The 144,179-nt window shown below is 36.8% G+C and overlaps 1 protein-coding gene across 2 annotated transcripts; it reads right to left on the minus strand.

The window, feature by feature from the left end:
* Nucleotides 1-20,777: 20,777 nt before the first annotated feature.
* LOC150103542 (uncharacterized) lies at nt 20,778-86,387 on the minus strand. Of its 2 annotated transcripts, XR_016548779.1 has the most exons (5): nt 85,665-86,387; nt 71,311-72,135; nt 24,688-24,794; nt 24,130-24,222; nt 20,778-21,236 (listed from the first exon to the last, which is right to left on the minus strand). XR_016548779.1 is itself a non-coding variant. In XM_090397567.1 (3 exons), the coding sequence occupies exons 1-3, from the start codon at nt 24,761-24,763 to the stop codon at nt 20,899-20,901; spliced, it is 507 nt and encodes a 168-aa protein (XP_090253693.1). In that variant the 5' UTR covers nt 24,764-24,794; the 3' UTR covers nt 20,778-20,898. The 2 variants fall into 2 exon arrangements, 1 of the variants encoding a protein (XP_090253693.1); XM_090397567.1 differs by lacking the exons at nt 71,311-72,135; nt 85,665-86,387.
* Nucleotides 86,388-144,179: the final 57,792 nt, after the last annotated feature.

Raw genomic sequence — 144,179 nt, forward strand, 5'->3', positions numbered from 1 at the left:
TGGGAAGCAAGAATGCTTTTCACATTCCCCGTTATCTGTAGAAGAAAATGTATGGATGGGGTAATATAATATAGATATATATATATATAAGCTCTGGCCATGGCGGGGTAACGGCAACAGCCGAGCCTCAGTTAAAACTTCATTGGCTACAGCGGTGCAATCCATTACCCTCCCTGGGCACCCATTTTAGTCGCCTCGTACGACATGCATGGGCTGCAGTGAGGCTATTCTTATCACGGCCACCACACGGGGTTAACAGTCCATTTCCGAATGCATACGTCAGCATACAATATTAAAAGGAATGACCATTTATTAAAAATGATGTCTTAATTACTTTAACGTTTTATTTATTAAAATTAAATATTTTATACATTAATAGCAAAAATAGTCCTCTTATTACAAGCGTGTCTTTATAAATTAATGCTTCACAATTATGAATTTTAAATATTAAAATTAAATATAAATGAACTATATTGATTTTATCTTGCTTTAATTTGTTAATTTGTTAATCTGAAGTGAAATAATTTCACTTCAGATTAACAAATGGATTCCCAAACTCTTGACACCGGAGCAAATGCAGCATCGAGTGGATGTGTGCACATAATGGAAAGAAAGACTGGAACAAGAAGGAGACAACTTCTTGAAACGCATCATTACAGCAGATGTAGCTTGGTTCTTTCACTATGACCCTACAATGAAACAACAAAGCAGTGAATGGAAGCATCCGTCTTCGCCTACCCCCAAGAAAGCAAAAACTGTAAAATCAGCTGGTAAAGTTATGACCATAATGTTTTTTGACTACGAAGGCATTGTTTACCAACACACGCTGTAGAATCCGGGAATACTGTAAACGGCTCATACTATGCGGATGTTTTACGGACAATGGTACAGTACGTCAAAAGGAAGAGCCCATTGCTGAAGAATGGGTTCTTATTGCACCACGATAATGCAAGGCCACATATTGCTGGTTGTGTAGTGGACGTTTTGCAAAAGAACAACACAGATATCCTACCACACCCTCCATACAGTCCTGATTTCGCACCGTGTGATTTCTGGCTGTTTCCTCAGCTCAAGAAACCACTAAGAGGCCGCCATTTCGAAAGCAACAAAGCATGTGTAAAAGCTGCGGACCCGGGTTTGAAAGAACTCTCAAGAAAAAGGACTTTCACATGTGTTTAAGAAGTGCACGGAACGTTGGGATAAATGCATCGCGTCTCACGGTAGTTACTTCGAAAAAGACCATGTAAATGATGACGATTAAAGGTAATCTGTTTTCTGTATAAATATAGTCTTATTACTTATTGAACAGCCTACGTATTTAGGTTTCCTAGTAAACGTATCTAAGATACGAAGGTATAGATGAAAAATAAATAAATAAATAAATTTGTATTAAAAAAACAGTAGAACAATTAAAAGGACGCTGAATAAAGAATAAAATAAATAAAATAAATCAGCTAACGCCTTTTATTCCCTTATAGGGAGTAGGCGAGGCCTTTTAACCCTATCTAGCTTTTGGAGACTGAGTGGACAGTTCAATCTCCACCAGTAGCCAATCAGAGATAGCTGGCTCATGTCTATCACTAATTATAGCAGCCACCGATGAAGAGGCTGGAAAACAAGTGCTACCATCTCTTGGTACCTAACCCTAATAAGATATGTCACTGTCTGAAATAATGTGGGTAGTACGGTCGATTTTCTTGAGTTTACGGGATGAAAAACCCGAGTTTCCGGGAGGAAAAACCTGTTTGCCCGTGCCAGAGATCGACTAACTCGGGAATCGGTCGAAGAAAGGCTTAGAAAATGTTCCTCCAGTCGGCGACTAGACTTGAACTTAAGTCTGACTTCAAGCGACCAAGCGCAGAGGACGCAAGCGCCACTTCCAGTGAGCAACACAGGCCTAACCTGAATAAAGAAACAAGATGAAAATACAAAACTTAAATTATATAAGTAAAATGGATATTAAATCGAGAATTACTTCAAAGCCAAATGTAGAAACTATGAAAGTTTCGTAAAAAAGTTGACCAGAGAGCTTACGGGAATACACTCGTATCATTGTATACAAATGAAAACATCAGAAGAGAGCTAGGAACTTAAAATATCAAGGAATATAGAGAGAAATGGGAAGAGTATTTATATAGAATGGAAAGATATTCAGATAAAGGATACGTATATATGATGGATAAATAAAGACCGAAAGGAGAGAGAGAGAGAGAGAGAGAGGCTGTAAGCCGGTAAAATCAGCGAAACCGGAACGAGAAAATGGAAAAGGCCTAATCATTGATAATAATACGAGGGTAAAGAAATAAACAATAAATAGTTGAACAGTTACGCACGTAGTAGAATCATATCGAAGAAACACTGTTATATCTAGAAGTATATTGTGCATTATATCCGAGATTCGCATCCACGAGATCTTTAATGAATGAGAGCCAGATCTGATGTCAAATAACTGCCTGCTTTTTGTTACATTGGTTATTTTTCATACCTCGAACATTCAAAGAACAGAAGCAACAGTCATCGGTATGGTGGCGGGGTTCTCGCCATACCATGGGAATTCCGAAACGGAAAGAATTTTGTTTTCCCTTCGACCACCTTCTAAGTTCTTCCACACAAATGGAACATACTACATGCGGCGCCAATGGCTTATCTAAGTCAACATGTTTCATCCTAAAATACGCATAGTACACTTTTTTTACGAAATATGTAATGTTTCTTCCTTGTCTTTTTACCACTAACTCCTCGCATATGTAACAGAAAATGTTAGGTGAATTTTTGCAACCTCTTAAAGCCATTACAAACACAGGTAAATTTTAACGAATAACATCAACACTTTACACAACACTACGTAAAAACATTAAAAAAAACCGCAAACACATTAAATTAAATCTTCACAATAACTTTGAATATATGCCACCTTTCAGAAATATGATAATCTTAGTAGTCAACGACTGAAGTTCAACTAAAGAATCACACAACTAAATGTGTGTGTGACAACAGGAAAGTCATCCGTTATCTCGGTGAATCAGATACAAAGTAGCCACATGCGCTTTTATCTGCATTCCTCGCTCCCTCTCCTATCTTAAGAATGAGAAGTTTCGGGGAAATTTCTTTTTTTACCATAAAAAAGCACTTATACAACTTATTACCTGTAAATAAAAGAGAACGAAAATAAATACCAATGCGCTGAATTTAAATCCAAGTACTACTAATAAAAACGATAAAATTAGAAATTGGGTATAATTGGTAGGTGATGGAATTTTTTCTGAACTCAGCACCTAAAAAGCTATAAGATTGAATTATTTCTCAGACAACATTTCCATTGCAGGCCTGTGTAACTGTTTATAGCGCTCACATGCAAGGGCACACCTCCTTTCGATACCATATTCGAACCAAACTACTTTTATTGTTCAAATTTTATTCCTTATAAGGACTGGCTTAAAGGGGCGAAGCAAGAATGCTTTTCATCTTCCCCATTATCTGTAGAGGACAGTATAGGGATAAGGTGTTATGAGCTATTATTAAAGCTCTGATCATGGCAGGAGGGTAACAGCAATAGCCGAGCCTCAGTTAGAACTTCATTGGCTACAGCATTGCCATATTTAAAGGTAAAGCCGTCTCTAAAAATTCGGACGATCCCTAGGCCACTCAATCGTGGGCGAAGGACCGTCCATCTCAGCGTTTGCCTTCCACCCACACGCCACCACCGAGCAGAACCGCTCAAATTCCGAGGGAAATAATTCACCGACAAAGCCCCTCAGCAGGCCGTGCCGGAGAACTCTCTCCCTGGAGACTCAAATTGCTCCCATAAGGCAAAAACCTTAAGAGAGCGAACTCAAAAACTCTCCAATCTCATCACCCAAAGGGGTAACAGCAACAGCCGAACCTCAGTTAAACTTCATTGGCTACAGCATTGCCATCCCTTACCCTCCAAGGGTATGGTGGTCATCCTAAATTCAAATTTTCAAATTCTGTCCTTTTTCTGTATTATGATTATTTTAAATTTATTAAGGTGTGTAATGCAATTAAAATATTTTTTGTATATTTTTAAAAATTTTATGTATCTTTAAGTGAAATATATAAACTTATATTTCTTTTAAGGTAAATGAACATAAATAATTTAAGAATATGAATGTTTGAGTTGTTTTATAACCGTGTATTGAAAACTGTATATTCATTGATCAATTCGCTCTGATTCATAAATTAAAACTAACCATAAAGCTCTCAACTGTATTTTGTGTAATCTAAATTACTGACTCCTTTCGTACAGTTACTTACCATAGTGTTGACTGTACTAAGATAAATAAATATGAAAATTAATTTTGAAAAACGAGTTAAACCTCTTTATTGGTATATAAATAGATCATACGCCAGCTATGAAATACTTTCCCGAAATAATAATCGCTCGTTCCTCCAGTAACGATACGTAAGCTATATGTCAAAATGTATCAAGACACAATGCTGGACCCTCTACTACGTCCCCTGAACAACCCAACCTTGTTTCATGGTAAGCAGTGGGGCTTCCAACAGGACTCAGTTCCTGCACACAAGGCGAGGACCACACAACAGTGGCTTGAGGCGAATGTTTAAATATTACATATCATTATATTTAAATAAATAATGATATTTCAGCTAATTGTTTACGTGATTTCTTGCGACTTGATGTAAGAAAGCCTTGTCCTCCTCTTCCAAATTTTACATTTCACACCTTTGAGTAATTCAAATATAGCATTCTCCTTCATTATTGTTTTCTAATATACAGTATCTTAAAAGAAACGCCTTGTCCCCAACTTTGTGCAGATTTACAATTAATTGATAAAATAATTGATATTCAAAGTTATCCTACAAATATTAATTGCATTGAACCAATTAAGAAGAGCACTTATGCGCTATGCACTCTTAAAACTTTCATACATCGATAAAAATGCAATCACACGGTCAAACTGACGTGAAGTTTGTAGCGCGGGTGGTACTATATAATACTTATTTTTTGTAAGCATCCTTTTATAGAAGTTATTAGTTTTCCCTCTTTTCCCATTATAAGAAGTTTAAGTTCAGACACCTATTTTTTGTATTGAATAAGTAAGTAATATGAAACGATATAAAAAAAAATAAAGGTTTTAATAAAATAAAATATTTTAGTCATTTTATGTTTAGATATTTTCTTTATTTAATTTATTTAATATTATATGTAATTATATAATAAGTAATATAATGTAGTGATTTCCAACCTTTTTCATAACACGGCACACCTACACTAATTATTAAAATTCTGCGGCACACTAAAAATATATTCTTTTAATTTTTTTGGATGATCTGGCAATAATAGGCATAATTTTGATTGATTTACACCCACAAGAAGGTGGAAGACCAGAGACTAATAAATAAATGTGCAAATTACGACATTATTTCTTTCAATTAATTTGTTTTCATAAATCTCGCAGAACACCTGAAGACCTCTCGCAGCACATTGGTTGAAAATCGCTGATATAATGGAATGTGTGGTTGAAGAACGAGAGGTTTCATAAAATATTAAGTTTGCTATGTAGTTATATAGAATGGGAGTAACATGAACTGCTTGTTCAGAAAACTCTAAATTAAACTTGGGACAATTTATTCAAGAGTCCTGATTGGGTATGCTGCGAAGTCTATTAGTGGACTCCACAGCATACCAATCTTGCAATAGTCCTTTTACAAATGAGTGATAATCTGGAGGTTGGAGCTACTTTCAGATTATATTTGCAATCTGCATCTTTCTTATATAAGAGAAAACTTAGTAGAAAATCAGTTCTGCTGATCTCAGGTTTAGAAATACAAGTCCTCCATGTATTGATCGTAGAGAAACAACACCATAGGAGAAGAGTCAACAAATAATTATAGCTCATTTCTTTCTTATTGCAAAGAATTGTTTATAAAACAATAAAACATTGTTTTATTGGCAAGTTATGAATTGTTTTATTGAAGTGATAGCACTCACGCTAAGTTAACAAAAATAAACGCTAACATTAAAATTCCATATATTTAACTATTAAATTATATTCAACTATTCTGACGATTTGCTGGGTAGTACTGTGGTATTGCCGAAAACAAAATTGTTATTCAGGAAGAATGTTTAGTTCATTTACTGAAGCTTGAAGTCGTAAGAGGATGACCTTCTCGGCAACTTTACCCAGGTTGGAGATGAGACAGATTGGACGGTAATTTTGAGGCAGGTGCGGGTCCTTGCCTGGCTTATGTATAGGAATCATATCAGCTAGTTTCCAAGTGATAGGAAAATAGTGAAACCTCAAGATTGCATTTGTGATTATGATCAGGTGCACTACAGCTTTTCGGTGACGTAGCTTGATCACTTTATTTGTGATGCCATCTGGACCAGGAGCGTTTTCGTTCTTTAAATTTTTTATAATATCATATATTTCAGCAGGTGATGTGGGTGTCGTATGGTCAGCACCGGTATCAGGGAGTTTTAATGAGTGTCTGACCTGTCTGTGAATTTTATACAAGTGATCGAAGTCTCAGTTTTCATAGGAAGGTTTGCGCTGCTTTTCTAAATTTTTAGCTATGGTTTCTGCCTTTTCTACGTCATTGTGAACAAGGCCCTGGGCAGAAAGAATAGGGGGAAGGGATCTGTCTTTGTTTCTAATATTCCTCAGAAGTCCACAGATAGAGTGATCAATAGGTGAGATAGAAGCAAACTTTTCTACCCATAATTGATCTCTGTAATCTTTGAGTGCATCTCTCACTGCACCATTTAGTCTGTTAAGAACTGTTTTGTCTTGTGGTGAGCGGCTGTTGTGAAATCTTCTCCTTGCTCTTTTTTTCTCTGATCAAGTTCATAATGTCTTCGGGCAGACGACCAGGCGTGTGGACAGATTTGTAGGAGGTGGCTGCCATTATAACATAGATAATTTGTTGGGTGAGTCTTCTTCTTTCAATATCTTCTTTTGAACTTATGTGAGGAACAGGTCCAATGTAATCCTGGAATACTTCTGACAGTTTTTCCCACGATATAAGTGAGTGAGGAGGGAGGAGACAGGTATTCTTGTTTTCCCAGCTAGTAGAATTGGGTTATGATCAGATGGTAACTTGTTGAATGATTTTAGGCTGTACTAAAGTTTAATATTTTGCAGGATAGCTATATCCAGGATGTCAGCAGTATCAAACATACTGAGATGAGTCAGTTCGGTGGGGCTTGATACAACAGCATAGTTTGATCCTATGTAGTTGGAAAGCATCTGATGTAAATGGCATTTAGAACAGAAGGCAGCAGAGTTTTAAGGATGGGTTGTAAACTGAGTAGGTTTTCAGTCTGCCAGCCGAGATAGTGTATACTTCCAACCCTGTGACCTCAGATTTAGTGGTTGGAGGGTTGTTTACAGAATGGTGTTTTATATAATTTTTAATGTAAATGGCAGTGCCGCCGCCTCTATTATTTAGCCTGTCGGTGCTGCCTGTTTTTTAGGTGCTGTTGGCTAGTTCAGTTCTGATGTTGACTTGTTTAAACGGGACACATCTGCAAAACTTCTTGTTTGCCTTTGGTATTCTCTATTTTGAAGGCCTCTGATTGTTGTCACTGAGCCTCCGGCTTTGGTGCATGGGCCTCTGGTATTCGTGCATTAGAGGAGGAAACCTGTTTGTCTGTCTCCGACCATCTGTTCTTCGGATGTTGAATGCATCCCTTATAGTTGGCTGCACAAGAGCCACCTCAGGTGGCACATTTAGCCAGGCTGGTTTTTAGCTTTGCACAGATATTGGTTTGGTGGATGTCCCCAAATATTAGATATTTAAACTCAGCACATTTTCTGGGTGTGTGCAAATATTTGACATCTGTGGCACTGACCTGTTGAAGTCCTTCTCCTTAAAAGTTGTGGTTTTGATTTTAAGTCCACAGATTGACTTCAGGTCGTAAATTTGTTTGTAAGCTTGATGGATCTCAACTAATATTCGTGGCATCGGAGTCTTGTCTTTTTTGGTCATTCTGCTGATCTTAATGGGTGGCAGGTCCTGATAGCGTAGATCAGCAGCCACTTCTGTAGATGCATCTTCAGACACTCCTCGGGGCACCACCTTCAGATTTTTCTCTGAGCCGAGAAAGAAGGTGTGATACTGAATGCCTCTGGAATTCATTTCTACCGTCAGTTTTCGGGAGTCCATCACTGGGTGGGCTGTATATTGATGCCGTAGGTGACATTTTTGGGGTTGATATAAGAGTTCTTTAGATTGCACATGGTGGCCCTAAGAGACATCCATCTTTATTTTACGGGAGTAGAATCGGAGGTGCCTTCTCTTTAGTGGAGGCAGAGGGGACCGAAAGTGGGCTATCTTCTTCCATTCCATCCTCTTTTGGTGGTTCAGAGACCGTGGGTTTTTGCTTCTTAAGCACTCGGACCTCTGTAAAGTCTGAGGGGATGGAGATCACCAAGTCCAGCTTCTGTTGGAGCATTATCGTCACCCTCTTCGTCGTCCCCTGACATAGAGTAAAAATTGATTTAAAATTTGATTAGAATGTTTTTAAGTATGTTTATGGTAGCCCTCTGTTCAGTGCCTCTACCAGAACGTCAGCGTCAACTTCACACATTTTGAGAAACTGAGGTATGAAAGCACTGTTTAAACTTTAAATCTGCGTGATCGTTCCTTATACCTAATCAATGGTCTACCCGCAGAGAGAATCCCGCAACCGCAAAGGACTGCCAACAAAGCCGAGCATTGTCAAAACACTCGGAGTAGCAGCAATGATTTAAATTAAATCAACCCTTAATTTAATGGGGGCTGTGTGATTCAGGACCTGTCTTATCTATTCTTTCCACCTATTAGTGTAATTTGGAAGTTGAAATCTCCTACTAGGGGCCGAAGACTAATGACGGGCACAGGGCAGGGAAAAGGAGAGGGCCTGGGAAATTTGCAATTTGCATTAAAGCCAGAACCTTACCTTGCGCTGAACAAATCCAATCTGCAAAATCCTTCAAGTCAAATCCTTCGCACAGCCATCATGAAAACTCATTCCAATTCACAATTCCCTTCTTCATAAGTCACAATTCATAATCACAATTCAAAACCCACATCTCTCTCCAATTTACAATACGAATAATGTTTCTGGAGAGTTGGGTGAAGCAAAAATGCCTTTCATATTCCACTTTATCTGTAAAGGAATAACTCTGAATGGAGTGTTTATGAGATATAAGCTTGCCCACTGAGGGCAGTGAAATTAGTTGTGTTCAGCTGGACGTAAGATTGATTGAGCCTTTTATATTTGTAGCTTTCCGCTTCATTATATTCCGAAGCTTCCTTGATCAATTGGTTTGGGTGGTTACTTGTCTTGTTAAAGAACTTCTCAGCTAGATCTAAGAGAAGGGAGGAGATGTAAGGAATGTTAAATTCTCTATGAATCTGGGAGTTTCTAATAAACCAACTGGCATCTAGAATCATCCTCAGGCACTTGTTCTGTGATCTCTGTAGTTTTTGAATATTTGTATTCGCGGTGTGGGCCCATGCAGGGTATGTATAAGTGATGACCGGTCGAATTACCATCTTGTAAATTATTAACTTTGTTTGTGTATCCAGTTTACTTTATCTGTTGATCACAGGGTAGAGCTACGCGATTACTTTGAATGTCTTCGAGGCTATGTGTCTTATATGATTGCTGAATTGGAATTTTTTTATCAAGTATCCCTCCAAGATATTTGACTTCATTCTGCCATGGAATCTTAACTCCCAAAAGATTAATGTCCTCCATACTATGGATTTTCATTCTAGAAAACAGTATGGCTGAGCTCTTTTGTGGGTTTACTTGGATCCTCCAGTCTGCTAGCCTTTTTTGTATTATGTGACTGCTTTGAAAACTTCTAGTTGCCAGATTTGTTTCTGATCAGATTCCAAATGTAGTGATTGTCATGAGAGATAGAAGACACTGCAGAATTGAGCCAATTCAGGATTCGTTTGTCTTCTGGCGCGCGGGTATTATGAAACCTTTTTCTAGCCTTATTTTTCTCCTTGATCAGGTTCATGATATTATCTACTGGCAAGTGGTTGGGTCTGAGGGCAGTTGTATAAGTAGGGACTGCTCTAAGGACTGAGTTAATTTGTTGGGTCAGGTCTTTAACAGCTGTTTCGATTTCTTCTCTGGATTTTATAAACGGAACAGGATCATTTGTTCTCTACCTCTCTTAGACCGCTGCCCGGTAAATTCTTTTTTAATAAGACGAGGGCTTGGTCCCAACAAATTTACCCGCAAATAATTTTTCATTTTTTTTCTAAAGTTCATACATGAAACATGCATTAAGTATTAATAATTAATTATGACATAATCATAAAGAGTATTAGTACAATTACGTATTGGGTGTGGCATGTTAACAAATATCAAATTAAATTAGTTATCAATCACTGGACTAATGAAATCTTGTAGCATATTGTAGTTTCCTCAGGCCAACATCATTAAATTAATTTGTGCTGATTTTCATTGACATGTCCCATTCTGATCACCAAAAATTTCTAATATTATTCAGTGTAAAATTGATTATTGTATTATTATATTGATTTTAATGATGTTGGTTTAAAAAAAAAAGATAGTGAGAAAAATATTTATGCATTGTAACTCACCATAGAAGTCAGCTGAGCAGGAGAAGCAGCAGAAGGATGTCAACTTGTGAACCATTTATCACATACATACGCCAAATATTTATATGTGCAAAGTATGTAATTTAATGAAAGAACTTAATGGAAAAGCAAAACGTACACAGTGTAATAACATCAAGGACAAAGATGGAAACATTCTCATTGATAAGGGAAAGATAAATGGAAGATAGGTGGAGTATTTATCAGACCTCTATGATGATGATAATGGTAACATGTTAGTTGATTCACGGCATCTTAAACGTAACACCAGATACCACTCAACCCACAAGAAAGGAGGTAGAACACACAATCAATTTTTTATATTGTTGTTAAAATTTCCGAAATGTTGTTGTTATTTGTTGGTTTGTAGTGTTGTTTTGTTATTACCACAATCCAACAAGAGCAACGAAATGGAAGTGTTGTCTATCAATTCCTAGGAAGCTTCTCTGCTTTGCCTTTACTCTTATCCTATCAAATGGTTTGGTAATATACAACCAGATGAATTTCTTCAAAACAAAGTCACAGTCTCAGATTAATCAGTGGTTCTTTAGGTGATGAAAAACAACTGATTTTCTTGAGTTCATGACATTGTTTCCAAGAGAATCCAGATGACAACGATAAGATGGCTCTCTCTCATACCACCACTTTCAGTTTCTTTCTTTGAATGAGTTGAATATAGGCATGCGTCATGCTGTGCGTACATACAAGATGAATGTTGCATTATGACAATTTTGTTGCTCCAGAAAAACTGAAAGAGACTCAGTTAGGTCCTGATGATCTTGTGGTAAGCAGTTTATTCAGGTTGTAGTGAAGAAAGTTTAGCAAAAAATCAGATGAACATATTCTGCTGTTCTTAAGTAGTTAAGGTGATTTTCGCGCTACTTTCTGAGAATGAGAAGGAGGAGATTTAGGACAGGAAGCCAGTATTATATTTAGATAATGTTACAGTGATTTAGGAAGCCACTATAGCCCTGTGGAAGAGGCATCGGCATCCATAGCTCTACAGCTCCAGAAGAAAGCTTCTCAATTCTAATCCAGTCGCCGATTAGACTACTTCTAACCCTTTCTGCCACGATTCCCGAGTAAGTCGATTTCAGGAGCAAGCAAGCGTCTGTTTCTTTCTTTTTTCTTTTTTTCTCTGGTAAAGTTTGGTTTTTCGTCTTGAAAACTGAAGAAAAGTTGACCGTAAATCCTAGACTATTTCAGACAAATATTATACGTACTGTGTTGGGAACAGTGATGGCGGTACATGGTTGCATCTCCTCACCGGATGATGCATAACTAGTGATGCTTGGCTGGCTATCTGTGATTGGCTACTGGTAGAGATTGAAATTTTATCTTAGTCTCCAAAAGTTAGATAGGCTTAGCCTGCTCTCCGGACGGGAATAAAAGGAGTTATTTGATTTTTTAAAATAAACATTTTACTTGCATTTTGTAATGTGAGTATTCATTGTTGAATTACTTCATTTGCACAGAGCAAATATCAATTAAAATCTGTTTTTACCTCGATAGAGTACCAAGTTAAAAGGCTAAAAGGTACAAAATAAAAGCATTTGCTATCACTATCGATCCAATGCAATAGATTTAACTTCACACAAAATATAATTGAGGAAGGATATCACGTAAACCAATGTCTGTTTCCTCTCAGAAGAAAGAAGGACCACATCCAGGCAAACAAGCTATGAGAACACACGCATATGACGATCTGCTCACAGTACGCTTTTGGTCTAGGACCAAGGCCCATTTTATACAACACTTCTTTCGTTAGTACGACAGTTTAGCGACATGACCTTCCCGTGAATTAGCAAATGCACATTTTTCGCGAACCGTTTGTTTGCTTAGTTATTACTCTCTACATCGTTCTGCGATTGGGTGTTTCGCTGTGAATTTGAACTGTTTATAACTATTATTTTGTTTTATTTTTGTTAATAATAGCAGAGAAAATTCAAAGACGCGTAAAGGTATTACATCGCTTTCTAAGATTAAAATGATTAAATTTAGTAACGATGGTGTATTCGAACATGGAGATAAGCCACAGAACAATTATTACCAAAAAATATAAAGTTAATTAATACTACAGTTATCCGCAAACGTAATCATTTTATTGCCGAAGTGGAAAAACGTTTGATGGTGTAGTTTGGTGACCAAACTAATATCTGAATATTAGAAGAAACCAAAATCCCAAATTACAGTTCTTTCACATGAATCATTGTTCGTGTCTTATACAGGCAGGTCGTGTGGTTGATGCTTTCCTTTATAAGATTAATTGATAAGAATGAGATATAAATTTCAGTTAACGGGAGAAAAAAAACAAGAAAGGGATCACATACCTGATATCACAAACACACCTCGGACATTTCCGAAAGCTTGCAACAAATAAACAAAACAATTAAACTATTATTAAATGTAGGAGGCTTTACATAATCTACAATAATGCCCGATTTAGCCATAAAGGTCTTTCCGTAGTCACTGTCACAGCAGTGACATAAGTGAGCAGTTGACATAGGAGTATGTTAGCGTGAACATCCCTGTTGGTTTAAGTGACAGAACCTTAAAATGACATTTATACAAATTAAACAGTGTTTAAACCATATCTTGTGTACTTTGTCATCAGATTACACAAGATATTCCTATTCTGTATCTGTTTGCACCCACTAAATTAAACAGTTATTTATGACCAACTATCAGTAATGATGGAGTTTTCAATGATGCTGCAGGACAAACTGCATTCTCTCCAACCTCGTTAGACTACAGTTACGCATTAGTCTAAAAAAGCCTGCTTTATGATTGTGAATATTCCAGCAGTTGACATTTATTTGAGAACGTTTATCGCTGATTTTGTTTATTTTCTCTATGGAGACACGTAACCTAAGTTAACTGTTTACCTAAAAGCTCCTAGTATGTCACAATAACAATGATAATGATTCGTAACAAATAGCTTCGAGTGACAACGATATAGCTGAAGTTGATCTTCAGCTATATTGTTCGTACTCGAAGCTATGTGTTACATATTACGATCACTCTTATTATGACGTGAGAATAGATACCGTGGCATTCAGAGTATAAATAATGGCAGTGGTGAATTCAGATGAGACATTTCGCAGGATAAACTTGACTTTCATTTTTGGATGAATAGTCTCTTTATGCCTGCCTGGTTTAGCCGAGTGGTTAGCGTATCCGATCTCCAACCAACAGGCTCGGGTTCGAGTCCCGTTGTTGGCATGAATGCCTGTCCAGAGCCTACATAGCTTAGTCGGTATAGACGAAGCTCTTTGGTCGGAAAGACCTCGGTTCGATTCACGTCTATGATTTGAGGTACCTTTATCAGGTCTTTTCGACTAAAGGTGGGTTAGCCGGTCCCATACGGATTTGGAGGGTTTTTTCTCCCGGTTACTCGGGTTTTTTATCCCTCAAAACAAGAAAACCGACCCCCATTAACACACACATCTACAAACAAAATACATTTAAGGGCAAGGAAGGCAACGGGAAACCACCTTTTACCACAAACAATGTTCCCTGTTAAGGTAGCATATTGCTGTCCCAACCCACCGTAAGGGTGAATACTCACCACACAGACCCATTAAGAAACTTGGCTTTAAGGAGTCTGGGTGGGCAGGAACTTGATGAGATGCGTTGAAAAAGGGGTGTGAGGTTTTCGACTCAAGTATTACGTGGTATTCAGGTGGTGGCTAAAACTAGGTGTGGATGAGGGGGGATATAAGGCGAGCGCTATCCTACGGACTGTGAAGTGTTATTCCTGTCCTGATGTTGCATTTAATGCACGGATTAGCTGCAGGCGAAACGGTTGAAAATTTCATACAACTGTTCGGCGCTGATCAGATAAGTTCCGCGGGATAAATATGCTTAGATCTTAAAATAATTTTTTGGTCCGCTCGAGAGACCAAACTTCTTTCGAAAAATTGACGACGAATCACATCATGCGTGTTCTGAATTGTGTTGCTGTACGACCGGAAACAACAGGACCTTCAATGGAAGTGAATCCCACTTCAGCTGAACAATGATTTGAAATGTAAACATTTCGAAAATTACATCCATCTCGTGGCCCTAAGCAGTAACTTCGTAATATTATTTTGCGTAACCGTATGAGTTTTACGATCGATGTTTTCAGATGCCAAAATCTGGAATTTCCGAAGAAAAGCCGCGAAGAAGTTCTCGGCTTGTCAATGAGAATCCATGCTGTTAAGGACCATGTTGGTGCTACAGAATGTTATTGTAAAGAAGACTTTCTCTTTAATATAAGAAACTTGTCTAAGAAATAAAAATACATTTTCAAAATTAATTTTAGTAATAGTTATTGAAAAGATTATCTGCATGATACCATTACTTCATGTCAGGAAATACTGTTAAACTAATCAGTAATACTACCAATATTCTTTTACAAATTCTTTACAAATACGAATAATCCTTTTCAGCCATTTAATTATTTTAAATAAAATCCTACAACGTATGCATCGTATGCATCCACTCACGGAAGAGCACCCTCATACGATACCTTGTCACTGACGTTAGGTGTCTCCATAAACGCAAATCTGCAATTGACCAAAACAAAATGTCAGGAAATGTATGCGAGTATGAACTCGCAAACAGAAATTGGTAGACAAACAAGCTATACTCTGCAAAGAGCAGCATGGGTTTATTAAAGGAAAGTCATGTGTTAGCAATATGCTCATATTTTATGACAATGTTACGGCCGTGTCGGATAAAGAGAATGGATACACTATGATAATGTTGGATTTTGCTAAGACATTTGATAGGATACCACACGAGAATATGGAGAATATGGGACCGGAACATAATCTATTGACTTGGATCAGGGGATGATTAACAGACAGATATCAAAAAATGGTATACAGTAGGTGTGAATCTGGCAGATTTAAGGTGACCATTGGTGACCTTCAGGATTCAGTCCTTGGGCCATTATTGTTCAATCTATACATTAATGACATCAGGCAGGAACTAACAACAGATGTGCAAGTTTGACGATGATGCGAAGATAGACAGGGCAACCAGGGATGCTACTGATGTTCAGCATTTACAATATGATTTGAATAGGCTGGAAATTTGTGCAGACTAAAATGACTGTCAGTGTATTAGTAAATGTAAAGTTAAGCACTTTGATGTCATTACCGGTTTCCAAGTTAAAATATAGAAATCTATGTCGGTATCAATATTATAACTTGGAGAGTTAAAGAGTATGTTAGTTTTGATTAGTCTCAGAACGCCTTTTAGTTAAATATGTAACTATTCTGCCTCTGATTTGTGACAGTGATCATGCGGTACTCACTTAGAAGGTGGCTACGTTTATGAATATTCCATTCAGAAAAGGTTACATGCTGAACTAGAAAGCATAAAATTATGACCCACTGAGGAGAATACTGAGTCAGTTCAATGGGATGGGTTGCTGGATGGTAAGAATATTGACAGTGCATTGGCAGAATTTAATTAAACAGTCCTGAGAGTAGGATAGGAGTCAGATGGATGTGTAATCTCATTAAGCAAAATATTTGAAAGAAAAGGACTATGTGGGAGGAATACCGTTTGCACAAGGATGACGTTCGTTATGGATGTTATAAGCAGCAGAAGACACCCCACAAGAGTTCTGTCGATATTCTGCAAGTAAAAGAAAGAATGATTATAAAAGAATAACTCTTCCAAATAATCTTCTTCTGCCATTATGTCTTCCTGGCTCTTCTAGCACTTCATCTTCCTTGTTTTGGCAATCGTGGTGTGACTGCTAAAATGGCGACTTCCTTTGTTCTCCTGTCACGTGGTTGTCTACTATATGCTTCAAGTTTTGAAAATTTAAAACTTAATTATATCTTAACAGATATTTAGATTTTACATCAATATTTTCGTATTGACGTAAGAAATTTTAATTGATCCATTTTGAATTTTAATCCTCAAGTAAAACCTCTTCTTTACAACTTAAAATATGGGATCATCTAAATCAACTGGTATCATTGCTACCATAGGTATAAGCTGCTAAAATTCTGCTTAAGCAAGTGATAGCAATGCTATCATTTGATGCTAAAGTGCCTCCACAACAACAACACTAATAATAATTTATGTCATTTATGCACATCTATGACTGATAACAATTACTAAATCATTACATGCATCTACAAGTGAAAAACAAACTTCTGGAAGTAATTCCAAAATTACTTATCAGCTAAATTATTATTATTATTATAAATGTAGGGGGCTTTAGTTAATCTAGAATAATGCAAGATTTATCGATAAAAGGGTTTGTGTATTCGCTGTCACTGCAGAAACATTTCCCATTTAATTTCCAATTTATGTTTATTTGAAATAAACCTGCTAACATCCGTCTTTGTTCGGTGCCAGAACCTTAAAATGACATTTAATTAAACAGTGTTTAAACCATATCCTGTATGGTTTGATGATAAACTGCACTAGCGAAGAAATTATTCCAAAGAAGCCGAAGTTTCGTTACGTTTTTGGTTTTGGGTAAGTTTTTGTTTCAGTTTAAAATAAGTATGATTTTGGTTTTGGTTTACGATTTTAAAATTTGGTTTCAGTTCACTATTGTGGTTGAGTGCGCATGTTCTAAATGTCTATAGAATGTTTATCAATAGTGCTGTGCCGTTTGTAACAGTGTGAACAAGTTGACATTCCTAGGGTTTTATTAATTCTGTGTAACTATGAAATGGACAAATCGCCGAGAAAATGTTCAAACATATATGCTCTTCCTCCACACGCGCGCGCGCGCGCACGCACACACACACACACACACACACACACACACACACACACACACACACACACACACACACACACACACACACACACACACACACACACACACACACACACACACACACACACACACACACACACACACACACACACACACACACACACACACACACACACCATTGAGTTTCGATGGGTATTCTAACAAAACCGATGGAAGGATTGCACACAGTCATCGGGCCACGTTCTCCCTTACACCATCCTTACTATGTTCGATCGTGATGAGAATTTTTGTTTTTTGTACTTGAGCACTATAAAAACTATTCAACATTTTGCTGGACAAACTGCAACCAGATTTTGATTAGGCTTCCTCTGAACCATGCGAAATCAATTTTCAGATGTAGAGCTGTGTCATTTTCTTCGTTACCTTTTAATGTTTAAAATCAATCAACTTTTTTAATATTGCTAACTAGTCGACTTGAACTTTTTTTTGTAATTTTTAGTGACAATTTAACTCAATAAACGCTTATAACACATTAATACAGTAGGTGGATTTAACGTATGTAATGGGAGATCCACAGAATTAGTGGGATCTGTCTTCATTCTTATTCAATCTAGAAAAATCCCTAACAAGAATTTCTATAGGTTGCGTGTTGATATAACAAAGGACAACGTAGATCATCTACACCTAAAGACAAGTATTCATGTCACAGGGGATTCAAATCCACACTTGTGAGAGAGAGAGAGAGAGTGAGGGGCGGCGGAATCCATTAGGTTAGCCACTGGACTTCAGTCAGTGTTTGGAGTCGTTTTCTAATCATTATTGATTTCCATCCTTTGAATGAGGTCAATTTCATTTCTGACAGCTTTATCGATTTGATCGCATCATTTTTTTTTTTTTGTATTGTAAACTAACCTTTCTAAACAACAACGACATAGATAGAATCAAATATTTTGGCAGTAACACAAACGTCGGCTGAACTTTGGCTTAAAACAAGATTGTGCAAGATTAAAAAAGAAAGCAGCTTCTGTTCTTCATTTTACAGCGTAGAAGAATGTAGGATTGCTATAGTGTGGAATTTTAGGTTATTGAAACATTACTGTTAACCCTGTAAAAAATAAAATAAAAATAAAAGGTAAGCAAATAATGGACCGAATGTCAGAAAATAGTTTATAAGTTTCACTTCTTATTACATTTTATTTGTTATGCAAACAGTCTTTTTCTCAGATTATTCAATTATAAGCCGCATGCGATGATAAATATGCTTTCGGTTTATAACATTTCCTCAAAGGCATCCAAATAAAAAATATATATATAATAAATAATAAAAACCTTAATCATTTTTTTTTTTCATTTGAAACATAAACAACCTGAAGGAATTCAGTTTCAGGTCGCAGATAATATGGAAGAACTCAATTTCTCCAACGGAAGTCGCAGAATCAGTGTCTTACTTTACACCAAGATATAATATTTCCACCGCCTACATATACTCCTCTATTCTTGGCATCTGAGCATTCAGAAAGTTGTCTTCTGCAAAATGAAAATAACAACGGGGAAAAAAAAACAAGAAGAAAGAATCAGTTTTTTTTTTAACATGTATGATGTTCAAATGACAGTTCAGGGAAAAATTCTGCTAAATATTTACCATCGAGTACATATTGTGAATTATGTATTTGCAAAATTCTAGAAATATCAATGCAATTTTTAATGCATGTGAAGGAAATCATCAAATTAAAAGATATTTGGAGTTTTCACGAATTATAATGAAATATCTACAAATCCAAAATAGTTAAAAAAATAAGTTTAATCAGATTCGTGTTTTCTAACAAAATGACATTCTAAGTTAGAAGGGCTGATGAAGAATATCAGAAATGTGTGTGTATGTGTGTGTGTGTGTGTGTGTGTGTGTGTGTGTGTGTGCGAGAGATCAGAAAGTTTCCTAAATTAGAAAGCAGGAAAAATAAGCTAATATTTCCTGATGTCTAAAAAGTACGGAAGATGATATGAAAAATATTTGTATTTCTGACATAAATATTTATATTTATATAATTAGTATTATGGGTGGGCTAAATTTACTTAATCCAGATGCAAAGTTTTAAAATAGAGCATTTTTTTTTTCAAATCAGTTCCGACCTCAGTAGTGGTTTCACACCAGGAGATAAAAATCATCTATCACATAAAGCATTCATAAATTTCAAGTTTCTTACGATAGACTCCAATGCACATTCCCAAGAACCACCATTGTTATTTTTAATACCTTAATTCCATAATTAGGCAAGTACGGAAATATTCCAAAATATTTTATTTCCTAATAGTACCTTTGATAGCGAAGTCATTCATTATCATCAGAACTAAATTTAGAACAGTTTCTAAATATAAGTCAAAATGTTCCGATTAAAAACTGGGGGTCAAAATTGAAACTGAGACTAAACTTTTCATTAAGTGTCCATTTAGCAAAAGTAATTATAGTCCTTATAAGGACTGGCTTAAAGGGGCGAAGCAAGAATGCTTTTCATCTTCCCCGTTATCTGTAGAGGACAGTGTAGGGATAAGGTATTATTGAGCTATTAAAGCTCTAATCATGGCAGAACGGTAACAGCAATAGCCGAGCCTCAGAACTTCATTGGCTACAGCATTACCATTCATTACCCTCCAAGGGTATTAATCACCGCATCTCACGGTCGATTAAGCAAAAGTAATGCAATTATGAGTATTTTATATAGCTTAAGCTAAAAAAATATTAGTGGCTTAGATACTAAATACTAGATTTAATTAAACGTATTTAAAGAACTGAAATTATTATTTTGAATTATTTAAAATATTTTTTTCTTTATTATTTTTATTTTGAATTATTTGAAATATTTTTTTCTTTATTATTTTTATTTCGAATTTTATATTTATATATTTATTTTTTTTAAAAAACGCGTGTAAAAGACTGATGACGATATTTTGAATATTTAAATACAAATTTATTTTTGCCATGAAAAAGCGATACTAGTTTCGATGATTTATAACTCCAGTTTTGGGACTTTATAAAAGTAAGTAATAATCGTAGCAACAAAAACAAATTGTACATGATTTTCATTATTGGGTGTGATATGCATATTAGTAGTGTGAAGTGGAATAAAAAAAATCTATGACTGGTTAAGAGTAGAATTACCCACATTTGAAACCCTCGGTGCACACCTACAACACTAGTGTAATAAAATAAATAAATAAATAAAATTCTGAGTTTACTAATTGTTTTATTTAGTTATTTATACTCTAGTTTTGTTTTATGCTTTTTATATGCACGATGTTTTTTTTATTTGAATTGAAGTCTTCCAATTTTTGAATGGCTAATTTCTGTATTTTAACCTTGTGCCTTGTGTATAATTAATTATGGGGTATTTAAGCCTTATGAATCAGTATTAACAGAGCGACAGTTTCGCTATAGTCAGTCAGATATACGAATTTATTAATCACACCTTCAGGTTTACACTTTATATGGTTGAATATAATTACCACAAAGCTTGCGGTTGTAATTTCTTCACTCTGATCTACTTTTATTTCAGTCAAAATCCTTTGTTAGTTAGTTCTATCGAGGCATTATAAGGTGGAGGGTCACAAGGTGCACGCTGATGATCTCCATACAAATGATTGGGCTGTCCATATCCGGTGAAGATCGTAGCTGGATACATCGGGGTACCAAATGAAGTGCCTGGCTGTAGACTGTAGTTAGTGCTAGAAGGTAGTGGTGCATTATGATTTTGTATTACGAGGCCCGGTCGACTTGCTCGAGTGCAGCAACGGCAGATAATCAGACAGCAAACACTTAATATAACAATACTTCCTACAACAATCCCGACAATCACACCCACAGAAGGGAATACGTGGATTTCAACTTCATTGGCTGAAAAAAGACAACAAACTTCAGAAATTTCAATAAATACTCACACGCATGCGCACGAATGCTATGTTATTTCCTTGCATATAAAAGTTATTATACTATTTAAAATGATAAACTAAGTGCGGATTATGCATCTCTCTCTCTCTCTCTTAATTACAGTAATAATACGAAAAAAACACTTAACAGCGTAATGGAGTAATATTCCAGAACTTGTTTACTGAACAGTAGTTATGAATGTTCTTAGTTGCACATAACTTAACTTGATTACTATGCAGGTGATGTTACTAATAGCATAGCTCCGCAAATCCCATGCCATCCTAAATCTCATTGCACTCCATTTATATATTTCATAAATATATTTTTTATTTATGAAATAATAACGTAACTTTTATCATATTTAAAATTTTTACAAGAATTTTATATAATTTTTATTATTTTTTCAAATTTCTAAATTTAATATATAAACCTTTAAATATCATAAATCTTAGTATTTAATTAATTAATGATAAGAAAATGTAGTAAATGACGGAGGAATGAATTGAAATAAAGTCCTTTTTAGGACTTCCAGGGTAACAAATGGCAATGCTGTAGCCAATGAAGTTTTAACTGAGGCTCGGCTATTGCCGTTACCCAGCCATGACTAGAGCATTTTAACTCAATAACACTCCATCCACACAGATTTACTTCATTCAGATGACGGGATAAAGAGTCAAGGACTCAGTCCATCGCCCAGTTCTTATAAGAACTGTAGTAAATGACAAAAAATCAATCATTTTTAGGACTTAATGAAGTTTTAACTGAGGCTCGGCTAATGCCGTTATTCAGCCCTGACTAGAGCATTTAACTCAAAAACACTCCATCCACACAGATTTTCTTCATTCAGATGACGGGATAAAGAGTCAAGGACTCAGTCCATCGCCCAGTTCTTATAAGAACTGTAGTAAATGACAAAAAATCAATCATTTTTAGGACTTAATGAAGTTTTAACTGAGGCTCGGCTAATGCCGTTATTCACCCCTGACTAGAGCATTTAACTCAAAATTTAACACTCCATCCACACAGATTTTCTTCATTCAGATGACGGGATAAAAAGTTAAGGACTCAGTCCTTTATAGGACTTTAGGGTGTAGTAAGTGATCAACAACTTCTTCCTTCAGCTCTTGTTAAGCTGTTAGAGAATTTCAATCAATCTTAAATGTCGTTGTGTTCACCACAATTTGCTAGATTGTAGATTAGGGGGAGATGGAGAGGAGAGGTTTCTAAATATAACCATATCGTGATGAACAGAGGCGAATGGCAAGATAATGTCTTCGTTGAAATTATTATCCCATATATTATCTGATCATTACCGCCTGGTTGAGGTCCCTCTTCCAAATGCTTCTGTATTTGGAACAGACCTCATCTTCTCAATTCTCATCTTCATTTCAATTTCCTAATTGTAAGTACATCCATTACATAGAGACACACAGTTTTAACTGAAAAAGAAAAAAAAACCTTCGTATACAATAACATCGCAAACGAAAAGAGTTCTGGGACTTCTTATGTACAAATATGGAGAAAGTGTAAATCATGAGCATCAGGGCAAAGTATCTCAAAATCATAAAGAACCAAGAACAAGAAAATGTAGAAGTTTATCTACAGTTAATCCTTTGTCTCTTGATCCCGCAGAATGAGAAGTGCCTTCTCAAGAAGATACACATACCCTCGTGGTCGAAAGACCTAAGTGAAATCCTGTTTAGATACGAAGAAACTTTATAAGTGTTTTTCGAGTGAAAGTGAGTTAGCATGTGCAAGGGCAAAATATTTTTAATCCCACGAAATACGCGAGCTAGCTTGAACAGCATACATAATTTCTAGACATGATGCACACGTCTCTTATCCTTAATTGATTAGTGTGAAATTCTGAACAACAATGACAAGAACACAACTAAAGAAGACATGTAGAAACTGGTGAAAGTATAATGTTCTGAAAAGCAGTCTATCACGTAGTGTTTCTTTGGGTAATTCCGAGGAGTTACTAACAGAAACAAAAACGAGTGTAGAAAGATGTAGAAACAATAAAAGAAACCTAAATGCCATCTTAATGATCAACATAAACATAATAAAATATCATATCTATGGGAGGAGTTTGGGACATCGTATGGCTTCGAAAGTTCGAGATTGTCTCTGTGCATGAAGGGAAGAAAAAGTAAAATTCGTAGTATCTTTTTGTGAGAACCTTAGGAGAACGTTATAAACAAACTCCTAATCTAAGTTGAAAAAATCCAAGGAAGAGTTTCCTTAGATTTTCAAAGCATCTTCCGGGTTCTTCCGGATATTTAGAATCTTCACTAAAATTATAAAATCATTCTCACGTTTCGTAACGTACCATAATCACAAAACTATACAAACGATAATATACAAGCTGTTCAAACAAAAATACCAAAAACAATGCTACATTTAGTTACTCTGATAATAATGATGTCACGGTGTACATTCTGTGACGTCACTAACATCAACGCGAATTTTTTTATGTTTGCCTCGTGTTTTGTTTAGACTTTAGTTACGTGTAGCATTATTTGAAATACTCGGTGGTTCTCCTCAGATTCTAGCCGAAACCTAAACAGGTACAAAAACTCTTATCAAAATCACTTGATTCTAAAGTTCTGCAATTAAAACAGAACTTGAAGGAGTCTAATTTAAAGTTTAATAAAGTTATTCATGTTGACTCAGAAGAGAAGGCTTTATATTAATGTTTACTGGAAGAAAACAATTTGCGACTCATATCTCCACTTCTGTTATGCGACACAATTATGTAGGGCACAACATTGTAGTAATATTGCAATGTTTTCGATATCAAAAGAAAGAAAGAATATTTAATTGCAAACTGGGAGAGAGTTACCGAAATGTTACTTACTGAACTGACACCAAGATCCATAGTACTCTGAGCGACAGTAACATGTCTGTACAATACAAGTTCCTCCATTTCTGCAAGAAGGGAAACAGCCACCTACAAAAAAAAAAATAATAATCACTGCAGGGAGGAACACAAATAGGTAGAAAATTATCCCTAATTGCAACTTAATCTTACATAACACATTTGTATAATTTTTATTTATTTATTGAATACAGTGGGCTTTAGTTTACCAATTTTAAATTAAATAAAGCATTTTTATACTACACTTCTCTCATAGTCAAAAACGCATTAGATGTATTGATATTAAATACATTCAGTCAATATTTAAAATGTGAAGAATATCTAAAAAGTCATTCAAAACTCTCTATACTCACATTCTCAAACCAAATTAATCAAATAAAAAGAACTTTGTACTGATCCAAACGTATATTTAAATTTTCCATAGATTTAACCTTATTTTAAAAGTTTCATCGAATGCTTGAAGAATACTAAAATATTTGATAAATGTAAACAAAATGAAATATCAAGGAAAATACTATAAGATTAATCATCACTTACTGAACACCTCCTCACTGGAGAACGAAATACACAGAAGGGATGCAAATAAAACCCGTGGACAGAAATTGTGGAACATCGCTAGATGCTCTTACTTTTAGCGTGGATTACTGTAAAAGAACAAACGCAATGTTTAGCATTCGTAACCGGAAGTGAAATTGTCAGATTCTCAGAATGGTGATTTCACTAGAATTTGTACGTGTGATTTCCTTTTAAATGATCTAAAGTAGAAATTGGTGGATAGAACATGGAAGGAAAAGGGTGTCATCTTTCCGGCTTCTCTTAATTATTAGTGTTAAACCTGTAATTTGTTTTTAATTTGTTTTGTTTTGTATAAATATGCTTCCAGTACTCACCTTTCTCAGCAAGAAAAAGAAAACAAAAACTCGCAGAGTTTATTAGTAGACTCTTTTTCCGTTTTTAAGCGTTGCAATTTTATTTTAACTTGATCCTGTCTCACTCAATTTTAGATAATTAAAATGATGAGGACAATTAAATTAATACTATACAAGAATGAACTAAAATGTAATAATTAATTACATTTATAAAAATATAATATAATAGAAAATGAAATACTATTGCAAGTTTTTAAAAAGATACAATATATTCAAAAAATTGTTTTAATATTTTAAGAAAGTACAAATACACCATTATAATTTTATATTAAAAAGCAATATCATCCCTCGAGCAGTAATTTAAGTCGATGTGATCACCCTTACGACAAAGTGGTTGCTGCTATAATATTATCCAGGGGATATAAAGGAGAATAAAGGAGAATATAGATCAGTGGTTCTCAACCTTGGTTAGACCGCTGCCCGGTAAATTCTTAAAACGAGGGCTCAGTTCCAACAAATTTATTAGTAAATACCTTTCCAATTTTTTCTAAAGTTCATACATTAAACTAAAATAAGTATTAATAATTAATTATGGCATAATCATAAAGAGTATTAGTACATTTATGTATACGGCGTGGCAGTAATTTTATATTTTAAAAATATAAACTTACGTTCAAATTAGTTATCACTCACTAGACTAATGAAATCTTGTAGCATATTGTAGTTTCCTCAGGCCAACATTATTAAATCAATGTGTTCTGATTTTTATTGACACATCCCACTGTGATCACTAAACATTTATAATATTATTCAGTGTAAAAGTGATTATTGTATTATTAAATTGATTTTAATGATGTTGGTTTGAAACAAAAACGGTACGACAAAAATATTTATGCATCGTAACTCACCATAGAAGTCAGCTGAGCAGGGGAAGCAGCAGAAGGATGTCAACTTGTCGGCGAAACATTTATTATCACATATACAGCCCAAATATTTATATGAATATACAAAGTATGTAATTTAATAAATAAAATTGTATGAATCTCTCGAATCTAAACACTAGTTCCGACACTAATTAATATTTAAAAAAAAAATCAGCTAACAACTTTTTGTTCTCGTATAGGGGAGTAGGCGAAGCCTTTTTAGCCCTATCTAACTTTTGGAGACTGAGCGCCGCCATCTCGTGGTCCCTAACCCTTACACAATATATTTAATGTCTGAAATAGTGTGGGTACTACGGTAGATTGTCTTGAGTTTAAGGGACGAAAAACCCGAGTTTCCGGGAGAAAAAACCTGCTTTCCCATGCCAGAGATCGACTAACTCGGGAACGGATCGAAAAAAGACTTTAAAAAATTTCCTCTAGTCGCCGACTAGATTCGAAAGCTTTTTTCGTGTGGTGAAGCACTGCTGTGTGCAAACACCACCTCCACTAAGCTACATAGGTTCTTACTAAAATTAATATTTTGAATATGAAAGCGCAGCACTTTAACACAACAATTATAAGTTACTGAAAAAGTTAAACTTAGTTTCTTTTTTACAACTGAGTTTTGGAAGGTTTTAGTTAAGCTAGTGAGACTTTTGTTGCTGTTTTCTCTTCGTTAGCTTATTAATTCTGGGATGAATTGGAGTGATAGCCGGGGTCGTCAGGAAGTTGCAGGCGGTTCCTCTGTTTCGTTTTAACCACAGTCATGGTAGAAAAGGCACTTTCACAAAAGATGTGTGGTTGATAAACAAAGAAGAAATCTCGTTGCTATTTCGTGTAAATTTGGGTATTCATTTTTCATTCGTATCCAGAATTTCGAATTACTCATAGAATTAAAAGTACTTCCCAGTCCTTTGTCCGATGATATCTTAATAAGTTGAAGGGTTTCTTCATGGGAAAGGGCTGTCTCTTTGTGTTCAACAAAGGGGTTCACAATCCACATATTTTGCATTCGGGGATCCTCATGTTCGGGATAATACTTTTCAAACGACGACAACAACGTCTTCAAATGGCCTGCAGAAACTGAATTCTGTGAATAGAAATCACCTGCTTCCATAATATAATCTGAGTATGACTGAAACATTTCATTCTTTATTCCTGCAATCTTATTAAACCAGAGTTTGAGTTTGTTTTTGAATGATTCGATCTTGTTTCAAGAATTAAATGTTGTGTCTGGACCTTAAAGTTTTAAATTCAACTCGTTTATGTAAGAAAATATGTCTGTGAGATATACCAGCCAAGCTACCCATTTTTTATCCTGAAAATAATGGAACAGGCCACTTTTCTTATCAATTAGAAACAGCTCAACTTCCTCTCGGAGTCTATATAACCACATGAGAACTCACGGAAGAACCAAAGAACTTCCGAATGAAAAAGATTTTCATGATCAGAGCCCATTTCATAGCACGATGTTTTTAATGGTATTGTTTTTAAAGCACTGTTTTTATATAACTAATAATTTTTACAGATCGAGACAGGACTTCATTAATCCTAGGTGCCATTTTTGGAGGCCAGGTTTGGCCAATGAATATGGCAATGCGTTGAAATTAATTTATTGCCCTCCATTACCCTTAATTTTAGTGACCTGCATCTCTACCTGTAAGACAGGCAGCGGCCTTAGTACAAACTCCAAACGCATTTTTTCCATTCCAGACCTCTATCTTCAATGAAACCATTTAAAGCTTTGAAAATTTCATGCTGGTAATGTTCGCAAGTAATTCAGAAACGCTTAAAACGGTTTCCTTCATATCACTTTCGTCATGATCAGTATATCGTACATACGTAAATAAAATGCTGTTGTTCGGAATATCTGTAGATTCGTCCAGTTGTAATGCAAACAATTTCGATTTTGTAAATCTTTCAATGAATTGCGTTTCTGTATCTTCTGCCATATCAGCTATCCGCCTTTCAAGTGGATCATTCGACAATGGGATGTCTTTCATTTTACTTGCTACAGACTACCTAATACTTCATTACAAACAGCAATCGAAGAAGGCTTAATGAGTTCGCTTCCAGTGGAATACGTTTTTTCACATTTAGCTATCCGTAAAGATATTAAATAGGATTGAAGTGTCAGTGGATGACACTTGGGAAATAATTTTCTTTTCTATTTTAAGTGCATCTCTTTTACGCATAAAGAATTCAATGGGTTTTTGTTGACTAGATCGGAATGTTTTGTGCTGAGATGTCGGGTAAGTCGCGATGACTTCATTTCCCAGAACAGTAGAACGAATGACACATCGAGGTCGTGGCAATTTCAGTGGAAAAATTTTCTTTACACTTCCTTGCTGATTAGTCACTGACATTTGCAACACAGAAGTTATTTCGTTCGGTTTTGAGAACAGAGGATACGCCACCCATTGTTGTAATTGCAGACTTGCAGGCAATTTTTATGAGCGGTCATAAACAACGGTATTCCTTTTCCTGAATGTTGAAAGATTTCGACGTCTGAAAACTCCCGATCATTCAGGAATACTTCCATGTTTAGAAATACGCGACTTGGTCACTGACATTGGCTACTCAGATGTTATTTAGGCGATCTGGGTCTGAGTTTTGGACAATATTATTCTCGAATTTTCGACAATATTTCAAGAATATTAATCTCCTCAGAATATTTCCACTATAAAATATTTATTTCTAAAAAATGCTTAGAAAACTAAAATGACAAATTCCAAGAGAACTTCTCACGGCCCGGTATAATTGATGTCCGGGCCCGGCGGTTGAGAAACACTGATATGGATGGTATGCATTGGAAAATTAGCATGATGAGTGAAGGTCGAGTTATTATTATGGGGGGGGGGACTTTAACAATGGGGACATAGATTGGAAGAAGGAATATCACAAGGAAGGAAGGACGGAAATAGAGTTCGTACAGTTGTTAAGAGCAACCTGCGACAGCATGTAATGGAAGGGATAAGAGGTTCGGGAGTAGTAGATCAAATCATGGAATCGCAGAACATATTAATAAGCAATTTAATTGCGCTGTTTCCACTTGAGGAAAATGATCATGTGATCTTAACCTGGGGGGATTGTAAGACTTGCGGAATATTATATTAAGAAGGGGTATATGTGGAATTACAAGGCTGGTGATAACGACAATCTGAGAAGTCAGATTTCAGCAATGACGTGGCATGAGAATTTGAAAAGGAGAGATGATGGGGCGTGGGAGATTGTCAGAGTGTTTAAGGAAAGCTCTATCAGACTGTATTCCCGTAGTCAGGAGGAGGAGAAATCAAGTAGGAGTAAAATGGATGAAAAGTAATATTAAACAGGAGTTGCAGATAAAGAAAAGATTGTGGAGGGAGTATAAAGAAAAAGGAGATCAGCATACACAAGAGCAGTACAAGGTATAGACAAGGAGGGTGACCTGTATGGCAAGTAAAGCCAAAACTAATTATGGGAGGAAGCTAGCTAATGAGTCCAAAAAGAAGTCCTAAGGAGTTCTTTCGCTATGTGGCCAATAAAAGAAGACATAACTATGGACGACTGACTTCCAAAAGTGTTGATAGTAGGGAAGTAACAGAAGCAATTCAAATACTTAGTTATCATTTTGCGAAAGTGTACCATCTTGATTGCAGTGCCGAATATGTCACTGCCTGATGAGAGTCTAGAGATAGAAATGCTTAGTATATTACAGAACCCTAATGCTAACACTGTCATAGGGTTAGATAGCATATTGGCGCATGTGCTACGAGAATTCAAGTTCTGGTAAAGTTTGAATTGAGTGGAAAGAGGGGGAAAATAATTCCACTGCGTAAGGGACGCTCCAACATAGAAATGGCAAATTGTGAGTCAATCAGTAGGGGTGGTTACGGTTTTAGAGAAATTCATAAAAGTTAGAATTCAGGATTGAGTGGACAGCAATATGATACTTTATAAGGGGCAATATGGTTTTTGAAGGGTAGGTCTTGCCTTAGTAACTTACTTCCTATAGCAAAGTAAATAAATAAAATAAAATAAATCCTGCGGGGTGATACTTTTGCACTTTGAAAAGGCATTTGACAGGATTCCATATGGAACTCTTTTGCAGAAAATGACGCAAATGAGTATGGATCCGAAGCTTCCGATTTGAAAGAGGGTGGCTGATGAACAGATGTCAGAAAAGGTTTATGGAGGAGCTGACTCCAGGAGATGGCGGGTGACTTGTGGTCTGCCTCAGGGATCCGTACTTGGTCTTCTGTCGTTTAATTTGTACACTAAGGATATTGGAAATAATTTGACAGGGAATATGCACTTTTTGCTGATGATGAAAAACCGGGAAGAGCCATTGTGAATTCAAATGATGTAGACATCTTGCAGGATGATTTAAATAGGCTGTCAGTATGGGCTAAGGTAAATGCTGTCAGTTTAATGTGGAAGGATGAGATCACATGCTGTTTACTATATTAATGGAACTGAACTACAAGAAGGTGATGAGACCTGGGAGTTATTGTGGACTGAGAACTTATGTTTAAAGGGAATATTGATAAGGTTGCCAAAACATCACCAAATTAGATGGTTGTTGAAAAACACACTGATAAGCAGAGATAAGGAAGTGATTGTTCCACTTTATACGGCATTGATAAGACCGCATTTGGACTAATGCGCACAGATCTGGTCACCTGGATTTCTTGCTGATGAAGAAATTGTGGAGACGATTCAGAGGCGAGTTTCAAAGATTGTTGCAGGTCTGTGGGATGTTTCCTACAAGATTAGATTGAAGGTCTGTGTGCTCCAAAAACTAATTGATCGACGTCGGAGAGGAAATATGATAGAGGCATATAATTATTAAAAGAATTTTATAGGAGTCATACTGATGACTTTTTTCTGAACAATGCAGAAAGGGAGAGAACGAGGATCATCCCTGGAGATTGTGTAAAAGTGCGGTTAACAAGAGTGTTAGGACTAAATTTTTTGCTTGGATGGTGGTGAAGGTGGTTCTGAATGCTTCGTCTACTAAATAATTTTAGAAGTATGATAGGTCTTGTGTAAATAATGGTTAGTGTCAATGTAGGATCTTCCGCGATGGTTTTCAGAAGCCACGGAGGTACCTTTACAATAATAATAATGATACATTTCAAACAGTAAGTCGAAGTGACAATGATTTGATCAACCGTTATTCTACTGGCCTACTGTTTGGGTTGTCCATGGCCAATTGAATTTCCCTTTTGTAAATAATATTTTTAAAAGTATAAGGAATGAATTTGCTTTTTTTTTCTATTTTTTTGCAAACAAGAATTCCTTTGGAATAGATCTCGTCGATATATCAAAGTTAAAATCTTTTCTTAAAATATCTTTTTCAACATTAAATAGAAGGTAACCAAATTTATGAATAATAATTTTATGAAGAGGAAGCTGATATTTAGTTTTGGATGATTTTTGTTGTTCTATCTTTAACGCTTCAAATTTTGTAATTAATTTCACTTTACTTCAATATAAAGAGCCAATAGGCTTCATTTCGGCGATATAAATATTATTAAATTAAGGGGATATAAAATCCCACATTATTTTAAAACCGATTAAGAAACTCAAAGACTGGAATCAGAGAGTTTCCTGCTGAATATAGTAAACTATAATCGCCGATATTTTTATAGTTTAGTATATTCGGCATGAAACTATCTGATTCCAATCTTTGAGTTTCTTATTCGGTTTTAAAACAATGTGGGATTTTATATCCCCTTAATTTAAATAATTTCACTTTGTTCCTATTCTGGACATCTGAGATGTTTGAGAGTTGAGCGTATCTTCAATACGTTGCCAAGTATTAGTTGTAATGTTTGTTTCATAGCAGAGGAGTTATATGTATATGTATATATAGTTTAAAAATTTCCCCTGTGGTGTCTAGGCGAGAATCACAAGAACTTTTGAAACATGTTCCAGATTCACTGCGCCCCAAACAAGACACCCTCCTGGACATCGCTAATAAAGTCTTCTTTTTCTTTGTCATATTATCTTCAATCTCCTTATTATTAATTATAATTAATAAAATTAATAATATTATCTTCATCTTATTGTCATATTATCTGCCCGTAAACTCAAGAAAATCGACTGTAGAACCCACATTATTTCAGACATTAAATATATTGTGATAGGGTTAGGGACCACGAGATGGCGACACTTGTTATGCCGTCTTTCTTCTCAGCGTGCCGATTAATTAGTGATTGCCTTGGGCCAGCTATCTCTGATTGGGTACCAATGGAAATTGAACTTCTTCCTCAGTGTCCAAAAGTTAGGGCTAAAACGTCCTCGCCCACTCCCTATACGGGAATAAAAAGGGGTTAGTCCTTATAAGGACTGGCTTAAAGGGGCGAAGGAAGAAGAGTGCTTTTCATCTTCCCCGTTATCTGTAGAGGACAGTGTATGGATAAGGTGTTATTAAGCAATTAAAGCTCTGATCATGGCAGGAGAGTAACAGCAATAGCCGAGCCTCAGTTAGAACTTCATTAGCTACAGCATTGCCATCCATTACCCTCCAAGGATATTGGATTGAATGAATCAATCCGATATACGCCCATGACCTAAAAAAAATAAAAAGGGGTTAGCTGGTTTTTTTTTTTTTTTTTTTTTTTTTTTTTTTTTTTTTTTTTAATATTATTATTATCTTCAAGCTTTTGTGGTGTTTTCTGCATTACTCAAATTGCATGGAATATATTAGTATGGCACAGTATGGCAGCAATTTCTAAATAAAACTGCTTTATGAACTTAACTATAAAAAGCCAATAGGCTTCATTTCGGCGATATAAGCATTATTTAAATTAAGGGGATATTAAATCCCACATTGTTTTAAAACCGAATAAGAAACTCAAAGATTGGAATCACAGAGTTTCATGCCGAATATAGTAAACTATAAAAGTATCGGCGATTACTAGCGTGAGCTAATGCAAGTAGTCCTAGTACGTAGTACAATCTCGGGCAACTCGCAGCAAAGGTGGTGAAGTTCTGATCGCTATTCTTGGTATTTTCCATAATGTAAACACACATTTCCTAGGAAATGTAATTCCATTATGGAGGGAGGTCACTACCCAGACCGGTTTCAGCCTTTTTTGAGGCTTCCTTAGCGATCAGAACTTTCCCACCTTTGCAACGAGTTGCCTGAGATTGTACTACGTACTACTACTACTTGCATTAGCTCACGCTAGTAACCGCCGATACTTTTATAGTTTACTATATTCGGCATGAAACTCTGTGATTCCAATCTTTGAGTTTCTTATTCGGTTTTAAAACAATGTGGGATTTAATATCCCCTTAGTTTAAATAACTGCTTTATAATTTTATTTTTAATTTAAATAATGTGCTGTCATAGAGTGGATATATGGTGCAATCGTATATCCCTGGCTTCTTATATTGAGAGGGATATGCAGTTACCCAGTGAATTCGTTGGAATTTCTTTTTTTTTTTTTTTTTCTTAATTTTCTATTTTCTTCTTCTTCTTTTTTTTTGATGTAATGTACACTTTCATTACTCAAGAACTATATAAGCGCGATACAGTGCTTGAGCTATATCTCTAAAATAATGTTACTAACCGAATGTAAAAAAAATAAGTATCCCAAAATTATATCCAAAAAAAAAAAAAAAACACTTTGGATATGAAAACGAAGAGAGAAAATTTCGTCTCAAATTTCATACACTACAATTTTATACTGTAGTTTAAAACAGAGATAAGTAAACAAGATAAAATAACAAGGTTACGACCTTTCAGTTCAATCAGCAACCTTGCATTTGCTAAATTAACATTTCTTCTTTGTGTTTGTCAGTCAAGTTTTATACTTTTGATTTATTCTGAAGGTTCTGTCGTATAACGCACATTTCTAAGTGAAATTTGTTACCACCCATTACTCATGGTTTTTAAAACTGTTTGCATTTTATATCCTTCCTTGTTTGAGTCATTGATAACTGTGATGTCTACGCAATGTATGTTCCGGAGTGTGGTCACTGTTTTTTTTTTTTTTTGCTTCAAAAACTACAAAGTGAAGAGTGGATATACCCCTGGAAATCAAGTGGCTTATTTCTTAAAAGAAGGGTTAAGCAAATAAGATGTAGTTCGGTTTCTCCTTGGAAATAATTATAAACTTTTAACAAGGCAGTAATTTGATACATAATGTTCTCCTTTGCTCATATTAAAAAAATTAAATTGAAATTAAAAATAATAACATAATAAAATTCTTAAATGAAAAAAAAATGTTTATTAAATTAAAAAGGTTTTTTATGATAAGCATTTTAATCAAATATCATTTATTTGCCGTCCTGAGAAAGTTTATTTTAATGATTTCTGCACATTATTTTTTTTTTAAATAATTACGTTGAGACTAGTTGGAAGCATTGATTGAACATTATCACTCTTTCTATTTAATGAAATTTTTAATACGATTGCGTATGACAGATAATATTTCAGAAGCCTTTTCTGACGTAAGCTATTATGTCAACATGGCTATCTTAGAGGAAACTATGAAGTAGCAAGTAGATAGACTGTGAAGCATTTTTTAAAAAAATCGGCGTAAACCATTACTGACTGAGTGAGCGAAAAATTGTCTTCCATCTAAAGACTTTCTTACACATATCATTTCTACGCCAACTAGCGGTCATAATTAATACTAGTGCTAAAGGAAGTAAAGTATGATTTTAAGGGAGAAAAAGCACATTTGCTGGAGAACAGTGTGGTTAAGCATATCACACATAATGCAACTCGTGTCATGTAAGCAAAAATGATTATTACTTATCAGAAATATCGTAATAAAAAAATAAATACAATTAAATTATATTATAATGTAATTTTAAATTATTTGTAATATTATATAATTTAGTCAGCAACTACCTTTTTATTTTTAATGCACCAAACAATTAACATTTCCAAATATTTTCTGTTCCTACCACGAAGGGGAGACGGAGAAAGTCCTTTTTAGGACTTCCAGGGTAACAAATGGCAATGCTGTAGCCAATGAAGTTTTAACTGAGGCTCGGCTATTGCCGTTACCCAGCCATGACAAGAGCTTTTTAGCTCAATAACATCCCATCCACACAGATTTTCTTCATTCAGATGAGGGGATAAAGAGTCAAGGACTCAGTCCATCGCCCAGTTCTTTTAAGAACTATAAGAACTGTTCCTACCACGTTCAGGTTTCAACTAAAATTGCACGCGAACCGAGTGCGATTATTTTCCAAACGATTTTGGCTCGAGGGGCCATGAATTAATGAATATCTCTCGATAAAGTACGTTTGCATCAAATAGAAAGCCTAATCCTGCATCTGCTCTCTGGTTTGGGATAGCCTTGGTGAGTAGTAGGGTAGCCACTTCTGATCACATCAAGATCAAGATAAGATAAGAAATCGTGACGTCATGAGATTGGAATGTTAGGAATTTCCCTGGGGGCATATGTATCAATGGCTTCAATTCTTGTGTTTTGGTTCACATATGGAATTATGGGTGATGGCAGAGATAAGCATTCGTGTTGTGATTGGTGGGACACTTTGAACCAGATGAAGATCAAGATAAGATAAGGGATCGTGACGTGAATGTTTGTTGTTATAGAGTTTGGAATGTTTGGAATTTTTCGCTGGGGCCCTTGTCTGTCGAGGACATCAGCATGTGATGTCCTCGACAGACAAGCCACAATGAATTAAGCTAAATATCACAAACAATGCATTAAGCGAACCAAAATCACCACGTGATTTTGGTTCGCTGACTCTGTCATTTTCATTGAAAAACCGGGTGATTACTCACCGTCCACTGATCACTACCTTGGGGAGCTAGGCGATGAACTCGACGGTGACTTTATTGTTGAGTTTGTTACCACAGGCCCCAAATCTTATTCCTACAGAACGCGGGGGGTGGGGGGGGTAAGATTGTGACCAAATGCAAAGGCATTACTTTAAATTCTCGCGCGGCCACCGAATTTAATCTGGAATATACGATAGCAGCAGTAAGGGGTGAGCCACAAAACATCCAAATTCCTGTACCATTTTCAGTCCATAGAGACAAATGGAGCTGTCAACTCAAAACGACCTCCGTAACAAAAAGATTTGGATACACTTTTGCGAAGCGCATAATGTCAACAGACACATGCACTTTTCCCTATGGGTATTTTAAAGGATATTTCCTTACACTCACATATCCCATAAGCAAAAGATGTCATCTATGGGACAGAAAACTAAACGATATTCTACCTGGTAGGTAAAAATCCATGGTTGTTTTCCAACACGATAATTTGCAGTATCTTCTCTTGTACAGTTCACATCAATGTTATTGTTACTATTATTCCACAATAGCTTTTTTTTTTGTTCTTAGAATTTAAAAAAGAAAAATTTCGTCTTGGCATGATTACATGGTGACTGTGATAAAACAAAATTAAAAAAAATGTTGACAAGGAGATATTTTTGATATTTAAAACAAGTATCTATTTGTTTTTACATGATCTCTGATTATATAAAAATAATCACAGTCTTATTATTTTATCATTTTCGATATATTCATACATCAATTTACATGCATAATTTCGGGAGCTACTCAGTCAGGAAAAACAATATTCGTGTTGTCTCTCATAGAACATTGTAATCAACTAATCAAACCACCACCGGAACGAATCGTTTACTGTTACAGTGATAATCAAGATAAATTTTAAAAAATTACTAATATAGAATTCGTGAATGGTTTGAAGTTACCTGAATTTGATTCTAATGTGAGAAATTTACTCATAATCGATGATTTGGTTCACCAGGCTAAGGACAGCACGGAAATAGCTGATGTATTCATAAAAGGGTCACATCACCGTAACCTCAATGTCATTCTACTGACACAAAATTTATTCTGTAAAGGTACACATTTTCGTACAATTTCTCTCAATAGCCATTATGTTATTGCTTTTAAAAATTCCCGAGACTGTTTACAGTGTTCTCATTTAGCTTCCCAAGTATTTCTAGGAAAAACGAACGTGTTAGTTCAGATTTATAAAGATGCAACACGGGAACCCCACTCATATTTAATTTTAGACTTTAGACAGGAAACACCTGATATTTTACGCTTAAAGTCACGGATTTTGCCAGGAGAAGAACCCAACACAGCGTTTATACCTGAATGGCTGATAGACTCAAACGCTGAGAATATCTCATCAAGTACTTATTTCATTCCTCTCCCAAACAAGAAAATGATGTTTTAAAACACTGCACTTCTAGCCAAATCACCACACTCTGTGAAATCTGCAAAAATGTTTTATGTGGAAATATTCCACTAAAAAACAACCAGAAGTCACGCCTACGAGAAAAAAAAAATTATAAGAGCCCTAAGTAACAAATCGCTTCCCTTCATTACTAGAAGAAAACTGGTTTTAAAGCACGGGGGAGCACTGTTCCCATTATTAGGCAGTATCATTGTTCCTTTATTGAGTTCACTTATTAGAAAATGAATATGTTTAAAAATTTTTCACTACTCTAATCACCAGAGGATTGAAGAAGCGTAACTTGGACACTCGATGATGAAATGAGTGCCATTTTAAAAATAAGAAATATACATGCAGATGAAAAAGTAAAATCATATTTAAATGTTATGCAAAAGTATTTAGAGTTGAAAAACCAATTGTCTCTAACAGAATGAGAGCAGCAGGAACATAGACTACCACGTCCAGAACCTTTACTGAACAAACCGAATACTTAGAACCATTCCCATTAACCATCAACGTCAGCCAGTCCCAGTGAAGAAAATGCTTCCACTCCAACCCCTTCCCGCAAGAGAGCTCGAAGAAGAAGTACCAAATTCATCTCTCTGTCACCCCGAAAGCTGCGTGGGAATAAGAAACTGGTGTGGAAAAAATGGTAAGGGAAAAAAAATGTTTAATTATTTTTTATTTTCAGTAAATGATCTGTAACAGCATACGTTACTACAATATCATTTAACCACAAATCCTTAGAATAACATTTGCTAATAATATTTTGCATAGAAAGACCACGACATCTCAATATTAAAAAATATACACAATGCACACCACACACGCGACAGATTCCTTAACTTGTACAGCTACAGAATTATAATGCCATTTATTAGTATTAATATTCAGAACGTTAACAATATCGTTTTCGGGTGGACGACCGAAGCTATCGAAAAAATCACCGTGTTTGTCTTTAATATAGATAGCTTACCAATGTTGTCCTGGAAACCAGGTCGGATCTGTGTTCACGACGAACATCGACTGTTGTTTTCTGATCGGATGTTGTGCCAATTCATCACGAGCACAAACTCCTAAACCTACTTTTCTCGTACTGGGTTCTAACTCTAGTATGCTTACTAATTGTTCAGCGTTCATAGTCCAGTAACACAGAACGATCCTTTGTTACGGATAACGTACACTCAAATTCTGCATAAAGAACCACTGTGATGTTTTCAGGAAGAGGTTGAGCAAATTTAACTTCGAGTCGCACACTTCCACTTCTTAACAGGCTGACATGGGGGGCAACGGTATTTTGATCTGGCGATAAGTCAAATCTATACAGAACGTTTCCCTTTACGTATTCTTCATAAGAAATGTCATTACCACAGTCTCTGTTCCATTTGCCTAGTGATGTGAACAGTGACATGTAACATCTGCTGTAATGCCTTTCTTTGAATTTCGGAGTCAAAGGTTGTGAGGGATACTGAATACCGTCAGCTGTCACCACAAGAAAATTCAGATTGAAATGATGAAAATTAAATGGATTTCTGTTGAAAGTGCCATTAAATCCATCACTAGCGACCAGTCCAATAATTAATCTAGATGGTATTTCACCTAGATACAGACTGTCTCGTGTGGCATCTGACATACCCTTGGGAATCGAAAAATAAGACACTTGCACACGATTGATGGGATATACCATGTTTGACATGTCTAACACAGACAGGTGAGCCAGTTGAATCTTTGAATTTATTTTGACTTTGCGCACAAAAAGTCTTCAATTTGCACTTTAGCCTTAGAATCAGCATTTGCAGTCAGTAAACAAAATTCGGGAGAACTGCGAACCATACAAACACGAACAGTAACGTTGTTGATCAAGTACCGGTCTTGATGCATGATGTCAGCGTGTATTCGCCCAAGCATCTCGACACTTTTCGATTGGTTAATTCGAGCTTGTCGTCTACGCATTCCACATTCACTTTTGGTAAACATATCACTAACATTAGCCTCATCATGTTTAACAAATAGTTCATTTGTCAGCTGACTTTTTTTAGCATCTCTGTCATAATTTAGTAGGTTTTCAATATAAGCCCTATAAGGATACGTGTCTGATGCCACATTCACTAGTTTATCTTGGAGAAAAAAGTCAATTTGACTGTACAGGGAATGGAAAAAGTATTCACAACACCAATTGAAGAATCTGCGATAGGTTTATTATCATTGTCAGTGATGCGCACACGAACACGTAGGTATGATTTTCCCAAATCCAAATATTCTTCAGATGTACCTGGTATGCAAAACTCCACAAGACCTCCAATGTCAGTACTGGATATTGGTTGGTAGGTGACATAAGAACTTCTTTTCACACACATGTTGACACGAGGGTGGGAAAAAAGATCTAACTCTGACATCATATCCTCAGCAAAAGATGTCATCTCGCTTGCGCTTTTTAGTATTCGTTTTTTTATTTCTTCTTGCTTCCTTTACCTCTGAAGTAATCGACTCTGAGCCTTTTCAGCAATGGTTTTTCCAGCTTCTGATGCTCTGTTTATAAAGGCTCGACGTACAGGTACCCCTTCCAATACATCTCCTATAATATGCTGACCGGCTTTTAAGGCTTGACGACCGACAAATTGAGCTGCAGGTTTTAAAAGTGGACTTAGAAAGGAGAAGGCACTTCTGAAAATGCCACCTAATCCGTACCCACGCTGTATTGGGGGGCCCGTAAACATTTGAGCCCCACCTGCCTGCAATGCGTAATATCTGAGATAATCAGTAATCCTTCACTTGTCGGAACTGTAATTTAACTATTGTCTTGCCACCACGAAAGTGGAACAACTCGCCGCTGTCAGAACAAATTTCAATGCTAATTGACTGAAATGTTTGTTTTCGTAACGGATAATAATCAGGTTGAGCAAAAACGAAGGAACACTTGGTGCTGCACTGAACAACTCGTAACAATGATGCACATATATCACCAACTGTCTGTTCTTGGATTAAATCAGAATAAACAAAATATGCCGCTAAACCTCTCTTTATATCAATTGGATATTTCCCTGTGATTGCACCTTTCAGTTAAAACCCAGTAGAAGGCCCAAACCCGAGGCCTCCTTGGGAAACAACAGGTTGTAATCTTTTGGGACTGTCAGAGAAATGGTGTTGTTTGGGTTCTTTTTTCCAGTAATCACAGACCTCACATCAAACACTGCTTGAAGTAGTTCAGAGGATGAATTGTAACTGCCATGGGGAATCTTGTACACTTTGTAAAATCCTTCTTTAGACTTTTCGAAAACTTTATTTCCTGTGATGTTGTTGTTGTCGATATTATTGACTCCTCCTCCAATTGCACGTATCATATGAAACTCATCATAACCGGAATCAATGTTATTAAATTCTCCCGGAAGATGAATTTCGGCAAGAGCAACTTCCCATTTACCTTTAAGTCTGATCTCGTGTGGCAATTCCAATTTCTCTTGAAAATGGAATTTCGTTTGCGTGTTTGTAGGAAACATTTTCATACTGGCATTACTGGGAAGGGTTAAGTAAAACATCTTCGCTACGAACCCAAGAATTATACGATGAGGGATAACCGAGCCACTTAACAAAATACTGAAGCTTTCCTTTTATGTCTGCCGTGCTTAAGTACTTGTTCGATTAGATACACGTCTTCCGGAAGTTCATTGCGAATATTAGCCTTTTGCAGTTGAGGTTCATAGAAAGTTCCCTCCATTATCTCTCCGTCCCGACTGCGAACTCCATATACTACAGGGTTTCTATTAATAACCTGAGCAATAGTGAACAATTCTCGTGTCCAGTTACCCCAATACCCTTTTCTAAATTTGTGGGTATCAACACTTAAAACCACACTATCACCTACTTGAAATTTTGGTCTGCTAGTCTCCTCTTGGGTTCCGTACAAATATTCCCAAACACGATCCTCGTTGTGAAGGTTAACTTGTGAAGGAGCCATACCGATAGTGATGTGGTGTGAGGTTATAAGTATGCACAAGGGTCGGCAATATATTCGTATAACTTTTACTTTTAGTATACCTGATCCACTTGTAGATCTTTGTTTTCAATGTTCTGATAAATCCGTTTAAACTTTCTTCTAATGGGTTTATGTCTCACATAAGTACGTTGTGTTGATAACCAACTTTTCACGGTTTCAGGTGACAAATTTGTATGTTTCTGTAAAGCTTTGATACTTCCATAACAAACTACTGTATTAGGATTATAGTAATCTGCTAACTTTTCCATGACTAACAATGATTTCTTTTTCTTTGCAGGTGAAAATCAAGAACTATCGCAAAAGTGGCAGATACTTGCTTTTATAGCAGTACTGGTAATATTAGTGACCGCAGAAATTGCCATAATCATTTGGGAAGTAGTATCAAAATCAGGCAATCAAACTTGCCTCATCAAAGAAATGTTACACCAAGAAAAAACCATTTCCATTGGTGATATATGTAAATTCCTATTTTTGCATATTGCATTGTAAATAATATCTGTGAAATAAATATGTAAACTTAAAAGAACAGTGTCTTTGATATGTTATGTATGTTTAAGTAAGAACACTTTTGAAATCACCGTGAATTCACACACGATTTGTTTATTTACTTATTTATTGAACTTTAAGGTCTTAATATTCGGATGAATTATGAATAAAATATGAACTTGAATTAGAATATGAATATAGAAGAAAATACGGATGAGCTATGAAAAAAAAGTGAGTGTATAATGGACACCAGTACATAATTAAATTATTCAGAAAACCTAATCACACCCGCCATCACGACATACTCTAAGAATTCCCAATCTTTAACAGGAAAGAAATACCCAAAAATATATTGGAAAATTAGTACAGCCATCTATAGAAGAAGAAAAAAAACTGTATGTTTGAGTGACATTAGTATATATAATTAAATTATTCAGAAAATCCTAAACATGGACCCCATCACAACTCTACTCTACTCTAAGAATCCCAACCTTTAACAGGAAAGAAATACCCCATAATGTATTGGAAATTAGTACACCCATCTATAGACAACCAAACAAAACATGACGGCAGTGATGGATGTGTGTCACCCTGGGAAAATTCCAAGATATCTTATCTCAAAAACATCGCCCACAATTCCATAGCCAAACCAAAACACCATGTGATATCACAGACAGACATATGTTCCCCAGAAATTTCCAAACACAAAACGTCACGATTCTTATCTCTAAATGTCACACCCACAATGCTTTAAGCGAACCAAATTCACCACATGATGTCCCCGACAGACAAGGGGCCCAGCGAAATTCCAAACATTCCAAACTATATAATAACAAACATTCACGTCACGATTCTTTATCTTATCTGGTCAGAAGTGTCCACCAATCACGACACGATTCCTTATACACTAATATATCTCCCTCTCCATTCAAAACAACGTCACTGATTTACAACTAACAAATGACGTCACTTATCTTCATTTGATAACAACAAACATTCACGCCACGTTTCCTTATCTTATCTTGATCTTGTCAGAAGTGTCCACCAATCACGACACGATTCCTTATCACAGAGATAAGGGATAAGATAAGGGATTGTGACGTGAATGTTTGTTGTTATCTTCATCTGATAACAACGAACATTCACATCACAATCCCTTATCTTATCTTCATCTTCATCTGGTTCAAAGTGTCCCACCAATTACAAAATGAATCCTTATCTCTACCATTACCCATAATTCCACACGCGAACCAAAACACAAGAACTGAAGCCATTGACACATATACCGCCAGAGAAATTCATAACATTCTAATCGCGTGACGTCACGCCCACAATGACGTCACGATTCGCTATCTTATCTTGATCTTGATCTGGTCAGAAGTGGCTACCCTACTACTTTCGTGGGATGGAATCTGTCCCGTTCCACTAATAGAAATCCTTTTATCACTCTGAAATCTGTCCAGTTCCAGTAATAGAAATCCTTTTATCACTCTGAAACTTCTATTATGGTTTGGTTTGATTTTTATCTCAATTTCTCTGATTCTAATTCCTTTGAGAAAAGTGTACAAAGTAATATTGCTTAGGCAATATTTACTTTTTTGTGGTGTACTGTTATATGGCACCTGTGAAACGAGAGTGCACTTTTGTGCAGTTTAGTAAAAGTAATTCAGTGCCAAATAAGATGAGATGATGCTCCGTAATTCAATGACTTGAAAAAATCACAAATTTGTTCATTTCTGATATGTGGGTATCTATTTACAATTTCAAATATTTGAGTTCCTTTTCTCTGTTTATGTATAAAATATCTTAAACTAAATATCCCAAAGGGCGCAGTTAAAATAAATATTCTAGGGATACTACGGGGAACAATAACTGAGATATTAGTAGGAATTTTGGTGATGTCTTGAAAGTAGAAGTTAGAAGGCAATTTGTAATAGACGAAGGCAATTTGTAAGACAAACAAAATCGTAAGATAGAATGGGACATAACAAATGGCGCAGCCGGTTGGATGTAATTTGGCTAATAAAATCTAAAATATAAGCTATTTACAATAAGTTGGTTTTGGTAGCAGATCAGACAACTAAGAGGTACAAATTAAGTTAAGTTTTGTTGAGAAATTTTGAGAATTGACTAGTGTAAATTGGATGCAAGTATGACTGAACCCTCCAGTAGTTTAAACATGGACAACAGCGAATTTTTTAGGTATATTAATCCACAGCAAGTGTTCCCACAATTTTCGGGTGAAGAAACTGATGACGTTCTAAATTTTTTTAGTTATGTAGAAGAGCTTAGAAGAGTTGGAGGATGGACTGATTTTCAGTTGCTAGTCCTGCTCAGAAGTAAACTGGTGGGAAAGGCCAAAGCGTTCTTGGATCGCTCTCCTTTGCTAAGGGAAGCTTTAGACTATCAACAGTTCAAACACTTAGTGGTTTCAGAATTTGTTAAGAGAAAAGGGAGTTCCCAGATATTGAAGGAACTGTATAGTTGCATACAAGATGAGAGAGAGAGAGTGTGTCTAGTTTTCGGGACAGAATCATGTCTATATCACAATCCATGAGGTTCTCGTTCCCAGAGGAAGAGGCCCACATGAAATGGTTAACCTTTCAACAGTTCAGGATCGGATTATGTCATCGATTAAGAAAAGTAATATTTAAGAAGGGTGCCCAGGACCTTGACTCGTGTTTTAGCCTGGCCAGAAAAAGAGAGAGAATTTTGGATGAAATGGAGCAAGCCTCTTCTCTGAGGGAACAACTACGAAAGGAGTTAAATAGTGAGTTAAAGAGCTTGGGGCATTCTGGGTCAACTAAGAATGAGAGGAGTATAGTTGCGATTGTCGGTAGTTCAACTGAGAGAGATGATTCAGTGATGGGAGAAGAAATAAAAATGCAAACTGTGTCTTTAGCAGAAGTGAAAGGGAAATCCCCCCTGCCTTTGGTGGAAGGTTTGGTTGAGAGTATACCCTGCAAACTCCTGTTTGATACTGAGGCTCACATACCAGTAATTCCAGAAAATTTGGTTGAGGCATTCCAGGATGTAACCTCTAATAGTTTTACTAAACTAAGTCAACCCATTAAGATCATGGGAATTGCAAAAGTTGAGCTTTCCTCAGTCTTGAAAGTGAACGCCAGGATTTCTATTCCTTGCTTCCCCATTACTGTCAGTCATGAGATGCTAGTCTTACCCAAGGTTGCAGACACCAGCAATCAAGTCATACTGGGTACTGATTTTTTAGAAAAGTATAACTTTGTCTGTGATTTTGCTAGTGGGACACTGTCCCTATGTGGAAAAGAGTGGAAGCCACAGTACAGAGTGCAAGATCATGTAGGGAAGAGCAAAACCTTGAAGGTTGAATTGAAGGATTTGGAAAGCGAGTCTAGCATGTGGAGGAATAAGCTGATCCAAGATAGCATTAAGAACTTAAGTTCTGAGCAGGAAAGGATACACATGATGGAGTTTTTTGAGTCTGTATTCCACAAGTATCCAAAGGTGTTCACAGAGGAGATCAGCTCGTTTTCTTGTACGAACTTAGTTCAACATGCTGTTAAAATCAATTCTGATGTGCCCATATATGTGAGACAATATCAGACCCCTCTAAGGCACATGGACACACTCAAGAAATGACTCTTAGAGTACGAGAAAGCTGGAATTATTGAAAATTCAATTCTAGATGGAATAGCCCATTTATCTTAGTAGAAAAGCCTAATGGTGGATTAAGGTCTGTACTGGACCTGAGAGAAATCAATAAGGTCACTGTACCCATAGATTTTCCAGTGTGCAAGATTGAGGACTTGTTGATTGGCCTGGAGGGAGCTAAATACTTCTCCAAACTAGACCTGAACTCTGGCTGTTTCCAAATTCCTTTGAGGGAGGAGGACAGAAAATACTTTGCCTTCACCACAAGATGGCAGAAGTATCAGCTGTGTCGACTACCTCAGGGAGCCAGGAACTCAGCCATGAGTTTTCAGAGTCTGATGAATTCTGTGCTATCTGATATGTTGGGAGAAGGGGTTATCTGTTTCCAGGATGATCTTCTGGTTTACTCATCTTGCGTCGAGGAGCATAAGAGACTACTAACAAGGGTCATGGAAAGACTTAACAAAGCTCAGTTATCCCTAAAGTGTCCCAAATGCCAGTTTTTTCTCAAAGAGGTAGAGTATTTAGGTCACGTGGTAAATGAACGCGGCATAACTCCACAGAGGAAAATGTGACTGCCATATTGAAGGCAAGAGCTCCCTCAATTATAAGACAAGTTAGGAGATATTTGGGAATGGTCAACTTTTACAGGAAATTCATTCCCAAATGCTCCAAACTCATGGAACCCATAGTCAGAGACTCACAAAGAAGGGAAGAAAATTCGAGTGGGGAAACGAACAGCAAATTGCTCATCAACGCTTAAACCTGGCCCTAACTAAGTCACCTGTTCTGACCTATCCTAAACTAGGTAGGGATTTTTATCTCTCCGCTGATGCTTCAAACGATACAATCGCCTCCGTTGTAGAGCAAAGAGAGGAAGAGGGGTTTATACCGATTGCTTTTATCAGCAGGAAACTTTCATCTTCCGAGATAAATTACTCAGTAATAGAAAAGGAAGCCCTCGCCATTGTTTATGCATTAAGAAAGTTCAGGTATATGTTATTAGGACAACATATTATCTTACGTTCTGATCACAAACCATTGTCATTTATGTCCTCAATGAAGGACAAGAATCAGAGAATCGTTAGGTGGGCTCTGAAGATGCAGGAATTTGACTTGGAAATAAAATACATCCCTGGTTCAGTGAACGTGGTCGCTGATTATCTATCCAGATCTCTGGATGTCGCACATGATAGTGATGTCATTCTTAGCGAAGAGGTGATTTTCCCTATATACAGAGAAAAGGGGAGAGGAAAAGGGGGAATCAATTCTTTAGAACAACAAGTGTGGGATAAGTCTCGCATAATCGAAGAGCAAAGTTGGGATCCAGTATGGGGGGAGATTTATGAGAAAGTTTTGAGAGGAGAGAAGTTCCATATTAAAGATTCCTTCAATCATACACTATACATTGATTCGAATGGTCTCTTATTGTCTAAGCAAAGCGTCACAGGAAGATGGAAGGACAAAATAGTGGTTCCAGAAAAAATGATCCCATGGGTACTGTTCACCTTTCATGACTCTGATCTGGCAGGTCATCAAGGAATACATAGAACGTGGAACTGAATCCGTGATCGTTATATATGGAAGGGGATGAAGGGAGATGTAGAATCATATGTGACTTCTTGTCATTTGTGTCAACAGAAGTCCAGCATTATAGGTAAGGCTCCTCTCCAGTCCTTCCCTAACCCAATGCGTCCCTTTCAGGCTGTAGCCATGGATATCGTGGGCCCCCTACCTATCACCAAGAAAGGAAATAGGTACATTTTAGTGGTCATAGACATGTTCTCACGATATCCAGAGGCGGTAGCTATTAAGAATCAATCTGCCCAAACAGTAGCTAGTAAATATTTCAAGCTGATTATTTCTAGATATGGGACACCCCAGACACTTCTCTCTGACAAAGGCTCCAACTTCACAGCTGAAGTTATGTTACAATTGTGTAAGTTATTAAGAGTAAAGAAATTGTTCACTACTCCTTACCATCCTCAAGGCAATGGAATGGTGGAAAGATTGAACAGGACTTTAAAGCTTACCTTGTCAAAGATATCTGACCTCCAGATCTCGAATTGGGATACCTTTCTGCCTCACACGTTATTTGCGTGCAGAACCGCTCTACATACCGCCATCAGAGAGACCCCCGCAGTTATCCTCTATGGTTTTGAGCCAACATTCCCAGCTGATTTCAGGAATTCCCATGTGAATTCGGGGTTTCCAGATATTGATGATTATCTCAATAGCCTGATCACTGATAATAGAATTGCGTATGAGATGGTGTACGAAGCCAGTGAAGCTTGCTCACAAAAGGCAAGAAATTATGCCAACAAATTGATAAGATACAAGGATCTGAATCCTGACGATCTGGTCTTGTTAGAACAGAATTCAGTTAATAAAAGAGGGGGGAAGTTTGGAAGGAGTGCAGCCAGACCATATGAAATTCAAGAAAAACTGTCCCCAGTGACATTTAAAATAAGAGAGAAAAAGGAACAAGGGAAATCTTGGGTAGTGCATTCTGATAGATTAAAACTTTATAAGACGAGGTCAAAAAGATTGGTGTGCCTGGGAGATTCAATGGAAAGAGTATGTAGAAATAGAAGGACTACAAGGAGGGATAACAGTCCTTGTCAAGGAGGAAGCCGCATTGTGAATGCCCCCTCAGGAAGAGAGAACAGTACGGATTATCAAGGAGCGAGGGAAATGCCAGGCTCAGAAAGGTAGTTCTCCAGGTTCAATCAGTTTGAACAGTGCATGGGGGAAGGCATAGCAAACAAGCAAGTGCTGACAAGAACAGAAAATGGGGTCGATAGGGATCAAAGTGAAGACAGAACACTAGAACAATCCCGATACAATCTTAGGCCCCGACGAAATGGGAACGTAGATCACAGGAAAGGAGTTTATCCTTTAAGGATGCAAGCCTATGATAAATGGACATCTGACAAGAAATTCTCAATAAATCGGTTAGGTGTGAGAAGGAAATCAGAAGGAGAGAGAGATACAGTCAAGATAAAGCACGTAGCAGAGCTCGGTGCATACACTTCACAAGGTATTTTTTTAACAAGCAGCAAGTTCCTATTGGGATGAGAGGAGAAGGAGTGAAAAACACTTCGAGAAAAAGAAATTTCTCTTAAAGAATTTTTTTTTGTTTAAAGGGGGGACCTTTGTTACACCTGATATCTTGAGAATATAGTATTCTCAGTTATCATGGTGCAACATGAAAAATAAATAACATAAATAAAAACCCCTGCATAAAAGGAATAATTTAATTAATAAAATATTCTTGCATCCAGTATAGATTGAGTAAAATGTAAAGGTCTATTGTTTAGTTAAGATAACAAAAGAAAAGAATGTATTAAGATGTATTATGACTAAACAAGGAATTTGTATTAAATAAGTAGCTAAGTAAGAATTAATATAGTAATGCGATTAAGAATGAAAGAGTTAAGTACATAAGTAGAAAAGAATGAGTCATGAAATATGCTGTGTAAGAGGCTACAGATTAAGCATTAAGTAGAATTCTGAGAAAAGGTTTAAAAAATGGGGTTAAGATAGAGGCTAACAAGAGAAATAACGGAATGTCGCTTAGGGCCTATACCCGGATAGAAACTTCGTTACGAGTTGCCGATCAAAATGACGTATGGCGGCAAAATGCTACCCAATTGGTAGACAGACGGAAAACAAGTAGGAGGTGGGAAAAAGAAGTAAGAAAGGGCGCCGTTAGGAGAGCAGCTATAAAAGGGTTGGTAACCCCCCCCCCTCGTGGCTTTTTGAAGAGTAGGCTCTTTTGGGTCTTGGGGAAGACGTTTAGATAGTCAAGGTGGCTTGAGGCCTTTTTTGCCTTTTGCCAGAGGAGAAGAAACGTTTGGATAGTCGCGGAGGTTTTAGTTTGGTTTTCTAGTGGATTTCACGGTGTTCCTGAGTGGAGAGATATGGCTTATATCCTCATGCCACAACAAGGAATCGAAGGTGAGCGGGAAAGCTATTCCCGTATTCCTATGTAGAAAGCGAAATATACCATAGTCATAGGAAGCTATGAAAATATCGATGTCCTCGTTTCGGATAGTACAGCCGACGGCACAGATGTTTATATAGCCCTGAATTGCAAGAAGTTATGCAAGCAAGTTCGTTCAGTAGAAAGTAAAGGCCCGTAAGTGAAGCTAAAGAAAGGTATTGTGAATTTTGTCTTATGTTAACTAGAAGTTGTTTGTGATAGGTACCATTGTCATAATACGGAATTGTTAAAGTGATTAGGGAGAAATTATAATAGGACTTTAGAATTTGATAGAGAGTGTTAAAAGTAAGCTAGCTAGTGTTGATAATTTGTGAATAATTAATTGTCCTAAGAATCTTGAGTGCCTACTATATTGTAAAAGGAAAGTTAATGACATAGTTGTGTGTTAATGAAGTAAATGGTTTTGTTAATATTGAGTTTGATTAGTGTGAATTGAGTAATCAAGTAGCCTGAGGAATTTGAATGGCTAGTGTGATGTGTAGAGAATCGGAATTGTCATAAATATGTGCTAGAGTAGTTAATGATTTTGTTAGTGTGCTTGAAGTTGAATAATCTTATAATGTGTGGTGATCTAATTTTTCCATGTTAAGTGAATTCATGTTTTGTATGAAATTTTGTGGCGGTATGATCGTAGTAACTTTTGTCGAATCATAGCCCGACTACTTGTATTAAGCTAATTTTAGTGTGTAAGTAATTTAGTTGAGTATTTTGATATGTACCATGTTTAGAGAAATAATAAACCTTTTGTTTAATGATAAAAAAGTTGTCTGATATTGCTAATCCAATGCACCGCTTAGAAACATTCGAGCCTAATCACGCAGGGAATTAATGTTAAGAAACAGGAAGTTTAAGGAATTAATGTTGAATAACAAGAAATAGTGTCACGACTGCAATAGTTACACTTTCAGATATTTGAGTTCCTTTTCTCTGTTTATGTATAAAATATCTTAAACTAAATATCCTAAAGGGCACAGTTAAAATACAAATACTAGGGATGCTATGGGGAACAATAACTCAGATATTAGTAGGAATTTTGGTGATGTCTTGAAAGTAGAAGTTAGAAGAATATAGACGAAGGCAATTTGTAAGACAAACAAAATCGTAAGATAGAATGGGACATAACACTATACCTTTTGTCTGGCTAATATATAATAATACATCGGTAATGCAGTAGAGAACAGCATGTATCACGATGTCAATGAAACGTTAACAATGTTTTTTTATCTTTTATCTTCTGTGGCTTGATGGATGTCAGTCCCGTGGACTTTATTCCCTACATCGCTCTGAAATTCTCTGTTTAATGGAGAAATTTTTGAGCACTTGGCCCGCCCTTATTAGGGCTGTGTTGAAAGGTTTCAATCTGTGATCAGAGCCGCCTTTGGGCATTTATGTTTCCATCTGTCATTTTCATCATAGTTGGATGACTCACGAATGAGTAGGTTGGGATGGAGTGATGCTTGAGTAAAGTACTTGGTTGCTATCTGGAGGAGAAATGTAGGTATGTCTTGCAGGTTTCCATCTTGATGGAGAATGGTGTTTCTTACAAACCATGGGGCATCAAAGATCATTCGAGGCATTTGGTTTGGATTAATTGCAATCGTTTGATGTTGCTAGGAGAGGTGTGACTCCACGCCAGGGAACCATAAGACAGTATAAGTCTGATGATTGTTTTGTATATTCTTAATTTGTTTTCTGGACTGACTTTGCTTCTGCGGTTGAGTAGAGGGTAGAGCTGAGCTATTGTTGAATTTGCTTTATTGCAAGCATGAGAGATGTGGGAGTTGAAACTGAGACGGTTATCTAGTATGATTCCCAGGTATTTTACTTCTGTTTGCCATGGGATAACAGTGTTGAACATCGTGATTGTTCCATGATGGTCTGCTTTCTTCCTTGTAAATAGTATGGCCGTACTTTTATCTACATTAACATCTATTCTCCATAATCGAAACCATTTTTCAAGATTTTTAGCTGCAGTCTGTAATCTTTGGGTGGCTAGGTATGGTTTGAGCGATCTAGTGAGTATTGCCATGTCGTCCGCATAAAATGCCATGATGGTTGATGTCGTACTTGGGACATCAGAGATAAAAATGTTAAAGAGTAGTGGTGATAACAGGGAGCCTTGTGGGACACCTGCTGTGATTTTTCTTGTAGTTGATCTGAGTCCACGAAGTTTCACTTGAAATTTTCGGTCTTTTAGGTAAGAGTCTATGATTTGAATGAGGTTTAGTGAGTATTTTGCAGTAATTAGTTTGTGGATGAGGCCTTCGTGGCACACTTTATCGAAGGCCTTTGCCACATCTAGGAAGATTGCACCTGTATGCTGTCTCCAGTTGTATCCAATAGTGATGTATTCTATGAGTCTGTGGATTTGTTGGGTTGTACTATGTCCTGTTTTAAATCCAAATTGTTCTTTTGGGATTACACCTAGATTCTCTGTTTCAGTTTGGAGGCGTTTAAGAATTACTTTTTCTGCTATTTTCCCCATGCTCGACAAGAGGCTGATAGGTCTGTAATTCTGGGGGTACTGAGGTGCTTTCCCTGGTTTGTGTACAAGGATTACATCTGCCTGCTTCCATCGAGTGGGAAAATAATTGAGTCATAGCATAGCATTAATGATTGCCACAAGTTGCATTATTGTTTTATGAGGAAGTACTTTAATAATTTTGTTTGAAATCTGATCAGGACCTGGTGCTTTTTTGTTATTGAGAATTTGGTGTATTTCATTTGGTGTAGTGTAGTTTGAGTTGTCATGGGTGGCGGGACGACGAAGTGCATAACGTACTTGCTTGTGGATTTTTTCAATGAAGCGCAAGTCCGCATGAGTGTAGTTTGGTTGAAATTGTAGCTCCAATGAGTCTGCAAAAGCTTCAGCTTTTTCATCGTCTCGGTAGACTATACCTTTTTCTCCATGTATTGGTTTTAGGTTGAGGTGATCGCTGCGAAGGGCTTTAGTCATCTTCCATAGCGAGTTATCTTCAATGCTTAAGGAGCTTAGTTTTCTCTCCCATTGTTGATTTTTATGGTCTTTGATTGCATATCGGACTAGGTTTATTGCTCTGTTAAGCTCTTTTTTATCCTGGGGTGATAGTGTTGAATGGTACCGTCGCCTAATTTTGTTTTTGCTTCGGATAAGTTTTAGAATCTCTTCAGGGAGCAGGTTAGTTTGGGTTGGAACGGTGATGGTGGAGGCTGTTGTAAGGCCTGATTGGATTTTTCTTTCTAGTTTATTGATCGCTATATCTACTTCTTTGGGTGAGGAGATAGTTGGAACAAGGCCTGTGGTGTTGCTGAGAAATAAGTTGAGCTTCTTGAGATTTATGTACGATTGTTCGGGGATGGTTACTGCTTCTCCGCCAAGGCTAAGCAGAACTGGATTGTGGTCGGAGCTAAGATCATTAATAACTTGCAACTTGAATTGATATAGGGTGTTCCTGAAAATGGCGATATCTAGCACATCAGGCCTGCCCATTGGTCCATAGTGAGTTGGTTCAACAGGACCTGCTATGGTGATGTTTCTTGACATAGCAAATTTGTGTAGGCTCTTCCCGTTGTTATTGGTGTTTCTACTATTCCACGCAGGGTGTTTTGCGTTTAGATCTCCTGCCACTATTGTTGCTTCGTTTGTGTCAAGGAGTTGGGAGAGGTCTGAGGCTAGAAGTGATTTGCTTGGAGGGTTGTAGACTGAATATAGTTTTAAGCTGCCTGTGCTTTTTGTTTGTATTTCAATTCCTGTTTCTTCCAGGTTTATGGTTGCTGATTTCTTGATCTCATTGTATCTAATGCTATTTTTAACAAATATAGCAGTTCCTCCCCCTCTGGCATTAAGTCTATTTGATCTTAGTAGTGTGTAGTACTTTATTTTGGGGTTGTCACAAGGTCTAAGGTGAGTCTCATTGACCAGAAGGATGTCTATCTTGTATCTTTCAGTAAATTCTTTTAGTTCTAGGAGGTTGTTTTTTAGCCCGTTAGCATTCCAATAAGCAATCTGTAATCTGTAGTGAATTATTTAAATTGACCGTGTTATCCATTAATCATAGAGAAGATGACTTGTGTGCTTTTGAGGAATTTATTGGTGTCAGCCTGACTGGGATTTGTTTTGCTAAAGGTTGTCAACATATCTCCTAGTGTGGCAGCTAGGATTGCTGCAGTGGCTTGGTTGCAAGATGCCGGTTTATTATTAGTATAGACGGTAGAAGCATGTCTTTTCAGGAGTAACAACCCGCGTTTTGCTTTCTGGTGTAATTCTCTTCTGATTAGGCAGGGGTAGAACCTCTCTAGTTTTCTGCAGGTTGAGTGGATAAAATGAGCAACCCTTGTAATTTGCTGGGTGTGGGCCGCCACAGTTTGCACACTTAGCAGGTGTGGTTCGTGGCTTGACGCAAGTGTGTGAAGGGTGGTTGTTGCCGCATTTGACACACTTGAATTCTGCTTTGCATAGCTTTTGCGCATGTCCATACTTTTGGCAGCGATGGCATTGACCAGCTGAAGCCTTTTTTCTGAGAGGCTCAATCTTGATGACCAAACTGCAAACTACTTTAAGATCGTAAATTTCTTTATGCTCTTTACTGATCTCAACCAGGACCAGAGGCATAGGGCGCTTGTCCGATCGGTACATCCGTGAAATTTTAATCGGCTCTAGGCCTTGTGATTTGAGGTCAGTAGCTATTTCTTCAGCTGGTAGGGTCTCAGCCAGCCCTCTAATTACTACTTTTAAGTTCTTTTCGCTTTTAAGCTGAAATGTGTGATAAGGAGCATTGAGATCATCCAGCAATCTGGTGAGTTGGCGGTAGTCCGAAATACCTTCAGGTTGAATCCGGATTCCTTCATCTGTGCTCTTTGCTGATGTAAATTTGATGTTTACGTTCTTCATCTTGGTTGTTATTGATGACCATTTTTCTTTGGTTCTCAAGATTACAGGTGGGATCCTCTCTTTAGGTTGTGCCCTGGAGTCGGTCTCTATTCTTACGTCAGGTTGTGCTGTTAACTCCATTGGAGTTGTTTTTTCCAGGGGTTGAAGGACTATTTCAGGCTCTGTTGTTGGCGAATCCTTCTTACGTTTTTCCTGCTGACAACCTGATAATCTAATGAGTTATCTGAGTCCACTAGGGTCTGATCATTAATCGGTGACATAATCTCTCTAATGTTATCTTGAGAAGTGCAGGGGAGAGGGTCAGGGGATTGGCAGTCCTCTGTTTCTACCTCCTCAACCTAGTGGACTGCCACCTTACCTGGCCATTTCCTTTGTAGTAGGCCTCCTACTTGTTTAAAGACAGCCAAAAGCTGTTTGAAATCAAGCTCGTCATATGGAGACTCCATAGTTAGACTTGAGAGAAACTAACAGTTTCCCAGGTAATCCTGTAGACTGATAGTCTACTAGCAAATCCTGTAGACAGCTTATCCTGTGGACTTTTGAGGGTCCACTAGCAAATCCCGTAGACACACTAAGGTGTCTACCAGCAATAAGATGTGGCGATATAAAATACAACAATGGCGATACTAGCGGCAGTAGGCCTAGCGTATCGCCGTTGTAAATTCAATAAACTTACCTGGATAAACCAGTATAGAAAATAAAGTGCCTTTATGGCAGCAAGTAATTAACTGATATTATTAATGAATATAAGCATAAATCTCTAAAAACATATCAGTCAAATTCACAATTCACCATCAAAAAAATACACGACAGGAAACACTAACACGCGAGCCGCCATCTTGACTTTTTCTCAACAACACAATGACTACAGTACACAGTTAACTACAGTTAACAACGTTAGTGTGTGCAAGTTCTAATATAAATTATTTATGTAAACTTTTTATAAGTGTGAATATATTAGTGTTATTAAAACAAACAAAATTGTTTACTCACATAAGTGTAAACAATATTTTTGATTATCTTAATGATTTCAAAGTTTTTATTTTCTTGATTTATATTTTTTTAAATTTAATTAAATGTAAACTTGAACAAATATAATTCTAAACATTATGGACGAAGATGTAGATTTAAAGATGCCTGTGAATATATAAATATTTTATGCTATTCATGACGATATACAGTTAAAAATTTAATCAATACATCTTCAGGGACTTACAGTACACATTAATCGAAAAAAAGAAGCTAAATGTCACAGACACGAGTATAACGGTAAAATGCTAGTGAAACTTGAATGTAATATTAAGAATAATAACCTCCATATTACCTTTCACACATCGCCATTATTAAAATATAAACAACGCTGAGGTCTGAATGGCAGATATAGTGACGTGTTTGCATAAAGAGAAAAAATGACGACTTACCTTCGTCGCTTGGGAATCTCGCTTACGAGAAATGAAACGTATCTACTGATATGAAATGGACGCAAATCATTCGCCATGTTTAGCTTTTCTGTGGCGAGGAAGTAAATGTAGTAAGGATGAAGTCACGTGATTTCAAATAATGAAAAACTTGGATATTTCATTATAATAGGAGCCAACATTAAAGCAGCTGAGTTAACACATAATCACACAGTCTACATATCGATCTCTCCCTCTCTCTCTCTCTACAGAATATAAGCATTTCCTTATCAGGTCATTTTAAGTAAAATTTACTGCTACAATAAATGATATTTAGATCGGAAACTTTTGCTCATCGACTATTTTACTACTACAGTAATCCCTCAATTAATGCGCCCCCGATTAGTGCGTCATTTTTTTTCGACGCCCAAATTCGATTAGTGCGCCTATATTCGATTAGTCGAAATGCACTAATCGAAATAGTGCCCTACTTCGATTATTGCATCTTAAAAATAAATGTTACAGATTTTAAAAATTTTCTATCTATACATTTTTTATGGCTAACTACTTTAAAAATTCACTCAGCAGAATGTAATAATTTAGATACTGATTTAAAACATTTTACAAAGTTATTTTTAATGGCATACTACACTACTTCCATGTACGCTATGTATACTACGTTACAAATTTTTACCGTCAAAATGTATGTCGTCTGCTAATTACACAGCATTTTCCTGATCATATCTCGTACCTCCTTAATTTTTTTTTTTTATTTAAAGTATTTTCCCAACCTTTCATCATGAGTAAAAGAATTAGTGAGCAAAAAAGTGAAAATGATTCGAAAAGTAATCTCGTTGGAAGAAAAACTTGAAATAGTAAAGAAAGTGAACAAGGCGAGTCCAGAACAAAGATAAGACAAGAACACAAAAATGGGTGAATCAACTATAAGAGCAATTTTAAGCAAAGCTGCTGAATACAAAGCATTAAAAGGATTGAATTAGAGAGACTTCTTTGTACACGGATCGAAGATTGTAACCAAAAACGGATCCTGTTAAGAACAATCCTTATTAAATCAAAAGCATTTAAGTCTCTTTGGAACCGGGAAAGAAAGGATTATCAGTGATGGAAAATAAGAAGAATTCCACGCCAGTGCTGGGTGGTTTGAGCATTTCAAAAAGAGAAATAGCCTAAATAATGTTCTAATCACAGGCGAAGCTGCAAGTGCCGATAAGGAGGTGCCCGCAAATTATCCAGAGATTTGAAGAAAATTGTATAAGAAGAGGGATATTGTGACCAACAAATATTTAATTTCGATGAAACTGGCCTATTTTTTTTTTGAAAGATAATGCCTTCCAAGGCTTCTTCCACATTCCAAATGATTTTAGAGGCTTTTCAAACGAATCTAAGTTAATTAAATCTCATTCTGAGAAACTGAGTGATTCGGACCTGCTAAATTTAGATGCACAGCGGGAAGATCCTGAAGAATATGAAGAAAATTTAATCACTGACAAGCCCAAAGAGATTTCACAGAAAAAAATTTAAGATATTTTTCGTAAAACCGGAACTTTTAAGTAGCAATGTTTAGAGATTGGCCCTTGTGAAGAGAGAAGCAGGAAAATTTGCAGAAGAGGCAGTTGAATGAAAAAAAGAAACAGAATGCCCGCCAGAATAATAGATTTATATTTTGAATACATTTTATTGTCTTTCGGTTTCATAGTTTTCCTTCAACTAGGCCCTTGAGACATACACTAATTCTTTTATAAAAAGTATAAGAATCAAGGGTAAAAAAAGAAATTTGAGGAACGAATTATACCTTTTTTCCATAGGTTATTATACTCGATTAGTGCGTTTTCGATTAATGCGCCTGTTTGAAAGAACGCATTAGGCGCACTAATCGAGGGATTGCAGTACTGACATATGCGCTTTGCTAATTTCTTATACTCTTTTGCATATGGGAGCCTCATCCTTTCTAAAAATCTAATTTTATATATATTTTATCAGTAATGAAAATATTTTTTACGATTTACTATTTAAGTTTTAAAATATCAATTAATAATATCTTTTCTTAAGAACTTGGTTTAATACACCATGCAGTATTTTATATACAATAAATCCAAGAGAGTATTTAAATATTATTCCATTGCATGTTATGTATTCGTGGCTGTCCGGGAAAATTGCTTTTCTCTTCTTATTATTATGTGTCGATATGAAAATTTAAAGATATGACGGCAGAGTATTTGGTTATTACAAAGGATATTCACAGTCAAGTTTTTGTATTATGTTGTCAACACTAAGAAATGATAATAAAAATAATAATAATACTTTGCATTTCTCAATGAAAGGAATTTTTATTTATTTTAGGTATTTCTACTCAGCAGTTGATTTCTATATCGTGATAAGAAAAAAAAATGCCAGTGCTTATAGGAAGTATTTGAAGGTGATCAGTCCACGAAAAACAATTTGTACTTGAATGTATTTGCCTTTACAGAATTTTAAGTATTCAGTTAAATGGCTAAATTCAGTTATTTTGAGATTCCTTTATTAAAAAAGTGAATGCCCGGAGGAAGTATCTCAGCATTATGTGAGATATTATGTAACAAACAAACACACACAGCGATCCGATAAACCTACATTCCTTATACGATGCAGGATAAAATCGTGTTCTTAATTTGCTTTTTTTTTTAAAGATTTATTATTTCATTACATAAGACATCTTTTCGCAGAATGACTATACAGGGTGTTCGGGATAAATTTGACAGTTTCGTAAGGAAAAAGAAAATCTTCTTTGTATCTATTAAATTTAATGAATTGACAAAAAAAATTACAGGCAGAGTTAATTACAATACTATCAACAAGATTTACTCAAAATAACCACCATTAGCATCGATCACAGCTTCAATTCTGCTTCGGAACCTCGAACAAGCTGATGCTACAGTCTCCCTGGGAAGGGCCGCAAAAACTGTTTTAATTTTATCCATTAACTGGGCTTTTGTATTACTGGAAGTGCGATTGGTGTCTTTTTCAACTGCGCCCCATACAAAATAATCCATGGGGTTAAGGTCTGGGGAGTTTGGAGGCCAAACATTTGGACTGGTGAAGTCGTAGAAATTTTCAGACAACCATTTTTGACTTTTCCCAGAGGTGTGGCAAGGGGCCGAATCCTGCTGCCATACATACGGCCTACCATTGGCTACCCTTGTTATCCAGGGCTTGACTACAGTTAGCAACTCCACGAACAAAGCCCGAATTCCAATGCCAGGGTTCTTCAACACCTGTTCCTGCAGATTTGCGAGGAATTCTGCTGTACGAACGCAATCAGATCGTCTGCTAGGGATCTTTCTTCTTGCTACATCCTCGTAGTCACCATTGCAAGTCTCTAGTTCATGCCTGATTGTTTTTACTGTTGGGCAGCAGTCGTAATATCCTTATTTTGATGGCGGGCACGAATCATCATGATACAAGTTATTCTCTTCCATGATTCAGGTGGGTTCCAGCTATCCATCCTTTCTGACATCTTGTATATGAATGAAGAAGGGTCCAAACTTTTAAATGAAGAGAAGTGTGTGTTAATACATGTAACTTACGGAAAAATATAATTAATTATAAATATGTCAAATTTATCCCGAACACCCTGTATAATTTATCAGCCTGGATGGTCAAGTGGTTCACATACCCGCATCCAATATGATGTAAATTCGAATTCCACCGCAGGCATCGATGCTTGGAATTGTCTTTAGATGGTAGCTGAATTTCATTGGCCGTCACGATACCTCCGCTCTCATTAGAGGCCTGAAGTGGCTTGATAACGTTCCATTTTTGGGTTCTAGAGAAGGATTTCCCGACTATTTAAAAGTTGTTTATATGTTGAAACATTTAAGTTGACCAAAAGAACCAGTGCATTATAGCTTTACAATCTTTCGTGAGTGGAATGTATTATGTTTGAATAAAATGTATTTGACTCATTTACATTGTATAACTACTACATTATTATAACTAAATATGCATACACATATCAAAAAACACATCTAAAATCTATAAAAATAAAACATTCAATTATTTAAAAAGATATTTATTTGAAATTCGATCTTGAATTGAAAAAAACTAAAGAAAATTAGCAGTTATCATAAGACACCAAAATATAATAAATATCGATTGTTACTTAAATGAAGTAAGTAAGAATTAACTCGTCTTCGAAACTCTGACGGTTTCAGAGATGGATCTGTCAATACTTTTCCTTTGTGTTTTTGAAGTAAGTTTTAATAGAAAAGTTTTAATGTAGTCTGAATAGATAGTAGTTTTTCGTGGATGAAAAAAAGTGTTTATCACTGTTTGTATAGTTTGTTGCTGTTATATTAAACCAACTAACGGTATTCCAATATCTTACTGATTACTGAAACTTTGATATTCATAGACATTCCTCCTTAACAGAACTTCAATCAATACCCTTCAACTGAAATAGGTATACAGCGAAATCTCTTACACGACATTAAGCACATCTACAAAAGCGGTTTATTTGCTTTATTTTATTTTATCGTCTTCTTCCTATCATGGATTTTAGGCTACGTGGCCTGTTCCGGTCTCATCTTGAATTCCAAATCTTATTTTCCCATTTATTTTAGATCTGTATAGTATTTCTGGGTCCAATCGATTTCATCTTCTAACCATTTTTGTTTACATTTACTTATATAGTAAATGTAAACAAAACTGGGACTGTAAAATTTCTTCATTTGTTTTATGTCACACTTGGTATATCCAGTTGGTTTTCTGCGAAATTTCACTTCTGTTTAAATCCGTTTTTCATTTTGTTGCGGTCCGTGTTTCACTTCTATATAGTAAATTTGAGATTTAGTGAGTAGACATATCGATACAAATTAATAATGGAAAACTCACGTACAAAGATTATTTAATAGTATAATTTTCGCCTGTGACACACAGGTGAAAAGTATACTGTTAAATAATCTTTGTACGTGAGTTTTCCGTTATTAATTTTGTATCGATAGTAAATTTGGTTAGCACAGGACGACGTTATATAGTCTGATTCTGGTGTGTTTTTAACTACGGCTGGCTTGAATATATTATTTATTATGCCATTTACTTAAAATTTGATAATAAATATATCTTTTCATCTTCATATGATAAGTGTCACCCCAGGTGTTTGAAAGTATTTACTTGTTCTAATATTTTATTATCTATAACTATTATAACTATTTTACTTCTTATTGGGTTTTCTCCTATGAAAGCCATTATCTTAAGCACTGGAAAAATTGGTCAAAAAGAGAACTGGAGAATAGGTGGAAAAAGATATAATACTGTACGAGGGGCAACATGGCTCTGTGAAGGGTAGGTCATGCCTTAGTAATTCACTAACTTTTTATAATAGAATAACAGTTGAGTAACTTGGTTCGTAACTTGGATAAAGGAAATGGCTACACGATGGTTCTGCTGGATTTTGCAAGGAAATCGTGCAGAATATACCATGGAACACTGTTACACAAATTAGAACAAATGGGGATGGATTTGATGCTTGTTAAGTGGATAAGAGGGTGGCTGCTGGACAGATATCAAAAAGCGGTATGTGGAGGGGCAAAATCAAGACAAAAAACAGGTGACTAGTGGTGTACCACAAAGTTCAGTGCTGTTTAATTTGTACATAAATGATATAGGGAATGATCTGAAAGAAAATATTCAGTTGTTTGGTGGTGATGCAAAATTAGGTACAGTAATAGTTAATCAAGGCGATGTGGATAGCTTGCAGGGCGTTTTAACTAGGCTCTCAGTATGAGCAAAAGTTAATGGGTGTTAGTTTAACGTCGAGAAATGTGAAGTTATGCATTTGGAGATAAATAGATTATCTCCAAATTGATGGCACTGTACTCCAGAAAATAGATGAAGCTAAAGATTTAGGGGTGGTGGTAGGCAGAGAGTTCAAGTTTAGAGAACAAATCGCTAAGGTAGCCCATAAGATTACTTGGCTAGTGAAGAACACATTAAAAATTAGAGATAAGGAAGTTGTTATCCCTCTTCATATGATCTTGATACGTCCACTCCTGGATTACTGTGCTCAAATCTAGTCTCCTAGGAACGAGGAAGCAGCAGTGAAGAAGATTCAGAGAGCAAGTGACGAGGATGGTAAGTGGTCTGTGGCATGTTCCGTATAAGGATAGGTTGAGAGTGTGTGAATTGCAGAACTTGGTTGATAGGAGAAAAAGAAGTAATGTGAGAGAAACATTTAAATTGCTTAAAGGATTTTATTTTTAGATGCAGGGGAAATGTTTCAGCGCTTGGCTAGAGGGACCAAAACAAGGGATCATCCCTGGAAGTCGAATAAAGGTGGGGATAGTAGAGGTGTGAGAATTAGATTTTCTGCTTAGAGAGTGGTGAATGAGTGGAATGGGTTGCCAAAGTCAGCTGTGAGTGCTTTGTCTGTTAATGGGTTTAAGGAGAGGTTTGGTAAATGAGTCTTCGGACTCCATGGAGGCGTCCGTAGAATAATAATAATAATAATAATAATACTTTTTGCCTTTACTTTAGATATTCTCATATTATGTTGTTTTGAAATTTTATTTAATGATTTTATAGATCTTTGTTAAATCATCTTCTGATATAGCTAAAACAATTTAATCATCTGCAAATAGGGAACTATCTTTATTTGTATACCGAATGGGTTATGCTGTTTCAAAATTTTTATGTATACATATTAAACAGCAGAGGTGATAGGGTACATCCTTGCAGTAGTCCACTTGATATGTCTTTGTATTCTGACATTTGTTCTAATTTGACTGTTATTATATTTCCACGTCTGCGCGGTTACCCTAGTGGCTATGCACTTCGCAACCATATGCCTGTGGAAGGAGTGTCCTAGGTTCGATCCCGTAGGTGGCGTGAGCAGCTGAAGGACCTTCCTCAGCCATAGCCAAGTTAGCCGGTCTTGGGTGTGGACAGTACGGTTTTTTCCCCAGTGTGTCCTGGGGTTTTTTCATCCCGTAAAGCAGGCAAACCGGTCTTGAGAACTCAACACTACAGGGCATAGGATACACCGGGGCGTAGGCCTGACTCGCTTATCCTGTGAACGGTTTGAGGTCCGATGAATAACAAACCCTCACACCACAAGGTAAAATAGAATAAAAAGGAAGATGAGATGAGATTATATTTCTTCAATAGACTGTTAGAGTTTGTTCGGTATATTTAGATCGCTTAATATTTTAAATAATTTTGACTACCTATTTACTCGAATATCACTCTCCCTCGCACTCCTGATTTTACTTTACGAAAATATAAATTAAAAAGTTTCGCATACTTTTTGCGCACATCAAAAAAGTTTGAAACTTAAAAAGTTTGAAACTTTAAAAAGTTTCAGATATTTTTGGAATTCGGTTGAAGAGAATCAGCTTTTCAATTCAACAATCGTCGGCTTGCCTCTGTTGTTGAGTCGTGCGATCATTTGTTAAGATCGCACGACTAGATGCGATCTTAACAAATAGCGGTAGCGAATAGTAGATTCTTGGTAAGTCATACCCATTTTCAGTATTTTTAAATCACTTAAAATCACTGAACTTATGATTCCGAAATGATAAAAGGACAAGCAATAATGACACTTTGTTTTAATTGAATTGCAGTAGCCTTGTGGCTAAAAGATTCAAAAATATCGCTTGATGAAGGTGAGCCTTCGATCGCATAAATAACGTTGATAATTAAAATTCAAGTGCATTCATTTTATAAATAATATGAGCAGTTATAAATTTTAATGAATACTGAGAATTTAATTATAAAGGTCAATTTAATTTTTTCGTGAAAAACTTTACTTTCCGAAAATCCCCGCATATATCGCACACCACGATATTTTAACTTTAATTTTGAGGAAAAATGTATGAATTATATTCGAGTAAATACGGCATTAATTTTATCAAAGGCCTTTTCGTAATCCATGAAGGCCACTTGTGTTTATTTTTGAAAATTCTGTTCACTTTTCTGTTAATTGTTTTATAGTAAAAATTGAGTCTATGCAAGATTGGCCTTTTTTAATCCATTTTGTTGTTTATTTTAGTTTATTTATTAATTTTATTTAATTTGTTTCGTTGTGGGATACATATCCCTCTTTCAAATAAGTAGACAACTATCTGTTAAATGTTCAGTTGTTAAAAAGCTCTAGAATTAATAGTTGAGTTCAAGTACTAAAATATTATTTTATCGTTTTCAGCCTAATACTGAAATTACTGAAAAAGTACCTAATTTCAATATTGCTGATATTTGTCAGGTAAATTTAATTAAAGTAAATATTTTTCATATTAAGTTATTTAGCAAGCATAAAAATTTAATCAATTAAAACAGAAATTTAAGGAGCTTCAAAAAATTAGAACTGATTCAAAGACACCTTTTATTTATTTCGAAAATAAATAAATACGCATTGCAATATACTCACTAGCAATATTTAGGTAGGGGAAGCATGAATATTCCAAAGCTGGTTGACCGTGAGATGCGGTGATCAACACCCTTGGTGGGTAATGGGTAATGGATGGCAATGCTTTAGCCAATGAAGTTCTAACTGAGGCTCGGCTATTGCTGTTACCCTCTTGCCATGATCAGCGCTTTAATAGCTCAACAACACATTATCCCTACACTGTCCTCTACAGGTAACGGGGAAGATGAAAAGCAATCTTGCTTCGCCCTTTTAAGCCAGTCCTTATATAAGGACTTGCAATATTTAGGAAGAAAAAAAAGTCCTTTTTAGGACTTCCAGGGTATTGTGTCGACTTTCTACTCATATAACTATCCCTTAGTCTTTGGGTCAGCTCCCTGTTAAACACTCATACGGGTATCACGTGGTACCATCGGGTATCATCTGGGGGACAATGAAATTGTCTCGAGATAGCAACACCAGAGTATCAGAGATCTACCTCTCGTAAAACGCCAAGAAAATTTATATTTCGCTCCGCCACTTAGCGGTATTAGATTACACAATATTATCAATCAAGAGGTGATCTCAAGACAGTACTTAAGTGATACCTTGCAACTTTGCAGACGTGGCCAAACTCTACTTTTCTCTAGTCTCCCTCATAGGTTCGTATTACTTTTATAAGAGGTGCATCGGATTCCAAAATTCACAGATAGTCTTAGTTGGGTACAAAAGAGGTTTATTAGATATCATAAATATGTACATACAATACAATAAGCTTAATTCCCACCTTAAGGGAGTTCCTGACAGTCAGGATAGAATTAGAACATAATAATATAAGTATACTTAAACTGATTAATCTGTAATTCTCTAAAGTAAGATTCTTATTTATACTTTTGAATACCTTAATCATGCATGATTATCACAATAACTCTTTATTTCTCAGTAGTTCAATCAAACCACACAAGATAGCATTTATATATTTTACAATCCCTTCATAAATTAGCAATTCCTCACTCTCGTAACCTCCTATAACATATTATGCAACTATCACAATAAGAGACAGTAAGATTTAAGGTAACCCTCTATAGATCACTACAGTTCAGTCCTAATTAATATCATTAATGTTCTTTCTTCTGTGTTTTACAACGCGGCTCAAATCTCTCATTCACAATCAGTAAAATACAAATAAAGTCTACTTATCTGCCCTTTTGTTCTGTATCGCGTCAATGGTCTACCGGAATCTGCCTTTCCATAAACGAAACGTCCACGTGCTCCAATCTGGCTTTCTATGGACTGCCGGGCTTATTCCTTCCGCGGAGATACGACCGCCGAGTTCCGCTGCTGCCTTTATCGAAACCCTCCGGAATGGAGGCACTTCCACCCTTCACGGCACCGCGAGACGAACACACCAGGAGATCCAGGAACAAAAAGCCTCTTGTATTAACTTCTGTGGAAGATGGAGTGAGCCCTTGGCTCTTTATCCCTATTTTACTTGAGGAAGTCGGGTGGGTATTATGCCCGCTCTTGGTGAGCTTTTCTAGTGGTTTTCATTTTAAGATGGCTTTTGTCTTTTGTGTTTGAAGTAGTCTGTTGTTTGATGCCTGTCTTAGTAACTGGTTCTTGTGGTTTTTGGTTATTGCAAAGAATTTCTCTGTGACAGTTTTCATGAGTGTCTTGATGCTTGGTAGTTTAATATCGCGATGAAGTTGAGCTTTTCTGATAAACCAGGGTGCGTTTAGTGCCATCCTGAGACACTTGTTCTGAGTTGTTTGCAGTTTTTTAATGTTTATTTCTGTTGTGTGTCCCAAGGCTGGTTAATTGGGGTCTTATTACAGTCTTGTATATGAGAATTTTGTTGTTTTGGTTTAGGAAGCTTTTCTTGTTTAGGAGTGGGTACAGCTGTGCAATGGTCTGGTTGGCCTTTGTGATGTTGTAGTCGGACTGCATCTTCAAGTTAAATTTCCTGTCCAGGTGTACTCCTAGGTATTTTGCTGTTTTCTGCCAGGAGATTATTTTCCCAAACATTTGAATGTTGTCTTGAGGTTCTGTTTTCCTTCTGCTGAATAATACTGCTGTACTTTTTGTTGGATTAATTGCTATTCATTTGCTGTACCAGCTTTCTAGGGTGTTGGCTGAGATTTGAAGTTTCTTGGTTGCGAGTTTTGATCTGAGGGATGTAGCTATGATAACTTTGTCATCAGCATAGAGTGCAGTGATAGTTGGTGATAGGCTGGGGAGGTCTACAATGTATATGGAGAAGAGTAGAGGAGATAGTAGGGATCCTTGGGGAACACCAGCCGTTATTTTTCTTTCAGTGGATCTGATTCCTTCTATTTTAATTCTGAACTTTCTGTTACTTAAGAAAGATTTGATGAGTTGGATGAGCGGTGTTGGGATTCCGGCCTTGTGTAGCTTGTACAGTAGCCCATAGTGCCAGATCTTGTCAAACGCCTGGGTTATGTCTAAGAAGATTGCTCCTGAGTGTTGGCACCATTTGTATCCTTCAGTGATATGCTCTATGACTCTGTAGACTTAATGGGTTGTGGAGTTCTTTTCTGAAGCCGAATTGTTCGTCAGGTATTATGTTGTTGTTTTCTGCTGCTTCTTGGATTCTTACAAGGATTATGTGTTCTGCTATTTTGCCTATGCAAGATAGTAAGCTGATGGGCCTGTAGTTTTGTGGGAATTATTTGTCCTTTCCTGGTTTAGGGATGAGAAAGACATCTGCCAGTTTCTAACGTTCTGGGTAATGTTTTAGTCGTAACATGGCGTTGGCTACTAGGTGCATGATGCCCTTGCGGGGAGGAATAGTTTAAGTACTATATTCGGGATCCCATCAGGACCTGGGGATTTCTTGGTTTTTAGTTTTTTGATGACCTGATTTATTTCTTTTCGTGACGTGGGTTCTGGTTTCTGGACAGGTTTGGTGTTCCAAGTTATCTTGCATACTTGTTTATGGATTTTCTGGATGAAGCTCATTGGCAACAGCATTGCCATTCGTTACCCTTGTTGGATTGTGATAGATTGGAATTTTAGGAACTCCAATCTTATCACAGTCTAACATGCGTTTTCAAACAAAAAAGGAATATAAATACATGTGATTGACTCTGAGTATTAATTTAATGCTATATAAATATACCAAGCAAATTTTACTATGAGAAAACAAATAAGTGTACATTTAGTACCTCAGAAAATCTTGTGAGGGTGCATGACCCTTATATTTCCACTTTTCTTTCTCGGCGTTTCTCGCATTCCGCGATGTCCAGCCAACACCCTCACGTGGTCTTACGTCACAGCGTCCAGCCTTCTCCGCTATATCGCACGTCCGCTGACGTCACTATTGCTTGGGGTGAGCTACGTGACTGCTAGTTACGTGACTGCTACGTGAGCTCCGTTACTGCTACGTGACCTTTGGACTTCACTTGCCCCCATTTTGAATTTGTGCTAACATTCTATATCTCTTAATACATATAACTTTATAAAACTCTGCTAAAGGTTTACACTTCCATTATTGATTTTAACTCATTTGTGAGTGGTACTAAATGCACATTTATTTGTTTTCTCATAGAAAAATTTGCTTCATATATTTATATAGCATTAATTTAATACTCAGAGGCATCCACATGTATTTATATTCCTTTTTTTGTTTGGAAACGCATGTTAGACTGTGATAAGATTGGAGTTCCTAAAATTCCAATCTATCACAATCCAACAAGGGTAACGAATGGCAATGCTGTAGCCAACGAAGTTTTAACTGAGGCTTGGCTATTGCCATTACCCAGCCATGACTAGAGATTTTTAGCTCAATAACACTCCATCCACACAGATTCTCTTCATTCAGATGATGGGATAAAAGTCAAGGACTCGGTCCATCGCCCAGTTCTTTTAAGAACTAGCAACATTTAGACGATGAGAATCCACCATGAGATGCGGTGATTAATACCTTTGGAGGGTAATGGATGGCAATGCTGTAGCCAATGAAGTTCTAACTGAGGCTCGGCTATTGCTGTTACCCTCCTGCCATGATCAGAGCTTTAATAGTTCAATAACACCTTATCCATACACTGTCCTCTACAGATAATGGGGAAGATGAAAAGCATTCTTGCTTCACCCCTTTAAGCCAGTCCTTATAAGGACTAGCAACATTTAGATTTTTGAAGCAAGTTATACTTTTTTTTGTTTTTCGTTAGAAGACTGTAATAATAGAAAAATAAGGAGAAAAGAGTAAAAACTATTCATTATAAAAATGTTTTTCTGATGACGTTTTCGTTTTGAATGGCTAACAAAGTTATCTTATAATGTTTTTGATATAAATTGACAATTTTCAAAAAACTAGACATTTCTGTTTAGTCGACGACCAAATGCAAAACGTTGTTAATTAAAATAAACTATATTTTCTGTTTTTTGACCGTCACATGTGCATTTTAATCAAGTTTATTTTTATATCTCTCCTAAATTATTATCTAGGAATATTGTGAAACTATTTTTAAGTCGATTATGTCAGTTTAAGTCAAGTGTGCCATATTGAAATTACCTATTCTGACACTGTAACGACAACAAATACACTCATTTTTCCCCTTCTCTCTTTTCATTTGTTGGAAGAGTCAATAATACACCTACTTTTGCACTTATCAAATTAGAATAACCATGAAATATTATAGCACTCAGTCATGATACAATTTGAACTTACTACAGTTTGAAAAATGTTTCCTTATAAAAACCATTAACTGCTTCTGCTAGTTTCAAAATTCATATCAAAACTTGCCTACTGAACTTATATCACAAAGTAATTTGGCTGGTTGAATCATATTGATAACTGCCATTGACAACTACTGGTATGGCTGCATCAAGACTAGTACTTCAAGCAGAAAACATTCGACCAATAGAAAATGGGTTATACGACAAGTTGAAATCTAATAGACTGTCACAACCGGTCATAATAAACAATATTTTCGATAATGCAAAAAGTGAGTTGACATAATATAATAATAATAATAAAGCACAAGGAAAACTCATGTTAAAAAGTAAGAGTTTATAAGTTACATATTGTATAACTGCATCATAGTGGTTGTAACCTTTGTGGGTCTTTAATGTTTTGTCTACTAGCCAATATTTTTACACCGTAATGAGATTATCTGTACAGGATTTCTTTTGATGTAAATATACAAGGTAGGTGACAAAACAGTAAGGTTTAACAAATATTACAACCAATATGTACTCATAGAATATATAAGATTGCTGTAGTCATTGCAGAGAAACGAGATCCTACATCTTATTAAGGTGGGAGCCAAGGTTGTTTGTTCCTCACACTGCTTGGAGAGAAATCAACGACACAGTAGTGTGAGCAACAAACAGCCTTGACCTTAATAAGATGCAGGACCTCCTTATGCAGCAACAGCTGTAGCAATCCCAGTGGGCATACTTTCCACAAGCGTATCCGATTAACGAGGAATGGGAATGTTGGACCATTCTTCCTGTAGGCATGTAATGAGGAAGAAGTAATATATAAGGTAAAATCTTGTCCTTAGGAGAAGCGAGAAGAGTATTATAGGCTATCACTTCTAGATTTTCCAGGAGTCTACAAGATTCGTTGCTCTTGCGGCTTATCTTATTTTGGACAACTGGAAGATTTGCATTTATTCGTCTAACAGAGCACAAGTCTTACATTAAATATCATAAAGCTGAACAGTTTGAATCTGCTGAGCATGCTATCTACACTATACATAGTTTTTTGTAACAAAACAAGAGTCCATAAAAGTCGCCTGGTGTTGGGACCATGAAAACTGGACCTCTGAAGAGTGGATTACAGTCGTGTAGTCTGGTAAATCCCGTTATCAGTCGTAGCGAACTGACGGGATGTGCAGGTGTGGAGTCGACAGCATGAGGCCATGGTCACGTCGTCTCTATTCGAAGAGGTGGTAGTTCTGTGATGGTTTGGGGAGCCTTCTTATGTGACACATTAGGTCCATTAGTATGTGTGTCTTGAGAGCTCTTTAAATCCGTTCACCTACACACTTTCCAAGCCTTCGCGCATCCTGAAGCCGACAGTCCATTTCAGCATGACATGTCCCCCACCCCACCGGGCCACAACCAACCCACGCATGACTCGAGGAACACTCACCTGAGTTTGGGAACATACAGTGGCTCCCAAAGTTGTTGGATTTAAATACGCTCGAATCTCTCTGGGATGCCATAGAGTGAGACATGAGATCCATGTATCCGAAACCGAAGTCTAAGGCACAGTTGTAGATAATGCTGCAACAGGCATGGCTGAAATTATCATTGACTCAATGTTTTGTCCATTGAATGTATATATAGTTAGTTAGCAAGTTATTGACAGTTTTAGTTATCATGCATTAACTACTAAGGTGGTGATATTCAGAATTATCTGTTATTGTTTAATTGCCATTCTGTGATCTTGTACTGGCGATGGCTATGGCATTTGGGTGAAAAGTTTAAAATAAATAAGCTTTTACATGACTTTTCCTCCGTTTTTATATTTTTATTATTAATAAACAGGCTGGTATAATGCATAATGTATGGATAACACGTGATCGTAGTAAACGACCTAACTGAAATCGATTGCTGTACAGTGAGCACTAGACACCCACTGATGTGGGAGACCTTCGAATGAGAAAGGTGGCTGATTGGATGAATACATTCTCCAGTTTTCAGTTATTTATTTGCCCTAAGTGACAGCGCTATAGATATGGCAAAAACATTATGAATCAATAGACTAAGTATTCGAATTGCGGGAGAGGATAAGGCTGTGGATGATTGTGATGGGATGAGAGTGTAAGGAATATGTCCTTGGAATCCGTTAGGTATCCCGAGACCAGCGGAGTTACACCTGAGTGCCTACTTGAAAACAGCTGCGAGTCTACGTGTTCGTTGTTTTCATTTCCTTTGAAACTGTTACCTCCAGCAGGATAAGAGGTGTCATGCCCGAAGAAGTAGCTTTATCATGGCTCATTTTTGAAATGTGATGACCAGACTTCAACCTGATTGTGGGATGAAGTGATCCTATCCCTTTGGCTTTAGCAGGCCCACAACCTTCCAAGCATGCTTCGATTTCGTAACCGAAGTACGAGGATAGGATGTTCACCCTATGCTTCTAAGTATTCCTGGCTGTATCCCTGTGTCCACGGGGCCAGTTTGTCTGCTTTCGGGATGAAAACCCCCAGATAAACTGGTGGAAAAAATCCTGCTGTCCACGCCCAAGAACGGCTAACTTGGCTATGGTCGAGGAAGATCCTTAAGCTCCTCACGTCGGCGACGGGAATCGAACCCAGGACACTCCTTCCCCAGGCATATGGTTGCGAAGCGCAAAGCCACTAGGCTAACCGCGCGGTTAGCCTAGTGCTCATGGAGTACTTACGAATCTCATTGAGTACTTACCTAGGTGACTTGAGGTCCCTTTGGTTCTAAGGACTAAAGGAAGTACTGCTCACTACTGGGTAAAAGTACCTAAATCAATGGCCGTTCATTCTCTATACAGATCTTGGATAGATGAAGAATACTGGTTAAAGTCTGGATGTTCGTTGAATGACTATCCGGACTTCAACTACTAAGTTTGCACTTTCACTTCCTACTTAAAACTGAAATTCGGTTGACTTTTGAAATTGATCACATGTAGAGTATCGAGTAAGTAAGGCTTTTTTAGTCCACTCAGATATAGTGAAATTTATGAGTCGCATTTTCCGATGGAGTGCCTTGTGAAGTCCAAACGAACAATACGAATTTGATTGCCTGAGATCAAAATGAAAATTTATTAGAAGAAAAGCAATTACGTCTTTATATCAACTAGAACGTGAACCACATGAGTGAAATAAATCACCATGCAGAGGAGATATCAGACTTATACACAAAGTTCCATCCTGCATTTAAAATGTCAACTGTCACAAATTCTGTTACCGTTTCATTTGGTTGGTTCGACAGGTTGAGAATCGTAAGGTGGAGGAGGATAAGGAGGAGCATGCAGACGTTGAGGAGGAGGAAAATTCTCTGCTTGTTCTGAACTTCCATACATGAGATTCGAGGTTCCATACCCAGAAGAACTTGCGTTTGGATTAATCAAAGGAGGAGAAGAGTCATGTGTAGAACTATGTTTTTTCAATATACAACGACAGCAAATATAAACGATTGGCGATAGACCAGCAACAATAATTATCAATCCTATGATGAGGCCGATGACGGATCCTGTAGAGAAGTGTCTGCCGTGACCTAAAAAGAAAATTTAAATCAGTCTTCACAACATGCACGCAATTACAAGAACAATAATACTATGATCAACTGATATTAATAATTAAATCTGAGTAAAATGATAAGACAATTGATAACTACAATTATAAAACTGGTCACTTATTATGAAAGATTTTTCTTCAGCAATTTCAACAATACATGAAATCTGAAGGATTTTTACTGAACATGTTTGCTCATAGCAATCTACGCACAATGAAAATATCATAAAGATATTATATGCTAAGCCTTGTTGCTAACTTTAAAGCGTTAATGCTTAGAGCAATATATGTTACTATAAAATCGAGAGAAGATTGTTAGGTGGAGTTCCATTCTTCATTTTAACTATCAACAGACACCCGAATAATACTTACAGGGTGTTCGGGATAAATTTGACAGTTTCGTAAGGAAAAAGAAAATCTTCTTTGTATCTATTAAATTTAATGAATTGACAAAAAAACATTACAGGCAGAGTTAATTACAATACTATCAACAAGATTTACTCAAAATAACCACCATTAGCATCGATCACAGCTTCAATTCTGCTTCGGAACCTCGAACAAGCTGATGCTACAGTCTCCCTGGGAAGGGCCGCAAAAACTGTTTTAATTTTATCCATTAACTGGGCTTTTGTATTACTGGAAGTGCGATTGGTGTCTTTTTCAACTGCGCCCCATACAAAATAATCCATGGGGTTAAGGTCTGGGGAGTTTGGAGGCCAAACATTTGGACTGGTGAAGTCGTAGAAATTTTCAGACAACCATTTTTGACTTTTCCCAGAGGTGTGGCAAGGGGCCGAATCCTGCTGCCATACATACGGCCTACCATTGGCTACCCTTGTTATCCAGGACTTGACTACAGTTAGCAACTCCACGAACAAAGCCCGAATTCCAATGCCAGGGTTCTTCAACACCTGTTCCTGCAGATTTGCGAGGAATTCTGCTGTACGAACGCAATCAGATCGTCTGCTAGGGATCTTTCTTCTTGCTACATCCTCGTAGTCACCATTGCAAGTCTCTAGTTCATGCCTGATTGTTTTTACTGTATTCAGGGAGCATTGGGCAGCAGTCGTAATATCCTTATTTTGATGGCGGGCACGAATCATCATGATACAAGTTATTCTCTTCCATGATTCAGGTGGGTTCCAGCTATCCATCCTTTCTGACATCTTGTATATGAATGAAGAAGGGTCCAAACTTTTAAATGAAGAGAAGTGTGTGTTAATACATGTAACTTACGGAAAAATATAATTAATTATAAATATGTCAAATTTATCCCGAACACCCTCTATATCTCTTTTAAACTAGTTGTTCCATCTCCATGTGTCAACAAGTATTAACGTGATCAAGATTCCAACTTGGAGGTGCTAACTTTCCAAATGCCTTACGGAAAATATTTAGGGATCGTTATATTTGATTTGATCATTATGAATGTCAGTGTAAATGAAAAATGCGGGCCAGGTGAGTGACTGAAAATCACTTCAACAGGTCAACACAGATCACTCGAACGGCATTCAACCTTGGTGGACGGCTATCTTTAGACATCTTATTTTCTGATTTTTATATCAAAATAGATTTCAGACATTCGATTAACTCAAGGAGGACATTAATACTACTGATAAAATTTGGAGAAATCATTAGGGTTACGTTACGTGCATGTATTTGACGTTATTAAAGGATTTGCCGATCGTGAAAAGAAATGATGGACTGGCAGTTAATAGTGAAAAGTGAAATGATAGTCGTAAAATGACAAATGTAATGTAGTGGGGAATATTTTTAAAAACACTCGTTCAATTTTTAAAGAATTCTTCCAATCACGTTATTTAAAAAAGGCAAAAACATTTTAGTAAAATCTAAGAGAATTTGTTTATTTATTGAAGAAATGTACCCCACACCCACATCTATCTCTCTCTCTCTCTCTCTCTCCATCCTGGAAGATATGACCTAGCACCACGTGACGACTTAATTAGGACTTGAACCTTGAAGCCGAGAAGAAAATTCGGATAATAACAACATTTGTCATCTCGTAAAATGCATCTCGCAAAATGTAACATTAGAGAACTGTCGAAACTCTGCGTCCCATTTTAGTCGCCTCTTACGACATGTATGGGCTACAATATTCTTATCCTGGCTTTATACAGCGAATTTTTTTTTTTTTTTTTTTGGCTAGATGGGTAAAGCAAGAATGCTTTTCATATTCCCCGTTATCTGTATCTACCTAATAAGGTGTCGATCCTCCTCTAGCGCCAATAACATCCTGTACTCTTCGAGGCATCGACTCCACCAGATGCCGGAGGTAATTCCAGCCATGCCTGCAGCAGCATTGTCCACAACTTCGTCTTAGACATCAGTCTCAAATACATAGATCTGATGCAAAAGCAGCGTTTCTCATGATACTTGAGAAACTTCAGTGAGGATGGTTAAAAGTTTAGAAACACTCAAAATTGATGAAATCATATAAAGAGAAATAAAATCAAGAAATAATATAACTAGATTAACTTTCCATAAGAAAAAAGTATTATGTGTACAATTCAAATTTTCTACTTTCTTTCCCACACCTTTTACATCAATAACACATGGCACCATAACTATCTTAGAAACGACTGTAGCAACGAATGGTGGAATTTAGAATTTGAGGGAATCGATCAATCGACCGTGAAATGCGGTGATTGATTCATTCAATCCAATACTCTTGGAGGGTAATGGATGGCAATGCTGTAGCCAATGAAGTTCTAACTGAGGCTCGGCTATTGCTGTTACCCTCCTGTCATGATCAGAGTTTTAATTGCTCAATAACACCTTATCCATATACTGTTCTCTACAGATAACGGGGAAGATGAAAAGCATTCTTGCTTCGCCCCTTTAAGCCAGTCCTTATAAGGACTAGCAACGAATGGTCATCAATCGTGGAAACAATGCAGAACATCAACATCAAATTTATATCAGCTAAGAACACCGATGACAGAATCCGAATTCAACTAAAAGGGGCTTTGGATTACCGCCCAATCACCAGACTTTTGGACGAACTGAATGTCCCTTATCATACATTTCAACTCGAGTGAAAGAAATCTAAAAGTAGTCAGATGTAATGGTTTCTGCCAGACCTCTGACTACTCACCTCAGATCACAAGGCCTTGAACCAATTAAGATCTCGCGCAAACAAGCGCCCCATGCCTCTGGTCTTAGTGGGGGATGAGTAAAGACCACAGAGAAATTTACGACCTTAAGATAGTCTGCATCTTAGTCATCAAGACAGAACCACTGATAAGAAAGGCATCCGCCGGTCAAATGTTATTGCTGCCAAAAATTTGGGCATGCACAAAAGTTATGTAAAGCAGATTACAAGTGTGTAAAGTGCAGTGACAGCCATCCCTCGCACACTTGCACAAAACCACGCTCTACACCTGCTAAATGCACGAATTGTGGCAGCCCACATCCAGCCAGCTATAACAGCTGCTCAATTCATCCTTCTGTAGGTTCTTAGAAAACCGGCGCTTAGAAAACTCATTTCGGGGCTTAGAAAACTCATTCGAGAGTTTTCTAAGCACCGAAAGCTGCTCTACTTTTCGGTTCAGGCGCTTCCATTGCCTTGAATAGGGTGAGCCAAGTGCTCGTTAATCTTTAACACAAATCTATTTCCTAGCGATGAAGGGATAATAATCCATGGGATTGAGGTCCATCAAGCCACAGAAGTTAACAGTTAACAGTAGCAACGAAAGTGGATTAAAGAGAAGTTGATTGAGTCGTTTTTAGGACTTCCAGGGTAACGAATGGCAATGCTGTAGCCAATGAAGTTTTAACTGAGGCTCTGCTATTGCCGTTACCCAGCCATGACTAGAGCTTTTTAGCTCAATAACACCCCACCCACACAGATTTTCTTCATTCAGATGACGGGATAAAGAGTAAAGGACTCAGTCCATCTCCCAGTTCTTTTAAGAACTTAGCAACGAAAGTTGTGCAGTGGTCAACACTGCACAACTTTAACGTAGTCAAAGATAAACCACAGAGTGCATGATGAACTTATCGTCAATATTTGTTATATGATTTCTTAATGTAATGTAATATGTAAAAACGTTCTTTTTTTATTGAAACTTTGATATGTCCCAACTCAGTGCAAAAATATTACACTGGCCAACAAAAAAAAATTCTTTTTCTGTTGATTACGATCTGACACTTTTTTCCCTCTATGGCATTTTCTTTTTGCTAATTTGTAAGTTTTTGATAGTTTTAAGGAGGCAGTACTATTTAGAGGATCAATAAAATCGAGTTTTTAATATTATTTTCTGAAAGCATGTACTTTTAAAAATCTGTTCCTAACTTTTTGTAAAGAAATTCAAAAAATTCCCGAAGATATAGCCGAAGATTATTCAAAACGGTGAGCAGATCAGAATCGGAGCGCTCACCGCTCTCGCTTGTTAGTAAAAGAATAAATGCGTAAGAAAGAACCTGTAACGGCACGTACTGGCGCCTTGAATGCGAGATAGGCCGATAACCGACCTAATACATCTAGGTGATGAAAAGTAGGCGATGACAACTGCCTAAAACAGGTGAATGCTATATGCGTCAGAGCGGACAAAGAACGATCGAAATCAGTCAATCGTTAATTGATCGTGAAAGTATGATGAGCGCTTATAACATTTCAATGAAGTCTCTGGTTTTTTTGTCTTGTTAATTGCATGTTAGTCGGCAGTGAAGAAAAGACATCATGTCTACTACTCGAAAATGTGTCAGTAGTGTAGATTCCTTCTGCTACATTTGTCTTTACTGTTCCCAGTCAAAGGCCAAATATCACTCATTTAGTTAAGAAAGTGTACTTTGCATACTTTGATGTAAAACTTGCAGATCAGGACAATTCATGGGCTCCAAATAAAGTGTGTAAGTCATGTGTAGAAAATTTACGACAGTGGAGCAAGGGAAAACGCCAAAAATTAGCTTTTGGCATTCCAATGATTTGGCGTGAACCGAAAAATCACGTAGACGATTGCTACTTTTGTTTAGTTCAGACTTTTGGTTATAATAAGAAGAATAAGAAAAAATTGTGTATCCAAATCTCGACTCAGCAATTCAGACAGTTGCTCATTCCAATGAAATAGCCGTGCCAATTTATAAAGAACTTCCTTTACTTGAGAACAAGCATGATCGGGATATGCCAGATGTTCTTGAGGAGCAAGACCAGGATATTGATTTAGACAATGAAAATTTAATTTCTAGTTCTGGACCGCAACGTTTTACTCAAGCGGAATTGAATGACTTAAGTAAGAGATTTGGGCCTATCAAAGGAATCATCGGAATTGTTAGCTTCAAGATTAAATGAAAAAACTTACAGATACGAAGATAACTTTTTATTGTAGCAGGGAAAGTAATCTTGTACAATATTTTAAACACGAGTGCGGGTTTGTTTACTGTAACAATGTGTCAGGTTTACTAACTGAAATGAGTGTTGTACAATATCATCCAAATGAGTGGCGTTTATTTATCGACAGTTCAAGCAGAAGTCTCAAGTGTGTCTTACTACACAATGGGAATGTATATGGCTCAATTCCTATGGCTACTCAGTCCACTTAAAGGAAACATATGAGGACATTAAAAAGGTTCTGAAGTTATTAAAATATACAGACCATAACTGGATCACCTGTGTGGATCTTAAAATGGTGAACTTTTTACTTGGCTTTCAAAGAGGATATACAAAGGTTTCCGTCTTTTCTATACTTCTGGGATAGTCGAGCTAGAAACCAACACTGGAGTCAGAAACATTGGCCTCTTAGAATATCCTTAAATGTTGGAGAACAGAAGGTTATAAATCGACCTTTAATCGACAGAGAAAAAATCATTTTTCCACCTCTACACATCAAACTAGGTCTTATGAAGCAGTATGTTAAAGATTTAGATTTACAAGGTGACTGTTTCCAATACATATGTAAAACATTTCCACGACTTAGTTATGAAAAAATTAAAGCCGGTGTGTTTGATGAACCGCAAATTAGAACTTTAATGAGAGACCCAAATTTCATCAACTCTATGAACGAAATTGAGAAAGAGGCCTGGACTTCATTTACGATGGTTGCGAATAATTTTCTTGGAAACAAAAAAGCGTGCAATTACAAAGATCTAGTGGAAACAATGCTTGAAAATTTGTTGATAGGCGGAGGAGGGGAGATATGATTGAGACATTCAAATTGCTAAAGGGATTCTATAGGATTAATTCAGAGGATATTTTTGAGATCAGGACTGGTGGTGGTGGGAGAACTAGGGAACACCTATGGAAGCTGGCCAAGAGTGTGGTTAGCAGGGGTGTTAGAGCTGGGTTCTTTACTTTTAGAGTGGTAAATGAGTGGAATAAGCTGCCAGAGTCTGTTGTGGGTGCTATGACGGTGAACGAGTTCAAGACAAGGTATGATAGATACTGTGAGATTGTAATCGCATAGTTGTGTGGACATGATGTTTAGGGCCTCCCTCGATGAGTCTAAGGACTCCTGGAGTCGCACGAAATAATAATAATAATAATAATAATAAAATTTCCAGCGTCTAGGTTGCAACATGAGCATAAAGCTTCATTTCCTATACAGTCATCTTGATAGATTTCCCGAGAATTTAGGTGCTGTAAGCGATGAACAAGGCGAAAGATTTCATCAAGACTTAAAAACTATGGAAGACCGGTACCAAGGAAGATGGGATTCTCACATGATGGCCGACTACTGTTGGAGTATTCAAAGGGATTGCTAAAAACAGAACACACATCAGAAATTGCTACAAACAAAAATTTATTCCCTGAAACTCGTGTGTAAGTGAAATTGGTATTTTTTTATAAATATTCTTGTAATTTTTAATGAATATTGTTAAGCAGTTATGTATCTAATTATCGGCCTCTCGCGCATTCAAGGCGCCAGTACGTATCGTTGCAGGTTCTTACGCATTTATTCGTTTACTAACAAGCGAGAGCGGTGAGCGCTCCGATTCTGATCTGCGCACCGCTTTGAATAATAGGCTTTATCTTCGGGAATTTTTCGAATTTCTTGATAAAAAGTTAGGAACAGATTTCTAAAAGTACATGCTTTCAGAAAATAATATTAAAATCTCGATTTTTTTGATCCTCTAAATAGTACTGCCTCCTTAAAACTATCAAAAACTTACAAATTAGCAAAAAGAAAATGCCAGAGAGGAAAAACCTGACGTGATAGAGAAAAATCGGTTTGATATTTGAAATCAGCGCACCCAAATTAGTAAAAAACAAGTCTCATATAAAAGTCGTCAAAAATTGTGTTGGACTATGTTCTCAAATATGTTAATATCCCAATATGTTAATTTTAGTAAAAATATCCCAATACATTAACTAATATCATTTTAAAGCCACACTAGGATAACTGAAGTAATATTTAGTTCTAAAGTTTAAAGTATAACCAATGTGCTTATACTCAAAATAATCAACATTCGAACCCACGCGATTAATTGTTTATCGAATATTTTGATATCTTGGATATACCGAGAATATTGATGATGGGAAAATGTTTAACGGCGTATTCAATCAAAGACAGCTCCTGACGGAACAGATTGCAAAAGGCCCGTCATATTTTTATAACCGACAGCTGAACCTTCGATTGGGTTTAATTCAATGCAGTTCTCATTTCCTTTTAGCTCCTTAAATTTTGCAGCAGCTATCACATCTATTAGAGGCACCAGTACGTCAACATAAACAACGCTTTTTTTTTTTTTTTTTTGACTAGATGTGTGAAGCAAGAATGCTTTTCATATTCTCCGTTATCTGTAGAAGAAAATGTATGGATGGGATCATATACTGTTATAAGCTCTGATCATGGCAGGAAGGTAACAGCAATAGCAGAGCCTCAGTTAAAATTTTATTGGCTACAGCATTGCCATCCATTACCCTTCCTGGGTACCCATTTTAGTCGCCACAACGAAAAATTCCTTATAGTCCTTAAATGGGCGAAGCAAGAATGCTTTTCATCTTCCCCGTTATCTGTAGGGGACAGTGTAGGGATAAGGTGTTATTGAGCAAGTAAAGCTCTGATCATGGCAGGAGGGTAACAGCAATAGACGAGTCTCAGTTAGAACTTCATTGGCTACAGCATTGCCATCCATTACCCTCCAAGGGAATCACCGCATCTCACGGTCGATTCAAGTTCCTTTATCGACCATTTGTTAACTTCTATGGTAGATGGAGCTCTTGGCTCTTTATCCCTATTTTACTTGAGGTAGCTGGGTGGGTATTATGTCCGCTCTTGGTGAGCTTTTCTAGTGGTTTTAATTTTAAGATGTTTTTTGGTCCTCTGTGTTTGAAGTTGTCTGTTGGGGTTTAAAGCTCATAATTCAAATATGCAGCAAAGGAGAAAATTAAATTTGAGTAAAACAAAACCTAATGCACCACTTTTAGAAATCCCAGGGTACATAATTCAAATAATAATGTACATCAACTTACCAAACGTATTGACCATTTAAATATTAAGTTTCAAGTCAGTTCTTGGTGTTAAAATAAAGTCATAGTTTTGAATTAATCCAATTTTTAACAGGGACTCTTTCCTTTCCAACTGTCCATTTTTTAACATGGAAGTCTATGGGCGACCGCTGTGCGCATCGTGATGCGTTAGCAGGCGCCTCGTCCTCGTTCGCGAACGGAAGTGACGTCACCGGAAGGGGATGAAGCGGACGTTACATCAGGCAGACGTCACAATGACGCACCGATGGGTAGAGGAGGACAGCTTCTCGCCAGTGGAATAATTGCGCCCGCCAATTTTGAAACGAACATTCCTTTACCAGAGGAACTAAACCTACTTAGGATATAAAGAAAACAGCTATAACACAAATAAGAAGCACTTTTGCTGGATGTCACCACAGATGAAACCTGTTAGAGAAGCTGACGCGCTGGAAGGGCATATGCGGCGGAACTAAATATATCCCATGCACGATGCAATGTTGTCGGTTGAATAGTAGTCGATAACACTTAACAAGCACAAGCAGCACTGAGGAGAATATAAATAAAGCATACAAGAAATGAAGTAAAAATGAGTTGGGTATTCGTTTCGTGTTTGTTATCACCACACAAACGCTATCATGACTTCATATTTTTGGCTACTGTTAGGGTTCCGTCACTGGCGGGAAAATGCAGCCGAACATGGTATCCTCCACACGCGGACAACGTCGGTGCGATTGCTGGATGTCTCGGTTTGTATGGTATCGTCGGTTTCCATACAATGCACAATTCCTAAATACATACATACAGATCCAAACATAACCAATACAAGCAGCACATACCAAGTAAGAGAGGACAAAGTTAGATTTTTTTACAAAACGAATGCGCACATATCACGAACAGAAACTAACTCCCTGCAGCAGGAAACCACCACGTGGATGAAGATGGCCAGTAAATACAATACCTGTGGTAAGATGGCGCTTCTGGTCATCGTTATCGCGGGCGATTTATATAGCAGCATTTACAGAGCGATGAACCTGATATATTGTTAATATCGCATTTTAATCTACGAAGTGCTTATTTAATAGTTACATTTGAAATTGGGAATTCGTGCATTAAATATGTCTGTGATCGTTCTTCTATATATATATATATATATATATATACTTTATAATATAAAATGATAATTAAAATAAAGTGATATTACATCCCATTTTGTTCCGCTACAAAACTTAGATGTTAAACTTAAATATTCAAATTTAAAAAAAAATAATCACTAATAACTAAAAATAATAACTATCCAGGTTTGCTGGACGTGTATATACTTCCTATGCTTTTTTTTTTTTTTTTATTGTTCTCTGTGAGGAGTAAGGTTTTTCTATGTGCCCCCCCCCATAGAGAGTGAGGCCCCAGCTTGCGCATCATGCGCCTAATGGTAAATGCGGCCCTGAATATATATATATATATTCCTTCAGAAGTCGCATTAAACAGCCTCAATCAGTTTCGAATTAATTCATCTATATTGATTGTAGATGCAATTTCATGCTCTGTAGATATTATTATTATTAGACAAGTGAGTCGTTCCTGAGCCATCGTAGAGCGAGTGTAATTTGTTTAAAGTTTTAATTTTGAGTAACTCGGGAGGGGGGGATTCAAATACTCTGTTTATGTGATAGAAACTGATCTTACCCAACTAATTAATAGAAACAGCAGCAGCACACAAAAAACCTGTTGTCTCTGGATTAAACTGCTAATTCAGGATTAATAAGTCGCTCAGTGTTTGGTCAACCCAAGTCAAACATTTACGAAGAGAAAATTTCCAGAGGAGATTGAAATTTAGTAATACTGATAAGAACAATAGTCTAAAAGTCCAGGTAGTCCAGAAGTGAAAACCATATATGACAAAATTAAACTAGTTTATTTAAGTAAAAACACAAAAATAAATACAACCAATATATCTTAGAGTTCATAATTAAAAGGACTAATAATAGATTTCTACAGATGCGTCTCATCTTGTTTTGGTATTAAAGTTATTCTGAAGCATTATGAATTTTACTATTTTATTATTATGCCGCTAATATTTCTTCAAATGAGTCACATTTTACAACCAAACTGGCTATGTTAAAATCCCTTTGACCTAATTAAAACGTAGAATGCTGTTGAAACTACATCACTATTTTATCTGTTCAACTGCAATCTCCCCCCACCCCCCGCCGTTAATGGATTATTGTCTTTATGTGCACTGTGTTACTTAGAATTTCTTTACTGCCCTACGATATTTGACATTTTTTGCTGCACAATTTGTTGTCTCTTCCCAAAATAAAAACGAATTTCACATGTGCAAAAATAAATAATCAAAATGTTTGTTTGCATTGGAAAGATTATGTCAAATATAATTTTTAAATAACATTTATTACAATAAATATTACATTTTGCTTTCTTTCCTTATAAAATAAGATTATATGGGTCTCACATTTCAATTTTAGGAACGATTTTTTTTTTTATGAACAATAAATGGTGTTAAACTGCATTACTCGAGGTTTCCGATTGCGAGCCTTTTTAATATCAAAAGTTTTTCCAATGGTATTTTATTCACAGACTCTTCGCTTTTGTCTTTTGCTTAAAACTGCAAGTTTTTTTTTATATTTTTTTTAGGATCCGCATTACTATACTATAATATCCAGTGTAACCACTGTAGATATGCTGAAAATATAATACATGGAATAGAAAACCAAAAATAATATATGCGGGAATAAAAGGCGTTAGCTGATTCCCTCCCCTTCCCCCCCTCACTAACACAATGGACACGACTACTTCAAATATCTTATTAGCAGGGATGCAATGTGCCTTTATTTATTTTTCGGAAACGAAAATCACAAGTGCGGCAAGCTTTTTTCACCATGGCCGCGTATGGTGACATATACCGTAAAAAAGCAAACATGCCGCGTGTGCTCGGCCGCATATGCACGCAAGCGACCGATCGTAACCATAGCCACATAGGGAGACCACGGTCGCTATGCTAGCCGCCGACGGAGAGAAAGAGATACGAGCGTCACCATGACGTCAAACTGATGTAACTTCGGCTTCATCCCCCTTCCGGTGACGTCATTTCCGGTAGCGAACGAAGACGAAGTACCCGCTCAAGCATTAATGCGTCCGCTGCGGTCTCCCATAGGCTACCATGTTAAAGAACCAGCCGTTTGAAAGGAAAGGAAAGATTTTCGAAATGGATTAATTTCCAAACCTGAAATGAGCCCCAATTTTAGTAAGTTGCGCTATTCTCACTGAAAGGTAGCAAATTGCATGACATGCTAATATCGGAATTTAGATTCGATACGATCTTTCTCACGTTTAGTCAGTCCTGGAGGTAAATAAAGATGCATTCTTTGGGTTACAATTTAAGCAGTTCATAATTGAGAGATATGAATAAAAGATATAACAGAGAAATGATATTAAATAAATAATTAATAATAATTAGTATGGAAGTTTGATGTTATATTCTATTTCTTGATTTAAATTATTTGTATTATGAAGATAAGATATTAAAAATAATACTTAACTACATCAGAATACGAGAGAAAGTCTCAAAATCTGAAAATTAGTGTGATAATTTATAAATGGGCACCAGTACACGATAATTTTTTTTGGTAACAAAAACAGCAGTTTAAAAAGCTATTCAAAACAACCCAGTTGATCTATTAGTTCCTCCAACCCCAGGGTATATTCCTGCTCAATACCACTAAAACCGACAGACTCATTTCTACTCTTTGCCAATACCATAACGCAACTACACATTCTGATGGGAAACAGACATTCCGGCTCCCACTAGTCGATAAACATTTTCAGGGTTATTTAATACGCTGTAGCCTCAGCCAATGAATATCATTTCATTTTTTGTGAAGAGGTCACTCATCACTAAAGGCACCGTCTTAAGATAATAAACATAAAATCACAAGAGACCAGTATAAATAACACGTTGCCTTGTCGTTCAAGTGCCAGTTATTCACATGTAAATTTATTTGGAAAATAGCAAAAATCATTCACAATTAGTTTAATATATCAATAAATAACACGAATAACCTGTTTGAAATTCTAATATTAAGAGTCTAAGTAAAATAAATTCGCATTAACTATTATTACACTTTTATTAATGCAAAGTTAATTTTCTTCAATGATGCTGGGATTATTTTTTTTATGACCAAGACATCGAGGTCTAGTGTGCGTGAAGTGTTGTTTATATTATTTCATTATCTGCTTAATAGAGTGGCTATGCTTTATCTGATTATAGTCAACTTGCAGAGAATCTTCACATCGTAGTAACCATTGATGATTGAAAGCTATCGCATTTTTTTATTTTTTCTCTTTTTTTTTTTTAAACAAGTCTTAAAGCTCAATCAACTATATTTAGTTTTCTCGGGCCTTTACCGATAATAATTTGGACTTCGGACTTATACTAAACTCAGGCAGACTTTATTATCGGGCCACAAGCGTCTTTGTTTGTTTGACTGATTTTGTTTCTATGGTAAAATACAGCCAACTGGCTTACGCGGAGTGATAACACCACATCCAATGTCTAAAAGAAAACAACAACAACTAACACACCAACCTACCAAAACTGAGATATAAAAATGCTTACAGACAGGAGTCAACAATAATAAGGAATGCCATGAAAATATCACGCCAGTACCACAAATTCTGGCATTAAATACCAAACACCTTCCTATACAAATACAATAAAAATTCTACACCAGGTGCAATTTACTCTCTACGCTATCTCACAAACATATTTAGCATTTTTTGCAATGACAAGCAACCAATGGCATCACTGCCAGTGACTAAACACGTGACACACACGTAGTCACATGGTTTATGCGAGTTAACTTTAATTTACTTATCTTTTGATTACTTAATTTTTAATTTACTTATATAATAATAATAATAATAATTTTATAATATACTTTTAATTTACAAGTTTAGCTATTATCATTTTTCCTTATAAATTACATTTATGTAATATTCCATAAGTAATTAATATTTCTAAATTCTGTAATATTAAGCAACACTAAACAACTAACGTAATTCTCACTTACTTAAAGCCTCGACACTCGAGAAATAAACCATAGAGAGAACAGTTTGTAATGTAGTCTTCTTAATGATGATACTAGACATCTCTACGTGAATAAACCCAAAAAATGGAGCACTAGAAATAAAAATAAATTTGATCATATATCCAATATGGATATTATCCTAAGTATATTCATATAACTTGATTTTTACGAGTGCAGAGCGAAACAACTTCTGTTCACATAAATCTCCCAAACTTTCTTAAGTGGTCCGGAAAACCTGTAGAGTACTTTCGAAGTCGCGGCTGCGCGTTTTCACTTTGCACACCCCAGGAACAAATTTCTTCCAATTTTGCGCAAAAAAACACAGCTGAGAACAGTGTATAAGGCACTTAATAAATATTAACTCGAAGATATTAAACAAAGACTTTTCACCGATCACAATTGAGCACACGAGTCGCAATTCTTCGTTTATCGATTTCGTCATCAAACACGTGGTCGTCTTTGCCACAACGTTATCCTCGCATCAGCCATATTGAATTGTTATTCAAGCTCGCGTCATGACATGCTTGCAGCATCGAAGTCATTCAGAAGAACGGAGATACACTATCTGACATATCACACGCTAAACTACTTCTCGCGTCATCTGGAACTGCTTCGCAGTGACGGATATGACGTCACACCAATGTATTATTTTCCTTCTTAGTGGACATGTTATAACTCACCTGCCCACTAACAGCATTTGTTCCTTGTGTAATAATGCACTGGGCTAGTTAAACTTTGACAAGTTTCAACAGTTAATACTGATCAGCCACCGGCAAACTTTCCAAAGCACAAGTCACTATTTCTGCACATGCGTAAACCTAGCCTCGTCAGAAGGAACCATTCTATTCAGGGAGGGGAAGTATTAGTCAGACCGTGCAACGCAAGGCCTGACTAAATTACCAAGTACAACCATACTTTGTAATTTAGTCATTTGCGTTATTAGGTAGTGAATATATTTGTCTCTTTTTAATTCCTTCAATGATAGTTAAAGTAAACGTAGATAGCTTCATGCCAAAGAAGTCGTCTTTCATTGAAACAGCAACATGAATTTATTGACAATTGACAATTCACATTTATTCTTTAAGGGTGAAGCAAAATGCTTTTCATATTCCCCGCTATCTGTCGTGGTTACAGTGAGGGTAAAATTTACGAGCAGTTTGCTCGCCCTGATTGGGCATGGAGATTATGTATCGCTATAGGAGGCTAATATAGTTTTTGGTCTTCTATATTTGAATATGTCAGTTGGCTTGTATGCTGCAGCTTGTTGAACCAAATCGTTGGGATGTGTGGACGTCTTTAGGAAAAACTTGGATGCTATGGATTGTAGAAAAGAGAGAATATAGGGAATATTTGTGTCTCTGTGGAGTTGGCTGTTTCTAACATACCACGGGGCGTTCAAAATCATTCTCAAGCACTTGTTCTGCACTCGCTGTATCTTAATAATGTTAGTATTAGAGGTGTGGCTCCAGGCTGGAGAGGCATAGGTGATTATAGGACGAATCGTCATCTGGTATAGTTGCAATTTGATTCTGTCGCTGAGTTTGCTATTTCTATTAATTAGCGGGTAGATCTGAGCTATGGCTTTAGATGCTTTTGCACATGCAGACTTGATATGTTGGTTGAAAAATAGCTTTTTGTCGAGAATCACACCCAGGTAATTTGTTTCTGTCTGCCAGGGAATTTTAGTATTGAATAGTAACACATCTCCTGCAGGAGACATTGGCCTTTTTCAGAAAAGAACAGCTGAGCTTTTCAGGGGGTTGACTTCCAATCTCCACTTGGAGAACCAACCCTCCAGCTTTAGAAGATTTTCTTGAAGCTTTCTGGTAACGAAGTGGGGTCTGAGAGATCTGGTTAGTATTGCCGTATCGTCCACATACAGTGCTAAAATGGAAGTCATCGGATTGTGTGGGATGTCTGACATGTATACAGAAAACAGCAATGGAGCCAGTAGAGATCCCTGCGGCACTCCAGCAAAGATATGGCGCTGGGACGATGTAGAACCGTTAATTTTAACTTGCACTGATCTATTCTGAAGATATGAATGGATTAGATGAACCATTTTTAGTGAGATACCGGCTGAGATAAGTTTGTGCAGGAGTCCAAAATGCCAGATTTTGTCAAATGCTTTAGATAGGTCTAGGAATACAGCTCCTGTACACTGGCGCCAGTTGTAGCTGGTGGTGATATATTCCACAATTCTGTGGATTTGCTGGGTAGTACTATGGTGTTGTCGAAAACCAAACTGTTCTTTAGGGAGGATGTTTAGGTCATTTACTGAGGTTTGGAGTCGTGAGAGGATGACCTTCTCTGTAACCTTACCCAGATTGGAGATGAGACTGATTGGACGATAATTATGCGGAAAGTGTGGGTCTTTGCCTGGCTTATGTATAGGAATCACATCAGCCATTTTCCAGGTGGAAGGAAAATAGTGAAGTCTTAAGATTGCATTTATTATACTGGTCAGATGCACTATAGCTTTTCGAGGCAGCAGCTTGATCACCCTGTTTGAGATGCTGTCTGGTCCAGGAGCTTTATTGTTCTTAAGTTTTTTTAATAATATCATATAATTCAACAGGTGATGTGGGTGCAATATGATCAGCACTGGTATCCGGGAGGTTTAGTGCATGCCTAACCTGTCTGTGGAGTTTGTACAGATGATTGAAATCAATGTTGTTATAAGAAGGTTTGCACTGATCCTCAAGATTTTTAAGTATGGCTTCTGCCTTATCTGCATCTGTGTGGACTAGGCCCTGGTTTGAGATTATAGGGGGGAGGGATCTGTTTTTATTTTTGATGTTTCTCAGTAGGCCCCAGATAGAGTGATCAATAGGTGTGAGGCTAACTTTTTATCCCAAACTTCGTTTCTATGTGTTTTAAGTGCATCTCTTACTGCTCCATTCAATCTGTTAAGCACCGTCTTATCCTGAGGTGCGCGAGTGTTATGAAATCTCTTCCTAGCTCTGCTCTTCTCTCTGATCAGGTCCATAATGTCCTCAGGCAAACGATCAGGCTTGGGAACAGGTTTCTGGTAGGATGCAACCATTATAGCGGACTTAATCTGTTGGGTGAAGCTAGTCACTGCAGATTCCACATCTTCTGGTGTGCATATGGGAGGGACGGGTCCTATTTGATCCCGAAGTGCTTTAGACAATCTCTCCCACAATATGCCTGAATGAGAAGGAGGAGGCAGGCATTCTTGCTCACCCAATTGCAGTAGAATTGGGTTGTGATCCGACGACAGCTCGTTTGGTGATGTAAGGCCGTACTGTAGTTTAATGTCTTGCAGGATGGCTATATCCAGGATATCAGCAGTGCCAGATGTACTGAGATGAGTTGGTTCGGTAGGTCCAGCCACAACAGCATGGTTTAATCCTGTGTAGCTAGAGAGGATGCGACCATTTTTTTGGTAGATTTACTGTTCCAAGCAGCTTTGCATTGAGGTCTCCAGCAATGATGACCGGTCCTTTTACTCCAAGGATGGCATCCAGATCTGAGGTCAATAATGTCTTTAATGGAAGGTTGTATGCAGAAAAAATTTTGAGGTTTCCAATTGAGTTTGTGAGAACATTGATTCCTGTGATTTCGAGGTTGGTGGTAGTAGGCTTGGTTATTGAGTGATGATTGATATAGTTTTTGATAAGGGTGGCTGTACCTCCACCTCTATACCCAAGCCTGTCGTTTCTGTAAATCTGATACCCTCTGATTTTCAGGGTGTCAGCAGGCCTCAGGTGAGTTTCATTAATTAGCAGTATATCTGGGTTGTATCTGTTATTAAATTCCTGGATTTCTAACAGTTTGTTTTTTATACCATTGGCATTCCAACCGATAATCCTAAGAGAGTTTGGGACGATTTTTTTCCTATGGATCAGAGAGTGCAGATAATATGGATTGGGTTTGCTGTAGGAATCTTTTTGTGACACTTAAGGATGAATTTGAGTTGCTGAAATCCTGCAGCGTGTTTGCAAGAGAAGAGGTGATAACAGCTGATAGATTTGAGTGTGGATTATTCCGGTTCTGGGTTTGTACTATCTGTTTGGAGCGGGCCACATCAGCATATGTTCTTACTTGATGTTGAAGATTCGTTTTCTTAAGGGGCTCAGTTAATGATGGGCGAGCACCTGTTGTCATGTTTTCACTCTTGGAGAACTGAGTAGCCTGAGCTTCAGGAACTCTCGCACTAGATGACGAGGTAGATTGATGACTTGGATCATTCCATCTGTTTTTGGGGTGATGTATACACCTTCTATAATTAGCAGGGTGAGGACCCCCACAATTAGCGCACTTAGCCGGGGTGGATTTTGGCTTGGCGCAGGTGTTTGTGGGGTGATTCTCGCCACATTTTAGGCATTTGAACTGAGCTTTGCATAGCTTCTGGGCATGGTCAAATTTTTGGCATCGGTAGCACTGCCCAGAAGATGATTTCTTTCTCAATGGTTTTGGGGTGATTTTGAGTCCACAGATTGATTTTAAATTATAAATGTCTTTGTAAATGTTATGAATTTCTACTAAAACTAAAGGCATAGGTGTCTTATTTGATCTAAACATTCTAGTGACCTTTATGGGGGGTAGTTCCTGTAGGCTAAGGTCAGTAACTATTTCATCTGTGTCAATATCCTCGGAGACTCCTCGTAAGACTACTTTCAGATTTTTTTCGGAGGCAAGTGAAAATGTGTGATATTGGGTTCCTCTAGTGTCCAGTTCCTTTGTAAGATTTCTAATAGTCAGCCACTGTGGTGGGCTGGATTCGTATTCCCTCGTCTGCATTTTTAGCAGACTTGTAACGAATCTGTGAATTAGCCATGATGGTTCTGAGTGATGTCCATCTCTTCTTTTCCCTTAGGATAATCGGTGGCACCTTTTCATTAGGGGAAACAGAGGGATCTGAAATGGGAACATCCTCGTCCATACCAACAACATTTGTTGACTCAGCAGCAAGAATTTTTCTTTTCTTACGTGCGTGGGTTTCTTCTTGACCAGAAGGATTAGAGGTAGAGACAACTAGATTGAGTATTTCCTCCATTTGAGGGGAGTCTTCATTTTCCTCAACATCGACTTCAGGTGAGGAATACAAATTTAATTAGCCGGGCCAATCCCGTTCAAACTTTTTGAGGAGCTTTTTAATAAAACTGAGTGCTAGCTTTTTATCGAGTGACTCGATAATAGTGTCGGGGTCAATCATGCTAGTAGGCCATGTCAGCTTGAACTTCTTTTGGAGTTTATCAATGAGTTCAAGAGCTGGCTCTTTATCGAGCAAATCAGTGAATACGTCTAGGTCAGGTACGCTCATATCGGTTTAACTGCGTATGTGCGTTAAGAAAATATCCCGCAGGTCTGAAGACCTGCTAGCAGAAATTTTTGTAAAATATCCCGCAGCCGCAAAGGACTGCCAGCAATATCAAGCATAGGCGTGTCAGCCAGCAATAAGATGTTAAAATACAACAACAATGGCGATACTAATGGTAGTAGGCCTAGCGTATCGCCTTTGTGATGTCAGTTGACTTACCTGGATAAACCAGTATGGAAAATAAAATGCCTGTTTATGGCAGCAAGCAAATAACTGATATTACTAATGAATAAGCATAAATCTCTAAAAACTTATTAGTCAAATTCACAATTCACCATCAATAATACACGACACAAAACACTAACACGCGAGCCGCCATCTTCGTAAGAGAACGCGAGCAAGGCCCCATGAATTTATCTTTCTTTTGTCTCTATTATCATGGTAACTCTTAAATATAATATTATGGTGTGAAAGGTGGACTTTAAAATATTTTGAGACCATTCGTTCTTTTTCATTCTTAGTTTGAATTTTAAAGCACTAAATAATTTATAAAAAATATATTTTATATAAATTAAGTGAATATTGAATCCAAAAATATTTCATAGCAGAATATAGAAACTACAAGAGTTTCATGCCGAATATAGAGACTATAAAAGTTTCGGCGGATACAAGCGTACCCCAACCTTTCATGACAGGGCAATGGGGAGTTCAGCTATATTTTATAATTGTGTTTAAAATTTTAGTAAACAGTTAGTGATAATCCCAATAATATCTGGACGGGTTGCAATTTTGTTACATGACTGCGCATGGCAAGTACAGAGTTTACACTATAAACTTTACAGCAATCCTTCGATTAATGCCCCTAATGCGTTCTTTAAAACAGACGCTTTAATTGAATATGGGGAAATGTATAATTCGTTCCTCAAATTTATTTTTTGACCCTTAAGTTTTTTTTTTTTTTATAAAAGAATTAGGGTATGTCTCAGGGCCTAGTTAAAGGAAAACCATTAAGCTGAAAGACAATAAAACATTCAGAATATAAATTTATTATTCTGCTTCTTAACAAAGAATTGAGCTAACGTAGTTTGCCTGGCATTCTGTTTCTTTTTTTCATACAACTGACGATTTGACTCCATTGCCTCTTCTGCAAATTTTACTGGTTCTCTCTCTCTTCACCAGGGTCAGTCTCTAAGAATTGCTGCTTAAAAACTTCGATTGTAAGAAAACTATTTTTAAATTGTTTCTGTGAAACCACTTTGGGCTTGTCGGTTATTAAATTTTCTTCATATTCTTGAGGATCTTCCCGCTGTGCATCTAAATTTAGCAGGTCGGAATCACTCAACTTCTCAGAATGAGATTTAATTAACTTAGATTCATTTGAAAAGCCTCTGAAATCATTTGCACAATTTGGAAAAATGTTCCAAACAATTCCAAACGGCTCGCACATTGCTAGCAGAAATTTCATTCGACTTTGCGACTTTATAACCAGGCTGAGATTTCTCTGATTTGGCTAGAAAAGTCTTGGAAGGCATTCGCTTCCAAAAAAAAAAAAAAAAAAAAAAAAAAAAAGGCCGGTTTCATCGATATTAAATATTTATTGATCACAATAGTCCCCTTCTTACACAATTTTCTTCAAAATCTCTGGATATCTCATAATCTGCATTTGCAGCTTCGCCTGTGATTAGAACATTATGTAAGCTATTTCTCTTTTTGAAACGCCCAAATCAACCAGCACTAGCGTGGAATTCTTTTTCTTTTCCATCATTGATAGCCCTTTCTTTCCAGGTTGCAAAGAAACAATGCTTTTGATTTAATAAGGCCAGTGTTTAGTGGGATCTGTTTTTAGTTACAATCTTCGATCCATGTAGAAAGAAGTGTCTCTAATTCAATCATTATAATACTTTGATTTTCAGCGCATGCATGATGAACTTCAAGCAGCCTTACCTTTCTCTTCGTATTCAGCACTTGATTCACCCATTTTTGTGTTCTTGTCCTATCTTTTCTCTGGACTCGCCTCGTTCATTTTTCTTTATTATTTCAAGTTTTTCTTCCAATCATAACTTTTCGAAACATTTTCACACTTCTATTTTTTGCTCACTAATTCTTTTACTCATGATTAAAGGTTAGCAAAATAATTTTAAAATAAACAGTAAGATAAACAATTGCACGAGATATGATCAGCAAAATGCTATGTAAAGCAGACGACATAAATTTTGGCGGTTAATTTGGAACATAGCTTACATGGAAATAATGTAGTATGCCATTAATAAATAACTTTGTAAGATGTTTCAAATCGGTAACTAAATTATTTCATCCTGGTGAGTGATTATTTTAAAATAGTTAGCCATAAAAAATGCATAGATCGAAAATTTTTAAAATCTGTAACATTTATTTTTAAGATGTATATATTTTTTAAAAGAGTAGATTCTTTAACACGTTCATTGCCAATCACGCGTTATCGCGTGGACGTCGCTAACTAAATAAAAAATAAAAAACATTTGCCCACCACACGAAATTCCAATTTTCAGCTTGGCAATGAAAGTGTTAAAAGTGTTTCTCCATTTTCCTGAGCCGGAAGCAGATGAATACTGTTACATGAGAATTCGTGGGTCCTTGCTGCGTAACAGAAATATATTGAAGTCGGTTGATACGCTATCAAGGCTTAACTATCACAAGTTACTCAAAGCTCGTTCAAAGCTTGAAAGTATAACAATTTTGAACTAAAATTTTTTTTTTATTAATGGTTTTCTTATATAGACTTCTTGTATAGATTTCTTAAACGAATTTATAAGCTTCACTTACCCAATCACCGATACGCTTTTGCAAATTAACCTACCGAAGTGCCATAACCGAGCTCACAAAGTTAACTGCATGCATTCAGTTTGTTGAGATATCAGTCACGTGATTACAGTAGCGCGTGTTCATTAATTGGAATGTACGGGAAACAAACAGCGCTGATTATCATCATTAGATAAAGTAACGAAGTCATAAATAGCCGATATATTTTAAACATTTTCTTTTGCAGCATGCATAAAAGAGTGGCTTACCGATTTCAACACAAAATACTGAATTAATATGAATGAGAATAGGCAAACTGTTAACTCACTCACCGTTTTGTCTATTGAATAAGTTTGATTATAAAAATATTGTAAAAATTGACGAACGTATTTTAAACATTTGTATGGACTATGAAAACTATCTGATAATGTGTTTTATCCTGTTTGTATATTTGTATATATAAGGAAATATGTTTATAGTCTATAACAAATAATCAGCCCAAAATAAATATAAAAACCAACAGAAAATGTTGGAAGTTTTTCTTGAATTGTATATTTATAAATATTATGGATATAATATATATATACATATAAACCAAAACTTTTAAACTTTTGGGACTGTTATTAATTCAACTATGTCACCTCTTTGAAGACATTTAATAACTAGCATCCAAAATGGAAAAAAAAAAAAAAAAACTATTGGTTATCAAGGCACAAGGTTTCGTCTTCTTAGAAGACTTCATAGGGTGCATAACATGAAAAGAGAAATACAAGAAAAAAAAAATAAACTAAATAAAAAATAAAAATAAATAAAATAACAACAATAAATAAATTTATTATTATTTTATATTTTTTATTATATTATATTTTTATATTATATATTTATTTATTTTCATGTTCCACGATAGGGTATAATTTCTGCAGGATAAAATATAGCACATCAGTAGCATGGGTACTGATTTTTTTTTCCCTATTTTTGGTTATGTACTTATCATTTCCGTGAAAAACAATAGCGCGTGATATCTCTCAAAAATTACATAACATACCCCTCAGGAAAAAAAAAAAACTTGGTGTTTAATTTGGGTGATTAATTCATTTTCTTCCAAGGCTATATTATAAACAAATAATTCAATAAAGGTCCAAAGTTCCATACCAATCCGAAATATTATAGTGCAGTATAATATTTTTTAAATTCCTTTTTTAAATACATTTTTTTAAATTCCTTTTTATCAATTATTTACAAATAATTGTAGAAATTGACTTCAAATGTAATTTACAAAATAATTACGCGTTCTTATGCGCATGATGGTCCTCCTGTTCTGAGCTGACCTATACTAATGAGTAATTAATCTCAGAGAAAACCCTATTACACATTTTCATGGAATTTTTTTTTTCGTTTTCATCGTAATAACTGATAATTTTCCTGATCCTCCTGTTCCAGAACTGAGTCCAGTTTCTTTTATTTTTATCCTTTTTTGCAGTCCTCTAACACTTTCATCTTGAAGATGACTGACGCTATATCCGGATTCATCTGGCTTGGTGTCATCATTCTGCCAATTCCTCCTTTTACTCTTTTTGGGAAAAATTATCTGTGCAAGTAACAGGTAATGGAGTGTGCCACAATCTTCACCTTTCAATACGCGCACGTCCCTTAAAATGCATCGTCTGTGTGGTTTTGTTAATCACATGGTCGATAATAGATCGCAAAGCTTATGTAGGCTGAACCCGAGGTCCTCTAAAGTTTTCCAATAATTTCACTTCCGGGAATTCATAATTTCTGGTTATTGCAATGGATTGTGTTCACCAATATCATGCATATTCATGGCCCGTTCTGTATATTAATAATGGCGAAATGCTTTCCCTTTCTGTGCATCCCAGGTGAAATGGTGTCTGAATATGCCGTACTGTTCCTTTTTTATTTGGTCTAATGGAGATGGAGAATGGGTAGATGGACATTGCATGGTGGAAGTTTTTTGAGGCAGGGGATAGAAGCTCTTTACGTTTCTCGTGCTAACGTAAAATGCGAATTAAATGCAAGTTTATTATGGAAATATATTATTAACACAGATATAATCTCGTGTGGGTGAACAGCTGAAAGTAGAACTTCCTGAGGGGACGATTTTTCAGCTGAAAAAAAAAAACAAACACTCGTTTTGTTTTGAAAAATTTTAGTAAATGCTCCAAAATGGACTGAATGCAAATAATTGAAATCACTCGCGTTTTCACACCTTGTAATATCCAACCAATTTTCTCACAATTTTCATATTTTTGAAATTACTGAATTGAATATTAATTCCAGTATTGTGAAAGCAGATAAAATTAAAATTAGAACATCCCACAAGAAAAGAAAACATATTTGTTCTAGGAGATACACTACCATTTTAACCATTAACGCTACTGTCAGGATGGGTGAAGCACAAGTGCTTTTCATATTCCCCATTGTCTCTAATGAGAGTTATTTGAGAAATGGAATTTTCTGAGCAATTAAGCTCGCTTTCTGGGGGGCAGTTGTATTAGGTATGATCAGTTGGGAGTAGAATAGCCTTCGGTCTTTTATATTTGTAATCCTCTGTTTCATTGTAATTGACAGCTTGTACGATCAGCGGGTTTGAATGATTTGACGAAGACTTTTTATGCATCGCGGAGAAGGGAGGAAATGTATGGAATGCAGATTTCTCGATGAACCTGTGAATTTCTGATAAATCATGGGGCGTATAGGATCATCCTCAGGCATTTATTCTGGACTCGTTGTAGTTTTGAAATGTTTGATCGTGAAGTGTGACTCCATACTGGTGAGGCGTAGGTAATAACTGGACGCATGACCATCCGGTAAAGTAGTAATTGATTTTGTAAGTTTAATTTGCTCCTGCGGTTATGATCATTGGGTAGAGCTGCGCAATGACTTTGGAAGTGTTGGAGCCAATGAGATAGATGTGTTTGCTAAAAAGGAGTTTATTGTTCAGTAATACCCCAAGGTATTTGGTCTCTGATTGCCATGGAATATTTTGACCAGAGAGCAAGATGTCTTCTTTAATGCAGACCTTTCTTCTAGAGAACATCATAGCTGAAGTTTTAATGGGGTTCACCTGAATCCTCCAGTTGGTGAACCAGTCTTCTAGCGCATTGATACTTGCTTGGAGTCTAGTGATTGCTAGGCGAGGGCTGATCGACTTTGCTCGAATAGCAGTGTCGTCTGCATAAAGGGCCGTAATGGTTGTTCTTAAGTTAATAGAGATGTTTGATACGTAAGTTGTGAAAAGTATTGGGGCCAGGAGAGAACCCTGGGGTATTCCAGCCAGGATTTTGCGCCTTGATACACAATTCCTTTTCACAACTTACGTATCAGACATCTCTATTAACTCAAGAACAACCATTACGGCCCTTTATGCAGACGACACTGCTATTCGAGCAAGGTCGATCAGCCCTCGCCTAGATTTACTTGCATGTATCTTTCACTAATGTATGAGTACATGAGTTTCACTAGTTTAATTGGTATATTGTTTTCAATTAGTTTGAAGATAAGACCTTGATGCTAAACCTTATCAAAGGCCTTGGCAACATCTAAAAATATAGCAGAAGTGTGAAGGTGCCAGTTAAAACCATGGGTAATATGTTCCGTTAGTCAGTGAATTTGTTGCATTCTGTTGTGAGCCTTACGAATCCCAAATTGCTCATTTGGAATTATTTTCTGTTTATCCACTGCTGATTGTAGTCTTGATAGGATGACCTTTTCTGTTACTTTGCCGACGCAGGAAAGAAGACTGATGGGCATGTAGCTTTGGGGAGGTTGTGGGTTATTACCAGGCTTTTTCATAGGTATAATGTCAGCGATTTTCCAATCTGTGGGAAAGTACTGGAATCGTAAGATGGAATTGGCAATATTAACTAGATGAATTATGGCTTTTCTTGGGAGTAGCTTTATTATTCTATTGGTAATGCCATCGGGGCCGGGAGCCTTTTTGTTCTTCAGATGGGATATAATATTGATTATTTCTGTTGGAGATGATTTCTGAATCATCCTTAGTCTTCATATGGGGAAGGGGCTTTCTTTTGGTACGAAGAGATTTTAGAAATTTTCACATGGGGTTATCTTCTGGGTTGAGTTCCATGAGTTTGGATTTCCATTTAAAATTCCTGTGTATCTGGAGGGCTTCTCGAAACTGCCTGTTCAGGTTGTTTTGTCCTGCGGGGCTCTAGTGTTGTGATATCGCTTTCTGGCTTTGTTTTTGGTCCTAATCAGGTCCATGATCTCTTCTGGGATCCAGTTGGATGCGTGGAATACAATGGTTTGAGTGACTGATGCTATTGCTGTGCTGATTAGCCTATTTAAATTGCTTACAGCTAGGTCTATGTCTTCTTTTTTTGCGATTGACAGGGGGTGGCCAATGTGGACTGGGAGAACCTTAGAGAGCTTGTCCCATGCTAAGAAAGAAAGAATGATCCTGGAGCCCTAGTATTGATACTGGTATTGATATCTGATGTTCCTGAAGATAACTATGTCTAATAGGTCAGAACTTCCTGATGGGCTATAGTAGGCAGGATCAGTGGGTCCAGCTACTATTGATGAATTGAGTAACGTGTAGTTGAATAAGGTACGGCCTTTGGAATTGATTGACGAACTTAACCAAGCCGTATGTTTGGAGTTGAGGTCTCCTGCTATAATTATGGAATCCTTGGAGCCGAGGATGGAGTCTAAGTCTGCTGTCAATAGTGGAATGCTGGGAGGATTCTATGCTGCGTAGATTTTGAGTTTGCTTGCGTTATTTCTGTGCACCTGTACACCTGTGACTTCAAGGTTTAAAGTTTGGGAGCTGGTCAATGCTTTGTGGCTCAAATAATTTTTAATAAAAATAGCTGTGCCGCCACCAGTAGAGTTAAGTCTGTCTGTCCTATATAGAATATAACCTCTTAGTCTTGGGTTGTTGGATGGTCTGAAGTGGGATTCACTGATCAATATTATGTCTGGATTGTATCTCTTTGCGAATTCTTGCATTTTAATAATTTTATTTGTTAAGCTATTTGCATTCCATGCTGTTATCATGAGGGAATTCGGTTTGAATTTTTTAAACATCATAGAGAGCTGTTAATATGGATTGGGTTTCTTGATAAAATCTCTTTCTGGAAACTAGTAAGCTTCTTGATTTGCTGAATTCGTGCAGCATTGTTGGAAGTGAAGAGGTTGTGATGTGATGTGAGTTTGGAGCTGTGTTTGCTCTTGCGATGAAGGAGTCTGAGTTCTTACTGCCTCTGCATATGATTTGGACATGACTGAAAGTTGTGTGCCATCTTGTGCTGCTGAACATGAGGTATTATGATCTGGAGGGCGACAACCTGCTTAGTTGTTTATTTTGTTATTGTTTGGAGGAGCATGGTTCGTTCTTGTTGACCCACGGTTTTTTGAATTGAAAAGGCATCCCTTGTAATTAGCAGGATGTGGTCCTCTACAGTTGGCACAGCAGGCAGGAGTGGATCTGGGATTGGTGCAGGAGTTGGTTTGATGACCCTTATCACATTTCAGGCATCTGTAGGCAGCTCTGCACAGCTTCTGGGCCTGCCCGAAACTTTGGCATCTGTGACACTGCCCTGCCGATGTCTTCTTCCTTAGAGGTTCGTTGTAATTTTGAGCTTACAAATGTCAGTTACTTCATAAATTATTTTTTGTGTATTGCTGATTTCGACCAGCACCAGCGGCATTGGCCTTTTGTCTGACCTCAGCATCCTGCTGACTGTGATTGGGGTCAATCCTTCACCGATGAGGTCTGTTGTGATCTCATCAGTTGAGATGCCCTCAGCAACCCCTCTTAGAACCACTTTTAGATTTTTCTCGCTTGCTAGCGCGAAGGTGTGGAAGGGCAATTTGGAGTTTTCCAGCATTTTCGTCATCATGCGATAATCTGTAACAGTGGTAGGATGAATCTTTACACCCTCGTCAGTATTTCTTGCCCAGGAGAAATTGATATTTTGTTTCCCCAACGACCTTGAGACTGTGGTCCATTTTTTTTTATCTCGAAGGATAACTGGAGGGACCTTTTCTTTTCTATAATGAGTGATTAGAGTGTCGTGTGGTGTTACACCCTCTTCCATTTCATCTACAGATGTTCTAGGTCTTTTATTAGATTGTTCCTACTGCAAACAATCGAACTGTCTGAGAGTCTTTGTAGGTGGAACAGGTGTAAAGTCACCTTCCGTGTCCACATCATCTTCTGTGTCATTAACTTGAGTGAAGAGATTCAGACAACCAGGATAATCTGTTTCAACTTTCTTTAAGATGAATTTAAGAATGTCAAGTGACATATCTTTGTTTAAATTTTGAATGGCATCCTTAATGTCTTTTACGTTCTCCATCCTTGCACACCGTTTGTAATCAAGGAATATTCCAATGTCTTTAAATATTCCTGTCTACCTTGGAGATTTACTGACAAATCCCTTAGACTAACGTAAGAGTCTACCAGCTAAACAATATATATAATCGCAAATATTGACACAAAATGAAGAAAGCTTACCTCTAAATATCATTCGGATATCCCAAAAATATCACACTAATCAAAACACGAGACTAATAATAAATACACGTAAACGTTAACTAACGCCATCTTTGCCCACCCACTTCACTATCTCGCTAGTAACTCTTCCGTTAACGAAAAGCAGAATCAGATACACTCCCTTAGAGTCCTTATAAGGACTGGCTTAAAGGGGCGAAGCAAGAATGCTTTTTATCTTCCCCGTTATCTGTAGAGGACAGTGTAAGGATAATAAGGTGTTATTGAGCTATAAAGATCTGATCATGGCAGGAGGGTAACAGCAATAGCCGAGCCTCAGTTAAAAGTTCATTGGCAACAGCATTGCCATCCATTACCCTCCCTGGGTACGCATTTTAGTCGACTCGTACGACATGCATCAGCTACATTGGCGATAATTAAGTAAAGCGAACTAAAAAAATTAGTTAGGACGATGCCTAGAAAACTCCATAGTGGCCAAAAGACCGTCCGAATCAGTGATGGGCTCCTCCACCGCCGAGCAGAACGGCTCATATTCCAGGGAAAGGCATCCACCGATAAAGCCCCTCAACGGGCCGTGTCGGAGAACACCCTCCCCGGAGACTCAATATGCACTCTAGGGCAAACCTCCCGAAATCTAAGCCCCCCCCTCACCTGGAGCGAAATTCCGGAAAAAACCTGAGAGAGAAAAACTCTCAAAACTCAGCATCCATTTAGTCGCCTCTTACGACATGCTTGGATTTTGCATTGGGGCTATTCTTATCCCGCAACCACACGTCTCAGATACACCACCATATTAACATTTCGAGCTAGATGGGTGAAGCAAAATTGCTTTTCATATTCCCTTTTGTCTTGTAATGAAAGAACTTTGAATGGAGTGTTTGTGAACTATAAGCTTGCCCATTGAGGGCAGTAAATTTAGTTGTGTTCGGCTGAGCTTAAGATAGAATTTGGTCTTTTATATTTGTAACTTTCTGCTTCATTATATTCCGAGGCTTTTTATCCCGGTTAACGGGTTTAGATGGTTACTTGTCTTGGTAAAGAAATTCTCAGCTAGATTTAGGAGAAGGGAAGAGATACAAGGGATATTAACTTCTCTATGGATCTGGGTGTTTTGTATAAACCAAGGGATATCCAGAATCATCCTCAGGCACTTATTCTGTAATCTCTGAAGTTTTAGAATGCTTGAATTCGCGGTGTGGCTCCACGCTGGGGATGCGTAAGTGATAACCGGTCGAATTACCATCTTGTAAATTGTTAATTTTGTTTGCGTGTCCAGTTTAGTTTGTCTGTTGATCATAGGGTAGAGCTAAGACTTCGGATGTCTTTGAGGTAATGTAACTAATATGTTTGCTGGATAGGAGTGTGCTATTAAGAATCACTCTAAGATATTTAACTTCAGTCTGCCATGGAATCTTTACTCCCAATAAATAAATATCCTCCATGATATGGATTTTCTTTCTAGTAAACAATATAACTGAGCTTTTCTGGGGGTTAACTTGGATCCTCCAGTCTGCCGTCCACTTTTCTAAAATGTGTATGCTGGTTTGAAGTCATTTAGTTGCCAGTTTTGGGCTCAGAGATCTTGCCATCACTGCAGTATCATCTCCATATAATGCAGTGAATGTTGTTCTTGGGTTCACGGGGATGTCCGCTACATAGATTGAGAACAAGAGAGGTGCCAGAAGAGAACCATGAAGTACGCCTGCCGAGATCCTGAATCTGGTCAAAACCGTTTCGCCGACCCTTACCAGCATATATATTTCTTTCAGGTAAGAATGTATTATTTGTATTAACTTGACTGGCAAGTTAAATTTTATCAGTTCGTAGAGCAAGCCTTGATGTCATACTTTGTCAAGCGCCTTCCCTGTGTCGATGAAGATGGCAGCTGTTTTGAGTTTCCAGTTAATAAATTTAGTAAAGATTTCTATCAGCCGGTGCACTTGTTGAGCTGTACTATTGGCCTTACGGAAGCCGAACTGTTCATTAGACAAAATTCCTAACTTATCCGTTTCTGTTTGTAATTTTGAGAGGATCACTTTCTCTGTCACCTTTCCGAGGCTGGACAATATGCTTATGGGTCTGTAGCTTTCTGGAAGGTGGTGATTTTTTCCTGGCTTCTTCAGGGAAATGCTGGAATCTAAAGATGGCATGTAATGTTGACGAGATGGTCTATGGCCTTTCTTGGAAGTAGTTTTACTATTCTGTTAGTTATGCCATTCGGTCCTGGAGCTTTTTTACTATTTAGATGGGAGATGATATTCATCATTTCTGCCGTATTTGTAGGAGTGATAAGTTCGGAGTTAACAATGTTCTGTCTTAAGGTTGTCCTAACACGACGAAGAATCTTGTACATAAGGTTGATATTTAGATTTGTATAAGATCGATTGCATTGATATTCTAGGTTATCTACTAGTGCATCGGCTTTCTTTTCATCTTTGTGAACTATCCCTTTCTTGGTTTGTATAGGGGGTATGAGTTGCTTTTTGGTGCGGATTGCTCTTAGAACTTTCCATACAGAATGATCATCAGTATTCATGTTAGCCATTTTGGTTTCTCATTGATGGTTTCTGTGTTTTTGAAGAGCTTCCCGGACCTGCCTCTTAAGATAGTTCAATACTGTTTTGTCTTGTGGGGCTCTGGTATTGTGGTATCTCTTTCTCGCTCTATTTTTTCCATGATTAGCTCCATGATTTCTTCAGGAATACGCTTGGTTGGGTGGAAGACAGTGGATTGTCTCACTGATTCTATTGCTTTCTGAATTTGTATGGTTAAGTTATTTACTGCTGTGTAAATCTCTTCCGTTTTACTGATATCGGGCACCGGACCAATATGATTGGGAAGAACCTAGGCTAACTTGTCCCATGGTATGAATGTGTGCGGAGGAGAGAATTGATCTGATGACCTAGATTAAGCACTATGGGACTGTGGTCAGAAGATAATTCGTTGACTGATTCCAATTTGAATTGGTATCTTAAATTTTTAAAGATGACAATGTCTAGTACATCCGAGCTACCTGAAGGTCTGAAGTGCGTGGGCTCGGTAGAACCGGCCACAACAACAGAGTTGAACATTGAAAAGTTGAAACGTGTGTGACCTTTGGTGTTAGTTGATGAGCGCTACCAAGCAGTGTGTTTTCAGTTGAGATCTGCGATTATTATGGAGTCATTTGGACCAAGAATGGACTCCAGATCTGTTTTCAGCAGAGCAATGCTTAGAGGGTTATAAGCAGCATAGATCTTGAGACTCCCAGCATTACAGGTATGTACCTCCACACCGTTCTCCTCCAGGTTTAATGTTTGGGGCTTGTCTATTGTATTACGATTCAAATAACTCTTAATATATATGGCTGTGCCTCCACCTCTTGTACCAATTCTCTCGTTTCTGTACATAGTGTATCCACGGATTTTTGGGTTATTAGATGGTCTGAGGGGTGTTTCACCAATCAAGATGATATCAGCACTGAGACGAGTTGTAAATTCTTGAAGTTCCAAAATCTTGTTCATCAAGCTATTTGCATTCCATGCGATTATCTTAAGAGCTTTTGGTTTGAATTTATTACTCATGACAAATGGCTGTTATAATGGTTTGAGTGCCTTGCAGAAATCTCTTTCTGGAAGATGTTGAGGGGCATGTCTTGCTGAATTCCTGCAGCATGGTGGCAAGTGAGACCGTTAAAACGGATGTTATGTTTGAGCTTTCTAACTCGAGAGATGTAGATCATGATTCTTGCAGCCTCAGCATATGTTTTGGTCATGGTTGTTCCTTCTTGTGAGATTGAAGGCGAGGTGTTTCAGACTGGAGGACGATCTGTTTGGTTGCTTAAATCGTTGTTACGTGGAGGAGCAAGATTGACTTTTGTTGATTATCGATTTTTTGAATTCGAAAGGCATCTCTTGTAGTTGGCAGGGCGAGGCTTCTGTAGTTTGCACAGCATGCTGGAGTTGTGCGTGGCTTAGTGCATGTGATGGTCTAGTGTCCCTCGCCGCACTTCAAGCATCTGAAGGCTGCCTTGCATAAATTTTGGGCATGTCCAAACCTTTGGTATCTATGATACTGACCTGCAGATGCTCGTTTCCTAAGAGGCTCAGCTGAAATCTTGAGTCCGCATACTACTGTCAGTTCATGGATCTGCTTTTGTGTGTTGCTTATTTCCACCAGCACAAAAGGCATTGGTCTTTTATCGGATCTGAGCATCCTGCTTACTTTTACTGGAGACAGACCCTGTCTGGAGAGATTAGTGCTCACATCTTCAGAAACGATACCTTCAACTATCCCATGTAGAACCACCTTCAGGCTCTTTTCACTGGGTAAAGTCAAGATGTGGTATGGGACGTTAGCATTGTCCATAAATCTGATCTGTAATCCATGACAGTAGTGGGTTGTATTTTAACTCCCTGATTTGAGTTTTTGGCCTATGAGAATGAGATGTTTTGTTCTCTGAGGGCTGACGAGACAGGGATCCATTTTTACTTATCCTTTAATATGACTGGTGGTATATTTTCTTTAGGACCATTGAGTGCTTCTATCCTTGTTGTTTCGGGTTCTTCCACATTGATGGAGATTTTCCTCTTCTTTTTGACATTTGGAACTCGGTATCTGTTTTCAAGGTACGATAATTGCTGTCTTGGGATGTAGCATCTTCCGTACTTGGGGAGTGTGCAAAATCTGATTTCGTCAGAGTTATGGGCTCTTCACTTATGTCATCCATATCCTCTGTGACTGCTGTGGTGGGGAATGTGTCAAAAATCTTGACTTTTCCTGGTCAATTATTACTCAGCAGCTTTCCTAGTCTGAGGAATTCCATGTATACTTCCTCGAATTTGGCCTCATTCAGAAGTTTTGACATTACAATAATTTATAAATGTGTTAAGATACAGATGGAGAAAGAGTAGAGATTGCTCAGGTGTCCCGAGCAGGTTAAAGATAATCCTGTGGACCTTTGAGGGTCCACTTGCAAATCTCGTAGACAATCTTAGATGTCTACCAGCAACAAAATACAACTAGCCAGGGCTGGCGGAAGCGGGCATGCAGAGCATGCGGTGCATGCGTGCGCCCCTACGAAGGGGGCGCAGCCGCCGGGGCATCGTTCATAAGTTCATTTTTAAGAAAAAAAAATTATCATAAAAACAAAACATTCTTAGAATGATCAATATTAAAATAAATAAGGCCGGATACACAGAATAAAAATTAAGAAAAATTGTATATTGCCGCCTCTTTGATCAGTCGGCTGTTTACAATTTTGCAGCGAGAGCAGGCTAAATGCTTGCGTACAGAATGTTGTGTCTACTATCTAAAGTGAAATGGTGAACGGTTTTTCTGTGAAGAAACGAATTTTCGTACAAAACATTTGTTGCTAGTTAACCAGTCATATGGTACGCATCTCAGTAGGTCACTGACCATAGCGCAGTGGGGAGTATTATTTCGTCTATGTGTCGTGTTGTGTAATAATTTCTTGTGGGTATAAAATAGAAATAGAATCAAAAATTAAAAAAAAAAAGTTATCCGGTGCACAAAATCGTAAGCGACATGCTGCGAAAGAAGCAGATGTTAAGAAACAAACTGGGGCTCTTAATAAATTTGTTAAAATATTCTGATGCAGATTGTAACCAACTCGATACATAAGAAATCAAAGTTGAAGAACCGTGCACATCGTTCAGTTTGCATCAAAGTACTATTGCAACTATGAACTAGATAAAAAGACGCATGATTTAAGTGAAAAATAGTTAGGAGAAGATTTAGTTGAAGTTGACCACGAAACTAACACCTTGCTAGTCTCTGTAAAATTAGAAGATCCAGGTGAATGGTGAAATATTGATGAAAAGTTACGAGTTGTTTTAATTGAAATGAGACCAGTTCAAAAGAAAAATATAATATATCCCACAGATACATATGGTCGTAGATTTGGCGACACGTATTATAATAGAAAAATGGAAAACGGGGAGCTCGTGCCAAGAACATGGCTCATTTATTCCGAAATTTTAAATTCTGTTTTTTGCTTTTGTTGCAAACTTTTCGCACCTACTGAATCAAATGAATCACCTACTGAGTCTTGTAGAAGGTTATAACGATTGGAGAAATGTAAGTATAACTTTGCATAGACATGAGACTAGTTTAACTCACATGAAAAAATTCTTAAAATGGAAGGAACTTGATAAAAATTAAATTAAAAAAAAACAAAACTACTATTGATTTCCAGACTCAAAGCATGTATGAAATGGAAAAGAAACATTTTAGAACGCTTGATTAAAATTATAAAATTCCTTGGTAGCCAATTTAGCTTTTCGCGGATCATCTGATAATAAATTATATGAAAGGAACAACGGCAATTTTTTAAAATTAGTCAAACTGTTTGCGAAGTTTGATCCCGTTACGGAAAAATCATGTTGAAAGGGCCCTACATCGAAATAATAGAGAACACTATTTGAGTAAAGACAGACAAAATGAAATATTGGAAACTTTAAGAAACTCAATCAGGGATACAATTTTATTATCAATTCGAAAATCTAAATATTATTCCATAATTTTAGACTGCACATCTGATGCAAGTAAAACAGAACAAAATGACCATTATTATTCGCTTTGTTTCCTGTAACAATGGAACTGTCAAGATCAGGGAAAACTTTTTAGGTTTTGCAGATATATCAGATTCCACAGGGCGTAGTTTATGTGCAACAATAATGGAACAGCTGGAAAAATGGAACATCCCCATTGAAGACATGCGAGGTCAAGGGTGGGGCAAATATGAAAGGGAAAACAATATGGACCCCAAAATTTCCTTTTGAACAAAAATCCTCGAGCTTTTTACGTGCCATGTGCTGCTCATACTCTAAATTTAATCATTAACGATGCAGCCAAAGTATATGCAGATACAATTAGTTTCTTTGCAATTATTCAAGAAATATACAATTTCTTTTCATTCTCTTACAAACATTGGGCAATCCTTTTAAAGTTCGTAAAAAATTTAACATTGAAACAGCCATCAAAAACGCGATGGGAAAGTAAAATTAATGCAATCTGTCCTCTACGATATCAGTTAGGAGAAATTTACGATGCACTTTTTGAAATTTTTAATAATGAAAGTTTTAATAAAGAAACTCAGCACGAAGCATAAACATTATGTGCTAAAATGAAGGACTTCAAATTTATTTGCTCTCTTATAACTGGGCATGATTTACTTCACAGAATAAACCCTGTGAGTAAAATGCTTCAAGACAAAACTATGAACATTACACTTGCTTTAGAATCTATCGAAAACTTAAAAATATTCTTACAAGAGTATCGATCAGATACAAATTTTAAAGAAGTTCTAAAAACGGCAAAATAACTGAGTGAAGAGGTGGACGGAGAACAAGAATTTAAAACTGGTACGGAAATCCGACGACGAAAAAAGACACGACAATTTGACTACGAGTATCATGACGAAACGCCACAATCGCCAGAAGATAAATTTAGAGTGAATGTGTTTTATACACTTCTAGACGTTGCAATGTGTTCGTTAATAGAACGTTTTGAACAACTAAAAACATTATGATAATTTCAATTTCTTGTATGGATTACTACAAATTAATAACGAAGATTTACGAAAAAATTGTGACGATTTAGAGATTCTCTTGCTGGACGGCGACAATAAAGACGTAAATGCAATAGAACTATATGACGAGTTATGTGCTTTCCAGGATATTTTTCGGAAGGATAATTTAAATATTCAAAACCCTTTCGATATTCTTACTTTTATTGTGTCCAATAATTTATCTCTCCCTAACTTTTCAATTGCTTTAAGAATACTATTAACCTTACCTATTAGTGTAGCGAGCGGTGAACGTTGCTTTTCCAAGTTGAAATTGATTAAAACCTACTTAAGAACAAGTATGTCACACAAATAAAGGCTTGTGAGTTTGGCGTTAATAGCTATTGAAAATGATATATGTGCGGAATTAGACATTAAAACCGTTATTTCTAATTTTATGAATATGAAATGAAAAACCATGAAATTTTAATTTAAAAAAATGCAAGTATATTTATGTAATTTAATTTATTTTCTGTTATTCTGTAAAGATGTTATTTTTTGAATACTTATATTAAATGTTTTAATTATTTCTGAATTCTTTTCTTATTTTCTCATCTAGCTTGAGAACTATCCTAAAAAATAGTCCCACTTATGAAAAGTATTAAATTTTTTTTACAACTTACTAAGAATTTAGTAACTTGTAAAATGCAAGAATTTTTTAAACTTTAGTTCAAATAAATTTTAACTTTAATTAAAATTCATTTTAATTTTGTTAGCGATTCGATTTGGTGAGAAGGCTAAAATCCCTGTATCATTATATATTCAATGAAGTGGCTTTATCAAAATTTGCTTTAACTTTTGAGAATTTTTTTGAATATTCGGGTTTTTAACGATTATCCGGCCTAGTCAACACCCCCGGTTCGTTACATTTGCGGGCGGCAAAGACCCTAGCGTCGGCTCTGCAACTAGCTGTCCTATGATAGGGAAAAGGAGTATCACGAAATCACTTGGCCACGCATTGAAATCCTACCTCCCTATAATAAAACCATATAAATTCACCACAGGTCCTTGTAAACAAACTAATCAGGCTCAGTCTAAAATAATACTTCCGTTCACATCAAAATCAGTCTCACTTTTTCATTCAGATACACGATACATTACCTTAAAGTTCTTAAAAGAAGTGGGAGTTGGACTGAGTCCTTGACTCTTTATCCCGTAATGTATTTTTAAAATTTTCAAAAATTGAATAAATTATAATTTATTAAGTAATTATTTATTAAAATTAAATAACTTATTTGAATTATTTGGCTGAATTTACCGTAATTATAGAATATATATATTTAATTATGTAGCGTATGTGCACTTAAAATGCACAAGAAAAAGATAACTTGACGGAGTGATTTATTTCGTCTCTTATTTTTTGATTTTTGATAAATTATCAGCTAGCGATTACATTATTTTCTAATCAAAGGATCATTTATAAACATTTAATGATGGTAGAATTGCTCAATTAAGTCTTTGTCACCAAACCAAGCCCAAAACGATAAAAGATGTTATATTCCTCCAAATTACTAGTGTCATATATTTGGTCATGTATCTAAAGTCGAACAATCATTCGTGACGCATCATTTTAATATAACTCGAACATACGGGCTACTTGGCATAGATCGTGTCTTTATTTTTACTGTAGTGATCTTGGTGATCTTGAGCTGAGTGCCACTTTCTCAGAGACTTTCCGGTAAATTTTTAAACTTTCCAGATTTTTTTCTATATTTGCCTATAAAATATAGATGGATCCATAATATTCTAATTTATTTAGAAAGAATTCATTTCATATTTTCATCGCGAATTCTGATGCTTTACAAGTATACAATTATAAAAACAAACACCCAAAATGACCTTCATTTCCAGGATAAAAAGGAAATGCTGGGTAATAAGAAATAATAAAGAAAATAGTAGAAAATAGAACTCAAAGACTTTTACATTAGAATATATAAGACATAAATTAAATGGACGCTGAGGAGGCATGAAAAGTAAGAGGAAACTGACACGTTAAGAACAGTTCTCGTTTGGCTACAAAGTTAATATTCGTAAGTTGAATTTCTCGTACTCTGTATTTTTCAAAATTGTACATTTTTTTTATGAATGGTCATTTTAATGAATATATTCAAACTCTTGCTCTGATAGTGTCATTTCCAGGAATATGTTGCACCTTTTATTCAGTTTTGGGTTGTTAAAAAAAATAATAATAAAAATAAATAAAAAAAATTGGGCTGATATATTTAGGGGAGCCAAAGCAATATAACAAAGAACTGTACGACAAATTTGGGAAAGGTTAATTATTGAAGAAAGAGATGAAGAAATACACAACGTTTTGTTATTTTTTTTACTAGTTTTATGTCTTAGTTTTCGTTGGTTGTTCTTGCCTCGGATTTTCGTTCCAACAAGCAGGCACTCAAACCAGTAGAACATATGTAATTAACATGGATAAGTTTACCCCTCTCAGAAAGCTACTTACTTCATTCGTGTTTAGATATAAATTAAAAAAATTCTTCTTCTCCTTTAGAAATGCACCCTTCTAATTTGGTGACTTCTGACAAAACGACTGACAGAAATAAATTAGAAAACATTTGAATTGCTTCCAGTACAATTTTCAAAGAAACATACAATCATAACCCATGATAGAGTAAATAAAGTTTCGGTTAAAAAGGAAGACCATGTCGATTATTAATAAATAAACTTCCGCTTAAATCACAAAATATAATTAAACTTTTTATATAAAAAAGATGAATATATTATGGTATCTTTGTTATAAAAAATATTTTTAAAAATTTCAAAGGTGCCGAATGCTATAATACATTTTTTAATACACCTTTTATTTTAATAGTTATAATTATGCTTATTTGGGAACGAAGTTGATGTGTTTAACGAAGGAAAAAGTAGAGTTTTCATCGTTCCTACCATTTCTGAATAAATATTTTATTTATGACTTTTGATTATTGTTTTGTTCTAATAGCTCTAAATGCTCCCGTTTGGATTCTATTAAAAGAACAGAGTGAAAACTCATTGCTGTCCTATCCTAATTTACTCTCTCGCGTAGACCTACACTTTTTATCTTGTAGGCAACCTATTCCGAAATTCTATGGAATAGGTTGGTTACTCATTATTCCTGGAGGAGAAGCGTGTGTTCACGGAGTCTGTTTGCGGAAGGAAAAACTTCAGATAAACTGGGGAGAACAATCCTGCCGTCTACGTTTAAGACCGGCTAACTTGGCTTTGCCTAAGAAAGATCCTAAGCTACTCACGTCAGCGACGGGAATCGAACGCTGGACATTCCTGCGTTCGATTCCCGTCATTGCAACTAAAAAAAAAAAAAAAATTCTGTACGCCCACAGATGCGAGACCCTGCGACACTTCTGCTCATGTCAGAAGAACGAAAATCCATTCCGATAATAGAGTAATCAATCTGTCTTCTGAAATGAGTCTGTTTATTATTACAGGATTGTAATAATAAATTTGGTTTTACAGCAGTTGGAAAATTTACGTATAAAGTACGTGATTTTGCGTTTGTGACCAGTTCGTACATCCTTTATTTCTTTCTCTCTTCAACATGAATTGACTACTCTTGGCAGTCTGTCACCCGCGGTTCTATGAACTGCAGGCTTTCATTATTACAACTTTTTTACAGTAGAAGTTTAGTCATCGCCAAAATTGGAAACTTAAAAGTTTAGGGCTAAAAGGTGAGTCTATTTGGAAATGAAAGTCGACTAAGCCAAACAGAATATTGTTTTTCACTGTATCCTGCGTAGTTGGCCAACATATTTTATCGGTCGATTAAAATTTTGGGGATATCTGCAAATCTGTGCGTAATTTATTAATGCTTAAACACAATAGCAGATATAGTGCTAGAAAAAGTTGGCAGAGCGCAGTGCAATTATTGGTTTTATGCAGAACGACAACGTGTGATGACATTAAAAATAAACAATGCAGCAGGGAATCACATTCGTAAAGCTATACAGGATTATATGTACAGACAGGAAGGAAAAATAGTTCGCAATGAAATTAAAAGGAAGAAATATATAGAGCATGAATATAATGAATTGGAACATCACGGAAGATTTCATGAAAGCAGGGTCTTCAGAGTCCTATTCACCTTTTGACAGAAGACCTTACTTTCATGAAATCTTAGGTGATGTTCCAATTCATTATATTCATGCTCTATATATTTCTTCCATTCTAAGACTATCTTAGAGACAACGAAGGCATAGACGTCAACTGGAATCAAAACGATAGCAGAAGGATGAGCAGAGCATGTTGATGAAGTGTTGAACACTAATGTATCGCATCACTTGGATAACTTGGGTAAAATGTCGAGTTTTATGAGCAGTTGGACCAATATTAAAACAGTTGCACAATTGGAAGCGGCCATCAGAAAACTCAAAAACGATGAGGTCCAAGAGATCTGCTACGAACAGAACTAACATTAAAAAATGAATGCGGTATGGAATATTTTAAATAGCTGTGTCGGCAAAGAGCTGAATTAAAGATGCAGTCCCAGTGAAATGGAATTTGATGTTCTATCCATATGAATGGTGATGTCATAATCTGCTCCAATTATACGGTATTCAATCTGTTATGCACTACCTATAAAATTTGCTGTAAAGTGCGAGAGACTTCATCTATGTACAGAATGCTGTTGGTAACTATAAAAGCAGAGTGGATCTAGAAGGATTTCCAAGGGATCTACTAATACTCGGAAAATGCAATGAATTCGAAATAAAAAAAAAAACACATCACTTCATATATTAGAGAAGAATATCGATTGCTAAATCTAATTTGCTTATTATAGTGGAGGAGATCTGTACTTCTAAATCCCATAAGAAGATTATTGCCCTAATCAGAGCTACAGTAAGAAATGCTCAGTGTCAAATTAAAATTTAGTATATGCTATCTGATCGAATTAACCATAAAAAATAGGATGCTTAGCCTGCCTGCTCTTCAACATAGAATAATGAATCAGGAATTTTGATGATCTTTTCAAGCGAACTAACATAAGGGGAGCTACCTTATACGAGTCTACAAATATTGGTAGATTGATGATATCTTGTATTATAGGCGGGATAAAAAAAACGATGAACGAAAACTTTGACAATCTAAAAAAAGTGCCAAGAAAAGAAGATGCATCTGTAGATAAATCCTATAATACCTATTCAAAAGTTTATAGACCCCTTTCATATCACCCCTTTCTCTTGTTAACCAGATCCTGCAATCCACATACTCTCAATCTGTCCTAATAATCTAAATTCGATAATCTTTGTAACTCTTCTTTGCACCCTTTGTACAGCTTCTTTATCACCTTGGAACCCGGGAGACCAAATCTGCGCACAATAATCCAGGTGCGGTGTTATCAAAGCCTTATGAAGAGCCAAAATGACTTCCTTATCCTTACATATCAAGGTTCGCTACACCAAGATCCCTTGCCTCTTCAGTTTATTGTAGCATAATCCGGCTAATATATTATGCTGCTGGAACTCTAATTACGCCAAAGTGCATACCTTGACACTTACTAACGTTAAGCTAATAGCCATTTTCGTTTGCCGAAATTTTCAGTCTATTCAAATCATATTGTAAGTGCTGAATATCAGTAGCATCCCTGATTGCCCTACCTACCATGGCGTCATGGGCAAACAATTTTACATCTGATGTTAGGCCCTGCTTGATGTAAATAATGTATATATTGAGCAATAATGTCCCAACGACTGAACCCTGAGACACACCACTGGTCACCTTAAATGTGGCAGATTCACATCCACCGTATACCATGTTTTGATATCTGTCTGTCAACCATCCCCTGATCCAAGTCAAGAGATTATATTCTAATCCCATATTCTCTAGTAATATTGTTATAAAATATGAGCAAATTTCTAAAACATGACATTCCTTTAGTAAGCCCAAACATGTTATGCTCTGCTCCTTGTAGAGTATAGCATGTTTATCTACCCATTACTGTATGGGAGTTTTACCAACTTCTCTAAAATCGTCACTATCTCACCAAAGATAATGATATGTCAGTAGTTGAACACATCGGTTTTTGCACTTCTGCAATGGAATTATCACATGTCTTCCATTCTTGTGGTAACATTCCTGAGCTTAGACTCAAGGTATACAAACCTGTGAAAGGCTTAACCAATTCGGCTGAACATTCTTTAGCGAACGGACTGATAGACAAATTCTTATCCAGGTTATGGAACAGCTCTTCAACCTCATTTTCATGACTTCTAACTCTTCATCCAATGTAGCAGTAGTACTGCTACTACATACACGTGGTTGATATATCTCAGAAAAGTGATTTTTCATTAATTGAAAAATATCATTAGCTTCTGACACTCGAGTACCATCTGCATTCAGTAAAGTTATTCTTTCACATTCTTTCTTTCTCTTGCTTGCAGCATTACGATAAAATTCTTTTGAATTGCTTTTAGCTTGCATGGCCAATTTCTTTTCATACTCCGATTTAGCTATCCGCACAACACTCGTTACTCTTCTGGCCTGACCTTTATATATTTCATAACTCCTCTCACTCTTATTCTCACGGTATTCTTTCCACATCATCTTCTTCTTGTTGATCTCCTGCTTAATAAGGTTGCACATCACTTTCACTCTCAACCTATTTATTCTTAGAACACTAGGGATACATTCAGATACCGACTCATCCAAGTTCTTTATCAAAGATTGCCATGCATTGCTGACATTTTTCCCATTCAGTAACTGATACCATGGGACCAAAGAGAGTATTCTCCTAAGTTGATCATAATTTCCAGGTTTTTTTGTTCAGCATATAACCTGCTTTTATCGAAGCATCTATATACTTAGACCATTGAAAAGAAAGTGCAGCATGATCACTGTCACCAACCGGTGGTAAAATAACCATATTCTTAACAGAGACAACTTCTGACGCTATGAACAAATCCAACACTCTTTGACCTCGAGTTCCTTCTTCCACATGCTGCTTAAGAAAGTTGGCTCACAACAACTCAATAAATTCCTCGTATTTCTTATCATGAGATTTATCATTTATCCAATCAATGTTTGGAAAATTAAAGTCACCCATAATGATCACTCGTTTGGTACCCATAAGGCTAAATTGGGGATGCATTTCTTCATCCACCCGCCACTGATCGCCAGGTCTGTAGCAACACTCCACCATATATTTCATTCTGTTAGTCTCCACTTCACACCAGATAGACTCAAACTCACTGCTACATGGGACATGTTTCCTTTATTGTTTTCTTGCATTTCTATCCTCTTCCTATCTCTTTTGTCATTTCTAAAAATAGTAATAATAATAAAAATCGTATGATGATACACGGCCGTGAGTCCACTTTACGGGGAGGTACGGCACCATCTCAGTCTCCCCAAATTTTATCCGGGCTCCAAAACCGGCATAGCTGACGAATCAGACCTATGACTGGGTCAGCATTCCTGAATGTAATCCGTGCGTGTGTTTACTGGACCGGTTTTCCTGCTTGCTGGATGAAAACTCCCAGATAAACTGGTGCAAAAAACCCTGCTGTCCACGCTCAAGACCGGCTAACTTGGGTATAGCTGAGGAAGATCCTAAAGCTCCTCGCGTCATCGACGGTCAATTCCTTGATCACAAGAAAAAAAGAAAATTAAAACAATTATTGTATTGTATTGCTAAAATCATTTTGATATCATAATTTTGAAATATACTTCATCTTTGATGAGAATACTTTGTATCCACTTCATAACTTTTGCGATTCGAAGTTTATGCTGAAGTGTAGCCATATATCATCACTACTTAAGACTCTAAACTTGTCTAAGTTTAAATAACCAAAACGCCAAATATTTCTAAATAATATAGACTTATCATAAAATAATAAAAGTGTATTAAATTGTTTCAATAATTTGACAAAGTAAAGGATTACTTAGGTTTTCTAATAAAACATTTTAATTAGTATTTTATTTTATAAGAATTTATTAAAGACTAAAGAATTTATTAATATTTTAAACATTGTACTAATAGTAAATATAAAAAAAAAACAAGTGCTTTGTTTCAATGCTTTTTATACTAAAATATAAACGCATATCTTTAATATTATTAAATCAACATCGGGTGAAAAACATATCGAAAAAGCACAATCTTAAAATATTTCGGAAAAGCTGAACTTATTTTCGAATTAGACGTAATGCATGAAGCGATATTTTTGCTTTTTATTTTATAGAATGACACTTAGGGCGTCGTTGTCTGTGGGGCTTCACAGCCTTAACCTAAGTAGAGTTTTTTCTGTGAAATCTGATTGATCGAAATGAGCCATTCCATACACTAATAAATAGGAATAAATAAAGTCACTGCCACAGATGTTTTAGTGTGTTGATTCAATTCTTCTTGCGCTTTAGCTCTGTTCGTGGTAGAGCGAAAAAAAAAAAAGCTCAATTTTTCTTTGAATGTATTTTATCAGCGTAAAATTATGGCTGTAGAATGGAAAATGTGACTGGATGGCAATAATGAAACCGAAATTTATGACTGAGAAGGCTAAGATGAGATTCCTCCCCTGATTTAACAGGCTGAGAAATTTTAAAATCTATCAATATAGAATTTCAGTTCTGAGACCGTTTAGGTCTATTTTGGATTAAATTAATTTTGGTGGGATTTTTGAAAAAAATTGGGAACGAATGCTGTCCAGGACACGAACAATATATGTAAGGGTTTCTCAGCGGAAGATGAGATAGTTTATCTTAAGAGGTGTTACAGTTTTTTTACCTCTTTAGAAAACAAGGTTTTACTTGGAAAATAGGAAAATCGGTTAGAAAATGCATTTACCTCGCTTTAACTAACTTTCAGTTGAAAAGGTCAATCAATGCTTTGGAAAATCTCAAATGAATTGAAATCGGAGTCTTTCTAACAAAAAAAGAAGAGCAAAAATGTTTCTGAGGGTTTTCCATGGTATTATTCATAACAGTATTTGAGTGAACTGTTATGAGTCAGCCTGTGACGAGAGCTGCTGTACTGCGATAGCAAGACTTTTTTTTTCTTTCTGAGAATAATTAATGAAAACCAGTTTGTCTTTACTATACAGTATTTCCCCTTTATAGTTGCAACAGTAACGATATTAAACTGTAAGCAACAACACGTTTTAGTTGATAAAAAATCCCGGTTTTGAACAAATAAGGAATATTTGGTTTCTGTGATTTAGGGTAATATTAATTCTATTATTATTATAGTACGCCCACAGTTTGTCGATCTCGAGTTGCCAAGAATAGTTGATTCATGCTGAAGGGGAGAAAGAAATGAAGAATGTACGAATTGGTCGCCAACATGCAAAATCACTTGCTTTCTTGTCTGTCGCTGTACTAGTAGTAGCTTGATTTTTGTTGTCGCTTTTTTTGCATTATTTTTTTATTATTAATTTGTATGATGGATCCAGTACAGTCAACAAGTTATGTTGTTAAACGCTTCAGTAGCTCTTGCGAAAGAATATTGAATAATGTGCTGACATTCTGCGAAAAAGAATCGTCAGAAGGCCGTCTTCTTGTTTCCCTTTCTCAAGTCATAAAACGTGCAAGTGCAATTGCGGGCGTATCGGGGTCGACTGTTAAAAGAATTCGTAGGGAATCAAAAGGTGAAGGGAAGCCAAAATTTAAACCTCCTAAAAAAAAGAGCGCCAGAGAAAGAAAACCATCGAAACCGTAGCTTTAAATGATTTTGATGTAGTCGTTATAAGAAAAACTATTCACGAATTTTACGTGGTCGACAAAAGAGTGCCAACTGTTTCGATATTGATTCCTGTGCTTAAAGAAAAAATTAATTTTCCTTGGAAAAGAGAAACTTTAAGGAAAATACTTCATGAAATCGGATTTTGTTTTAAAAAGTCCCAGAATAAAAGGAAACTTATCATGGAGCGAAGTGACATTGTTTTATCTAGAACGCAGTATTTGAGAGCAATAAGACGTTTCAGGGAGGAAAAAAACCGATTGTGTATCTAGATGAAACTTGGATTGATAGTAATTTAAATTATGGAAAATGTTGGCAGTGTAAAGAAGAATGTGGAGTGCTACAAACCGGAAATTTCTCACGGCGCATAATAATTTTGTGTGCGAGTGGAGAAATGGTTTTTTTTTTACCGAATTCAAACTTACTATACAAAGCCAATTCAACTACTGGGGATTACCATGGGCAAATGAATCTACGATCTTCTAAAAGTGGGCAGAAGAAAAACGGATTCCAAGCCTTCCTAAAATGCTGTTGTTATAATTGATAACGCTTCATCTCACTCTGTTCGATCAAACAAAGTTCCAAATTGGTGTAATAAGAAGCAAGTTCTTATGGATTGGCTCTCTGCAAATAACATTTCTCATTCCCCAGATATGCGAAAAATTGAATTGCTTAATTTGGTCAAAAGAAACTCGCCCACAACCAAACTATTTAAATTCGACACGATGTCCAAAGAGATTTCTAGCTTTGAGGCTACCAGCATATCATTGCGATATTAATACTATTGAGTATGTTTGGGCAGATCTTTTGACATGTCGAAACCTTTAAAGGTTTCAGAACAGGCGATTGAAAGTATTACAGTTCAAAACTGGGGAAAATATTGCTCTCATGACACCTCATTGGAAAATACGTATTGGGACAGAGACGGAATTATCGAAGAATTATGCGAACCTTTGGTGATCAGTTAAAGTGAAAGTGATGGCGATTCGGACACCGATTCAGATGACCATGAAGATTAAAAGGATTTGATAATGGTATTTTTTCCAAACTTTTTTTGCATGGGTTTGTTAAAAGATTCACAACAAGTCATAAATAATTAACCGGTTCAGGACATTAAAGTGTCTCAGTTTTCTGAAATGTTAGTTCATTTGAAAAAAAAAAATTGTGTTTTTCAGTATAATTATTTTTATTTTATACAAAACTTTCTTAAAATTAAATTTCGTTAAATTTTTGTTTTATGCTGTACCTTTTTTAATTTTGTTAATACTCTACGTACATTTTTCCAACTGTTATACAATCAAAATAGTTACACTTTAAAAACAGCAATGCTCGTAAAAGAAAAGCTAAATTTTCCGACCTGTAATAATAAACAAACTCATCCCAGAAGACAGATTGATTACCCTATTATCGGAATGGATTCTCCTTTTTCTGGCATGCGTAAAAGTGTCGAAAGGTCTCGAATCTGTGGGCGTACTATATCAAACGTTTGTTCCATAAATATTATTCACTCCTTTCTAACAGTTACTCGTAACAGATTCACAAGCTAGTTTAACAATCAACCAACAGAGAACTTAAGCTCTAGCACTGTTTGTTGGAGTTGAAACAATAATATGAGAGTTCATTGTTTCATTGCCATCCACACCTCGACCTTAAAGTGACAGTTAAGGCTCATAACCTACGGTGCAGGACGTCATATTTATCTGGACAAGAGAACGGAAAATATCTAGAGTACCAAATCTTTCCAGCTAACCTTTCACGTATGTTGAACGTTATAACTTTTATTTCAAAGCTTTTTTTTTTTTTTTTTTGTTTGACGATAATGAATTTATTTCAATTAGAAATTTGAGCTGAAAGAATATGAAGGGAGTGTATTAATGCTTACGTTCTGTGGCCATTACGGGAAAAACAACCAATTACTTTTGCAATGCCGTATCATCATCATCATCATTATTGTTTATTTACAGTTTTACAATTATAAATAAGCAAACCAATCAAAAGAAATAAGTAGTTTATGTACACTAAGATAGGACGTGGAGGTTCTTATTACATGAAGGAAAACCAGGCTTCTTTGCATATGCTAATTGACGGATCTCTGATGCGGAGAGTTGGGGGAAAACGGGGAGAAAATCGCTGATGTATTTCCAATATTGAGTTCGGGGTCGGCCTTTTTTCTTTTTCCATCTGTAGGGGCGTAGAGGACCAGATCATCAAAAGGTTCTGAGGGTGGATGTCTGAGTTGGTGTCCGAGCCATTTTATTTGGTTTCTTTGACCAGTGCTGACTAGAAGATCTTGCTGGGTTTCATCTAATATAGTAGAGTCGGGAATGTGGTCTTCCCAAGAGTAATCCAGGATATTTCTTAGAGAAGTACTTACAAAGCTATTTATATATCGGTTGCTGCTTTTGTTGGGAGCCGTACAGAAAGATAGACTGGCTGATGTACTTGAAAAGACGAATCTTCGTCTCGTTTGAGATGAGGCTCGACTACTTCCATACTTTATTAAGACTTCTCTCAAACTAGAGTACTTTCTGTGTTCTTGTATTAATATATGTTAAGGAATCTGAGACGTGTAATCCTAGGTATACAAAGTCCTCTACTTCGTCAAGGTGATCATTTTGATTTATATAGATGTGCCTATCTATCTGATTTTTTAATATCTTTGTTTTTGGGAGTTTATTAATTTTAGTCCAAATATTTCTGCGGTTCTCCTTGGGGCATCTGTAATGTTGGAGTCAATGAGGACTATATCATCTGCAAAGCTCAGGTCTTCAAGGTGCATCTGTATATATGTGGATCTTTGATGAGGACTACAGATTTAACTTGAATCAATTTAAATATAGAGTCAGTCACTATAATCAATAGACATGGAGCCAAAGTATCTCCATGTAGGACTCTTTTGGTGATGGGAAAACTTCTGTTTCGTCTCCAGTGTCCAATGACGTATACAACCATTTAATTGATAAATAATGTATGAGGGAACACATACGATTATGTTAGAGTGAATGATAAAATAGTTCAACGACGCTAACACTGCAGATTATCTAAACATAGCTTAACAAGTACAAAATTACTGATTTTGATTTAAAGCATGCATATCTGTTTCCTGATAATATGATTTAATTCTATGGTTCTACTCTTAGGAAACCTAAGATAATAATTGGAGAGATACTAAAGTTATATTGTCTCTCTTCAATTTTAAAATAGGTATATTGTGTTTATAAAAAAATATATTTTTTTAAATTGTTCAAATAAATTTGAAAATTTTCCTTTTAAATATCTAATAATAATTCTTTATTTAAACAGCATTATATTTACTCATATTACTAATCGAAAAATGTTATATTATTACTTTAAAGGGTTCACTAGATTTTAAATGTACTTTTTCATTTCTATATCAATCAAAAGAACTGGAACAAATCTCTAACTTTTTAGTAGAAAAATAATTTACTTTTTATTATAAAAAACAAATACCAGTACCTTCCACTAAGAGATGTTACAAGTTGCAGGGAAGCAAAGTGATTGCAGATAATCTATACTAACTTGAACAGCGCAATTTGTTAGACGCCCCCTGGATTTCGCTTTTAACACAACAGATATTTCATCATGTTATTTATATATAGTTATGTTATGCAGTAGTTTGAACCAAATGTACCTTATAATTACCCTTTTTACATGACGACCATATATATTTGTTCCTTAAAACCGTTCGCAGCATTTATTTGAGATATCTCACGATTATTATACCATTACTATACTTTATAATTATAACGATTATATGTATTATAATAGCTTTTTCGTAAGTTGGGTGTATTCCTTCTTTGAGACTGTATTTGAGTCTTTGATAGATAATCCGTTTCACATTCGTGAAGCATTGCTATCGCTTTAAAGTTAACACCTTGCTAGGAGACGGCAGCTGGATGAAAATCAGAGTCACGAATCTCTGGAATATAGGGAAGTATCTTAGATAAACATATACTTAATTAACAAAAAATTCTAATTATATTGTATGATTTTCAATGCTCCTCTTGAATATATTATGCATCAGAAACCTGGACAAATTGTTTATTAAGGTTGAATCTAATGCACAGAGTCTGGGATTCTAGATCATCATCGGCCACGATGGGGTGAGTTCATCAATGGCATGCAAACGTGATAATGATAGAAATGACGTTCGAGAATGGTTATGTATGTGGCGAAGAGGCGGAAATGCACGCTTGGGTTCGGATCTTTTGAGTTTCTGTGAGGTGGGGAAAAAAGTTGTCTAACAGTAGCATGCAGATTATAGATCTAAGAAAAAGGCAGGTGGTAATTTGTCTATACAAAAATGAAAATGTGTTGAGTTCGTTGCTTTATTGAACACTTAGTAGCCTAAGATTAATTGCACTAACGAAACGTTGGTATTATCAGAGTCGGACGTTGTAAACGAAATGAAGTGTAAGGTGTTTTAAGAATGACAAGCCCTGACATTATTACAGCTTTCTTGCTATAACGGTAACTGGATCCTGACATTAAGGTCAGGATCCAGTTACCGTTATAGCAAGAAAGCTGTAACAGTGATAATGTCCCATATCTCAATGAATTCGAAGCTATCTGATACGAAGTAGAGGTTAACAGATGAAGAACATTGTGGACTGCTAAATATCTGGTGGTTCACCTGGTGGAGACAATCACATGCAAATCCATATTAGCCCGAAGGGTATAAACGAGTAATCATTATGGATGAAAATATTTTGAGTTCCTGCGAGAAAAAATTCTCAAGCAGTATGTGAAAGAAGGGACTCCAGGTCAAAGAGTATTAGATTTCATCAAAACATCAGAATAAGTCTTAGACAATAATGTGGCTGTTTTACCAACAGCTGGTAACAGTGATCGTGCCGCGTTCCCAGGAAGTAGCTAATTACGAGGGAGGTCTGAAAAATTCTCGACCTATGCGATAGATGGCAAGATTTTTTTTTTCCAAGTTGGTACATCTGTCGTAAGCATTCATGTAAAATTGCAAGTCATTCTATCAAGTAGTTTGTTTTCTACAGCTGTCCGAAGCAAAACTGTTGTCTGTATCCCTTGAAATGGATAAAACTGAGTATCGTGCGGTTAACTTTGTGAAACTTCTTTGTAAAAGAAGATTTAACGCCAAAAGAAATTCATTCGAAGTTCATAAAAGTTTATGGGCACTCTTCTCCTTCTTTTTTCACAATTAAGAAATGGGCTGCCGAGTTTAAATGTGGGCTTACCAGCCTTGAAGTTGATCCACGTGAAGGACGTCCAAAAAGCGTAACATCACCAGAAATCATTGATCAAGTGCACGATATGGTATTGGATGACCGGCGAGTCAAAGTGCGTGAAATTGCTGAGAAATATAGGCATTTCAAATGAACGTGTAGCATAATTTTGCATGATGAATTGCAAATGAAAAAGCTTTGCGCAAGATGGGTGCCGCGCTTGCTCACAGCAGATCAAAAACGCACTCGTATGAAAATCTCTGAATAGTGTTTAAGGCGTTTTAACAAGAATAAAATCAGTTTTGTGGGTCGATTGTTTATTTCTATGGATGAGACTTGGATTCATCATAACACACCAGAATCCAAACAGCATTCAAAACAGTGGACAGAAGCCAGTCGTTCAGCGCCAAAGAAGACAAAGTCGGTTCCATCAGCAGGAAAGGTCAAGGCATCGGTGTTTTGGGATGCTAAAAGCATTTTGTTTATTAATTATCTTGAAAATGGTAAAACAATAACAGGGGAATATTATTCTGATCTTTTAACCACAGTAGACGAAAACGTTCGTGAATAAAAGTCCGGTTTGCAGAAGAAAAAAATCATCTTTCATCAGGACAATGCACCTGCCCACAAAAGTGTTTTGGCAATGGAAAAATTAAGGGATCTGTACTATGATTGTTGGAACATCCACCCTATTCCCTAGATTTGGTTCCCTCTGACTTCTATCTCTTTCCAAAACTCTAAAAACTCTTCCTCGCTGGTCAGCGTTTTTCTTCGAATCAAGAGGTGATGGCAGCTGTAGAGGGATATTTTGCAGATCTTACTAAAAACCACTATAGGGACGGGATAATGGCGTTGAAGCATCGCTGGATTAGTATTAGTCTTAAGGGAGATTATGTTGAAAAATAAAAATAATATTGAAATTATTAATCCGTTTTTTCATTGTTAGGCCGAGAACTTTTCAGACCAATCTTGTATATCGATGTTCCAATTAAGACAGGTTACATGCTGAACTACAAGGCTGGAAATTATGATCTGCTTCTATCCATGGTCATAAGGTATATTAGTTACTGAATGCTAAAGAAATCAGTTGTGCATAAGAATATTTGAAAGAAGTGCTTAAATGAATCGGAATGTATCCCTAGTGTTCGAAGAATAAATAAGTTGGGAGTGAAATGGATGTGCATCTTCTAGATCTCTTGCTTAATAAGCAAGAGATCCACAACAAGTAGAAGATAATGTGGACGAAATACCCCGAGAATACGAGGAAAAGTTACGTGTATTGTACGGAAAACTAAATCGGAATGAGAAAAGAAATGGGCAATGTAAGCTAAAAGCAATCCAAAAATATTTTGTCATTATGACGCAAGTAAAACGAATAACGAATGTTGAAGACTAACTCACTGGATGCAATTGCTACCCTTGATTCAGAATCTGGTAAGATGTTTCAATTAAGGATTGCTCACTTTTGATATATTAAGATATATCAATCAGGGGATGTAATATGATGCAAAGTGCTACTGTTACATTGGATGAAGATTTAGAGGTTCATAAAAATGAGGAACAGATATAAGAGGAACAGATGAAACATACGCATGAGAAATATTTTGCAGTTTTCTATTTCATTCATTTCTCAGGTATTTCTATTCGTTTCTCGTTCGATATTTTTGGCAGTAATTTGATGAATTCTCAGTGAGAGAAAATTGTGCAGAAAGAAGATCCAATTGTGACTTTTACTTAATTTTCGTATTTCCTCGTTTTCATAGATATTTTCTCTCCGTACATGAAATGTATTGCTCTGTATGTATACTTTTTATTTATTTTTTCATTATAACTATTCGAAATATCAGCTTGCTTACTAGCACTACGCATAGTCTGAACCGAGAGAGAGAGAGAGAGAGAGAGAGAGAGAGAGAGAGAGAGAGAGAGAGAGAGAGAGAGAGATTAGAAGAGGTAAGTAACATCTGTGTTATTTAATGGAATATCACTTGCACATCGTCCTTTCTCGGAAACTAAAAACATTGACTTTTTAAATGAGTCTACACACACACACACACACACACACACACACACACACACACACACACACACACACACACACACACACACACACACACACACACACACACACACACACACACACACACACACACACACACACACACACACACACACACACACACACACACTGCTGTCGGCGATGACCTTTGGTTCGAAAGACCTGCGTTCAACCCCCTCTAAGACGCGAAGAAACTTTATCAGGACTTGCAAACATAAATTGAATTAGTGGGTCTCATACGGTGAGGAAGAGGATTTTCTTCCAAGAAACTCAGGTTTTTCACCTCTCAAAGCATTCAAATGGCTACGAGAATGCACCCAATTAAAAGATATAATGGAATAGCTCCATAGTCTGAGTTGATTCGGTTGTAAATCCAAATAGAAAAAAAAAACTAAACCAGACAAACACGCACTGACACCTCGGTGGATTTCGTCGGTGCATGAGGTAGAAAAGGCAGGGTTCGGATCGCTTCTGGGATGCGAAGAAGGTTACTTAGAGCTTTAAGAAGTCGGTTACATACGAAGATGGGAGGTATTTACTTACAAGAGACTCGGAAAAAGAATGCACTGTGTTCGTAGACTGAGTTGCTGCTGTCGTAAATCCAAATAAACCAACCCCCAAACATACACACTACACACACTAAAGTCGGTTTCGATATCGACCTTTGGTTAGGAAAACCTGAGTTCGAATCCCTTGTAAGACACAAAGAACCTTTATCATACCTTTTAACGTGAAGGGGACGTTTTTTTTTTTTTTTCTCTCTAAGAAACTCCGTTCCACATTCCGCAAAGAAATCAAACAGGCCTTTAGACTATTTAATTACCTGATCTAATACACTGGCTTCCTAGCTGCAGTTTCTTCGACAGTAAATTCAAGTCAACCAAACACAAAGACATGCAAACAACTCAATCGATTTCTATTATTCAATGAGTTGGAAACACCTGGATTCAAGTTCATTCTTCGATGGAAGAACGTTTCTCAGGGCGTTTAAAAGATAATTCAGCCACTTTCATACCGAGTTGAGGAGTTTTCTCCCAGAAAATCGAGTGTTTCGTTCCTCATAGCAAGCAAACCGGCCATTAGAACACACGCAACTAATCAACATCATACGTTGGCTTTAGAGTCTGAAATTGCTTCTGTGTAATCCAAAACAAATAACCAAAAATCAGATCCCCACACAGGATAAAATGAGGATCAGCCCAACGAACGCTTAAAATAATATATATACCATTGATATCTTATGAAAAGAAGAACATGTAAGAAAGTTTTAAAACGAATAAAGTTGAGCAGCTCTCAGATGTGAACTGTAGACTAAAATATACAAACATTATTCAAGAAAAAATAAAAGAGTTCGAGAACAGGAATCGAACCTTGGAGATTCAGTAGCAAGCTCTGAAGAAAAATTGATTGATTTTGCAAGAGAGGCATGTGGTGAGGTTGCCTGCAAGGATAGAAAAATCAGAACTCCCTGGTGGACAAAGGAAGTTAAAGAAGCAGTGAAGGAAAAGAAGAAAGCATATCAAAAGTTCCTGGCAAATAAGTCAGCTTGTGCTCTTAGAGAATACAGAGACAAATATAAGAAAGATAAACACTGTGTAAAACTAGCTAAACAAAAGTCACGGGAAGACTTTAGTAAGAACATAGAAAATAAATATAAAGAAGGTGCAAGATATTCTGGAGGTTGTTGAAGAAGCTCAGAAATGGAGGATAGAGTATCGTAAAAGGAGTTAGAGATGATAAAGGTGATATGAAAACTGGAGAAAAAGATATCCTTGAAGTATGGAGTAATTACTTCGAAAAATTGCTAAATGAAACAAGCAGTGATAGCACAGTGGTAGGAAACACTCAAAAGGCATAGAGTGAGGAATACATATCCATACTTGAAGTAGAAAAAGCCACCAAAGGCTTGAAATGTGGAAAGGCAGCTGGAGTAGATGATATTAGACCAGAAATGCTCATGCTCAAGTATGGAGGTATAAAAGTTTTACAGTGGCTACACTGTAAAATGTTTGTAGTTCAGAAGGACGAATTCCCGATGATTGGAGTAGAGCTCTCATAGTACCCATATATAAAAAGGGAAATAAAACTGAATATGAGAATTACAGAGGTATTTCTCTACTGAGTGCTCCTGGTAAGAGTTTATGCCCGTATACTAGAGAAACGATTGAAAAGGATTGTGGAAGAGAAGCCTAGTGAAGAACATGCTGGATTCAGGCCAAATAGAGGCTGTCAGGATCAGATATTTACTTTACGACAAATAGTTGAGAAGTCATGGGAATATAACAGAGATCTCTATTTGGGTTTTGTCGATTTGGAAAAGGCATATGACAAGGTGCCAAGAGAGAAGCTATTCAAAACTCTACAATTGAATGGTGTCAGTGGATCATTATATCAAGCAATACTTAGTCTTTATTTGAGTTGTAAGTCAGCAGTTAGAATTGAAGGAAATATATACGGAGATGGTTTAATGTTAAATCTGGTGTCAGACAAGGATGTACATTATCACCTCTGTTATTCATTATCTATATGGATCACATTATGAAGGAAAGTGGTATTAAACCTGATATCGAATAGAATCAGAATAGAATCGAATAGAATTATAACATCATCCGCATAAAGCTCCCTGCTTTATGCGGATGATGTTGTACTTCTAAATAAATATGCTACAAGTCTGCAAGATTCTCTGACTAAATTGAATAACTGTTGTAATAGATATGGTATGAAGGTCAGCAATAGCAAGACAAAGACAATAAAAATAGGCAGAAGTATTGAAAATATCAACTGCATTGTGAATGGAAAACCTATAGACCAAGTGAAACATTTTACCTACTTAGGCACGATTTTTAGTGAAGATGATAAATTAAATATGGAAATAGACAATAGAATCAACATAACTGGTATGGTAGGAAGTCCACTGAATAAATTTATATGAAATAAGAGAGAAGTTAGTCAAAACACTAAATTAGTTGTATACAAGATGGTGTTCAAACCAGTTTTAACTTATGGATCTGAGAGCTGGGTCAGAAGTAAAACACTTGACCAAAGACTAGAGACCACAGATATGATAGTCCTGAGAAAGATTAGGGGCGTGAACAGATGGCATCAATGGCAATATCATATTAAAAATGAAGATATTAGAAAGGAACTTGACATTATTAGCATTCACGAATATGTAAGCAGAGATAATCTCAGGTGGTATGGTCACTTAAACAGAATGGGCGAGGAAAGATTAGCCAAACAAGTGTTCTCTGCTAGGTTGGCAGGAAAAAGACCCAGAGGAAGACCACGATATAGGTGGATTGATACGGTGAAAACTACCTTAGAAGATAGATATATAAATATAAGATCTGACAATGTTGTAGCTTTGACAGGTAACAGATTGATTTGGCAGAAAATTGTAGGTAGGAAGTTAGTAACGATGTAAATTTTTCATGTAGTATTATCATATCCTGTACACCCCGTAAGGGTAAATGCCAGGAATTTGATGATGATGAAGATGATATCTTATGGTGCATCTGCCTTGAAACATGGACTAAAATCCTAGAAAAACTGACAAAAGTTAAACAGAGTTCCACGTCTTATAGCTATACAAATAATTAAAGAATGCAGGACAATATCTTCCGAGGCAGCTTGCGTTATTGCTGGTCTAACATCGATCTGCCTGAAAATGCAAGAATTCTCTCTTATGTATGAAGTCCCTTCTGGAAGATATAACAGAAATTCCAACATTGATCCAATTTGCTACGAACGTCTGCTTCACTACAGTAGGTGAAATCACCCAGGAAAAACATATATTAAGGAGAAGGAAAGCTCTGAAAGGGATTAATTCCATATATACATACTGACGGAAGCGAAATCGGAGGGAACGTCGGTTGTTCGTTCATTGCACATAACAGACAGTCTATTATACAATAATGGACTCTATACTGCATCGCTCTATTCCAAAAACCAAGCAGAACAACTTGCTTTAGTCCTTTCTCAAGTTACTCAAAAATGTGCTATAAAAACACAAAGAAATGAACTTCCGGAGAAGAACGGAAAACATCTAAAAACGGATCGCCAACAAAAGAATTCTTTCCTAGCATCAGAAGCTGACTCCAGCTGAAAAAATATGCCATCTCTCCGGGTTTAACCACGCTACTAACGGGACATGGAAAACTAAGACACAATTACACAGATTCCATATCCTGGAATCACCATCATGCATTTGTAGTCCACACCTTCAACAGACTGTTGACCACACACTTTACGACTGTCAGCTAATGGACTGCATCCGGACGCCCCTAATACAACATGGCATTACTTCCGGAGACAAGTGGACAGTGTCAAAACGGACTTATTGAAAAGTATTACTCAGAATTAATTAAATTTGCCAATAAGATCAACTTCTAGTGGTTGTAATCTAACATGAATTACTCATATTTTATGAATTATATAGTCTAAATATATATAGATATAAGCATATAAATATGGATGTAAATATAGGAATACGTACATATAGATATAAAATCTAAATGTAAATTTAAATATGTAACATGTAAATGTAAAAAAAGAAGTAATTTGATTATTTCGTCTTTTCTCCCGAGTTTCAACTGCGATAAAAAATGAAGGAGCCTTACAAATACATTTGGATATTCAACTGAACTCTTTCCCTTTTTTCTCGTCGGTTATAAAAGGATATGCACTAAAGCAATAACGTAAATATTATTTTTAATATAAGGAAGGTGAAAATTAGCCTAGTCGGTATCGTAGATGCCATTTGTTGAGAAAGACCTGGGTTCGAATCCAATCTGAGAGGAGAAGAACCTTTATAAGGGATTTTCATATGAAAGTTAATTGATCTTATACGCCAGCGATTGGGGTTTTCTTCCTGAAAACTCGTGGTTTTCATTTCACAAAACATGCAAATTCATAACAGAAGGAAACGCACAGTTAAAGGACAAAATTAATTTCCAACTCATCTAAGAAAAAACCTCCTTATCCTACTGAGTTGCTGATTCAGAATTGATGAATATTTGAATACTCATAAAAGTTGGGAAAGACCCAAAGACGAAGAAACAGAAGAGTCTTAAAAATCTCAATTTTTCCACATGCTAAATTATGTTATTAATAATATTAAATGTGAAATTTGTCTCATTTAAAGCATCCTTTCAGCACAAATCGGGCCATTGTTTTTCTTTTTACTTAGAACAACGGAGATAATGAGAAAATCGCAGAGCACCAGCAAAGAGCTCTCATTTCTCCGAACAGAAATGATTCCAACGAACACAAGTTTGCCACTTTTAAAACGAGAGATATTTTTATCCAAAAATAAAATCAAAACGAGGCTTATAATAAAATAGAGAGGAATATTTGAAAGAGAAAAATTCATTGGAAGGCTCAGGGGGGATGCAAATTCCCTCATCTTGTCCACTCCTAATGATACTACCAAGTGTATTCAATGCGTCTGACAGTTGATGATAACTACGACAAATCTTCTGAAACGCAAGTCCTAATATTCCTCTTACTAACAACATTAGATGCGAAGTGCATAGGAATTCATTTCTCACAAGGCACAGATAAATTCAGGAATTAAGTCTCAAACATCATGAAAGACTGCAAGATGGTGTGCTCTGTATGCGCATCTGCAGTGTCTGGCAATTCATTAACCCCATTGATAAAAGAAAATCAAAATGTCGATTTGTTAAAGAGAAATGAGGGATTGTACACCCTTTTAGCAGTTTCGAATATCATAACCCTTGTTATGTTGCTTCAAAGAGTGAGTGAAACTGTAGTCGTGGAATAGGCCTACTGGGGATACCACGTTAAAAAAAGCGCGCCTAATACTCTACCTCAGAGGTGGTGTGGAAAAGAGTAGATGAGTGTCTTTGCTAACCACGACTCCTTTCAAAACGGCAATGGAAAAGTTTCTCACTCGTCTCATCGTAAATTTAATTTTTATAATATTTTTATAAATATTATAAAAATATTATGTATAAAAACACCACTTTTATGTATAAAAACACCACTATTTAAATTAGTTTTTTCCTTTAAATACGGCAACCTGACTTTGAATTGTTTTAAAAAATAAGCAGACAATTTTTTTTGAGAATTTTTTCTCTCGTAGAATTTTCTAACTTGACAGTATTCTCTGCTGTAGTGGTGTGGTCGCAAACCCTTCGCGAATATACCGACAGGTGTCTTATTCTGTAGTAGTGTAATTTGGTACTTTCGTTTTGCAATATATAAACATATGAGACTGAATGTGATATTTGTTTTTTCTCCCTCTCTTTCAATTCCTAATATTCCCTGCCATACAATTGTTTAAACCATTCTCCACTTTTAGAAATATGAATGTAAACAGGAAAATAATATTAAGTACTGACAATTTTGAACAATCTTGAAATGATCATCAAAACAAAGGCATAACCTAAGAAGCATCACACTATGAGTTCTCTGATTCTTTACGAATCACAGAACTTATAGTCGTTTTCCATTATGTCTTAGTTTTTCAGAAGACCAGAATGTAGAAACTCTCATTCACTTAGGCTCCTTTACAGATTTGATTTCTTTCTTTTTTCATCTTACTGTATAATCCATCATCTTAAATTTCATTAGTTATACAGGGTGTTCGGGATAAATTTGACATATTTATAATTAATTATATTTTTCCGTAAGTTACATGTATTAACACACACTTCTCTTCATTTAAAAGTTTGGACCCTTCTTCATTCATATACAAGATGTCAGAAAGGATGGATAGCTGGAACCCACCTAAATCATGGAAGAGAATAACTTGTATCATGATGATTCGTGCCCGCCATCAAAATAAGGATATTACGACTGCTGCCCAATGCTCCCTGAATACAGTAAAAACAATCAGGCATGAACTAGAGACTTGCAATGGTGACTACGAGGATGTAGCAAGAAGAAAGATCCCTAGCAGACGATCTGATTGCGTTCGTACAGCAGAATTCCTCGCAAATCTGCAGGAACAGGTGTTGAAGAACCCTGGCATTGGAATTCGGGCTTTGTTCGTGGAGTTGCTAACTGTAGTCAAGCCCTGGATAACAAGGGTAGCCAATGGTAGGCCGTATGTATGGCAGCAGGATTCGGCCCCTTGCCACACCTCTGGGAAAAGTCAAAAATGGTTGTCTGAAAATTTCTACGACTTCACCAGTCCAAATGTTTGGCCTCCAAACTCCCCAGACCTTAACCCCATGGATTATTTTGTATGGGGCGCAGTTGAAAAAGACACCAATCGCACTTCCAGTAATACAAAAGCCCAGTTAATGGATAAAATTAAAACAGTTTTTGCGGCCCTTCCCAGGGAGACTGTAGCATCAGCTTGTTCGAGGTTCCGAAGCAGAATTGAAGCTGTGATCGATGCTAATGGTGTTTATTTTGAGTAAATCTTGTTGATAGTATTGTAATTAACTCTGCCTGTAATGTTTTTTTGTCAATTCATTAAATTTAATAGATACAAAGAAGATTTTCTTTTTCCTTACGAAACTGTCAAATTTATCCCGAACACCCTGTATATATATATACACTTTTTGTAAACAATCATTCATTATAAGAAATTTCAATCGCAACCCCATCTACCGTCATTAATGTATATTACAACTTTAAATGAATAATAAATTTAAGCTGATAGTATTTTTGTTTCTAACAGAGAATCGTGCTTTATTAAACAGTACGACAAAACAATACAACTAAGGTAGAAAAAACTGTTTCCAGGTAAAACCTAAAGTCAGATAAAAACTGCCATTTTATTTACTCATTTTTTAAATGTTTGTGTTAATGATGATTCTAGAAATTTACCGGCATAGTTAAATATCGAATACTGAGGTCTTTTATATTACAGATAGTGCATGAAACATCAATTGATTTTATACGCAATTATTCACGGCATAAATCAATTATTAACGGCATTAATACAAGTAAACCAGGCTACGCATAAGTTAAAACCCGTATATCCATATGCATAAGAAGGCATGTTTCTTGGTTTCAATAAATGGATATTAATCCATCTTTTTTTTTTTTTCAATCATATTCAATATTACACTTACGGATAATATTTTTGTAGATTAACTAAAAACAATATTATTATCTAAGAAACATAAAGAAAATTTAAAACAAAGTTAAATTATAAGTTCCTTAAATTAATATATATATATATATATATATATATATATATATATATATTAGGATAACCAAGCAATTTTATAAACTTGGTTATTTTAACTCCTAATCCCAAGTTTGCAAACAATTAAGTTTGTGCCTGAAACAAATTCAAGTCTAAAGATGGTGCAACACCAGGGAAACTCACTGTAAAGGTGGGTAAAGATCTGATCACTATTCTTAGTATTTTCCCATAATGTAAAGCACATCTCACTAGAAGATGTATACTGCAATGCATTATGGGTGGGGTCACTACCCATAACGCATTGGTCACTACCCATAATGCACAACCCATAAAGGTTGAAACCAGACCGGTTTCAACCTTTTTTGAGGTCTCTTCAGTGAGTAGCTAGACCCTAAATACCAAGGTTATAGTAACCTTGTTAATAACTAAATTTATAAAATTTCTTGGTTATCCTAATATACAATATAGCCAAGTTAAAAAATTTATTACATCTATAGCTTCCCCAGCGATTTTTATTAAAAATTAAAACACCTTGTTATAACTTCTATAGATAAAGTTGATAACGCTCTGTATTACTATAACCTTAGATGAGATATTTAACTAGAGAATAAAGTCCTTTTTAGGACTTCCAGGGTAACAAATGGCAATGCTGTAGCCAATGAAGTTTTAACTGAGGCTCGGCTATTGCCGTTACCCAGCCATGACTAGAGCTTTTTAGCTCAATAATACTCCATCCACACAGATTTTCTTCATTCAGATGACGGGATAAAGAGTCAAGGACTCAGTCCATCGCCCAGTTCTTATAAGAACTATAAGAACCTTAGATGAGAAGGGGAACAATCGACCGTTAGATGCGGTGATTGATTCATTCAATCCAATACCCTTGGAGGGTAATGGATGGCAATGCTGTAGCCAATGAAGTTCTAACTGAGGCTCGGCTATTGCTGTTACCCTCCTGCCATGATCAGAGCTTTAATAGCTCAATATCACCTTATCGCTAAACTGTCCTCAACAGATAACGGGGAATATGAAAATCATTCTTGCTTCTCCCCTTTAAACCAGTCCTTATAAGGACTATAAGGAACCTTAGATGAACAATCGACCGTGAGATGCGGTGATTGATTCATTCAGTCCAATACACTTGGAGGGTAATGGATGGCAATGCTGTAGCCAATGAAGTTCTAACTGAGGCTCGGCTATTGCTGTTACCCTCCTGCCATGATCAGAGCTTTAATAGCTCAATATCACCTTATCGCTACACTGTCCTCTACAGATAACGGGGAATATGAAAAGCATTCTTGCTTCGCCCCTTTAAGCCAGTCCTTATAAGGACTATAAGGAACCTTAGATGAACAATCGACCGTGAGATGCGGTGATTGATTCATTCAATCCAATACACTTGGAGGGTAATGGATAGCAATGCTGTAGCAAATGAAGCTCTAACTGAGGCTCGGCTATTGCTGTTACCCTCCTGCCATGATCAGAGCTTTAATAATAGCTCAATAACCTTATCCCTACACTGTCCGCTACAGATAACGGGGAATATGAAAAGCATTCTTGCTTCGCCCCTTTAAGCCAGTCCTTATAAGGATAAGGAACCTTGGTATATGGGAATTGAGGGAGAAGAGTCCTTTTTAGGACTTCCAGGGTAACGAATGGCAATGCTGTAGCCAATGAAGTTTTAACCGAGGCTCGGCTATTGCCGTTACCCAGCCATGACTAGAGCTTTTTAGCTCAATAACACCCTATCCACACAGATTTTCTTCATTCAGATGACGGGATAAAGAGTCAAGGACTCAGTCCATCGCCCAGTTTTTTTAAGAACTTAAGAACCTTGGTATATGATTGCAAATCCGGAGGAAAGATTAAGTCCTTTTTAGGACTTCCAGGGTAACAAATGGTAATGCTGTAGCCAATGAAGTTTTAACTGAGGCTCGGCTATTGCTATTGCCTAACTTGCTATTGCCGTTACCCAGCCATGACTAGAGCTTTTTAGCTCAATAACACTCCATCCACACAGATTTTCTTCATTCAGATGACGGGATAAAGAGTCAAGAACTCAGTCCATCGCCCATTTTTTTTTAAGAACTTAAGAATCTTGGTATATGATTGCAAATCCGGAGGAAAGATTAAGTCCTTTTTAGGACTTCCAGGGTAACAAATGGTAATGCTGTAGCCAATGAAGTTTTAACTGAGGCTCGGCTATTGCTATTGCCTAACTGGCTATTGCCGTTACCCAGCCATGACTAGAGCTTTTTAGCTCAATAACACTCCATCCACACAGATTTTCTTCATTCAGATGACGGGATAAAGAGTCAAGGATTCAGTCCATCGCCCAGTTCTTTTAAGAACTTTAAGAACCTTGGTATATTTATATTTATATTTATGGTCTAGCTACTCACAGAAGAGACCTCATAAAAGGTTGAAACCGGTCTGGGTAGTTACGCCACCCATAATGCATCGCAGTATATACTGTACATCTTCTAGTGAGATGTGCTTTACATTATGGGAAAATACTAAGAATAGTGATCAGAGCTTAACCGCCTTTACAATGAGTTGCCCTGGTGCTGTACCATCTTTAGACTTGAACTCTGTTTCAGGCGCAAACTTAATTGTTTGCATACTTGGATATTAGGAGTAAAAATAACCAAGTTTATTTATAAAACTACTTGGTTATCCTAATATACAATATGGCCAAGTTAAAAAATTTATTATATATATACATCCTCGCTACATCCTCGTAGTCACCATTGCAAGTCTCTAGTTCATGCCTGATTGTTTTTACTGTATTCAGGGAGCATTGGGCAGCAGTCGTAATATCCTTATTTTGATGGCGGGCACGAATCATCATGATACAAGTTATTCTCTTCCATGATTCAGGTGGGTTCCAGCTATCCATCCTTTCTGACATCTTGTATGTGAATGAAGAAGGGTCCAAACTTTTAAATGAAGAGAAGTGTGTGTTAATACATGTAACTTACGGAAAAATATAATTAATTATAAATATGTCAAATTTATCCCGAACACCCTGTATATATATTGTTTTATTTGTAATTTAAAAATTAGTTAAAAGTTTAATATTTCACATAATTTTTTCTCAAAAATACTTGGTTAACATTTCATTTATATATAAGTCAGTGCCAGGTTAGGAGTGAACGTATGACGGTTGTTGTCTTCTCGGTAGAACGTGCTAATCAAATATGAGAAACTCTAGTTTTGTAGTGTAGCTGCTAGATTAATTAGCAGAGACGTGATTAAAGTTATTAAATTGCGGATCATACTGTATTTAAGAACAGCGGCACAGCTAAGTGGACTGTAATTACAACGAGGGCGATTCGTTAGGCTTAACAGCCGCTACAATCGCCATTGTTAGCACATCTTATTTCAGATCCATATACTTGCAGGATTTACTTGCGTTTATACGCAAATCGTTATAGCTCGCCAACCGTTTGTAGGTTCCTGCTTCGCGTCTTTCCAAGAATAGTCGATTCATGCTGAAGGGGAGAAAGAAATGAAGGACGTCCGAATTGGTCGCCAACACGCGAAATCACGTGCTTTATAGGTAAAATTTTCCAACTGTTATACAAGCAACATAGCTAACTACAATAATCATAAAAGAGAAGTTAATTTTCTGACCGGTAATAATAAACAACTCATCCCACAATACGGACTGATTACCCTATTATCGGAATGGATTCTCCTTTTTCTAAGATACGCAGAAGTGTCGAAGGATCTCTAATCGGTGGGCGAACTATAATGATGAATGTGTTAAATTTGGACGCCCTCACAGATTCTCTGGATGAAGAGCCAGCGTTTATTCTTGTAAATAAACTTCAAAGGAAGTTTAAGCTCAGATGGCCATCAAACATGATAGATCCTGGCATCATTATAGACTCTCTAGATAAAGGACTGGCATTCCGCTTCATAAAGAAACTCCTTAAGAAGTTCGAGCTTGAATGGCCTGGCTTCCTAAATTTTTACTCTTTACCCGAGACAGATGAAGATCAAAATGAGGACGCTCATCAAATGGAGGAAAAATTAAATCTAGTAATCTTGGACTCTACTCATTCAGATCAAGGAGAGACGCACGCGCGCAATACTCTCGCCTCGGAGTCAGCAAACGAAAATGCCATGGATGAAGATGCCCCAAAAACAGATTCCTCTGCCTCCACAAATGAAAAGGTGCCTCCAGTCATTCTTAGGGAAAAGCAGAGATGGACAGCCTTAAGAACCACCATGGCCAACCTGCAGATAAATTACTCCATTGCCAAGAACACAAAGGAGGGCATCAAAATTCAGCCCGCTACAGTGACTGACTATAGAAATTTAAGGAAGGAGTTGTATGTAAGAGGTATTCAATACCATACCTTCACACTTACCTCGGAGAAAAATTTAAAACTGGTACTCCGAGGAGTATCAGAAGACATTGAAGCAGCTGAAATAGCTGCTGACCTCAACATGCAATATCTGCCTCCCATAAAGGTCAGCAGAATGTACAGATCAAACAAGACCACTATGCCTCTGGTATTGGTGGAAATACATAATATCTATAAAAATATTTATAACTTGAAGACAATCTGTGGGCTTAAGGTCTCACCGGAGCCACTTAGGAAGAGGGACTCTTCTGGGCAGTGTCATAGATGCCAAAAATTTAGTCATGCCCAGAAGTTGTGCAAAGCTCAATACAGATGTTTAAAATGTGATGAGAGCCACCCCACGCATACCTGCTCCACGCCGAAAACCACCCCGGCTAAGTGCGCTAATTGTGGTGGCCCCCACCCCGCAAATTATAGCATTTGCCACCCAAAAAACAGGCAAACTGAGTTAATCAGTCAATCTACCTCATTATCAGAAACAAGAGTCCCAGAAGCTCAAGTTCATTAGGCTCCCATTAGTTTGAACAAGATGACAGGTGTTCACCCACCATCAACTGAGCCCCCACCAAGAAAATAAATCTTCAACACCAAACAAGAACATATGCTGACGCGGCCCGCTCCAAAAACGCAATCCATGGCCAGAATATGCCAAACCCACATTCAAATATAACACCCATCATCACCTCTTCTCTTGTAAATATGTTACAGGATTTCAGTAATGCAAATCCATCACTAAGCACTACAAAAAATTTCTTGCAGCAAACACAGTCCATTTTATCTGCCCTCTCCAATGCATAAGAGAAAATTCACCCCAGATTCTCTAATGATTATTGCATGGAATGCAAATAGCCTTAAAAATAAAATACTAGAAGTGCAGGAATTAAATGACAGATATAATCCGGATATATTATTAATAATTGAAACTCACCTGAGACCTGCTGACAATCCTAAGTTCAAAGGATATCAACTCTACAGGAATGGCAGACTGGATTACAGAGGTGGTGGCACAGCCATCCTCATCAAACATCACATCAACCATCATGCTGTAGCCATTCCTGCAACCACTAATGTCGAAGTCACAGGTATCAATGTCATCACAAACTCTGTCGGAAATATAAAAATAATCTATGCTGCTTATAACCCACCATCAAAAACATTGCTGATCACAGATCTGGATGCTATTCTCGGCGTTAAACTGCCGGTTATTATTGTCGGAGATTTTAACGCAAAACATCCGGCCTGGAGCAGTAGTTCGATAAATAGGAATGGCCGCATCGTCTTTAACTACACAAGCTCAAATTGTGAAGCTGTGGCTGACCCCTCAGTGCCAACTCACCACAGTCCGACCGGCTCATCCGACGTCTTGGATATAGCTGTCCTTCAGAATGTCAACCTGCAGTACACCCTGGAATCATTGAATGAATTATTATCAGACCACAATCCTATTCTGCTCCAACTGGGTTATCAGAGGGGACTTCCCCCTTCGCCTCACACCTTCATTCCCTGGGAAAAACTATCCAAAATGCTTACAAAGTACATTGATCCTATCCCTCATATTAATTCCAAGGAAGAAATTGATTCTGCAGTTAATAAATTTACTGATCAAACCAACACAGCCATAGCATCTATCATCTCAAATTCAATTGCCTTCAAGCCTAAACGACTACCAGATGACATAATGAAATTAATCAGGAAAAAAATATAAAAAAATAAAGCAAGAAAAAGATACCACAACACCAGAGCACCCCAAGACAAAAACTATCTCAACAAAATGAACAGTGCAGTGAGAGTTGCATTTAAGTCCATAAAAACAAACTATGGGAAGACAAATTAGCCTCCATATCACCTGGTGATCAATCCGTTTGGAAGTTCCTCAGAAACATCAGAAACAAAAACAAATCGCTTCCACCTCTCAAATCTGACCTGAACATTGTTTACACAGATGCAGAAAAAGCCGAAACTATTGCTAAAAATTTAGAAAAACGGTGTAGCCCTTCATAAGATAACCTAAACTTCAATCATATTTATAAAATTCACCGGCACGTCAGACCCGTGTTTAAACGGCCTGATACCTGTACCAGCCAACTCACACCTACTTCTCCAGTTGAAATTTATGACATTATAAAGAACTTAAAGAATAAAAAAGCTCCAGGGCCTGACGGCATATCCAACAAAGTTATTAAACTGCTACCCCGAAAGGCCATCGTATAACTTACAACAATAATAAATGCTATGTTCAGGTTTAAGTACTTCCTCTCTTCATGGAAGTTGGCAGACGTAGTTCCCATATACAAGCCTGGCAAGGATTCTTTGGACTACTATACAAGTCGATTTTAGCTGGCATTCCATTAGATCTATCATTCCTAAAAATAGTATATCCGTTACACTCGATCCTACTTACCATATCTGATTCTGATAAGCAGGTTTCACTAATGCCAAGAATCTTAGGACTCATCGTATTCAATAAAGCAACGAACTCAACTCCTTTCTTTCTCGTGCTCATGGCATTTGAAAGAAGGCCATTATTGGAACAGGACCGAAGAATGGTGTAAGGGGGAAAAGATTTCACCATAAACGAAATCAAGTATTTATTGGCAATCTATTGTCAGGTACATTAAAACCACTGAATAAATGAATCAAATAAATTAACACATAAATTAGGCATTCAAATCATTCGCAAAATTAGGTGGACTGGATATGTTTCATTTTTTGTACTTATGTTGGGCATTACTACTCAATTCCATGATCACAAGAAAAACGAAAATTGAAACACTTATCGTATTGTATTGCTAAAATCATTTTCATATCATAATTTTGAATTATACTTCATCTTTGATGGGAATACTTTGTGACCACTTCATAACGTTTGCAATTCGAAGTTTATGCTGAAATCACTATTCTCCACGTAAAGTTGTCGACGAATCACTCCTTAAGACTCTAAATTTGTCTAAGTTTAAAGAACCAAAACACTTAACATTTGTGGCTGGATGGACCTCAATCCCATGGATTATAATCCCTTCATCTCTATGAAAAATGGCTTAAATTAATGAAAATGTATCGAGCACCTGGCTCACCCATTTTAGGGCAGTGTGGGAGTCTGTACCGATGACCAGAGCCGGTTTCGGACGCTTGTGTTTCCACCTATCGTTTTTAATCCGTAATTTGTTTTCGGTGCTGACACGGCTTCTTCGGTTGAGAAGAGAGTAAAGTTGCATAATTGCGGAGTTTGCCTTGCTGCAGGCATAGTCGATGTGAGAGTTAAAGTTGAGGGGGTTGTCCAGTTGAATACCTAAATATTTGGTGCTGGATTTCCATGGGATAGCTGTGTTGAAAAGTTTCTTCTCCGTAGTGGGGTGCCTTCCGTCTTGTGAAGAGAATGGCAGTACCTTTGTCGGCATTCACTGCTATTCTCCATTTCCTGAGCCATTTTTCTAGGTTTGTTGCTGCGGTTTGTAAGCGCTGCGTAGCTAAGTTCGGCCTGAGAGATCTACTCAAAATTGCCATGTCATCCGCATAGCAAGCTGGGTGGTTGATGTCGTGTTAAGGGCGTCAGCAACGAAGATGTTAAAAAGCAGCAGAGAGAGCAACGAGCCTTAAGGAACACCTGCAGGGATTCTTTTCAAAGAGGATTTGAGTCCTCTCAACTTGACCTGAAATTTCCGGTTTTTTAGAAAAACGTCTATAAGTTTGATAAAGTAGATCGGAACTTTGGCCATAAATAATTTATAGGTGAGGCCTTTTGTGCCAAACCTTATCAAAGGATTTTGCTACATCCAGAAAAACAGCTCCTGTATGTTGTCGCCAATTGAATCCAGTAGTGATAAATTCAACCAATCTGTGAACTTGTTGAGTAGTACTGTGCCCGGTTCGAAACCCAAACTGCTCTTTCGGTATTGTGTTGTTGTTGTTCACCACAACTTGAAGTCGATTAGGGATGATTTTTTCTGCAATTTTTCCCAAGCGTGAAATGAGACTGATGGGTCTGTAACTAACTTTCCGGCTACTGAGGCGCTTTTCCCGGCTTATGAATGAGGATTATATCTGCTTGTTTCTATCGGGTTGGAAAATAGTTTAGTCTGAGTGTTGCATTTATAATTGCTACCAAATGCATGACAGCTTTGTGCGGAAGGGCCTTGATTGTTTTGTTTTTAATTTCATCTGGGTCAAGGGGCTTGTTTTGTTGTTAAGCTTCCTAATGATCGAGTAGACCTCTTTAGGCGAGGTGGGACAAATATTTTCACGGCTGCTAGGCTGCCGGAGCACAGTACGGACTCGACGGTGAATTTTCTCTATGAAGGCCAAATCCGCATGCACATAATTAGGACTGAACTGAAGTTGAAGAGCTTCAGCGAGGGCTTCTGCCTTTTCATCGTCCCTATAAACTATACCTCTTTCTCCGTGAATGGAGTGGATTTTGGAACGGTCCGTACGAATAGCCTTTTTTTTGAGATAGAGGGCGCCAAAAATCAGGACTCTAGTCTTTGTGTTGCTGCTACAATTTTGTGTAACTAGTCCGTTGATTACACCATGTTGTTATAGTCTCGCGTATTGTGACAAACTGTGTTTTTGTGCTCTGAAGATGCTGGTTATAACACCAGCGAAATATCAGCAATAAGTTAATAAATTAATTATTTACTTAGTTTCTGTGTTCTAATATATACCGTTAAAAATAAACAACATGTTCGACGAACACATAAGTCTGTCCACACAAATTACAAGGGCTGGGCACTCCACCCATCCAACCTGACATGGACTAGGGAGGCAGTAACCCCGTCCACTCAGAAGCGAGTCACGCACCTTGAATCGGAAATAAAAGTGGGGCTATTACACCTGATAAATTATATGCCTATGTAGTTTACTCATGCAACAAATTGACCGAAACCACACCAAGCAGCCAAAACTCTGCTGCAATGCTTGCTGCCACTTTGGGAGAAATGCTATCAGCTTTCTGCAAATGAAATCCAAACCAGGCTGACACAAACAGATTTCTTAAAAATACCCAAGTCATATTCTCGTTGATTAATGTATAATCCGGGCATCGCAATACATTCCATACAGGTCGCATTCTGGAATTCTAATAAACTCAGCAACAACATTCTAGAACTCCAAGAATTTGCTGCCCACTACAAAATTGATATCCTGTTAGTTAATGAGACCCATCTGCGGCCCTGTGATAATCCCAAGCTCAGAAATTACTCTTTAATTAGAAATGATAGACCTAATGCCAGAGGTGGAGGTACCGTTATAATGAGATAAAAAAGATTCCTAAAACTAATCTTGAAAAAACTGGCATAGAAATTTACACCATTAATGCAGGCAACTTAAAAATATATTCCGTTTATAACCCTCCATGCAGAACTCTGCAATCCTCTGATATTTCTCAGCTGCTTGGCACTACGGAAGCAATAATAGTAGCAAGTGATCTAAACTCAAAACATCCTTTATGGAATCGCAGGTGTACAACGGAAAAATCCTTTCAAATTTTGCTGCGTTGAGAAATATTATCATCGCAGGCCCGATTGAACCAACACACGGCAGGCCAGATGTATTAGATATAGCCATATTCAAAAACACATCTCATCAATTCCAGCTTCAAGTAGTTAACGACCTCAGTTCGAACCACAACCCAGTACTTCTAAAACTGGGAGAGGATCCGGAACTTATTCCCAGTCAGTCATTTACTAATTTCACAAAATTCAAGGGTGCAATCAACACTATCACGGATTCAGTGCTAAATATCTCCACCTGTGACGAAATTGACGCAGCAATCAACAAACTGGAAAGCAAAATTCATACTAGCTTAACTGCAGCCTCTTCTATTTCCACTCCAGCTCAATTAATCCTACTTCCTGAAGAAACCCCTGCTCTAATCAAAAACAAAAATAAAATCAGACGTCGCTTTCATAACACGCTATCTCCTCAAGATCGCGAAGAGCTGAAAAGAGCATCGACTTACTTCGCTGTGCACTAAAAGATCACAGAAATCTACAATAGGAAAGAAAACTTTGTTCCATGACAACTGAAGACAAATCCTTGTGCAAGTTGGCAAAGGCTATCCGTACGGACCGTTCCAAAATCCACTCCATTCACGGAGAAAGAGGTATAGTTTATAGGGACGATGAAAAGGCAGAAGCCCTCGCTGAAGCTCTTCAACTTCAGTTCAGTCCTAATTATGTGCATGCGGATTTGGCCTTCATAGAGAAAATTCACCGTCGAGTCCGTACTGTGCTCCGGCAGCCTAGCAGCCGTGAAAATATTTGCTGAGTTGAATTTAATGTTCTTGTTTTTCATCAACTCAATGATTGATGACCATTTTTCTTTGGATCGTAAGATCAATGGTGGAATTCTCTCTTTAGACTGAGCCACTGTATCCGTCTCCACCACTCCCTCAGCCTGTGCTGCAGTATCCATTGGTGTTGCTCTCGCTGAGGTCCGAGGCAGCATTTCAGGTTCTAGAGACTCCTTCTTCCTACTGACTACTTGGAAGTCGTCATTATCCTGTAGTGTGTGAATATCAGCTGATGTGGCATTTTCTTTGCTGGAATCTTGAAGGGGGTCAGGGGATTAGCAGTCCTCTGATTCAACCTCTTCTATTTGGTGAGTTGCTACCTTTCATGGCCATTTCCTTTGCGGCAGGCCTTCTACATGTTTGATGTTTGAACTAGGTCACGAACTGTTAGTTCCAGTGCAATGCGAGCTTCCCGAAAAACCTTATATAGTACAACTAGGCGGAATCTAAAGGAATACGTCCGATCACAACAACAAAAATCATCACTCAGACTTTCAGAGCTACGCAATACACATTTAAGTTCTTAAAAGAACTTGGCGATGGACTGAGTCCTTGACTCTTTATCCCGTCATCTGAATGAAGTAAATCTGTGTGGATGGAGTGTCATTGAGCTAAAAAGCTC

The sequence above is a fragment of the Typopeltis vanoorti genome, chromosome 9 (assembly GCF_054136105.1).
Source record: "Typopeltis vanoorti isolate ZY-2024b chromosome 9, IOZ_Tvanoo_1.0, whole genome shotgun sequence".
Classification (NCBI taxonomy): Eukaryota; Metazoa; Arthropoda; class Arachnida; order Uropygi; family Thelyphonidae; genus Typopeltis; species Typopeltis vanoorti.

What these genes read in the sequence shown, in the direction of transcription:
- LOC150103542 (XM_090397567.1), bottom strand. Translation starts at nt 24,763, where the DNA reads ATGTTCCACAATTTCTGTCCACGGGTTTTATTTGCATCCCTTCTGTGT. An exon ending in CTCCAGTGAGGAGGTGTTCA is followed by an intron (nt 24,223 to 24,687) that starts GTAAGTGATGAT and finishes TTTTTTTTGTAG; the next exon opens with GTGGCTGTTTCCCTTCTTGC. An exon ending in TGGATCTTGGTGTCAGTTCA is followed by an intron (nt 21,237 to 24,129) that starts GTAAGTAACATT and finishes GTCTTTTTTCAG; the next exon opens with CCAATGAAGTTGAAATCCAC.